At 43.9% G+C, this 118,942-nt stretch overlaps 1 protein-coding gene and 2 long non-coding RNA genes across 4 annotated transcripts; 1 reads left to right on the top strand and 2 right to left on the bottom strand.

The window, feature by feature from the left end:
- Positions 1–4,419: 4,419 nt before the first annotated feature.
- Positions 4,420–37,573, bottom strand: HERPUD2 (HERPUD family member 2). Of its 2 annotated transcripts, none has more exons than XM_090050164.1 (8): positions 37,328–37,573; positions 26,620–26,697; positions 23,953–24,069; positions 20,534–20,691; positions 9,739–9,861; positions 8,717–9,040; positions 5,808–5,922; positions 4,420–5,333 (listed from the first exon to the last, which is right to left on the bottom strand). In XM_090050164.1, the coding sequence occupies exons 1-8, from the start codon at positions 37,427–37,429 to the stop codon at positions 5,172–5,174; spliced, it is 1,179 nt and encodes a 392-aa protein (XP_089906290.1). In that variant the 5' UTR covers positions 37,430–37,573; the 3' UTR covers positions 4,420–5,171. The 2 variants fall into 2 exon arrangements, with proteins under 2 accessions (XP_089906290.1, XP_089906289.1); XM_090050163.1 differs by lacking the exon at positions 37,328–37,573 and adding an exon at positions 36,797–37,178.
- Positions 37,574–37,732: 159 nt separating this feature from the next.
- On the top strand, positions 37,733–95,289 carry LOC149864521 (uncharacterized). The gene is made up of 4 exons (XR_016442756.1): positions 37,733–38,028; positions 39,842–43,865; positions 70,242–70,404; positions 94,094–95,289. It is a non-coding gene; the product is annotated as an uncharacterized LOC149864521 (long non-coding RNA).
- A 3,854-nt stretch (positions 95,290–99,143) lies between these two features.
- LOC149864520 (uncharacterized) lies at positions 99,144–103,008 on the bottom strand. The gene is made up of 3 exons (XR_016442721.1): positions 102,851–103,008; positions 101,661–101,741; positions 99,144–99,323 (listed from the first exon to the last, which is right to left on the bottom strand). It is a non-coding gene; the product is annotated as an uncharacterized LOC149864520 (long non-coding RNA).
- Between the last annotated feature and the right edge of the window lie 15,934 nt (positions 103,009–118,942).

Genomic DNA, 118,942 nt, shown 5'->3' with positions numbered 1-118,942 from the left:
TGTGTGTTCAGGTATGGTTTAACATCTTGAGAGTCTAAAAACCTGTATGGGTGGCTTTATGCCAAACAACAGCATACTTTATTGTTGAAAGCTCTACAGCAGTGGTTTTCAACCTGTGATCCGTGGATCCCTGGGGGTCTGCAGACTATGTCTAAGGGGTCTGCGAAAGGTTACTAAAATTAATCAAAAGTACGTGAATACCCACACAATTCAAAGGGGTCTGCACCTCCATTCAAAATTGTTTAGGGGTCTGCAAATCACAAAAAGGCTAAAAACCACTACTTCACAACAAGGAAGTATTGCCAGGCATAAAATTCTTATAAGAGCAGGCTGTTCTAAATCCTCATTTTTCACTTGTGCAAGCATCTCTAAATTTGTTCTTTGAGTTAAAACTTCAGGTTTGGACCCAGCCAAGAGGTGATTTTTTTAAAATTTATTCAAGGTTTTTTCTTTCAAGACAAAGTGAAAGGTGTTTGTTGTGGGAGACTCCATCCTGCAGGGCACTGAGGGGGCAATCTGCCGCCCCGACCCCTTAGCCTGGGAAGTCTGCTGCTTCTCGGGGGCCCGCATCCGAGACATTGCGGAGAGGATCCCACAGCTTCTCCAGCCCACAGACCACTACCCCATGCTCCTTATTCACGTGGGCACCAATGACATGGCTCGGAGCACCTCCAGCCAGGTCATGAGGCGCTACAGGGATATGGGAGCGGGGCTTAGGGGTCTGGGAGCTCAGGTGGTGTTTTCGTCGATCCTCCCAGTCTCGGGCTATGGGCTGAGGAGGGAGAGGAGGATCCACACAGTGAACCAAAGACTGCGGAGCTGGTGTCATCGGGAAGGCTTTGGCTTCCATGACCACAGCCCGCTCTTTGGCGAGAGAGGCAGCGAGCTGCTGGGAAGAGATGGCCGCCACCTCTCTCCCCTGGGGAGGAGGCTCTTCTCAGCCAGGCTGGCTGACCTGCTCCACCGGGCTTTAAACTAAGCCCGCTGGGGGATGGGGGGACTACTGCCACTGCTGGCCCACTGAGCGACCCTTGCAAAGCCAGCAGACCAAGGCACTTAAGGGAGCCCACCCCTGCCCCAGCCCTGGCACAATCTGTGGGCAAGGCAAGAGCCCCCAAGGGGACACTTGCCTGCCTGTACACTAATGCCAGGAGCCTGGGCAACAAGCAGGAGGAGCTCGTCCTCCGGCTCAGTGCAAAGAATTATGACGTCATTGGGATAATGGAGACCTGGTGGGACTCCACCCATGACTGGACCACGGGTATAGAGGGCTTTACCCTGTACAGGAGGGATCGTGTTGACAAAAAGGGCAGGGGTGTAGCTCTCTATGTGAAGGAAAGCTACATGTCCCTGCAAGCTGATGTTGGCGACCAGCATGAACAGCTAGAGACCCTCTGGGTAAAAATTTGTGGGGAATGCGGCACAGGGGACACAACGGTGGGAGTCTACTATAGACCTCCCACTCAAAGTCCTGAGCTTGACCAGGAGTTTGCCCAGGAACTGACTGAAGCCACTTGCTCCAGGACCTTGGTTGTCATGGGTGACTTCAAGAACCCGGACATCTCGTGGGAAGATCACTCAGCAAAATCCGAGCGGTCGCAAAGCTTTCTCTCGTGCGTGGATGACCTCTACCTGACTCAAGAAGTCTATAAGCCAACGAGAGGCAAAGCGCTGCTTAACCTGGTACTGGCTACGGGGGACAACCTAATCGGCGACCTAGTGATGGATGGGAAGCTGGGTGACAGCGACCACGAGCTGATCACCTTCACCATCCGCCGTAAAGCTGGCAAGTCAGTCAGCAACACAGAAGTCCTTGACTTCAAAAAGCTGACTTTGACAAGCTCAAGAGGCTTGTCGGTCAGGCCCTCGGGGACCATGACCCCAGGGTGATGGGAGTTCAAGAAGAGTGGTTGCTTCTCAAGGAAGCGATCCTCAATGCACAAGCTAAATCTATTCCAACACGGAGGAAAGGCAGCAAGAAGGCACAGCAACCCTCCTGGCCCTCCAGGGACCTAGCGGACCTCCTGCGGCTAAAAAGGAAAGCCTACAAAGGATGGAAGACGGGATTCACCTCCAAGGAGGATTATTCTGCACTGGTCCAGTCCTGCAGGGAGCAAACCAGGAAAGCCAAGGCTGCAACTGAACTTCAACTAGCTTCAAGCATGAAGGACAACAAAAAGTCCTTTTTCAGATATGTGGGGAGCCAGAAGAAAAGCAAGGGCAATGTTGGACCCCTGCTAAACCAGATGGGGCAACTGACGTCCAGGAAAAAGCCAACCTATTAAATAGGTACTTTGCGTCAGTCTTTCATCAGTCCCATTGGACGCCCATGCCTGCTATGGGACAGGGAGATCCGGGTGATGGGGATCCCCTACCCTCCATAAATGCTGACCTCGTGAAGGAACACCTTGAGAAGCTGGATACCTTCAAGTCAGCCGGCCCTGACAATCTGCACCCCAGCGTACTCAAGGAGCTGGCGAGCGTCATAGCCCAGCCCCTGGCACGGATCTATGAAAACTCCTGGCACTCTGGTGTAGTGCCCGAAGACTGGACGAAGGCCAATGTGGTGCCAACCTTCAAGAAAGGGAGGAGAATGGATCTGGCTAACTACAGGCCCATTAGCCTGACTTCTATCCTGGGGAAGATCTTAGAAAAGTTTATTAAGGAGGCCATCCTTGAGGGACTGGCCCAGGCTAACGTTCTAAGGGATAGCCAGCACGGGTTTGTTGCGGGTAGGTCTTGTTTGACCAATCTCATTTCCTTCTATGACCAGGTGACCTATCACCTGGACAAGGGAGAAGAGATTGATGTCATATATCTTAACTTCAAAAAAGCTTTTGATCTGGTATCCCACGATCACCTCTTGGCCAAACTGCCCAGTTGTGGCCTTGGCTCCATCACGATCCGCTGGCTGGGAAACTGGCTCTGTGGTCGGACCCAGAGGGTTGTAATTGATGGCAGTCGCTCATCGTGATGCCCTGTGACCAGTGGGGTCCCTCAAGGCTCTGTCCTTGGACCCATATTATTCAACATCTTCATTAATGATGTGGACATTGGAGTCAGGAGTGGACTGGCCAAGTTCGCCGATGACACCAAACTTTGGGGCAAAGCATCCACGCCAGAAGATAGGCGGGTGATCCAGGCTGACCTGGACAAGCTCCGCAAATGGGCAGATGAGAACCTGATGGTGTTTAACACTGAAAAATGCAAGGTTCTCCACCTTGGGAGAAAAAACCTGCAGCTTCCTTATAAGCTCAGCAGTGCTACGTTGGATAGCACTACAGAAGAAAGAGACTTGGGGGTCATCATTGACCACAAGATGAACATGAGCCTGCAATGCGATACTGCGGCTAGTAAAGCAACCAAAACGCTGGCTTGCATCTATAGATGCTTCTCGAGCAAATCCCGGGACGTCATTCTCCCCTTGTACTCGGCTTTGGTGAGGCCGCAGCTGGAGTACTGCATCCAGTTTTGGGCTCAATTCAAAAAGGATGTGGAGAAGCTTGAGAGAGTCCAGAGGAGAGCCACGCGCATGATCAGAGGTCAGGAAAACAGATCTTACGATGATAGGCTGAGAGACATGGGACTCTTTAGCCTGGAAAAGCGTAGGCTCAGGGGTGATCTGATGGCCACCTATAAGTTTATCAGGGGTGACCACCAGGATCTGGGGGAACGTTTGTTCACCAGAGCGCCCCAAGGGATGACGAGGTCGAACGGTCACAAACTCCTGCAAGACCATTTCAGGCTAGACATAAGGAAAAATTTCTTTACTGTCCGAGCACCCAAGGTCTGGAACAGTCTGCCAGCGGAGGTGGTTCGAACACCTACATCAAACACCTTCAAGAGTAAATTGGATGCTTATCCTGCTGGGATCCTATGACCCCAGCTGACTTCCTGCCCTTTGGGCAGGGGGCTGGACTCAATGATCTCCTAAGGTCCCTTCCAGCCCTAATGTCTATGAAATCTATGAAATTTTACGCAAGCCATTTTAAATAAGCTAAAGCATGATTCTTGAGAAGCCAAAAATACAAGACGCTTTTTAATGCAACTGCACAATTCTACTATTAAACTGGCAAGGAAAGAACTACTGATTTTACTTTAGCCAGCAAAGAATTGCATCTCAGATGTGCAGTGTGTTAGTCCTGTCATTAAAGTGTAAACTCCTATTCTTATTTATTGCAAAAAGGCAGCAAAAAAGTGTTTCTACAAATCTGAAGAGATTAAAAATAAATAGGTAATATCAAATCAAGATTGTATCTGCAATATTATTCCTACCATTATAGATATATTATAGAGCAGGTGCAATATTGCTTTTAATCTCACACACTGTGTTTCCTTACCCTTAATGATGCATTAGTGAGGGTTACATTTGCACTTACGACTAAGCAATGTGTTTATAAAAATAAACCACATAAAAAGTATCGTAACTGCTTTTATTATAAAAACTAATTTACAGGTCTGTTTTCCAGTACATTTTTTTAAAAAAGTACTGCATGTATCAAACATTTATGATGGATTTCATCACTGTTAATTCTCTTTTAAAGAGCTGTCAAATATATCCCAAAATTCTCTGGAGAAGAGCCTCAAGATATTTAAGCTTTTTGGCTTTCTACAGAGGAAAGGAGAGGCTTAAGTAATTTATGGCATGAGGAAAACATACCATTAAAAACTTAATACTTTGTCTGAAGAGCATTGTTTTGGAAATGCCATAAATATAAAACTTAGAAGAGGATTTACATCTTTGCTTTAGAACTATCAAGAGCTTCAAAGTTAAGTTAGATTTACTAGGGCAGATAAATCTCATTTTGGAAGGTTTGACAACATTTATACTTTAACAGCTCTTTAAAAGGAATAATGGTGCACACAAGCTACAAGCTCCATGTCTCAGTGTATTACACAAAAATTAAAATAAACATGGAAGACCAATATCTTTACATTTTATTCTTCTTTACAAAAAGAAGAATCTTAAAAAAAAGCATGTAGTAGTCCACTTGTGCTTAAAATATTCAAATGCATGAGAAAGCTAAAAGGGAAAAATACACGTTTTTGTACACCATGATCAAAGAGTTATGTTATAAATCTTTTGAAATTGCACTGTATTTAAAATACCCCTGCAGTCAGCTCCATTCCTAAGTACAGCTGTTAATGCTGCCTGTCAGTTCCTATTCAGCCTAATTGCCAACCTGTGGAGGCCCTTCGGGGATGAGTGATGTGAAAAAGGTGGTGATAAAGGACCAAGCTGAAGCCATAAATCCAGGCTGCTGCTCTGTATTTGCATCTTCGCCTGTATCTTCTCCACTGTCTTCTTCAATCCCATCATCCATAAGTCGCTCCTTTAAAGAGAAAAAATTGTTTAAGTGGTTTAAGTGCCTTGATACGAAAAAAAAGTGGATTTGAGGGGGAGAAGCTTTCCACAAAGTACCAATTTCATCAAGGCAACCCTTTCCCATAAGGACTACTAGCATAAGCAGAATATGCACGGAGGTGGAAGAAATCTAATTATCAATTCTTTAAGCTCTGTACCAAGCAGTTGAGAATTTATTTCAGACAGAAAAAGGTGGGGATGGCACTGAACTGGTTTTACACAAATTCCTTAATGGCTACCACTTAAAAACAATGTTTTTCTTCACTTCCAGAAATATCTTATACAGAGGTTAACTTTATTGCAAGAAAAAAGGGAAAATGCATTTTCTATCTTTATGCCGTCCAAATTCAAGCTTCAATTTTGTAGTATTATTCATTTAACAGAAATGTGGAAGGGAATACACATAAGGAAATATGAAACATCCAAGCTTGTTTTCACCTACCATCTCTTCAAGGTCAGGGTTATTTACATTTTGCCCATCATGGTTTACTTCTGCATTATTCGCTGCCTGTTGCTGGCCTCCCTCTTGCCTAAAGGGGAACCATCCAGCTTGGTGTCTATTCAATAAAATGAAGAATTGAGTACAGTATGTCTCTAAATCGTAAACCTGCAAAATTGCTTCTACAAGTGGAAAAGATAATTTCTACTTATGGAATGATCTCTCATTCAACTTATTTGCAGAGCATTCTTCTTCTGATTAGATTTTTCAGAGATAATGGAACCCGATTATTTCTAGGTAGAAGTAATTTAACAGATTCCTATTAACCCGAATAGCAAAAATTAACTGTCTCTTGAGGCAGCTCTTTTATTTTAGGTTAACCTTGTAAAACAGCATCTTTCCCCCTCTTTCCTACCCCCTCCCCCCCAAAAATAACCCCAAAACCAAGGTCCTTCAGGTTAGGGGAAAATCTATTTCAGAACCATGTATAACTATGGCAAAAGGCAGTGTTCTGTAAGTTTTAATAAGTTCCACAAGGCAGTCTGTTAGAATTTTTTTCAAAACTAGCCTGACTGAAAATTTAGTCAATGGCTGATAGCACAAGTTATGTAGCTCTTTCAACCCATGCTATATTTTAGAATCTGTGCACTGTAAATCAGTTGTCCACCATGTAAAAATCACTACCTTTAGAGGAGCTCATCTTTTAAACCTGCATTCACTGAAATGTACATCTTCTAAATCACCTGCAGTGCAATGCAAGTGTATTATATGACACGTCCTACTTCCTCTCATATCCCAATACAGCCCTTAATGGGAGAAGATTTTTTTAAAAATCATTAATGACCTCTGAAATTCTGTAGAAGATAGTAATTTCTTTTAAAAAAAATTAAGTGTGTAGTAAAAGCTTTCCTCTTCTGATAACTCTAAATGATGGAATCCTTGGCATCTCTGATGGAGTGCACACAACAAATTACATATGTGCTTAATTCAAAGCAGAGTTGAAGTTTGCAGTTCACCTTTAAGATCCTATACCATTAAATACGTGATGTAATTTAAGCTCATGCAAACATGCCTTTCAATTGCATGAACGTTAGTTCCTCTTTTACTTACCTCCTAAAGAAACAAATTGGCAAAACCATCCCCCATGTAATTTCAGTAGACCAATGTAAATTACATCAAGATCAGGGGAATCAGACCTCTGACTATCCCAGGGTAGCTGCCTAGTGCATGCACTTATTACTAGGGGGCACCAATAAAGATTTTTTTGGCTGATGTCAATAGCTGACCCCTCACCAGGCGTATCAGCTGATACTTATCCGATAACAAATTTACAGGAATGCAGCTGGGCAGCACAGAGAGCCGTGCCCTGTAAGTAAGTCTGTGGAGGGGAAGGGGCATGGGGACGGGCAGATCAAGGCCCTCACAGTGAGAGGGCGAGTGGGGCAGGGGTGCCGGGCAGTGAATGGGACCCCAAGGGAGTGGGACAGAGCTGCAGGTGGCTCGTCCAGGGGATCAGCATCCTAGCACTTAAAAATGGCAGTGGGGGTGCTTAAAGCTCACTGAATGAGCTTTAGTACAAGCTCCACCACTACCACTTTTAAGCATCAAGATGCTTTTAACCGGTGCGAGGACAGATGCAAATTGCCGGTTGTGGGCTTGGCACTCTTTGCCCTGCTGCCTTTGCACTGGGAACTGCACACTGGCTGCATCGTTCCTACTACCCAGCCAGCAGCTGGGGGCACAGCTTGCAGCTACAGCCGGACAAGCAGGGGGCACATGGCCAGTGTGCAGCTCCTGGAGCAAAGGCAGCAGGGCGAAGAGCTGCCAAAGTGGGCAGACAGTCTCTGCCCCTGTCCCCGCTTAGAAGCATCTCAGCACTTAAAAATGATGGTGGCAGTGCTTGAACTGAAGCTCATTTGATGAGCTTTAATTCAAGCACCTCCACCACCATTTTTAAGTGCCAGGATGCTTATCCTTTAGATAAGCCGCCCGCAGCTCCATCCCACTCATCCAGGGGTCCCATTCACCACCCTGCCCTTGCCCCAGCTCCTCCCTCACCATGGGGACCTCGATCTGGCCCTGCCTCCCCCTCCGCCAAGCCTCTCATGACTCCACGCTGCCCAGCTCCATTCCTGGTCAGTGCATATGTGCAGCTGTGTTCATGTATGCGGCATCTGGGGGCCCTGGCCAGAAGGCATATTATATTTATCGGTACACTACTGACTATACCACACAAAAAAAGCTGATAGCCAAAAATGTTAATTTTCCTTCTAATCAGTGCCAATGTATTGGTGCACCTCTACTTATTACTGTACCTCATCACTAAAGTGGAAAGGAGTAAATGTTAGCAAAGACTACCCACAGGATCAGTGGGACCTGACAAAGCTTGAACTAGTATACCCTTACACAGTTGGAGATTAATCCCTGCTTCTTTCAGGCAAAGTTAACTTTGTCACCTATGTTTTTTTAATTTTCACCAGGGTAAACATGATGTTTCTCCATGCCCCAAGTCCTGCTAACAGTTGCAGGTGTTCCTTGCAACAGTTATTCTGTTGCTATACTCAACATACAAATGCAGTGTTTTTGTGATAAGGGTTTTTGTCTTCCATTTTTAGTGGGGGGACAGACAGAGGAATACAGAATCAAGAACTATCATAAAAATATTTTGAGAATACATCTGAAAACTTTGTTCTGTTTATTTGAAGTTCCTGCTCAGGTGTTTTCCTTATTAATAAGGATGGTTAATTTCTCCATTATCAAGTGTTTGTTTTTCAAACTTTAAGTCCAAATAAAGTGATCCAAAAAATACTGTATTAAAAAATATAGTATTTTCTTACATTGATAAATACACACAGACCGACAATCTACATGTCTAAGCAAGAGCCATATTTAACCAAAATTTTTTTACTCACAAATAAACAAGTAGCATGGCTCCCATTACCATGACAAAACGACTGAAGGAGGAATAGAAGTACACAATGCTGAGAAGAATGGCTGCTCTGGAGAACGTGTACATCCAGTCCAACCAGTCTCGATTGAAGTCCTCCTCATTCACGACAGGACCTCCTTGTGCATTCATCTGAACATTCTGGTTTACAGGCCTGTTCTCTGGTGCTGCTACGTTTGGTGCTGCTGCGGGCTCATTTGCAGGAACATGCTCTGAATTTACAGGCTGTGCAGCTGCCGATCTGGCTGGCTCAGTGCTGGATGTCACTTGGGCTGAAACAGCAGCTTGGCTAAAAATTTAAATATGCGTTTTCTGAAAAGCCAGTTTTGTATGGAAAACATTTGAACCCAAACTTCCTTCTGGCTCCTCTTATAGACAATCACCATAGAAACACAAAAAAGTTGCAGTGAACTTCCAGATTAGGAAGTGACTTCATGGGAAATACTTCTCCAGCTGACTATACTACTATTTGTCCACATCTACACCCATTATAATCATGCCTTTTCTCAGCCCAAGTCTTTTCTGGTGGATAGATTTCCCTCAGAAGTTGTATGTTACTTCCACACTGCATTCTCAACTCCTATGTTAACTAACAAAAAGGAATCAACATCAGAGACTAAATCTCCAAATGAGCAAAAGACACTGACACAAAAGAAGCCCATTTCCCTGGGTATTCTGGTTTAAAAACAAGATAATCCATTTCAGTCAGTAGAGGAATTTTCTTGGCCATAAGAAGCTGAATTATAAAAGTTTTATATGAACATTCCAACTACAAATATTTTAATAAAATGTTTCCTGGAACATAAAACTAACCTGCATTAAAAGAAAACTTTAATTCCCTCAGCAAAAGTATGTTCAGCGTAAAAAGAATAAACTTCAAAACCCCCCAGAAACTGAAATTATAGATCTCATACAGCAGCTATCTAAGCTTTTTATATCTTGTTTTCATCAGGTATCCAAGCACTAAGAATATGCAAGTTAACTTACTATTGCATGTAGTACTGACGTGCATACATTTGTTGCCACCATATCATCTGTAAGGGGCTAAATGCAGGGTACATAGAAAATCCAGTAGGAACACCTTGCCCTGGAAACTGGTTACCTACGTTACTGTAGAAAATTAAAAGAAAAAACAATTTCATGACATGGCTATTAATAGAGTAAAAATGCATCATTTTAAAATAGATGACAAAGTACTCCCACCGCCCCCCCCCCGACACACACACTTCTATTTGCTCCATGTGAGACAACACAACATCTATAAGACCTAACTGACATCCACTGGATAATGCCCAATCCATTACATCAACTGCATTACTATAAAAAATGAAAAGCACTTCATTGGATATAAAATGTAACCACAATAATTAGATGATCAATGCACCATTTTAAAGGTACAAGAACTAGGTAAAATTATTTCCATTCTAAAAGTGTTTTTGTTGTAGCTGGAGATGATCATTAGCCACATCTTCAACTGATGGGTTTGTAGTCAAAACACTGAAGGTTAATGCCTTATTATGATAAAAAAATTAAGTTTGCTTCTTAAATAAAAGCCCCTGAAAAATATTGTATGTTCACATAGACACATCCCCGATTTAGACTCCATATATACAGATGCCAGCACTAAAGACTTTTCAAGAGATTGTCTTATTTCTTATAAGGAGGAAGCGCCAATGAATACACAGCTTATACAATCAGAAACACCAAGGACTGAATAAGCATAACAAGAAAACTAATCTTTCATCTCCAGAGGTGGCTTCTGCAGAACATGGTTGTATGACACTGCGAGGACACTGTAGGAAGTTTGCTACTCTGTACTCATCATACATCTATTTTGTAGATACAGCATTTTGCTCCCTAGGGAATCTTTCACATACAGAAGTTTTTAAAGCTCTTACAGGGAGGCTGAAAGTAGTAAACACTTCATAACTCCCGGGGTATACAGGATCTTGTATATTTTTAGAAGATTCCCAGTTCTCTCCCAAACATCTTGATGTGAGTCTATCACAGCCACTAGAACATGACACTTGTTTCTTCTGATTGCAGGTAGCAATATTTCAAACTGTGTAATCCTACTGAAGACTACATCCCTACCCTGGGTGACAAACTCTTTGGAAAGATGGCACTAAAGCCACTGAAAAGCACTACATTTGTAGGGCTAAATACACCACTGTAGTTATTAAACAAAAACCACAAAAAATAAAATCAAGCATACACCCATTCAAGCTGTTTGTAGCATTACAGAGATGCATAAAGTGCTATGAAATGGTAGCATTTTCAAAGACTATCTTCTTGGTTTTGCAGCAATGTCCATATAGTTATAAGTTACAGGGGATGCTTCTGGCAGGGGAGAGGGCAAGCAGACAATGATCTAGCATCCCTGAGTGGAAACAACACAAGAAGCAGCCCCCTTTGAATCTGCAGCTCTCTAGCCAGGGTAGCTGAACACCTACACCCCCCCAAAGCACTACATTTTTGTAATGCTGTGAAGTGCCAACTAATTCTGTAGTACAGAATTACAAATAAATGCTTGTCCATACCTTAAAACAAGGGAATAGCACAGCACAGGGGACTGGCACAAAGCATGCACTGCATGCAGTGCTCCACTAGACTGACCCTGCGTGCCAGTTCCAGCACAATGACAGCCTAAGCACCCAATCCAGACAGGCCCTAGAGCCAGGACACAGGGCCCATCTGGCACAGGCACCACATACAGCGTGTACCTCAGACTCTGTGCTGCATGCAGCACCCAGTGCCAGTTCCAAACCACATACCACGTGTGACACAGACCTGGGTAGGGGAAGGTGGGGGACAGTGCATGCTGCATGCGAGGCACTGGGCTGGACTGCCTGCACACAGCACAGGGAACCAGTATGGGGCACATGCTGCATGCAGCACTATGTCAGACTGGCCCTGTGCACTGGGCCCAATGTGTGGCCTCAATCAGGCCCACAGATCAGCCCAGCAACCCCGCTAGATGAGTTTGACACCCCTACCTTAAAAGGCCCCACTTGCCTACCAGCCATTCAGATGCACTAGGAGAGGCCAAAGAGAAGAAGGGACAGAAGACAGAAAAAAGAGACTGTTCAGAACCTGTGTCTAATCTCACCATGCACTCTCTCTATCAGATTTGCTGCTCAAATCTGAGCACAAGTCATCAGCCAAATCCTTCACTTTAATACGTCCAACACTGAGACAAGGAATATCCTGCTACTTTTCAAAGAATCATTTTGCATTTACTTATTACCTACTTTGGTACAAGGCAAAAGTTATTAACCAAATTACAGGGAACAGTCCTACAAAGATACTGGAAACCAACTCTGATTTTTAAAAAGCTAAAGTTAACTATCAGGCTCTACAATGCCTCAGGCTCATTCTGAGAAATCAGCAAGATTGATTTAGGTCTGGTGACAGTGGCTGGACAAGTCTGTACTTTCAGACTGCCAAGAGCTGATGGGGCTGCCTGCAAGCCACCCCCTCCTCCCCTTTGCCCAAGGTTGCTGCTGTGGTTGCCAAAAGATGGGCTCTTGTTGAATCAGTGTTCTGGCACCTGCAGCAAAACTGCAGGGCCAGGCAGGAGCTACACCCATGACAAAACACTGGCTGCTGTCCCATGGCTGGATACCACAGGTCTTCAGACAATGGCTGTCAAAGCACAGCCAAGAAGGGCTGCTCAAGCAGTTGTGGGGACACTGCAGCCCCTGAAGCCAGAACACCAGACAGGGCGCACAGCCACATGACAGCAGCCCTCCAATTCCACTGGCTGCTGCAGTAGCAGCAGCAAGATCCCCTGACTGCTTGGGGCTGGGCAGGCTATCAGGAAGCCAGCCACTCTCCTTCCCTCTCTCCCCCTTAGGGGATGAGAGAAGGGAAAGCAGAATATGGGATGTTAATAGCTCTAGAAACCCCTGTCACACCGTGTACAGGCATTAATATTAGCACTAGAAAATCCAGAAGTTCCTTTTTGAAAGTACTACTATTTTGTAGCACTTTGTAGCACTACCAAGACACTAAAATAGCTTAAATGGCTGCACACAGCAGTATAATAAGTGAATAACGGCATACTTAGTGCTACAAATTTAATGCCTGTCCATGGCCTAGGAGACTTCAATCATAGAATGTCCTAAAGCTCCTTTTACCTCTTACACACACAAGCAATTTTCATGCCTTATTACCAAGCTTACTAGATACTTCCTTTTGTGAAAGGCAAGCTACACCTTTATACCTTACACTGTCAAGCCTTGAGGACCATTCAATAGTTTCTCAATGCTGCTGCAACTTGCAATGCTAACTTGTGAGAAAACATATTTGGAAAAATATGACAGCCATTAGCACAGTAATTATGTAGCTACTAATATCTTACTAGTAACCCAGCAGTTTTCAAGCTGTGGGACGCCTTGCCAAGGGAGTGTGAAGGAAAATGGGGGGAGGGGCACCATGCACAACGCATATTTTACTTTTATTATTATACAAAATAAAAGTTATATTTGACAACATCACACATTGAAAGCGCACAAGTGAACCTTCTGCAACTGATTTCACAGGTGTTACAATGTACTTAATTAAGCCAGCATAACAACCATAGCAACAACAACATTTCCCGCATTCTGGTTTAATATACCTATCATACCTACTCTTACAACACACAGAAAATATTACAACAAGCTTTTGTGCAGCGCAACTTATTCTGCCAGTGAGTTCACTATTTTTCATACTAGTATGAGGCGAAAAATGGATCAGTACTTATTGCTAAAAGTTATTGTTTGGAAACGAAAGGCAGAAGCTGAAACAGCTAAAGTCATTAAGTACAGTACCTGTGACTTTGAAACTTACAAGTGTAGGTAATTTAATTAGGTCATTTAAATTGTTTTAATCTCTATTAAGTTTATGAAAGTATATTTTACATGTCCATTCTGTCTGGGTTGGGGTGGGGTCGGGTGAAGTGAACAAAATTGTAACTCAAAGCAGGGCTCAGCTGAAAAAGTTTGAAAACCACTGTAGTAACCTAATAAAGGAGGCATGAAATTTAGGAACTGACCAAAAATAAACCACAGTTAAGAGAACCTTTCAAGGTAACAACACTGTCCAAGAGCTGGCTTGCTATCTAGAGGGGATATGCACTCCTTCTAGTGTACTCCAGAAAAGACAAAGGAGGGGCAAGGAGCAGACCAGCTCAGAAGTCTGGCAGCACTGCAGGATAAGGGCTGCAGAGCAGAACAGGCTGAAACTACTACTACTCCACAGAAAACCATCTACAGAAGATTAGACCAGGAAAGGCCAAGGCCCATCTGCACATTCAGTAACAACTGCAGCCTCAGAACAGTCCTGTTAGGAAAGTGTACCTTCCACCCCTAAGTGGCTGACAGAATTCAGATTAATTAATTTGGCAACAGTCAACATTTAATGGGAGGAGGGGGAGAGTGTAAGGAAAAGGTCACAGTAAGAGAATAAGGTTTGAGAAAGAATTATATCTTGCTGGGGTAAATAGGATTAATGGTGTACAGGAGCAATACTAATAATTGGTGTGGGAGTGGTGACGTGTTAAGCATCAGTGGAACAAGAAAGCACGGGTAGTTCTCACACTAGCTAACAGTCAGAGATATTTTTCAACCCCTCATTTGTTTAGAGCATGTTGTTAAGAATGTTTGGGAACCAATTATAGCTTGCAAACAAAGTATATGGCAAAGGCAGTGATGTTTGAAGCAACTGGCAACCAGCAACACCTGTCCCAGATATTTGTAGTTCTACTGTAGAATTGGTAAGTATTCTATGGAGACAGCTGAATTACATTTTTATTGTCCTGGGGTTAAAGCTATACACTAGCTTCAATTCATGAATCCCAAAAGCAACAATAATAGGAGAGTTGTATAAAGAATGTGAGCAACACTTAGGCTAGGGAATGACATTACACATAAACCAGTTTAAGTGATCGTAGTACCATCCATGTGGGCACTAATGACGCGACCAGGAGTAGTTTGGAGCACATCATGAGAGACTACAAGGCTCTGGGGGACAAGCTTAGGAAGACAGGAGCACAAGTAGTTCTCTCATCTGTTCTTCCGGTGAGCAGATGCAGACAGCACCACAAGGCCTGCATCGGAGAGGTCAACCAGCGGTTTCGGAGCTGGTACTACCAGGCGGGCTTTGGATTCTTCAACCATGACCCACACTTCCGCACAGAAGACATGCTAAGGCAGGATGGGCTACATCTCTCCCCAAAAGGTAAGCGTATTTTCTCTTCCAGGTTGGCTGATCTCGTACAGTGAGCTTTAAACTAGGTTCATCAGGGGATGAGGATGCAGAAGTGCAGGAGGACACTCTGATGTCAAGCCAGGTGATGCAAGCAGGAACAACACAGGTAAGTGACAAGGGCTCAGGCAAGCCTGAGAACAAGAGGGCAGCATGAACATCCACAGGAGATCTCAACTGCCTCTACACAAATGCTAGAAGCATGGGGAATAAGCAGGAGGAACTCGTCCTCCTGCTAGCTAGCAAAAACCCAGACCTGGTTGGGCTTACAGAAGCCTGGTGGGATTCTACCCACAACTGAGTAGTAGACATCGAGGGCTACAGGTTGTATAGATGGGACAGAGTAAGGAAAAAAGGGGGATGGGGGTAGTGCTCTCTGTTAAAGAGCAGTACACATCCTCAATTATCAGCATGGGTTCAGAAGAGGGGCAAACTGATGCGCTCTGGGTTAGAATGCAAAGGGATCATGGGGAAAGGGACTTGATAGTGGGTGTCTACTACAGGCTGCCTCACCAGGGGGATGAACTGGACCTGGAATTTTCAGGTCAGTTCACGGAGGCTGTAAGGACAAGGGATGTGGTTGTCATGGATGACCTAAACTACCCAGACATCTGCTGGGAGGATCAGTCAGCCAGGTCTGAATGCTCACGTAGGTTTTTATCCTGCATAGAGAACCTCCACCTAATCCAGGAGGTACACAATCCCACCACAAGAAATGCCTTGCTGGACTTGGTCCTTGCCACAGGATGACCTGGCCAGGGATCTGCAGGTGCTCAGATACCTAGGCGTTAGCAACCATTATCTGCTGGAATTTACTATCTGGCACAGGATGGTGAAAGCAAGCACTTAGGCAAAAGTCCTTGACTTCAGGAGGACCAACTTCAATGAGCTACAGAGATTAGTAAGAGAGACACTGGGGACTCAGAGCCTCAATGAGATGGGAGTCCAGGACGGGTGGTTGTTTCTAAAAAAGACGATCCTCCGTGCTCAGAGGGAGTCAGTCCCAACGTGAACCAAAGGGGGCAAGAAAGTTAAAAAGCCCCCTTGGCTCAGTAAAGGCACCCAAGAGGGCCTGAAGGCAAAAAAGGTGGCATACAATCAGTGAAAGCAAGGAGCTATCACCAAGGAGGATTACACCTCTGTCGCTCCTGACTGCAGGGAGGCTGTTAGGAAGGCCAAGGCAGAGATGGAACTAGGGCTGGCAACCAAAATTAAGGATAACAAAAAGTCCTTTTTCTTACTCCCTATGTATTTGACAAAGGCACCAAGTAATGTGAGGCCCCTATAGGACAGGCTTGGCAATCTGGTGATTGCAGCAAAGAAAAAAGCTGATCTCTTCAATGAGTTCTTTGCCTCCATATTTCTGAGCAGGGACCGAGACAACTCCCTCACTAGGATTACAGACAGGCTCAGGGGACACAACGCCATGACTAGGATCAGGGACGATATAGTTAGGGAACTTTTGGAAGGGCTGGACATGTTTAAATCAGCAGGTCTAGATGCTCTTCACCCAAGTCCACTGAGGGAATTGGTGGAGGTCATAGCAGGGCCCCTGGCATGGCTGTATGAGTGCACATGGTGCTCTGGCCAGAGGACTGGAAAAGGGCTAATGTGGTCCACATTTACAAGAAAGGAAGAAAAGAGGATCCGGGTAACTATAGGCCAGTTGGTCCTTGGGAAGACTTTTGCGAAAATTATCAAAGAGCACATCTGCAGGGGCTCAGCAAGAGAGGTAATGCTCAGGGGCAACAAACACAGGTTCACTGCAAGCAGATCCTGCCTGACTAATCTTGTTTCCTTTTACGACCAAGTCACAAAGTCCTTGGATGTGGGCACCAAGGTAGATGTTATCTACCTGGACTTCAAGAAGGCCTTTGACACTGTTCTCACCCCATTCTCATAAAAAAACAGGTAATTGCGGCATGGATGCCTACACATGCAGATGGGTGGCAAATTGGCTAGATGGTCATACCCAGAGAGTAGTGGTGGATGGGTCATTTTCAACTTGGAGGGATGTGGGTAGCAGAGTTCCCCAGGGTTTGGTCCTTGGGCCTGTGCTATTCAACATCTTTATCAGTGACTCGGAGGTGGGTGTGGAGAGCACGCTGTCCAAATTCGCTGATGACACAAGGATGTGGAGAGAAGTGGGCACACTGGAGGGGAGGGACAGAATCCAGCTAAATCTAGACAGGTTACAGAGGCGGGTGGATGAGACTAGAATGGAAATCAACGCAGACAAGTACACGGTGCTGCATCTAGGAAGATGGAATCTGCAACATATTTACAGGCCGGGGAACACCCTCCTCAACAACAGAGTGGCTGAAAGAGATCTTGGAGTCATTGTTGACTCCAGGATGGACATGAGCCGCCAACATGAGGAAGCAGTCAGTAAGGCTAACCGCACCTTGTCGGGCATCTACAGGTGCATCACAAGCAGGTCCAGGGAGGTGATCCTTCCCCTCTATGCGGCCCTGGTCAGGCCGCAGTTGGAGTACTGCATCCAGTTCTGGATGCTGCACTTCAAGAGGCATGTGGCTAACTCTGAGAGGGTCCAGAGGAGGGCCACTCACATTGTCAGAGGGCAGCAGGCCAGGCCCTACAAAGATAGACTAAAGGGTTTGAATCTATTCAGCCTTCACAAGAGAAGACTGAGAGGGGATCTGGTGGCCAACTATAAACCCACCAGGGGGCCGAGCAGAAAATAGGTGAGGCTCTGTTCCCCTGGGCACCACCTGGGATAACAAGAAACAATGGCCACAAATTGATTGAGAGTAGGGTTTGGGCTTGATATCAGGAGGCATTACTTTACAGTTAGTGCCATCAGGCTCTGGAATGGGCTCCCAAGCGAGGTGGTGCTCTCCCCTACCTTGGGAGTCTTCAAGAGGAAGTTGGATAGATATCTGGCTGGGGTATTATGATCCCAGTGCTCGTTCCTACCCAGGGCAGAGGGCTGGACTTGATGATCTGTTCAGGTCCCTTCCAACCCTAAAAAACTATGAAACTGGTTTAAACCTGTAACAGAACAGATGTTCAGTGCACATAAACCACTTTGAAAATGGCAGAAACTGGTTTGAAATAAACCTAGTTGAATGTAGTATCAGACTTAGCTGATTTGGCTCAAACTGACTTATGCAATATCTGCCCCTTGCTGGTTTAAGCTGAATCAGATTTACATTTGATCTAGCAGTATAGGTCATCTTTCCCAAGCTGTGATAAAAATCTCACTGCTTCTTTCCACTTAAGTTCATACAAACTTAGAAAAATTATGGTTGAAAGGGACCTCAGGAGGTCATCTAGTCCAACCCTCTGCTCAAAGCAGGACCATCCCCAACTAGGCCCTCTCTGGATAGCCTATTCCAGTGCTTAACTACCCTTCTGGCGAGTAAGCTTTTTCTAATATCTAACCTAAACTTCCTTTGCTGCTACTTGAGACCATTGGTCCTCGTTCTGCCATCACTAAGAACAGTCTACTCCAGCCCCTTCAGAACCACTTTTCAGGTAGTTGAAGGCTGCTATTAAGTCCCACCTCAGTTTTCTCTGCCAGACTAAATAAGTTCAGTTCCCTCAGCTTCTCCTCGGAAGTCATGTGCCCCAGCATCCTATCCATTTGTGTTGCCCTTCATTGGACTCTCTCCCAGGTGTCTACATCCTTTCTGTAGTGGGGGGCCCAAAACTGTTCACAGTACTCCAGATGTAGCCTCACCAGTAGGAAAGCAGGGGGAAAGAATCAGTGCTGGCAACATTCCTGCTAATGCAGCCCAGTATGCCTCTTATAGCTCTTTACAACACGGGTACACTGTTTGCTCATATTCAGCTTACTGTCCACTGTAACCCCCAGGTCCTTTTCTGCAGAGCTGCTGCTTAGCCAGTCGGTCCCCAGCCTGTACCAGTGCATGGGACTGTTCCACCCTAAACGCAGGACTTTTTATTTCTCCTTATTGAACCTCATGAGATGTCCTTTGGTTTAATTTTCCAGTTTGTCTAGGTCTCTCTGGTGTATACTTGCACTGCCCTTTTCTCATTTTTCCAACATATACTTTATATACTCCACTGTGCAACACAGGAACACCCTATAAATAGGCCAGCTCAATGTCCGACTTCAAATTTCTCCTTAACTCATTTCTATTACCAAGCCTACAAACAATGGTTACTGTCTGGTATGTTGTCCCCATGCTGATAAGTACTGTCATTGCCATATACATCCCTCATCTGTGTAGTGGTCTGTATGTTCTCTCATCTTGGATGGCAAGCTCTTGAGGCAGGAGGTATTTGTCTGTGGGTTTGTCAGCGGTGTACCAATAAAGATTTTCTTGGCTGATGCTGACAGCCAATGATTAAATCAACCATCTTGGCCAATGCCAATCCGATAACTGACAAACCTTTTTTTTTTATTTTGCATTTATAAAAAATAATGAAAGTGTTCACTGAGGACCTATATAATCATAAACACAATTATTTTTCTCTTCGGACAGAAAGGAAAAGAAAAAATGAATAAGATGCATGTGTAAGAGGCAAAGTTAAAAGCTATGCAGACTATACATTTTACTAGTACGTTAAAAGCATTCTGACCTGTTGTGGTCTGAGTTCTTTGCAAGACAAGAATTGCTCTATTATCTTTCCATAGCCAAAAATAGTGTGAAAACTCAGGGAAAAATGAAAACTAAGAGTTGCTTGAAGCCTAAAAATTCAAGAATGATTGTTCTAGGATCTGAAGGAAGTCTGTTAAGGTCTGCTGTACATTTCTAAAACACATACCGTAAATAAGAGCTATAAGAGGCTATTTGAGAATTACTTATGCAATCTGATCAAATCTGGACAAGAACAGAGCCATCAAATGGTTTCTATGTATATGCACAGGCCATAAAAAAAAATAAAAGTTCAATACCATTCTTTTAATAATTTAACCCTGATGGTTAACTGATTAGGAAGAGAAAAAGTCATCTGATGCCTGGGGACACATCTTCTGGCTGAAATATGATATTACAGCTATACCATACAACAATAGAACAGAACAGCAGCAATGGTAAGGGAAAAAGAAAGAAAATATGAAATGAAATGTTGATACTGCTTACTCAGTAACCAAATATCAGCAAAACTAGCAAATAAGACATAAAATATTTCTAAGTGCTATTGTTGCTTCCTGATGAATTCTGAAAAACATATTAAGTACAAACCACTGCCTAGACCAGTGATTCTCAAATCAGGGTGGTAGGCATCTCTGGGGTACCACTAGATCTTTTGAAGGTGCCTTAAGGTATGAGGAGGTAAGTGCAGACTCGGGCTCATTTCTGCCTAGCTACTACCTGCCCCCACTACTTGGCTTCTCTATAGAGAGGTAAGCACTGTAATAACTTAGGTCTTGAAATGGGGTGCTGCTCAATCCACAAAAGTTACAGAGAAGTGCCTCAAGTCAAAGAAGGTTGAGAACTACTGTGCTAGACCAAGGAGTGGCCGAATATTCAACTGAAAATCTAAAACTGAAAACGGTACTTAAACATAGCAAGATATTAATTACTACGCCCATTTCACTTACCCTTGCCTTAAATATGGAAACTGGTGGCTTTGCACAGGATGGCTTTGTGCTTGTAGAAGACTGCGATGCCTCACCCCATCAGAACTAGTATTCAGAGACACAGATGATGTTTCTTGACTTGTGGGTGATGGAGTAGTTGATCCTGAATGTTCAGAGTTCTTAAAATACAAGCACAACTTCCTTTAATCTTTTTCATCACACTTACAAGATTCAGAACTTTAAGCACTATAGGTATGTTATTACTCAAATGAGTATTTTCTTTCACTGCAAAAATATTTAGCAGACATGACAAAAAGAAACACTTACAGACTTGGTCTCACTGCTGTACAGAAGAATTAAAAATCACCCAGGAATTTATAAGGCAGGTGGAAAAATGTTCCACAATAGCCAGCCACCAGGAGAATTCGTAATAAATGTATGATAGTTATCTTTGATAAATACCAAACTGTAACAGTAGGCATTAAAAAACAGCATCTATATAGCAAAAATCCCCTTCAACAATAACTCCAGAGTGCAGAAGTTACTGACTTAGCAGCACATTCTTTACATAGCTGTAAGTGAACATAAACATGCTTATCACATATGTCTGAAAGAGGAAAAGAGTTTTATGTACTAAAGGAAATAATGGAAGAATGGAGGGGGGAGGGGGGACAGGTATTTAAAAAAAGAATGGATTTTTACATGTCCTCTCCCTCTCCTTCCCCCCACAAGCAGATTAGGAATTTACTACTGTATATTAACTTGATCCAAAAAAAATGCATTTGAGTCACATGCACTGTTTATAATTCTAGGTTTCCTCTGCAATAGTTTTATGGTATTTCAAATATAAGTAGTAACAAATGTAGAACCTCTAATGAGAAAAGTTTACAACAGCATTCAAGCACTGATCAAGCTATCTAGAGCTACATGACAATCTGGTTGAGGTTATAACACATGGGTTAAATGCAGATACGTCAAAGACAAAAACCTGGCCTCAGAGAGGAGGGGAGAATAAAGAAAATAGCTGATCACTATAGAAGTGCATTGTCTTGCTTACTCAGATTTGTTTGATAATATCCTTTATTAGGAGCAACCACAGTTGAGAGATTAGACAAGCTGCAAGGAAGGTCATTTTGGTCCCAAAAGTTTGTCTAATCTCTCTCCCAACTTTATAGCTGGTTTAATAAAAAAAGGTATTACCAAACAAATCCTGGTTCCTGCATATTCCATATCCCTTGAACCACCACAGCTATAACACTCCTGCTATTTTCTTACTGGCAGTTAAGGGAACAAGTGACACACACTAGGCGCGTCCACACATGCAAGCACGTGCGCTTGTAGCAGCTCAAATAGAAGCAGTGCAAATTGGAGCCAGGGCTTTTTGCCTCAGCACGTGCCTGAATATACACTTTGGTGTGGGGTAAATTGTGCCACTTGGGGCAAAATAACCTTGCCTGGCTCCTCCTGGATCTGCAGCCAGGGGGAGCTAGAGCCTGGGGCCAGTACCTGTGTTGTCCCCAGCTGTATAAAAAAACCACCCTGTCCTGGCCCCATCAGTATAAAAAGCTGCCCTGGCAAGTAGCTCAGGGCTACTCACTCTCAGGAACTTCTGGGGCCCAGCCAATTGGTACCTGGGGACACTACCCTTTGTACCAGACGGACTGCTGAAGCAGCCCTGAGAGTTCCCTGCACCCTTACCCACTGCAGCAGTCTGGCAGTGGGGGCTGTTGCCTGGCTGTGACCTGCTGCTCACCCGCCAGACCTGGATGGGGACTGCATGGCCAGTAGAGGCATCTGCCCCTCTGAGCCAACTGCCAGTGGGCTGTGGCTGCAGTGCTGGCCTTTGTGCAGCACTACTGCCATATATGTCCCTGCCTGGCCATCTGGACAGCTATTGCCCAGATGTTCCCAGTGTGCTGGCCTGCTTCAAACTGTCATAGCATGTCCTCCTGGCACCAGCTGGCCAGGAGGTCAGCCACAGCCAACTGGGTCCAAGGTGCCAGCTCTGAGCAGGTAGAGTCCTGCCAATGGCCTCCCCAGTGTTCCCTATTGGAAAACTGAAAAATCCCCGATAAAGAAATCCCAAAGTCACTCTGTAAAATACCCTGAAATCCATGTTCCTTCACAATTAAAACAAAAAGACCACTATATATACACAGAGAGAGGGAGATCAGTTGGGCAATGTTTTATTGCTATATTTACAGTGTTAAGTGATTTGGAAGCATGACAGTGTCTGTATCATCATAATAAAATTAATTCTAAATACCTATATGTTTTCAGACCCCCCCACTGGGGGCTACAGCCCCACTACTGGGGGCCAAAGCTCCCCACCAGGAGCCAAACAGCCCCTTCAGGGGGTACCACCCATCCCCTGCAGGGCCCACATGCCCCACCCCCCACTTACTCCCCCAGCTTCCCAGATTGCTGTCCTGCCTGGTCCCAACCCCTGCTGGCTCCTACAGCACCCTCCTCCCCACCCGAAGGCTGCCCCACCCAACCCCATCCCCCGCTCCCCCAGACCCCAATGGCTGCTCTGCCTGGCCTCACCCCCTGCTTGCACCCCAAGCCCCAATCTCCAGCAGGTAAAAAAACCCCAAAAGCCTCTACTCACCACAGAAGCAGGGGCTGGGGGGGGCCTCTGGGGCCTCCTGGCAGAGCCTCCCCCCAGGGCAGTGGGACCCAAGCTAGGGCCGCTGGGGCTGTCACCCCCCGCTGGGGCAGGCAGCGTGTTTCAGCACCAGGGCGAGGGCCAACCACAGAGACACTCTGGCTGTTAGTAGAGCATCTCTGTGGAGGACCCAGCCTCCAGTTGCCTCAGGACAAGGTCCGGGACCATGCCCTGCCCTGCTTTTTTTTGCTCCATTTTTTTTTGATCCCTGGGTCTAATTTTCCTCTCATGCTGCAAACTTGCAGTGGGGGGAACCTTTTCCCGTTCCCATGCATGCCTCTTGCAGCGTTTCAAAGGGGTTTTGGACGCTGCAAGAGGCACGTGAGACCTCATCTTGACACGCCCGCTGAAGGTATATTTGTTTACATTCTTTCCCCGCTAACCTTAAAGGTCTCCTGAAAAAAAGGGATGCTCCCACCTATTGGGAAGAGCCAGACTGAAGCAGACTATTATGAGAACTGTCTTTCTGTTGAAGCCAAATAAAGAAACTCCCAATTTCATATTCCAAGGGGAAAAAGATTTCCATTATACATAAAAACAAACATCTTCAAAATCAAATTCCATCATTTAACCAAAACAGAGCTACTTTGTTTTTTAGTTCTTGAAATATCCTTAAAACCCAATTAATTGTACAAAGCAGTTAACAGACTGTTTCCAAACCACATTCTGTGTTTTAAATGTACTGCTTTGCAGTGAGATTAAGAGTTAAAGGAAACCTGATAAACTTCATAAATCGCAACACTGTGTCTTATACAAAGAAAGAAAAACTTACTGAGTTGCTGCTGCTGGATGTTGGTGCTCCATGACTCTCTCTACTGGTGCTGGGCTTTGGAGAACTGGGGGGCGTCCGTGAAGTACATACTAGATGAACCATATGATATTCATCTTGCTATGGATAAAGACATTGAAGAGTTGAAGCAACAGCATTTCAAAATTTTTCATGTAAACAAACTCAGTTTCAAAGTAAACTCACAATTAATAAGGTAGTATAGCTCTCAATTAGCAACTGTACAAATCTAATCAGCTGATCATTTTGACACACATTGCATTCCCCCAGCAAATCATGATGCCAATAAGCAGTGTCGTGTTTAAAGTTTCAACAATTTTTTTCTTATTCCCTCCTTTAGAACTGCGGCTTTGTCAGACCAATGGGAATCTACACTGGAAAAGAAGAGACTAAACTTTATTTCAGAACAACATCTACAGAAAACTTACTCTCAACTCCTTAATTTCTAATAAAAGATACCACATCTACCCGAAGAACTAAGTTGGTTTAATAAAGAAAGATATCACATCTACCCAAAGTACCTTGCCTGCCTATGACAGAGAGAAGCATTCAAATAAAACTTCACCCAGTGCTCATCTGATTACAGGAACAGATGGCCAGTTAGGCAGAGAGAATATGAAAGATCACCAAGGCTTCTTGGATGTCTTTTTTTTTTAAACTAAAGCAACTGAGAATCCACAGATTTTGGGAGGGGAAGGCAGTGAATAATAAAATTTCCCTTCCTTTCATACAGATTTTATTTTTTTTCAGTTAGACTGATAAAGACATCTTCAAACTGTGGTCACCCAGGAATGAAAATTCCTTTAAGTAAAACGAACAGATGTATAACAGCTATAGTTGCTAAAATGCACGTACATTCAGACAAATAAACAAAGAATGGGGAAGAGTCAGTTTATATTTATTATTTTTCTTCAAGACAAGAATAGGACTGGAATTTGTTTAAGCAGCCCAATATATACTGAGTAAGAGCCTATCATATATAACCGTATGCCATCAGGCTACTGTAGCATTTCATGACTCAAAAGCAGTGATTCTGACCTTCAGCTATTACCAGTCAGCAACCACAGAAATAAAGTTTCAGCACAAAAAGCAGATGAACACTTTTTTCTTGGTTACTGCTTGAAAAAAAACTATATCTCTATACACTTCCCAGCATTGTGTCTCCTCATAGTCATTTATGTTTCATCTTAACTGCAAGCAGTTACTAAAACATGCTGATTTCAAGATTTCAAAAAATTCCAACAACAGAAGTTAGTTCACATGCACTATGGCTCAGGTACTACATAGCAAATAGTTCGCAAATCACTATACAACATTGTAGTTTTTTGTTCAAGATTATCAAGAATGTTTTAAACACTTTTCCTTCTTGTGCAAACTGATGTCAGAAATTAACCTCAGGATTCCAAGTACAAAATGATCTCTCTGATGTATATTACCACTCCACTGTTCTGATTTGACTAAGTTCCTGCTGGTCAGAAGTACTTAGCCAAGCCATTCCCTCTAAACCAAGAACTTTGAATTTTGACTCCTGATGCTAGGATACACTCAGGTTTGCCCTTCAACATCTGGTTTCTTAATAACTTAATCACATAAATCTTTCACTTTTAGTAAAAGTGAACCATTGGCATGCTGGGGGGGGGGGAAGGGGAGCGAGACACCACGACACAAGGAGAGAACAGGAGACACTTGTATCGATCTAATCAAAACTATTATTAAACCCTTACTAGCAAGACAGCCAGCAAGAGTTAAACATGTCCAGGAGTTAAAACCACAACAGCAGTGAGCTAATACCACAAGTTCTCAACTAGATATGGCCCAAAGAGCCATGCAATCTGGCCCACAGGGGTCCCTATAGTTCTGAAAAATTAGCAGCTGGGGAGCAGTAGCAGTAATTGCCATTCCATTGCTGCCAAATTTCTATATTCACGGGGAGCCCGTGGGCCAGATAGCATACTAGATCATCAGTGGAAACGGCCCTGGCCTGATCCAGGCATACAGGTGTTAGCTGGGAGGCAGCAGAGAGCTCTGATCTGACAGCATGAGGCCCAGAACCAGCTGGCAGCACACGGCTAAGACAGGCAGCATGGGGCCCTGATCCAGCCCATGGACCAGCCCTGCACCACCAAAAGACTGGCTTGTACCATGCATAAATACTTGTTAAAAATACAGCTCTGGATTTGTACATGTAAATGACCATACACTGCCCAACTGGATGCAGAACTCCCACTACTTGGTCAAGAGTTCTGCTGTGGATTAAAGTATATAATTCCAGAAACATTTTTTTCCTCAGATGAAAACAACACTCTGCATTATACTAAATGTGCATAAAGCTTCAGCTTCATATGCTGAAAAAATTGCTAACCACCACCAAACAATGGAGGTAGAACTGGAGCCCTTTTTTTTTTTTTTTTTTTTTTGGAAAGTCAGCGATTCTACCAGACATCACATCAGTTACTAATTTACCCAAAATATTTACCCTTCCTCCACTAGTGGCAGTCCCTCAACACCATATCCCCTGAAGACACAAACATTGTAACTTCCAAATCAGTGTTCCTAAATATATTTATACTACATGTAGATAAAACAATGAGAGACTAGAAGCTAATACAAAGAGATCTATTTCCCCGTGCGGTGGTTTGAGGTAAAGCTTACTTTTCTGAGAACATCTTTCAGCTGCAGATGATCAGGAAGCAGTCTGCCAGAATACACCAGTCTCTGATCCTTTGTAGACTAGGAGATGAGACAAAGAGAGGAATTTAGCTTCTTCCAGCTGTCCAGTGTTACAGCTGGAAAATATTTGTAGATGCAAATATGTTTTACAAATTCCTACTACCTACTGATAGCCTGTAAGCATTTCAGTGGCTTTGTAATTTCAAGTCTCTCATAAAATTTCTGATAGCACATAACAAACGATGTGCCACCTTTCACAAAGACACGTTACTAATAAGCCATTTACTGTATCCTCCTCATTAAAACCCAACAGTATAAATCGATGTGAAAACTGTTTTCTTTTCAAAGACATTTGGATCCAGTACTCTTTATCCTTTTCCCATCCCTAAAAAGCAATCAAAAGAGCTATCCAAACCACAAAAAGGGGTGGAAAGTCCCTGAGACAGGTCAAGAGAGGTTTCATAAACTGGAACCAGGAGTTCTTCTTTCCAAAGGTTCTAAAAAGGGATGGTGCATTTTTTAAAATTAAAATTAAAACAGAGTCCTATTTTGTGATGCTTCATTATTTTTAGTTAACATAAAAAGCTGTACAAAAGCAATATTTGCAATAAGGGAAGAATATAAGGTCTCCCCATCCTGCTGCTTTTGAGATTATCTGAAAAGCAGACAATTTGTCTTTTGCATTGTATTGGGCATGTCTAAACATGCAATTAGGGGACATGAATAAACTCTGGGGCTTACTGCTCCCAGGCACACTGTTTGCATGCATGCCCGGGACTGCAGCACATTGTGCTGGACTGGAATAGCCCCAGCTGGCATGGGGCCCCAGAGGTGGGAGTTGGGGAGGGGGAGGCGGTCAGCCTGCCAACCCAGGGCTGCTCCCTACCCAGCTCAACATGCTGTGGAGGTGCTGACTGGGGCAGTGCTGACACATGCACTACTGCGGAATTTTGTAGTTTACTCCAGCCTAACAGGGGTGTGCACATACAGATGTACATTTACTACCCAGTAGAAACTGATACATCAGTCCAGCATCAGATCAGCACAGATATATAGTCAATTTTCTTTATCGGAAATTGGCCTGATGTGGCCGATAATTTGGCTGATAAATGCCCATGCATGCACACAGCCATAGCACATCACGCAGCCCGACAGCATGGAGAACTGCATGCAGCTGGTAAGTCTGTTGTGGTGGAAGGGGAGAGAAGGGGCATGGGGGGAGGGGCAGATCAACACCCCTGCAATGAGGGAGGGAGTGGGGCTGGGGTGAGGGACAGAGACGCGTTACATCCAGGGAGCGTGGGGGGCAGGCGTGGCTCCAGTTGCTGCGCACTACTCATCCAGTGGCTTGCCCTCCTAGGTGAGAGGTGGGAGCCACTGGACATGTGCCTGTGGATCTGCACTAGGCAGGCTGCAGCTGCAGGCTGAGGTCGGAGGCTGTGCAGCGCTGTGGTGTGGCAGTACTGGGAAGGGGCTATGGCGAAACATGGGGTGGCTGCAGCCCCCACATAGCCCTCCTTCCAGCACTGCCGCTGCCCACCCAGCAGAGACTGGGGGCAGAGGCCCCCCCACCCCTCCCAGATGAGCAGCAGGAGCAGCGGCAGGAGCTGCCTCCCCCCACCCCTTGGACGAGCCATGGCTCCGTCCCACATCCCCCGCGGTCGGACAGCACCTACCCCAGGCCCAGCCCCACTCCCTCCCTCCCTCACTGTGGGGGGCGTTGATCTGCCCCCCACCCATGCCCCTTCCCTCCCCTCTCTCCTTTCACCATAACAGACTTACCAGCTGCATGCAGCTATAATCAGAAATCGGATCAGTATTGGCTGATATGCCTCCTTAAAAATTGGCTATCAGTATGGGTCCCCAAAAATTTTATCGGTGCACCACTACTACCCAGCTAATTAGCCTACTGTGTAGTAAACATCTTGTGTAGAAGCGCCCACTGATACTTTGGTGATAAAGACAGAAAAGCTTGCTACATTTTTACATTCTCTCTTCTCACACTTTACCATTTTTGATACTGAACGCCATATTTCTCTCTTTACTTTACTGAATAATCCCCAAAACATTTTGGGTGGTTTTGAACAGTAATCTTCTGCCTGCAACCCCTGCAGCTGCACATACAGTCACATTCAAATCACTATTCAGATTTTCAAACATTGCTAACTCCAAATTTCTACAGGCAACAGAGTCTTTGAAGGTTTTTACTTGTCTCAGCGCACAATGGGGAAGGGAGGGGGAGGGGGGAAAAGACACACCCACCCACCAGACCTCACATTTTTCTTTTCTTGAAGTCCCCAGTAAATTGATTTGTACCACAGCCAATGCTGATATAAGGTTTTTCTTCTTCAATATACCAGCTATCACTAGAAACATTTTAAATGATTAGGCAAAAAATTGGATTATGTACCACAGAAACAATGTTCTGACTGTGTTACCTAACAAGCTTTACTTTTTCATTCCTGTTCCTATGATTTACCATATTCAAACACAGTGGCACTGAATGGTCCAAGCTATAAATCCACTCCGCCACCAAATCAACGATAACAAAGGGATGGGCCATATATGCACAAACCAAGCTTTGTTCCAGCAAACACTGGAGACATTTTCCCTATTAATCTCTGTTCTATTAGCACCTTAACTTCTGTGTTTGCTTTTATCAGTGATATAATAAACATTAATTCCATTGGTTACCCCCACTCCTAAAAGTGGACAGGTTAGCTGGAGTAGTGTCCTCTCCACATACCATAGATTGCCATTTTTATTGGTTTATTTATTATAGTTTACCTTTAGATATTGTAACGACTTACAGTTTAATTAAAATACTTATTCAGGGTTCCTTCTGAAGTGAGGTTAAATTATTTTGCACTGCTTCTCTATATAATGATTGCTCTCTTCGAGAAGAACACAATGCCACAGTTTGCTGCAACTGCTGGCTTCCTTCTCAAACATATGGGAATTGCAAAGTGCCCCAAACATAACATATTCACACATTTACTATGATTAAGAGTCTACTTAAACTGCAGTAAGACTAAAACAACTTCTGCGGTTGGTCGCAGTACAAATACCAAATTCCACAGATATTTCCTGGACGTGCTCCAGCAGCCCCACCCCTCAGTGCTGACTGGCAGAAACATATACTATACTCAGCAGAAAGTAAATTATATGTAGCACTGTACAAAAAGTTTAGGAATACTAATTTATGTTTAATAAAAAACAATCCATTATAGATGTTAAACACTAGCATACAGCATCTACCAGCAGTTGCAGCTGACATCCTCTGCGATGCGAAGACTTGTCCATGCACTGAAATGGTACACTCAGAAAATGCACCTTATTTAAATCAAAAATACGAACAGCATTAAAAAAGTAGGCAGTGGGTTATTTAAATTGAAGTGGAAGTGACTGATCATACTTGTGGTACTGATTTAACTTTGCAGCTACTGCTTGGAACAGTTCTTGTTTGTGCTGGTTTTCAGCTGAACAGTCTGAAAGCTATTGTGATGTCGTATCTTCAGCCCAATTGATCAAATCCATCAGTTTGCTGCGTGCTTTGTGAATCAAAACCTGCTGACTCTCAAACCATGCTAGAAGCTCCACGAACTGGACTGCATTTTGTCAGCCACAAATTTAACTTGATTTTCAATGTTATCCTGTTTTAAGAGATCACGTAGTTTAAGCAAGCACTGTGTGCAGGGTGTGATTTCAAGCTCACTGCACGCAAACTGCTGGTAGTACTTAATATTCTTTGCATGGTAATGAACTGCATTAAACCACAAATTCCTTCTTGTAAGCACTAGTTCTGGTAGAAGTGAAACAGTTGCAGTTAGGTCTCTGTTTCAATTAGTCATGGACTCTCTTTCTGCTTGAACGATGTTTAAATGTTTTTTTAAAGAGAAAACCAGTGTATCCATATGGGGAAAACGTGCACCGGATATCACTTCCTAAAAAAAGAATCATGCGTTGCACGTAACATGAATTGTGCTGGACCATCATTCCATGAAGCACATCAGAGAAAATTTTCCACATTTACACTGCATTATTAGAGAGAAATGCTGAGACCTTGTTAAATTCTACGCCATCACTTAACAACAGCCTTCATTACAGCTTGTGCTGCAGTTAAAAAATTTACAGACATGAACTGAACCAGCTCTGTTTGAAAAGCAGACAGGTTGTGGTCTTTCTAGCTCCCAGGTACAAATAAAATGTGGAGAACATAATTATCCTGTGCATCTGTTGCTTCATATGCTATAACTGAAATGAAATATTATTCTGCCAGTGCTGATTTTGTAGACTGAACATGCAAAGCAATTACTTCTAGCAGATAACACTGGCAAAGTTGGTTTACATATGGAAAATTGACAGCATTTGGTACACGCTTGTTGAAGTACTCCCTTAGTTTTGGGTTACCAGTTTTTTCCAAAAGTATGCTGACAGCAATGAATGCCTCCATTAGCTCAAATGTAACTTCTCTTCCTGTTAAACTGCTCTCAGTGCTTCTTTTAAACATAGAGGACATTGTCATTTGCTTTTTGTTTTGACCTTTAGCCTCTACAGAAGCCTTTCACTTTATATGCAATTAAGACTCTAAATGGTGATCAATGGTGTTTCTCCCCCACCAGCACGTACAGTTATATTGCAAGAGGAACAAAACAATTTACCAGCACCTGAATGTGAAGTTCCTATAGGGAACTGTGCTACGCAATCCTGAGCTGAAATGTACTTAGCTTTTAAAATTTATTTTCAATCATCTTCAAACTACTGTATTTAACTTCTTAAAAGATGGCGCTAAATAAACATTTCACACTGTCTTCCTGACTGGAGCCTTCCTTTAGTCTATGTCACTACAAGCAGATAGTAACTCTCAATCATGTGATCTATGACTGTAGTGATATTGTTACATAATTTTAGATGCAAATCAGTTGTCTTGGTATTGCAGTAAGCACTGGCACGTTCTAAAACTGTTTTATATGAATAATATACATTCTATTTTTTTAGGTTGATTTTGCGAGATCTGTGGAACCACAATTTAAGCAGTAGACTAGTTATGATGTCCACCGGTTGGAGTTTTACAGAGTCCAAAGACAGGCTTTTATTCTAGCTCCTATTTATAGCTCTATCAGTCAGGCAGCTACAGTAGACTGTAGGTCCCTTAGCACTATATGAAAGAAAATCTCTAAATACCAGGAAAGAGCACTTCAAATGTAGAAAAGCAACTGCAAGTTGTTTGTCTATCCCACTAGCCTTCTGAATGATTAAACAGTATCCTTCTTCAGGAACTTTACACTACCAGGGTTCTTTATTACATCTCCCACCACCCAGAATACAAGCTATTATTTTGGGGTGGATATGGCCCATGGAGCCATCTCACTCAGCACACTGAGCTTCCCATGACTCCAAAAATTTGGTAGTTAGGGAGCAGTGGCTGCATTAACTGCTGCACTACTTGCCCTTCAATGGCATTTCCAAACCTCTGGGGAATTCTGCAGGCCAGATGGCACAGTTAAACTACTGTTTAAGCATGGGGAGACCTACATCCCAGTTGCTAATCACTGCATGTGTATTTTACATTAAATAGTGATTTGGTAAGATACAGACAGAACCCTTAGTGAAGGGATCAAAACCTAGGTCAATGCTCTAACGCAGGGGTGGGCAAAATATGGCATGCAGGCCAAATCTAGCTCGCCAACTGACTGGATCCGGAGCCCCGGTGGCGCTCCATATCAGGCTGATCCCCACCTGATCCTGCCAAGGCAGTCATGGTTCCACCTGCACCCACCAACCCAGCACTGGCCGCACGCCCCCTGCCCACCCCACAGCAGGAGGCTCCCAAGAGAAAGGCAGCAGAGCTGAGTGCCTCAAGTAGGGGCGGTGCTAGGGAAGAGTTGGGAGCGGGGGGGGGGGGGGGCCTACAGCCACCACAGAATCTGCCTTAGCACCTCCCCCCAGCCACACCTCAGTGCTGTGGCCCGCCTGCCCCACACACTCAGCCTGCCCTGTTCCTCCCCCCCTGCACACCCCTTGGCCAAGCTGCCTGTGGTTCTGTCCTGCTTCCGGGGTCCCATTCACCGTCCTGGCCCACTCCCTCCCTCACCATGGGCACTGCGATCTGCCCCCCATGTCCCTTCCCTCCTCAGAGACTTACTGGCTCTCCAAGCTGCCCAACTGTATTCCTATAAATCAGTTTTCAGACTGGTATCAATTGATATGGCTGGTTAATAATCAACTATCTGTATCGGCCAAGAAAATCTTTATTGGTGTACCCCTAACCCGGTACCTGAAGCTGTTCTAGTCACAAGCACAGAAAACATATTGGACATCTACGAAACTGCTAGCAAAAAATGGTGATGCCTACAGGGCAGTTTTGAGACTCTAAGCACCTAAGTGGAATTTACAGGCCTCTAGCAGATCCTCAGACGTGCCTCAATGTTATCTGACATTTTCTGGCTAGTGACACTCCAATAAAAACATGCAACAACACTTAATTAGCATACACCAGGACAAAAAATATTTGCATCGTGTCAAGGCAAATATGAACCACATTAAAAACATCTTATGCAGCAGTTCTTCCACTGGAGCTTAGTTTTCCAGTCTTAAGAAACATGAAGATATTTTTACTGAGTTCTGAAGAAAAAGCAGTATTTGAACTATTAGATTGGAATGCCGTTTTTCATCAGTATTGTCTGGCTTATTATCCCCAGCAAAACACTTTCTACAACATATGGTGCAAGCTATTTATAGCTAAAATTAGTGACAGTTTTAAGGATACCATCTTGCAGTAACTGGAGATCAACTAAACAAAATTTATCTTCTACTTTTTCCCAAGTAACAGAATTTGCCGTTCTTAAAATTTAAGCACAGCAGCCCCACCCTGTTCCAGGATGAGAAATAAAAGTCATTTCAGAGTGACTGTTTATGTAAATAAGTACATCATCTAATTCATGTTTTGTCCACATGTTCCCAAATTCTTCATTCATGCTCCAAAAAGCAAACTAAAATTGGAGGGGAAAAAACTGCATTAACATGAATTATGGCAGTTAGCAGCCATTTGTAAATAACGCTACATTACAAGAAATGAGAAATAACAAATCTGGGTTCCTTTATGAATTTCAGAACTCACCTTTTCCACTCATACCAATACTCATATAACAGGTAAGTAGTACACACACTGCTTCACAATATGAATCTAAAAACTGCCAACCCTTGAAAAACTGGGCTGGCTTTTCAAGAATTTTTTTCAAATAAACTTACCCCTTGGGAAAGTTGTTACTCAATTCTTCACCAATTTAAATAGATTTAAGAAATATTAGCCACTAATCCAGACAAATAAACCAACTTAATCTTCACCTAAATTTGTTTAGCTTACTCAGCTATTTACTAATGTAGAATTAATTAATTTTAGTCCTGACTGAACCAATGTAAGTACACTTACATTAGAAGCTTGCACTAATGATCTAATTAGACGTTTCTAGATAAACAGGCATAACTGTTTTAATATAGATAAGGCCTCAGAGTCCTGTTCTCATTTGTCTGTGCCATCCCTAGGGTAACTGCTTGGTTAGCTTTTCATCATTTAGCAACATGCAACAATACCCAAAATTAAATCATGGATTAAAATCAAGACACAGGCAAACTCATGAGTTTGATGCCCAAACTCGCATTTATTATTTTGATATTTTTCTAATTTTCTGAATGAATTTTCTTAATATATAGTACACCCAGAGAGAGCACACCGCTATACCTACCATTAATAAGTATACTGACTGCTTATGCAGTAGTGATCTACATCCCTAGTGGCCCAACCCAACCCTGCTGCTGGTCCCCCACCACCGAATCTCCAGACCCACAGAGCCCTGCAGGCCAAACGACAAGGTTCCACAGGATGTAGATTGAGCCCTACTGACCTATACAGATGCATAGAAAACTAATTTACAGGAGTTATCCAAGACATTTTGAAAAGATTAAATCAAATCAGTAGACTTCTTCCATCCATTACTAACTAAACTGTCGCACACATTCTTAGTATTTGTAAACTAATGCACTCCTTTTTGCTGCCATTTTAATAAAAAAATTCTAAATATTATATTTCTTCAGTGACCAGAGAAGTTCAAATGACAAAATGGTATCACAGGGTTATTTTAAAAACAGTTTTCCTACAAGTGCAATAAATCTGATAATCTTGAAAAAAAACCTAATGTCCAACTTTTAAGCTCACTACAAGACCTGGAAGTGTTTGATTGGAAACAAGTTTGCCAGTTTTACCCAACTTACAGAAGCCCCCTAATATAAGGCCCCCAGTACATCTTTCCTTCCCAGAGCAGGGGGGCTGGACCCAATCATCTCATGAGGTCCCTTCCAGCCCTAAACTTCTGTGAATCTATGCTTACACTCTTTAGAGCATGATAAACGAACTGCCATCTAAAAATCTTTAATTTATGTTCAACTACAATTAAAACTAAAATATGTAGTAAAGACGACTTCAGCTGACACTTCTATTTGTTACTGTGTGTGAAATACAAGCTTCTCTCATAAAAATAAAATGAAATTAAAATCAATAAATTAGCACTGCCTCCATCTTCTTCAAAACAGCAGTTTGTCTGCCAGATTTATGTCTCTTGGTAACCAGAGACCTACTGAAAAAGAATGTATTGCACAACAAGAGTGTTTACCAGGGAAGTTGAAATTAATTTCTCATCCCTTGAAAGCAACATGATGCAATATATGTTAAAGTTTTCTTGTACTGTTACACATCATAGCTCTTTCCTTAAACACTGATTTCAGTTCTCTGACCAAGTGAAATCAGAAGAGTCTTATATTGCTCCAACTGGGCAATATAAGTATAAATACTTTTAAAAAGTGTATTCTGGTAAAAAACCTGTAGTCAATTGAAGACATTTGTTCATTTTGTTTAAAGACGATACGCTCTTTCAATACAGTATTATCAAACATCTAAAAGCACATCTGGCCTCAAGCTGAATTTTCTATTCTAACATCTCAACTTTGTTTGATCAGTTAAAGCAAAGCAGCATGTATCTACACAAGTGATCTGCTCCTGTGATTAAAATGTACATAAAAGTTCCCCCCTTCAGTACTAATTTCTTCTTCAAAATGTAGGAGTGTTGTTTTTTTTTCAGAACAGAAAAATGCTATTTTACCACTAAGGAAAAGACTTCTTTTGGAAAAATCAGCCAAAGCTCACAGGTTATTATTAAACAGGTTGTGTGTCAGGCACCTGCAAGACAAAGCAGCAGGCAGAATTACAAGCAGGTCTCTCCCACTGTATTGGGTGCTATTCACAGATAAGATAAAGGTAGTCTCTGCCCCAGAGAACTTTCACCTTACCCACCATTTGCCAAAGAAAAATGGCAGTGGCTCTGCACGGCAAATGCATGCAATAAACCTGCTTGCTGAATGCTAAGAACAAACTATAACCTCTTTCGATCTTGTCTCCTTTCCCTTAGCTTCACCTGCACATTATGGTTCTTACAATGTGCAAACTTGGCCTTTAACTGAAAGCAGAGCAGATGTGCCCACCATTGTGACTAATCGAACTAGACCTCTGCAGACACAGGTGACAGACACAGCAGCACAAGTTTTTGTGGGCTGATGCTTGCTTCCTCTGAGGCATTTAACTGAACACTCCAAAGGGAAAGAACTCGGACCTCACGACTGAGCTTCTCCAAAGATGACAAACAGACAGGGGCCTGGGGGACAAGGCATTAGTATGACTAGCCGCCGCCCGCCTTACCTGACATGGTATTATTTGCAAGAACATAGAGCACCACAAGGGCCTTGGATGTTCCTGAACACACACATACACCCTCCACTGACACCACTGTCACTCAACCAACTGGGGCCTGACCCTCCAACAGGCAGGTCCTGCCAGCTCCTGCACCCAGTACCTGCCCTGGAATCTCCCACCTCCAACATCCCCAGCCACCCCCTGCCCCACCTTCCAGCCAAAACCAGCTACAACCCGGCTGTGGAGTCATCCAAGTCCCAAGTAGGTGGGCTGGTTTTAAAGCCGGGACAGTCGTTTTTAGCAGTGGCCCCCCGCTACCTTTATGGGGCCATTCGCCTGTCAACCACGCAATGTATATACCGTCTGCCGGGCGGTGCCCCCGGGCCCAGCACCCCCCCCCCCCCCGCGGCCGCTCACCGGCTGGCTGGGGTAGACGGCGGCGAGGTGGGACTTGAGCCGGGCCACAGTCCAGTGCAGGAAGCAGCGCACGGTCTGGTCCGTGTACTTCTGGTTGGGCGCCTTGATGACAAGGGTCACCGGCTGCTCCATGGCGCTCGGACCCTCAGCGGCCGCGACCAGGCTGCGCGGGGAGGCTGCGGGCACCCATCTCGGCCGTGCCGCGCCCTGCCGCGCGGGGGGACGGGGCTGCGGCGTCACACACCGACCCCCCCCCACGCAACAACCCCCCTCCCCGCCGCGAGGGCGCGCCCGCCCCGCCCGCAGCCCCCCCACCAGCAGCGTCCCCCCCCAGCTCCAGCAGCAGCTGCCCCGGTGTAAAATGGAGGCCGGAAGTGAATCGTCTCCGTCCGGGAGCGACTTCCCCTCCGCGGTGCCAGGGGGCGTTGGAGTGCCAGGCTGCAGCGCATACACACTCCGCTGCCTTCGTGGGGAAGGCATGCGCACTCCGTTGCTTTAAAGAACGCGCGAGCGACAGAACCTGGAACATACATAGTCCGCTGCCTTGGAGAGTAGGGAACCAGAATACGTCGCGCATGTGCACTTTTCTGCCGGGAGATGTAGAGGGAAGGAGCTAGTGGCAATGCTGCGCATGCGCAATCCGCTGCCTCAGCAAACGAACAAAATGCGAGGCATGTGCACCCCACTGCCTTAGCGAGAAGGAGGGAGCGAGAGAACGCAACGCGTACGCACTTCTCTGCCTGAGGGAGTAACAGAACGCAGAGCCTCGATGGTACAGGGAGGAAAAGAGCCAGACTGCTGTGCATGCGCACTTCGCTGCCTTGGGTGGGAGGAGTGCGCGAGCGAGCAAGAGAAAACGCCCCTCCTCTTCCCTCCTGCAGCACGAGTTGTGACCCCACCCCAGAGGGTGGTGTTGCGCGCGCGCACCGCGGAGTGGACGGGCAGCTGGGGCCTGAGGAAGAGTGGGAAGCCAGTCCCTTGATGGATAAGCCCAGAAACAGCAAATCTCGGGACTTGAAAATAAATGTCCCAATAATAGACTTCTGCGGGCTGTCCTATTTCTGCAGCGAGGGGCCACGAAACTAGGCAGCTGCTAGGGATGGCGGAGGCAGTATTATAATTTGCCACTCCATGGAGAAGCGCCCGCCCCTTGAAGATAAAACCAGTTAATCACTTAAGCAGTAACCTGGCTACACATGGCAGAACAAGCTACAAATGGTGTTATGCAAAAGGTGCGTAATATTACCCCAAATATGCATAATAACTTTGTGGCTGGTTCTCATTGCACCTTTAAATGAAACATGGCCAGGCCAATGGGCACTTCTGGCCTCTGGAGAGCATCAGGGTCAAGGATTGTGGTGCCCCCCACCCCCAAAAGGCACAGAGCTCTAATCTGCTGCTCCCAGCCTGAGGGGTACAGCAGAGCCCTGGACTCCAATGGCTTGCAGAGGCTGGGCGTGCTGATTAGCTGACTGGAGCCCAGGATCATGATCCTGGACTCCCTCTGCACTGGCAATATGGTAAGATTGCAGGGACAGGGATCAGATTTCAGTCTCACTGTAACAGGGCAAGGCCCTTGCCAGTTTTAAGAGGGGGAGAGCAGCTGTCTGTTGCTGCAGAGGAGGGTGGGCTGGCCATCAAGCCCAACTAGAAACCCCTGCGTGTGGTTGGTAGGGCTTTGGGGCACGTAAGGCCCATGCCTGAGCCCAAGGGGGACAGTCAGCTCCTATATACTGCAGAGAGGTTAGCTCATGGGACAAGGGTTGTTGGGGACTGACCAACTGACAGCCAGGCACCCACCCCACCCAAGGAGCTGGGATGAGAGGGCTCCAAGGGAGATATGGCTTGCAGGCAACACTAACCCTGAGTGAGGAAGACATTTACAAAACAGCTTCACAAATGCAAGCTGCTTCACAAACTAATATTTTGAGATTGATAGCAGAGGATTGGATTGCAGCTATGGGGGAAGTGTGGAGACCATGGAGGGATCCCTGGTGGGGTTCTCTGTGGCAGACAACTTGGCCTGGGGTTGGGAACTCCCAAGGACTGAGTCTGGTAGAGCAAGAGCAGCTCAGCCTAGGGTGAGGAGTGCAGCCAAAATAAAGGGACCAAGTTTGGGAAGGCTGTGACCTGGACAGAGGTTCAGGGCTTGAAGGCCAAAAGCTGCGTTGGGGCCATATCCAAATGGACATGGAATAACAACTGCAAAGCATGGGCATGGGCATGGTCACAGGGGTGGAAGAAAGCCATGAATATCCCATAAGGCAACTAGTATCCTGAGACACTGATATGGCCAGCAGGACCACAGTTCAGTGCCCATGGGGCAAGACTAGGGTCAGTTGGGTACAGGAGGTGCCAGCTGGCTAAAGTAGAATAGGGCTCACTCTGGCATTGTGGGGCAGCCTCCCTTGACACCATAATTTTGTCAAGGTATGGCAGGAAAAGAAAAGGGAGGGTACCCTGAGAAGCTAGAGTGGGGACAGGAGTCCAGTGTATAGTCCTACCACATGTACCTCTTGCTATGCATGTATAGCATAGCAGGAGGCATGGTTTGGGATTGTGAATCAGATCATATCATGCCTTTAATGAAACATATGCCAGGGTCCTAAATGATCATTGCCTTCAAATAGTTTCATTATGAAATTGTCATTACTGTCTGAAACAGCCTTCTGTATTATCACATAATAGCCATTGCTTCACAGATAGAAACCAGAGACAAAGCGTGATCCAAGGACGTGTGTCTGTGTCAGGTCAGGAATTTAAACTTCTGTTTTACAAGTCTCAAATTAGCATCATAACCCCTAGAGCATTTTTCCCCTTTTCAGTTCCTGAGAGGGAATCTTTTAATGGGGGGACCTGAATTTGAGGGTGGGGGGAATATTTTTTACTTAAAGAAATCTGGTCAAGTGGTTATCGCTACTAAGAATCTACAGTACGTGGCAGCCTGACTAACAAGAACAAAATTGTCTATATGCAAAAGTGCTGTCATAATCTTGCAACTGAAGAAGGTACAATAGTTTTAGACAAATCTGATTTTTTTTCAAGCTGACTTTGCAAAGGGATCAAACCTGCAATGAATGTCCAGAGTGTAAACAAGGTTATAGGTTGGAACCACCCATCCTAGCCTTCAAACAAGCACTGAACCTCACTAACCTCGTCACCAGAAGCAGGCTTGCTCAGGCTTAGAACAGATCGAATGGATCCAGATCATGGCATGACAAGAAATGCAAAACCTGCTAACACATCTCCACCCCCGCCCCACAATTACTACACCCCACAGCAGAGCTGTCAGGATCCCTACATCTTACAGCTGCACCTCCAGAAATGTAATATATCTCATCTAATGCACCAAATGGAAAATATGTAGGAGAGACCGAACAACAGCTGCATACCAGAATGAACCACACCAGAAATCTATCAAAGACAAGAATACCCAATTACCTGTGGTGGTACATTTTTCACAAGAAAAATCACTCTTTTTCCAATCTCTCAGTTCTGATTCTCAAAGGGAACTTACAAAACACTTCTCAGAGAGGAGCCTATGAACTTCACTTCATCAACTTCCTGGATACAGACAAATCATAGACTAAATATAGACATTGGATTTATGACACATTATAACCTGCCTGACATCTGACTCCCCAGGTACCTCTCCACTACTTAACTGCTACATTCATCCCCCTTTTCTGTCCCCTCTCACCCATTGACTCCTCAGTTTACATCTTCACTGACTGCCTATCTTGTATGCATACCCGACCAGCCTCTGGCTTCTTTACTATTTTTTCCATCCAGGAAGAGCGCACGACAACTGCAGAGACTCTCTCAGCCTGACTAAGAGTTTTTAAACCCAAAAGCTTGCTAAAAATGTTTTTCCAGCTATTCATGTTGGTCTAATGAAAGATACCAGATTCGCTCAAAGAACCTTGTCTGCAGGGTGTAAACAAGGAGTGAAAGAGACAACTGTTGGCTAACAAAAGGGGGAACCTGAGAATCTACAGTGCTTAGAAGAGATAAGGGAAAAGTTTCATGAACAGCAGAGAGTCAGTTCTCCCATTGCAACTAAAACCTGGATCAAAACCTCCACTGATTAGAGGTTTGCAAAAGCAAATACAAGCTTCAAATGTACTAACTTTTTGTCACCTGCCAGTATAGCTTTCATGTTTCTTAACAGTATTCGGTATAAAAGGTATGAACTATCTTATCTAGAACCCATTGCCCTTATCTTAGTTCAGTACTTCCCAAATGTTTTTGAAGTCATATGCACTTTTTGAAGTTTAATATACTGCTGTACTAAACAACAGCTACAACAGCTGGTGAGTTTTGTCTACTCGGAATCTCAGTGCAGATTCTGGCCTGGAAGATCAATCATACACATGATATTTTTCCTGCGCCAACTTCAAGAAAAGTGCAGAGAGCAAAACTGACCATTATACATTGCCTTCGTGGATTTAATCAAAGCATTTGACACCGTGAGCAGAGCAGTCCTATTTGCAGTCCTAGAAACGATAGGATGCCCACCAATCCTGTTAAGTCTTATATGTTCCTTCCACAACAACATGAAAACACGTTCAGTTTGATGAGTCCACTTTACTCTGCTTTTCATCTCAAAGCTGTCTGAAGCAAGGATTTGTTCTTGCCTCTACACTCTTTGGAATCTTTTCCTTGGTACTCCTGAACTTTGTGTTTAAAGATATGGATGGTGGAGTGTACCTTCACACAAGATCAGATGGGAAACTCTTCAACTTGTCATGACTCAAGGCAAAGGTGAAAGTTAGAAAGGTACTTATATCAGGGAGCTTCTATTTGCTGATGATGATGCATGCTGCCCTTACAGCCCACAATGAAGACCTACCACAAAAATTCATGGATCATCTTTCAAGAGCTAGTCAGGCATTTGCTCTCACTATTAACATAAAACAATTGTACTAGGACATTGAGTTCCACAAGATCCATCAGTCACCCTTAATGAAAACCAGCTAGAAGTAGTCTAAAAGTTCAGCTACCTAGGTTCTACAATGACCACCAGCATCTCACTGGATGGAAGAAAATGTTTGCATTGGAAAAGCTACCACCACCTTCAGCAGACTAACTAAAAGAGCATGAAACAACTAAAACCTTACCATCAAGACCAAAATGCTAGTGGACAAAGCTGGCATACTCAGCACTCTCACGTATGGTGGGGAAAAATGGACAAATTATGAATGTCAAGAGAAAAGGTTAAACAGTTTCTACGTGTGGTGTTTACGCCACATACTCAACATCAAATGGCAAGATAAAGTTACCAATGCAGAGGTTCTTCAAAGGGTAAATTTACCAAGTGTGACAGCCCTACTCAGAGACAACTGTGCTGGCTAGGTCATCTGAGCAGATTAGAAGATGGACATATACCCAAGGATATGCTATATGGAGAAATATCAGAGGGAACAAAAACAACAGGATGCCCCAAGCTTTGCTACAAAGACGCATGCAAGCGCGATACGAAGGTATTTGGAATTGATCCTGGCCAGCAGGGAATCTTAGCAAGCAATCCCCACCAGGGCATTAAAGTCCATAATAGGAATTGACTCCAACAGCTCGAAGACAAAAGAGTCCATAGGAAACAAGCAGCTCCCGAACCACCCAACCATGACACACACACTTGCAATCACTGCCACAGATCAAGCAAATCTCAGATAGGACAATTCAGTCACGAGACACTGCAAACCAACTACATCATAGGCCGCAATATCCAGTGTCTCGCATACAAAAGGATGCCAATCAACACTGCTGTGTGGCCTTGTTATGCCTTTTTATAGATAATGAATTAAGTAGCACTTTATGTCACTACAACTACTTTAACCTTGCCAGCAACCTTGCCTAACCTAAGTCACAGTGAGACAACGGGTTTTTTGCAGCCCACTTGCAGCGCACAAAGCCATTTTTGGGGTGTTTCCCAGTGGCCCCAGCCCTTGCCCCTGATTGGCAGAGGGTGCCTTCACACAGTCTAGCTCACTACCACACTTTTTGGGTTGTTTTCCCGGGAAATTGCAGCCAATGTGAGATTTCTTACTGATTGCAGACAATGCCATTTTTCACAATTTCCATGAAACCCATGAAACTGCGTTTGGGTAGGTCCCTAATTATAGAGCTGTTTTTCATGTTTCTTCTTCCTTTTTCTCTATTATTTATACTTCCTTTTTCTAGTGTGCTTTCCAAGTACTTGTTCTGATGTGTCCTATTTAGGAAATTAGCTACATAAAATCTTTATGACCAAATTAAAATAACAGTGCATCTTACACAAAAATGCAAAGTGGCAGCTGGGGCCATACAAAATAGAGCAACCCCATTTGGTTTTATTCTTATGTCAAATCAAGAAAATTGTTAACAGAGATTGTAAAATTGTTGCTCAGCACGTGTGTATCTAAGACAGCCAGTGAAGGCAAGGAAACAACCTGAATACCAGGAAACTACATAACTATTTCAATTGATATAGCAGCTAAACAAAAGACTAAATATGCAGCTCAAGAGAAACCTGTAAAGGTACAAGAAAGGATGCCCTGTATGTAACAGGATCACATTTCTCCAAACAAGCATCTAATGTCTAAGGTGTTACAAATGTCTCAACCATTCAATTTGTCTGGAGTTTGGTAAACAGACTATTACCCATACAAGCCACTGCGAATTTGCCCCCCATTAACATGCAAATGCCCCAAAACAGGTCTGGTAACACTTCTAAGCATCCTGTTTGACCACTGAGGCCCATTACCTGTAACTAACTGATAATTGCTGGGACTGCAGAGAAACACAGTTCTTCACCTCTAGACAAATCCCAAACAGGAGCCAGGAAATTTAACAGTTGTGATATGATGGTCACCCCTTTCCTCCCTGTTTGTTCAGACTCTAATTGGCCTACCATCAAGGAAGACTGCATTGAAGTTATACAATTAACCAGTATAAGAACTGAGTAGATTTGCCAACAAGATGTGCACTCCAGGAAAAGCAGAGAGAGATCACTGCTACGTTGCACCCAGCTTAACCAGCAACAGATCCTGCTTGGTGAAGACTGGACCAGCTTCCTTCGTCTGCATTGGTGAGAAAATACTATTGCTGCTAAATATGTACTAGGACTTGTGGAGTCGCTCATTTTATTTTGGGAAGGAGTCTTTTTCTGTCATTTAGTTTTAGAGCTTGCGTGTAATATTGTTATTAAAGCCTTTCTGCTAGTGATCAACCAGGTTCTTGGGACACTAGATTTAAAAACCCACTTTCTAAGTGCAACGCTGCGTACTCACAAAGCTCTGCAAAAGGCATTTTGAGGAGCACTGTTTTAGATGTAATGTAGGCTGAATCTTAACATGAATTGGTTGACATTCAACATTATTTTTAAAGTTGATATTTAACTCAAAATGTCAGAGCACACTCTTTCTACAAATGCAAATCAATCACACTTACTATTATAATACCTATTATCAGCAGTACATGAAAATTAAGTCATTTGCAAGTACCATTCAAGTAGTTACGCATATGGTATTCAAAGCTGCTTGCCTAGTAAGATATATGCCAAGATACATGCACAAAACTGGAAGCAAATTTTTAGCTCTTAAGTATTGTGTTTAAATATTGTGCACATAAACTACTTTGAAAATGGCTGAAACTGATTTGAGATAAACCTAGTTGAATGTGGTATCAGACTTAACTGATTTGGGTCAAAATAGTTTATGCAGTGTCTGTCCCAGACCCCTTGCTGGTTTAAGTTAAACCAGACACCTCCAGCATCCCAGCCTGCTCTCTGAGCTGGGCAGGGCTCTCTGCTCCACAGCAGGGCTGGCCCTGCCCCCCTGCTCCCTGGCTGCAACTCTGACAGAGACTTGCAGGCTGCTCCCTGCCTCCCTCCCCCTCACCACTTCCTGCTAAGCAGGAATTCCCCCCTCCCCTCTGCCTTGCAGAGAGGTATATGTGTATTAGCTAGCAGACCACATGCTGGGTACAATCAGTGCTGTAACAAAGGCAGAATCAACAGGTAGTCCCTTTGTTGTTTCCTTAATCGGGTGATAAACACTGTTATCAATTCCCTGCTGGGCTAATCAGAGCATCCTGCTGGGGCCTGGCCATGCCCTCCCTCAGCTCAGTACTGTCCAAGGGAAGGAAGGGCTGCTATAACACCCCCCCAACTTCTAGCCTGAGCCACTGCAGGCATGTGTCTGCATTTCTGGAATGAAAAGGAAATGTCTCTCCACCTCCAGATTGGTTCAAGCTTTGCAGGTTAGAGCAAAGATTGAATCAATTCAGGCTCAGGCTTTTTGAATGTCTGACCCCAGCCTAGGAGTCTAATAAAAATAACTATAGTCTGAAATTACATATCAGACAACATGGTACCAATATACCAGCTTAATATTATAAAGGTATCAAAAGGATACTATACATTTTACTATACCAAGAAGTGGTGCTGCTCTTCATATAGCTCTTTATTTGACAAAAGTAACATTATATAGATTTTGGGATAAATGCATGCCAGGTCTCTAGTGTCTTATGACCAGGAGCAGATTTTGGGGAGGAGGTGCATAGATGCACACCCCAGCTTTTTCAGTCAACCATACTATGGAAGCAGCACCCAGGAACTTTTTTTAAGTCTCAGAAGCAAGTAAGAATTCCTTCCCCACCCCCCTTCCTTTCCCTTCACCTATGGGATGGAGGGAAGCTCCAGAACTGCTGGTGCCTACTTTAGCAGCTAAACCAAGACGACAGTTCCTCTCGCCTGCCCAGTCCCCAAGAGTGTTCCCTGCCAGTTTAGGAGCAGGCACAAGGAAGGGAACCCACTCACTACCACTACTATTTCTATCTGAGCCTGACTCCATTTGCAGCCTGACTGGAGCAGAACAGGACCAGCTGTGGAGTCTCCTCTCACCCCTGTTCCCAGGGTCATCTGGGAACAGTGGTAGTGGCAGTGGTGGGCAAGGGAGGGTACATTCCACTGAGCACAGAGGGGAAGAAAGCAGGGAGGGAAATTTCTACATGCTTGAAGGACTTAAGTCACCCACTGCTGCTTCTGCAGTGTGATCTGCCTGACCTGGTGTGTTTGTGGGAGTGAGGTGCAGTCATCCAGGCAGCAGAGGTCTCTGCTCCTACACCCCCGTTTACAAAATCTTGGAACCACCCATCCTTCCATGCCTATGACATTACTGTAGTCCAAATGAAAATACATGTTTAAATCACATATAAAATCTGAAGAACATAATAGATGTATTTTTCTCTCAAAGTAATATTTTTCAGTGAAGAGAATTATTAAAAATATATGAACATTAAAAATATTAAAGGAGATGTCCATTTGATAAAGTTAGTGCAAGGTTAGGCTCTCTTACATTTCAAGTTTCTGTATTATAGGACTCACATTTCCAATACTTGTGAACCATATTGTGCCTCTGAAGATTACTTTTTGGAAAAAGCTTCAGATCATATGAAAGTTGACACAGATTCTTGGCACCTTCTTTATATCAAATGGTGGTATATAAATAACTGCTTGTTAGCCTTAAAAGTTTTTTGGGCTACTGTCTTCATTTCATGTCTGAGAGAATTGATTCTTCAAGCAGAATGCTCCAAGCAGCAGATCAAAGAGTTTACATTTTGGTTAGTAATTTGAAAAGACTTAAAAATGTGACCTCCCTAATCACAAAAGACATTTGGGTCCATTTTATACTTTATATATAAGAAGGTCTGAAAGCTTTATTCCTAAAAAAATTAAGTGGAAGATGATGTTTGGGCAGGGAGGGGAGGATGGTTGTATTTTAAGAACTCTGGTGCTGTCAGTACCCATCGTAGAGAATCTTACACATGCGCTCACATGCGTGCGCGCGCGCACACACACACACACACACACACCCCTACTATTTGGAATCCTACAGTAGAAATGGCTCTGTTCCCTGTGACTGAACATTTTTACTGCCACATTAGTAGGATTGATTAACAAGTTTCTCTATATCTGAGCCCCTAACATAAAAACACAAAACAAAAGATGACAAGCCTGTTATTTCTCTGGAATTCATTTTCCAAATGGTTAAATGAAAATGATTTAATCTGCAAATATTTTTGCTCTATTAGTATCTCAGAGACAGGAGAGGAACAACAGATATTCAACCCTCTTCCCTCTTACATTTGAGATACACCAGATGAGAAAATTAATTTCTTAGAGTCCTGTTATTTCCAAGGTGACTAATTAAACAGCTGTATCAGTAGAAAAAGATTTAAGTATGGCAATGAATACACTTAGTCTGCAAAGTTATATGATGAAACTTCCAGTGCTATGATTTACAGTTGCAAATAAGACTTCCAGTGTGAATGTTGGATCCTTCAGCCTTTGAACATACTTTACCTAGAGCATGGGGGTTTTGTCCAGCCCATAGTGGGTCCCTTGGCTCTGCCTGGCCCAGGTGCAGGGGGTAGCCCAGGCCATGGCATGTGTAGCTGGTCCTGCTGCCTCCAGGCACGCAGCAGGGCTGGGGTGGGGGGTGGGGCTGTGGCTGGCCTCACTTCTTGGCAGTCCCCCCCAGTGGTAGTCCCTCTTAGCTGCTGCTGCCAGTCTTCTCCACTGCCACTACCCCCAGTCCTGGCCCCAGTGGCTGGACATCTGCCCCACATCAAGCACAGGGGCCCCAAATTGAGTGGGTGGTGGGGTCTTCATTGCCCAGGACCAATGTGGACAGGGCACGTGGCTGGGTGGATGGAATGGGGCTGCAAGTGGGCAGGGAATGGCATCCAGAAGCAGGGCGAACGGGCAGGGCTAGGGCTAGGGCTAGGGCTAGGGCTAGGAGGGCTAGGATCAGAATTGGGATTGCGGGGGGAGGGGCAGGGGACAGTCTGCCCATTTGTGGCCCCATCCTATCTGCTTGGCCATGTGCTGTGCCTGTGCAGGTGCCAGCTGGTCTCCATGGAGACCCTGGGATCACTGGGCCAAGACAGCAGGGGCCAGGGCTTGTAGCAGAGAGGTGATCTACTCCCTGCCCACCCATGCCTGTTGCAGGGGTTGCAGGAAGCAGATAGCAGCTCTGCCCTAGCAAACCTAGCCCCAGCTGCTCATCCTGTTGCCGGTTGCTGCCCCCCACCCACCCACAGCCCTATCCCATCTGCCCACCAAGTGCAGGGCAGAGCCACTTAAGGAGTTTTGGTGAGCTGTTGTGGGCAGGGGAAGGTGCTGCCTACCCAGTTGTGCCAGCTAACCAAAACTCCTAAGTGGCCCTCAACTCTAAATAATTCCCCATCTCTGACCTAGAATGACTGTTTTTTTCTATGGATCAGTCTTCAGAACTCAAAAAGCAGGAAATTAATTTTGTGAAAATAACTATTTTTTTTTTCGAAGAGAAACACTGATTTTACTTATTTTTTTTCCAAATTTGTTTTATCAAGTGTTTTGGCAGTACACTTTATTGACAAAAAACTGTGTTGGGGGAAACAAATATTACAGCAATTAATTTGATGTAATTTTTCAAAGAAGGCATAAAAATGTAGTTAAATATAGTTGCTCAAAGGGTGGGGGGGGAACACAACTTTTGGGGGAGTAAAAGGCCATATGATTAAAAACTTGTCTGAAATTTCTACCAGTTCTAGTTGCCATCAAAATTAGGGAGTAAAGGAAAATACCATATACAAAACAATGAGTATAGAAGAATCTGTTAATATCATTTATTTGAACTTCCAAAAACCCACTGATAAAAATCACACATAAGGGACTAATAAGGAAGCCAGTGCCCTGATACAGCAACTTCTTGCATGCAAGTAGAATTCTTTGTTTATGTGGAGCTCCATTAAAGTTACGAAGACCAGCTGTTTTCCCACATACAAGAAATGTTCTGGTCATTCCCTAAATAGGCATGAGTGTGGGATGAGACATGGTAAAAGGACACACAGAAAGTACGGTAAAGAGATCCCTAATTAACTCTAAGAAATGTGACATGAATGAAAAGAAGCTATTTTTAGTATTTAGGTTTGAATCCTGCTCCCAAAACTTTCTTTCTGTTATATATATTTTTAGGACAGAAATCTCTGTCCACCTGGCAATATATTGGGACAAAACATGAACTTCAAGAATGAAACAATATTCCTTTAGCTATAACCTTTTGGAATGGTCAGTGGCAGTCCCTCGGAGTCAAGGATGACATCTGTCAAACTTAATGGGTCCTCAGGTGACTGAGGAGCGCAATTCCAGATACACACATTCTTTGGCAATAGAGATACATTGTTGTGCGGGGGAGTGGGATTTGCAGCCCCAGGTTGGTGTCCTTCTTCCTTCACTGCCGCCATTTTGCCTCAGTATCGAGTCTGTTACAGGATCTTTCAATAGTCGGGCTTACAGCAGATCACGCTTTGCGATGTTATAGGTGGTCAGGCTCAGCTTTATTAATGGAGGTGCAAAACAAAACAAAATCAATGGTGCCGTGTCCACCAGTGAGCACACACTCACCACATCTCACGCGCCCTAGCGACACGTGAGACCGCTGTTGTTTTCTGGCAAGGTGTTTCCGGGGTTGGTCGTTGGGATCAGGTGGGTCTAGTGTCCTCCCCTCCAGCTGGCCGGGCCGAAGGTCGCTCCGTGTTCGAACTGCTCCGTGGGTACATTCCATCGGGCGCGCAAAGACCCCAAAGTTCGCAGCGCAATGTCTTTTATACTCTTAGTGATGCAGGGCGGTCTAATCACGTGTGGCACTTCTTCATTGGCTTGGAGCGGTGACTGTCACATTACTGACAGACCCTGGACTTCCCCTTGAGAAACCCTGTGTGGAAAATCCCAACCGCATGTTTCTCCTATACTGCTGCCCTAGAGTCTCTTATTCACTTAGCAAACCTCTAGCTGACGTATGCGAACATGGCCACCTATTGCAAAAGGTTATAATGCATAACAAATGCAAAATAATTACAACAGAGTCGTTTGACCTCAAAGTGGAACAGGCAGCGCTGCACCAAGCGGTCAGAAGCTTGTTCCTCCCAGCCATTGGTGTTGATGTCTCTGTGCTTGAGAGTGACCGTGAGTGTGTCTTTGTATCATTTCCTTTGGATGCCCTTTGAGCGTTGACCAGTGGAGAGCAGGAAAAAGAGAATCTGGCGAGGGAGGCAGTTCTGGGACATCCGGACACAGTGGCCCATCCATTGGAGTTGAGTTCTCAAGAGCAAGGCTTCGATGATGGTGGACGCAGCTTCAGGGAGGGTGCTCACACTGGTCTGGTGGCCCTCTCATTTGATCCCCAGGATTCGACGCAAGCACTGCTGGTGAAAATGCTCAAGGGTCTTAATGTGGTGTCGGTAGATGGTCCAGGTTTCACTGTAGTAAAGGAGGATGGTCAGCACGACAGCCTTGTAAACCAGGACCTTCATCAACTTCAGAAGGTCTCTATTTTCGAAGACATGTTGCATCTTGAAGAAGGTGGCACTGGCGCAGTTGACCCAGTGCTGGACTTCTTCATTGATGGTAGACCCTTGAGAGAGGTGGCTGCTGAGATATGGAAAGTGATCCACATGCTCCAGAGCCTCCCAGTCTACATAGACGGTGTGAGGGATATTCGGCTGGCTTTGGGAGAGTTGGTGGAAGCCCTTTGTCGTGGCAATGTTCAAGAACAGGCCAAGTCTCTTATATGAAGCATTGAAGAGATCTAAGGACACTTGCATGTCCTGTGCAGAGTGAGCCATCACACGGCAATCATCTGCAAACGGAAGGTCGTGGATGTCCTTGGTGGAGAGTTTTGGTTTTGCCTGGAAGTGCCCAATATTGAAAAGCTTCTGTCCAGTCGATACTAGATACTGACGTTGGATGGTAGATTATGTTGGATGAGGTGAATGATGATAGGTAGATGGTGAACAGGGTGGGGGAAATCAAGCACACAACCTTGTTTGACCCCAGTCCAGATGCAGAAGGCATCAGTTTTGTATCTTCCATTCAGGACAGTGGTGGTCATATCATCATGCAGGAGCCTCAGCATGGTGACAAACGTCAGCGGGCAGCCAAGGCATGGAGGATGGTCCACAGAGCTTCATGATTTAAGGAACTGAATGCCTTGGTCAGGTCAATGAAGGCAAGGAACGGTTCTTGATTTTGCTCCCAACATTTTTCTTGGATCTGCCTAGCAACAAAAACCATGTCCATAGTGCCCCAGGATGGAAGCTGCACTAGGTTCCTGGAAGGATCTCTTTGACGACAGGATGAAGGCGGTTCAGGAGGATGCAGGCCAGAATCTTACCCACAGTGGACAGGAGGGAAATCCTGCTATAGTTCCCACAGATAGATTTGTCCCCCTTCTTGTAGATGGTCATGATAGTTGTATTCTTGAGATCCTGGGGATGTCCTCTTCATCCCAAAGGTGGAGGATAAGCTGGTGTAGTTGTGATGTGAACTGGAAGCCGCCAACATGATAGACCTCTGTGGGCATAGCACCTGGCCCACAGGCTTTGATGGCTTTCATCTGTTGGATGGCCTGCTTCAGCTCTCCGTTGGTTGTTAGATCGCCAAGGGAATCTACCACAGGGCATTGCGGGACAGCTTGAAGGGTCTCCTCTGATATGGTGGACTCCCGGTTAAGGAGGAGTTCGAAATGCTCCTTTCAATGCAGATGGATAGCATCATCATCCTTGAGGAGCTGGGAGCCATTTTGTGATCAGAGGAGGTTTTGTTCAGTGGAGCAGGGTCCATAGGTTGTCTTGGTAACCTGGAAGAAGTTACACATGTCAGTCTGGTCAGGGTATGGATCACGCATGCCTTCCCCACCCACCAGTTGTTCTTCATGTCATGGATGCGTCACTGAACCTCAGCCTTCAGTTTGTGGTACACTGCCGTTTTTCACCAAGTTTGTGGATGGCATTGCAGGCGGTGAAGACTGCACGTTTCCACTCAAAGAGATCACAGATCTGAGCATCATTGGTTTCAAACCAGTTTTGGTTCCATCACGATGCAAACCCAATAGTTTGGGCACAGGTGTCTTGAACAGCAGACTTGAGTTGCTCCCAGTGTGCCTGGATGGAGATGTCATTAGCAGTAGGGACTTGTTCCAGTCTACTATACAACTGGGTCTAGAACTCCTTCTGCTGTCCAGGGTCTTTCAGAGTGTGATGTTCAGCCATCTCCAGCTGAACATCATCTTCAGGGTCTTCCGGTGTCTTGGCGCCAGGCAGATGTTCATCACTGAGCACACAAGTCAGTGGTTTGTCCAGCAGTCTTCAGATCCCTTCATGGCCCTCGTGACAAGCACGTCCCTCAGGTCTCTACTTCGGACAATGATGCAGTCCAAGAGGTGCCAGTGCTCTGACCTCAGATACCTCCATGTGGTCTTGAGCCAGTCTTTCTGGTGGAAGACAACGTTCGTCACGATCAAGCCGTGTTGGGTGCATTTGGTCAGAAGCAGGATACCATTGGCATTGGCCTTCCCCACAACATTCTTGCCAATAGTTCTGCTCCAGATTTCGTGGTCATGTCCAACCTGGGCATTGATGTCACCCAGGAGAATGACCGTGTTGTCCCTGGGGATGGAGGCAAGGGAGTTGTCGAGGTCAGAGTAGAACCTTTCCTTAACTTCCTCATCAGAATCCAGAGTTGGAGTGTATGCGCTGATGACAGTGGTGCATTGGTTTTGGCTGAGGTTTAGACGAAGGATCATCAGCCTTTCATTGACACCCAAAGGGAGTTTGGGGAGCATGTCAGTGATCTTGTTCCTGATGGCAAAACCAACTCCATGGATATGGAGGTTGTGGTCTGGTTTTCCTTTCCAAAAGAAGGTGGTGTGCCTCACTAGCTCCCAAGCCATGATGGCATGTCATCTTTCTGGATGATCGCTCTTTGGATCATCGATGAGCTTTTTCATGTTCCAGGTTCTAAATTTTAGCTTTTTCTTATTTCCACTGCAGGAATGGTAATCCTGCCGGGTGCGGTTTCCCAACCTGGAGAGATGGGACAGCCTATTTTTGGGGCACCTTTTCTAGCCCCCTACCCATCAGGGTGAGCACAGGGTATCCTAAAAAGAACTGCTCAGTTGTGGATGCAGCTGCCGAAGGACAACCCTGTCCCAACACAGGTGCCCGATGACCATCACACGTCTGCCACCTGGGTGCAGATTCTTAGCTGAGGGCTTCCAGGTATCATAGCCCTGCCCCCATCATCAATCCTCCATCAGCACAGGGCTTCTGGACCTGACAGAAGCCTGCATGTGGCATGTTTAGCATGGGGACTCCAGTACGCAGTTGGGCCCACACCATCTTGGTGGTTGGTGGCCAAGTTCAGTGGCATGGCAAACCATGACAACTGGAGCCACTTCTCCATTGCAGCTTTCTTCCGCCTTCACAGCTGTTGGGGCCGTGGCCTTCCTCTGCCTGCTCTGCCGTTGAGAACTTTGTGGAGGGAGGGGTGCGTGCTTCGCTGTACCCACCGCCTCCCCGCGTCGGGACTGCTTCTCTGTAGCTAAGGGTCGCTCATCCGGTTCACCTGCCATGACTTTGATTGTAATCCGGTTCAGTGTTGTTTGTCCGGCACGTGTCAGTCCAAAAGTGAGACTCCTTAACTCTCGGGGTCCCGCGTTGATGAGGGCTCTGCCACCCCTACACCCTCGCCCATGCCACAAGTAAGTGACTGCCTATCCAGGCAGGTCACCCATCGGTATGTCACTCAAAACATCCGCAAAAGAAATATAAGATCAACACAAAGTTTACAGCAAGGAATACTCTAGAGCACGGAGGCTGCTTCGCCCTCCGCAGGCCTCCTTGTTATTACCCTATCTGCTGTGGGCATTAGTAACCTTTTCTGCAGCCCTCCCTGGGCTCTTCAGCCCTCTCCAGGGCTTCCTAAAGCCACTCAGTCCTTTCGGGCACTGGCAAGCCCCTTCGGCTTCTGCGAGTGCCCTTACGCTACAGTATATTCGGCTCCCAGCTCCTGCCAGGTCCAGCCCCTCCCGACAGCGTCAAACAGTTTGCAGCTTCTCCGAGGCCGTCGACCCGACTCCCAAGCCCTGTTGGGGCTTACCCTTACCCCACCAGGTTCTGCAGTGCCTCAGGATGGTACACCTCCACCTGAAGGGTCTCGGCTTCCCTGCGGCTCTCTTCTGGTTCCGCTCTCCCCCCTCTTGGCGCTGGTGTCTCCTTTATGTTGGCCCTCGCCGTCTGGGCCCCGCCTTCTTCCACGCACCTGGAAAAGGTGAGTTTGTGCCCCACGTTCTGGGATTGAGTGCGGGAACTCAGCACGGTTGCGCCGAGGCGGGAAGCCTCGGAGCCCGCCTGCTCTTTCACTCCCTCACAAACTTCTTGGATCATTCTTTGCTTGGAACTTCCCCCTCAACCTTACTGCCATGGGTGGCCCTGTCAGGAGCGTGAGCTCCAGATGGCATCATTCGTGGGGTCATTGGAACACACAAGCCTCTCCACGATGACAAGGTGATGATCTGCGGAGAGGCTGTTTGTCTCCAGAGTCAAGTAGAACAACTCTTTTCAAGTCAATTAAAGATGTACTTGAATACCTCAAATGGAGGCACATTCTGTCCACCTCTAATTGTAATGTTCATTTTTCTCATTAATGTATTTATTTAGCTATTTATTTACTAGATTTATATGCTACCCTCCCCCAAAAAGACTACAATCACACAATCCTGAGAACACCAGTAGACAAATACAGTATCTGTAATAGCAGGACATGTCCCCAAGGCTGGGACTTTCCTAGGGTTTGCAGTGCTTCTGCTGGGACCAAAGGTGGAGGTTCTGCTCAGGGTCAGACCAATCACCATTTTAAAGGTTGGGAAGAAACTTTCCCTGGTCAGATAGGTATGGACTGTGGGGTTTTTGGCTTTCCTCTGTAGTGGGGGGGTAGGGAGGGCAGGGGGTACGGCCCTCTACCTGGGATATCTTGAGCATGTATTGACAACATTTCATAGAAGCAGGATGTTGGCAGCCATGGTTTCCCTGTTTTACCTGGACACGTTAGGGTGTTAGATCTGTGTTGTATCAGGATTGATGGTAGTCTTCTGTAAAGAGTCTTATGTAGAGTTTAGATTATGATTTGCATAAGATAGTTGGGATAGGGATGATCGTGCCTCAGGCAGGGGGTTGGACTAGATGACCTCCTAGCCTTATTTCTCTATGATTCTATGATTCAAAATACAGTACATCAGAAGCTGCATCCTAGCTGTAGCCCTGAATACTTTAACTTCTGATATAGTTTTAGAAATAGCCCAAGGACTACTTGGGCTTTAAATGTAATCCAGATTTACTTTAAACTGTACTTTAAATGAAATCCAGATCTTGCTGGAGTTATTACAGACAGCAGATAAATGTAATTTTCTTACCTTGATGCTTCAAAGTAAAGTGTCAGGCATGTAATTTGGACACTCCAGCTGCAGTTTAGTTTTTAATTTTGCAAGTGAATTTAAATCTCTTAGAAGGGGCAACATTTGTAATCTCAAGTGGCAGTGCTAGAAGATATAGCCCTGTATCAATAGAAAAGTTACAGCACATACACAACAGTACTGCAGACTTCCCAATACAGTGATTCTCTAGAATTAGGAAGGTTCATTAGTTCTTACCGATAATATAATTAAAACTATGTTAAGCATATAAAACCCATGCAACCAGCTGGAGTGTGCACTTAGATTAATTAGTTACTTTGGTTAGTTCATATCCAAACTACAGTTTTTCTAACATTGGAACTGTTTTCACAACCCTTCCTAGCTTCAGGAATGCATTTTGGAAGGCCCCAGCACCGACTGTCTACTTGAAGGGCTATGGGTGTCTTTTCTTTCAGAACCTCCCCCCTTTCATTCTTCCTGTATGTGATTTGTTCTCAAAAACCCATTTTCCCCTCAGGGCTAACCATCCTGGACACTTTTCTGACATCATCCACACTCAAGTCTTTCTTCGTAAATATAGACTAGAAACTTTTTAAACTAAAAGAACCAGGAAAGCAGGTTCTATGGCAACAGCATAGACATTATAGCAAATCCCACAGCCTGAGAACATGTTCCTTTGAGGAGTACACTCACATCAAAAGCTAAGTCTCCACTCCCAGCCTCCTCACCATGTATGCAACAAACAGCTTGTACAATATACACAGCAGTAAAAAAAAAAAGGCACAGTTCCAGAATCAAGCACCTCCCCATTGTGTTGCTAGATTGCTTTTCAGTTTTACTTGCATTCTTCTAAATTAGCTCCCCCTAGTTTCAGTTCTCTGAGCTAGGTACAGACAGTTAAAAAGCCCAAGGCTGAATCAATTCAGTCTTTGCAGATTAGTCCAAGATGCACAGATTAAATTTAAACATGAGTGAACAGATTGGTTCAGGAAATGCAGCCACCTGCCTGCAGTGGCTCAGGTCAAGAGTCAGGGGGCACTAGAGCAGAGCTCTCTGCCTGTGTTCACTGCCTCTTCCTAATGCTCCAGAGGTCTCTGGGATTTGCAGTCCAAAATTATAGCAGCAGGACTCTGCAGGTTTGCTTGTCACTTCCTCTTCCTGCTTCCAGGTGCCTCTGGGATTTGTAGTCCAAAGTCACAGCCAGCAGTAAGTTTGAGTGGGCAAGGGGTGTTTAGCCCCCCTCCCTGGCCCCATACCTCAGCCAGGGTTTCTCTCGGGCGGAGGGTGGGGCAGTCCCCCCTACCGCAGACTCAGCTGTATCCCCAGCCGGGTTTGCCTCCTCCCCCTGCACCTTGTCAGCCAGCCCTCACTGCTGGAGCTAGGGAGCAAAGGGGTTCAGCCAGCCCTGCTCTCTGGAGCAGATGGCACAGCCCAGCCCAGGGCTGGAAGACACGTTGGGGGACTGTGATTTGACTTGAACCAGGAAGGGGTCTTGGACAGAAGTTCTATAAAGCAGTTTGGCTGAAATCACTTAAGTCTGATATACTACATTCAGCCAGGTTTATGTTAAACCAGTTTTAGGCATTTTGAAACTGGTTTATGTGCACTGAGCTTCTGTTCTGTTACAGGATTAAACCAGTTTCTGATCACTTAAACTGGTTTATGTGTAACTCTGTCCCTGGCTCTGATGTCCACAAGATAAACTGTTGAATGGTCAGTTGACCATATTCTGACTCTTCAAAATATGAATAAAAATACCCACTGATTTCAGGAAACCTTGCTCTAGTACTTCATTTTATTGCATGGTATTTGCATTGTCTTTATTTTCTCCCAACACTGCACAGCAGTTCACTGCATTCCACCCTCCTGAAGGAGTGGTCTGATATTCCAGTGATACACTTTCTGGTTGTATTTGGCTGCATTCAGTTTTTTACTATCTTGGAGCAAGCTCATTGCTTCACCTTTGTTTGTGTAAGCAGATGGGAGATGTTGTTCCTTAAAAGCTTTCAGTGTACTGCAATCAAGATAGGAACATGTCCTGAAGAACAAGTTATGGGGCACATGAGACTAGCTCATAGATTTTGTTTGCTTTCGCCAAGAGGGCTCCTCAAGGCTATCTGGGGTAGAGCCCTCAAAAGTCAGGCATATTGAATGACACCCTCTTCACATGGGAAATTTAGTGAGTTACAGCTGTGTAGTCAGATGAGAAGAGATGTTAGAGTTGTGGGTTATGGGAGCACATTATTGCATAAAACTAAATAACTACACCGATAGATGATTAGCAAGAGTTACTAGCCAGCTATTAAAGATGGGCGGTAGTAAAGAACACCTACTGAAAGAACACACTCATGGACCCATAGGGACAGATTTCTACCTCCAGCTCCCTCTATGCAAAAATGTTTATTTCCTGCCTACAGAGACTTTTTACCATCTTTAATTTTCCTAAAGCCTGATAAAGGGCCTTTAAGCCCGAAAGCTTGCAGAAAAAGGTACATTTTTTGTAATTTCCTAGTCAGTCTAATAAAAGGTATAATTTCTGAACCAAGACTTCTAGATTTTTGCAATTATTTTAATTAGTTACACCTTTACTTAGGGAGTAGTCCTTGAAATAGACAATAGATGCACTAACATGTTGTAATTAATGCTACTAGCCACAAGATGTCACTATGGCTTAACAACAACCTGAGAAGCCACTTCAAAATATTAATATAGCCAAGTGGTGGGGGAGGGAGAACTTTCTCAGATTTTGGACAGCAGTTTCATGTAAACCTTTGAATTTTGACATTTAGAACAGTTCTGCCTACATATAAGATTATTTTTGTATTTTCCGTCTTCTTTGTTCATCCCCCACCCCTTTTTTTTTTTTCAATGACAGGACAGTTTGTAAGAAATAAGGACTTCTGTTGAGCCATCCATCTGTTCCTACTGGAAAATTCTTCACCTGAAATAATTATGGTCTGTTTATGACATTGTCAAGTCACAACAACAAGTTGTGAAATCACAAACAGGCCATTATTAGGGAACAGTATCCGTGAATCACTAATTGGATAGGATATGTTTCATGTGCGCATTCAGGTCTTGTCCAAGTTCATAGCTACGGCAAGTGGTTACCTCTGAATCTTGTCTGTAAAATGAGTTTGGGTGGTCGCCGATCAGTTTGAAGTACACAAAAGTCCACGACACAAAAACTGCCATTACAAATGTTTCTTTCATTAGCTTCAACATAGAAACAGACATGAATGGGCATTGAAGCCAAGCTATTCTCTCCTTCCAAGAAATGGTCACATCAAATTGGAGTTGGGAGGTATTGTCAGCCTGAAGGAGCTTGTACTGTTTCCCTATAATTAGCTGGCATATGAATACAACACTTCAGTTACCACGGTAGTTAATTCATCAGCTTTTGTATGCATTTCAAGTACAAACCCTGCTCCCATCACCCTAAAAAAATGCGGAACATTATGATGCAGGAACAGGAAATCAGTAGTAGAGGAATTAGTAATGGGTACAATGAAATGCATTGGGTATAATTCTTGAAGTGTGATTTATAGAAGGAGAATGTGCAGCAGTTTTATAGGCTCAGAAGGCCCCCTGACTACACACAGGTGGTTCTGCAAAATGGGAAAATCAGAGGATACTGGACTGAAGTCATAACACAGGGGAAATGCTATTGTGCCATAATCCATTCAGGACAATAGGAGAGTTTTCATCATCTTCCCTCTGCTGTAGATGAGCAGAACTAACAAGCACCACCCACTTCATTGCCACATTCAGTTGTCCCATCCCGCCTGCCTGCATTCTCACACATTCATCAGAATTACAGGAAGGCAGCAGATTTTTGCATGTAGTTCTATCTTTGGGCTGCCAATGGCACTGTGGGATCAGGGCCAGGGATTGTGACAGCAGCAGAATAAGAGGCTCCAAGGTCCCACCCTGGCTGCCAGCTGCCATATACTTTATCACCCAGATCCAACAGCCTGTAGGAACCCCAGAAGCCGTAGTAGCCAGTTATCCTCAATCCACTCTGTTCTCCAGGAATTCCCTGCCTCACTCCCAGCATCAGCCTGCCATGAGCACTCTCCCTCTATAAATCCTCTAATCCAGTGGTCCTCAACCTTTATGGACTTGAGGCCCCCCTCACTCCCAACCTGCACCCACTGGCCCTGCTGGTTCCCCCTCTCTCCCAACCCACAGCCCCCCACCCCCAGCCCTGCCAGTGCCTCTCACTCCCAACCCACTGCCCTTGCCCCCAGGCCCTATCCCTGCAGTGTGTGGAGCAGGGGTGGGCATGTATATGCCTCCCCACCCTGATTTCTGCACCCACAGTGTGCTGCCCCACCTCCACTCAGGCTACCTGTGCTGCCCCCAACCCCACTTCTCTTGTGGGGTACAGTTATGGCCTGAGGGGAGCAGCAGCAGTGGCTGAGCCATGGTGCTGGGGTAGAGCAGCAGCCCAGCACATGAGTGGCTGGCTGGGGGAGGACGTGTGGGCAGTGCACCCCACTGCCATTCTTCCTTGCACTGCTGGTGGCATGGCTGGCATGAGTGTCCCAGCAGTGATGGCAGCAAGAAATCTTGCTGCTCTGTTCTGCCCTCCCACGCCGGGTCCCACCTGCTGCAGCTCCATGCCCGCTGTGAGTGCAAAGGTCAAGGGGACATTTGTGTCCCTCAACTCATTGCCTATGCCCCTCCCTCTGACATACCTGTGGGGAGCTGTGGGAGCTGCTCTCCACCGCTGCCTGGGTGACACGTGCTGAGCTCTTCCTGCTCCCACCAGTCCCAAGTGTTTTTAAGTTTGTTCACAACCCTTTGATATGTTCTTGCAGCCCACTTTCGGGTTGTGACCCACAGGTTGAGAAATGCTGCTCTAATCCTCTATCCCTAATGACTCCGCCCTCCCCCCCCCATTTGCCAGCAGTTAAGAAGCAGTACCAACAGCCCCCAGCAGCCACCTTCTCTGTGAGCTAGCCAGCCACACAGCTTTTGTACTGCTCTGTGTCTTGACCCAGCAACGTGTACTGCTCACAAAGCTGATAGTGATATTCAGATTATTTGAAAATATGAGCTTTCGTTCATTAAATAATTTGCAATAAATGTCAGGGAGCAGAACAGAACTTGGCAGCTATGAATGAGGGCAAATAGGCTAGCCGTAAGAAAGGGAGCAGAAGTAAATGGGTGAAAGGAACAAGTAGGTTTTGAAGTACTGCATATCACTGAAAATGCCTGCAGAAATTTGACTGCACAGGGAAATGAATGATCAAACTGTGGGAAGAGAGGAAGAAGGAGACAAGGATTTATACTATGAAGACTCCATGCTGGGCTCCAGTTTCTGCAAAAGGACTGAGCTAACAAGACAAGAATTTGTCTTCAAAGGGCAACATTGAAGAGTTATGAGAACATGGAAGGTTGACAATTCAAACGAAATGAGGGGCCAAGAGGGAGATTCAACCTCCATTAACTGTGCATAAATGAATATATTGTGCCAGAGAATTGCAAGGAGAGATGTCAAAAAGAAAGCACAACCCATTTTGCTCTGTAAAATATTCTGGTGGCTTGCAAGAACAATTATTTCAATGCCATGCATATGTGATGAACGACATTTGAAAATACAGTTGGAAATGGAATACCTCTATCAGAGGCATCCCGACTTGCAGCGCTGTTTCTCCTATGTTTTCATGCTTAATCAGTTGGGGCGGGGGGAATAAGAATTCCTTTTTTGCTGATTTAACATTGCACTTATGTAAGTAGGGCCTCAGGCGTTATTTTTGTGATGTTACAAACTTTGTAGCACTACAGAAAAAAATATCACTCTGGGCAGTGCATACACACATAGCCCACTGGCTAGAGCACAGCAGTGGTTACAAAGGCATGCTCTCTGGCCAGAGAGAGTAAGGGAGGTGTTCCTTGGCTCTCCCTGCCCCCAAGAAAGCCTGTTAGTGAGTAGGACAGGCTTGCCTGATCTGCTGTTGACCCTGTAGCTGCCCACTCAGCCCTGCCATTGCTGGTGAAAACAGTTAAAAAGTACTGGCAATATTACAGTATAAAGTTGCTAGGGGACAGGACTGCCGGCTTAACCCCCACCCCTGTGGCTGCAACCCTGTCCCCCTTGCTGCCTGGCAGTAAGGGCCTGGGTTGTCCAGATGCCAGTTCCTGCAGGTCTCTGTGACAGCTTATTGCCTGGAACAGCTACCAGAGAACTAGCCACTCTTCCTCCCACGGGCGACTGGTGCCAGCCGCTGATCGCTGACCAAGGGAAGGGTCCCCCTATGGCCAATCACCAACTGTGGGGGAGGGCATCGAGCCAGCAGCGAAAATGGAAGTGCACTTCCACTGGCACTTTCAGCTTCGCAACTGGCACTTCCAGGGGGTGCGCAGCTGATCTCGGGGGTGCATGTGCACCCCGACTTGCACCCCCTGTGCATCACCAATTATCCCTCCCTACCTCTTGGAGGGAAAACAGAGCACTACGGAGGTAGAGCAGACCTGTACACACGTTAAATTTTGGGCAGAAAAATCTTTTTATGACAAAAGAAGCTGTTGTTTTGAGACTACAGCTTTTTTTGCCGTGAATCTACCATTTGTGTGGGGCAAGCCATTTTTTAATACAAAAAACAACATGGACATGTGGAGACTCAGGATGTCTTTAAACATGCTCCGGGAGGTGGGAGGCACTTTAATTAGAGCAGCTCTGAGAGTTAAAGTCTTTCTAATTAAAGTGCCTGGAACATCTTGCATATTCAGTGTCCCCGTGCTTCAAAATGGTGATGGGGGTGCTTTAATTAAAGTACCCCCACTGCCATTTTGAAGTGCAGGGACACTGAATACATGAGATGGGGAGGCTGCTGGAGCACACTAATTAGCATGCTCCAGCAGACTCAATTGCCTCAGTGTCCCTGCACATTTACAGGCACCCTCAGTTTTTGTCGCACTGAAACAGCTTATCCGGCACCACAAATGTAATTTGTCAGGGCCTAAGAGGGTTTTGTTGGGACATGGTCAGAAATGGATATGGTAAATAATTCTGCCATATTCAATACCCACTGGCTCAAATAAAGAACTGAGTCTTACAGCACATAGGATGATCATGGTAAAGGTATGCCAGTTTCTGTAGTCAATAACATGCAAGAGAATAATGTAGCTGGTATCATATTCAGCTACCTTCAATTCCCCAGCCTGAATGACAGTCAAGGGTACCTGAGCTCATCCTTTGGTATGAGTCCAAAGTGGAATTCACACTCACACCTCTGAAACCATAGGAAGATACTTTAACTGTTTTGCTACCATATCCCCAAGGGCCAGACAAGTAGTCATTTTTTTTTTACCATCTGATAACTTTTTAGTTGTCAGTGACCGTGGCTACACGAGATGCTGACTACATAGTAGTCGCGTGGCAGAAAGCGTGATATGACACTACTGTGCGGTAGTCTTTGGCTACTGTACAGTCAGCATCACAGAAAAGCCATTGAGCAACATTACTGCGCAGTCATTTAGTACTTGTTTAAATAAGTACTAAATGACTGTTCAGAAATGACTGTGCAGTCAGCGTCTCATGTGGACATGGCCAGTATCACATACCCATGTCACAAAACCACTAGTCCTTGCTAGCAATGTCAACAGAGGCTAGCAAATAAAACAACAGGCACACGAAATGATCTACTCTTGAAAGTAGGCCACTGAGGGTAGAGTAAAGGCAGGTGTTGAGCCTATAGGATTACTGCTGCCCAGGCAGTCCCTTTTTTCATTCCAGTTGTTTTCTGCAGTGCGCTGCATCATCAAAAACATGCTGCTTGAAGTGGCGTATTCTGGAGTTAATCAAAAAGGTTGCCCTCTTATTATAGGGTCATGGAGGGAGATAACTCAAGTGATTTTATAAGAAAGGCAGTTATGGGCAGAGAAATATTCAAGGAACAGTTAGTAAATATCGAAACTGAAATCCATTCTCTTGAAGTTGAGACAGGAAAGGCACCAGAGCGCCTCCGCTTCAGATACAAAAGGTTATCACAGGCAATGTGCAGTGAGCTTTCAAGAAACAGAAGCAATCTTGTAAGGAGTGTTGGGAAATTTGTAAAATAAGCAAAAGCAAGTTAAAAGGCTAATTAGAGAACAAAACAGCACTGATTTCCAGGCAATATTTCAGCTGACAATAAAGGGCCCTAAAATATGCTGTAGTGGAAGGGTACCAAAGAAAACTAAAAAGTGGTTCATGGGAGCATAATTGACTTGATTGTCACAGCTATTTAAAGAAGAGTTCTGCAATGATGAAAACTTGGGGTTTGCTGCTGATACAAAACTGCTCATTCCCCAAGCAGCTAACAGTATCATAGCAAAAAGGTTGATTTCCCAGTGAGAGCTTGTTCTCAAAACCTGAGTGCTGGAGTTTATGTGGAAGCAGAATTAACGATCTACAGTTTACTCAAGCAGTATCAGCGAAACTCAGGTTAATCTCAATCACTTTGTAAAATCAGTTCCCATTCTAATTAGCTGCAAGATTCTCAAGTACAATCACTGTTACACAAGCAACTATGACTTACTTCAGACTCAACAATTATGTCTTGAGAAATATGAAGGATGATCTAGTTTGATCAGCATAAATAAAGCAACAGCAAAAGAAAAACAGCCATGGATTCATGGCTGTTTATATTGGCACACTCCAGAATAAAGTGCACCTAATGTAAAATACTTTAGCTATAATACCAAAGTCAGAACTAATCTTTGGTGATAAATCATTTTCTACAATAATACATTAAGCTAGAGAGGTATGAACCTGGACAAATTAGACAAATATCCAGGTGCATTTTTTGCAATGGTGTGGCTTCACATATTACAACTTCTTGTCCCATCGGATAACAGCTGTTCAGAAAAATGTGCATTGAACTGCTACTCCTAAATTGTTAGTGGTTGCTCCTGTTCTCAGTAGAGATTTTCATAATTCCTGACCCTGGGCCCTGTAAATTGGAAGGGTCATGTGCTGCAAGGCTATTCAAGCCTATAGTCAGAGTGGGCATGCACCTGTTTTATGCTGGCTCTGCTGTAAAACATGCTTCTGTGGGTGAGGCAAGTATCAAGGGCATTTGAGTGGCAACTGTGAGTGAACCAGAAGGAATCCTGGCACACGAGCATGACTGATACAATGCAGGAGGCAAAGTGTGTCAGAAGAGAAGACAAGCAGTCAGTATGAAAGGACAGAACAAACAATGGGACCAGACCACTGGGTAACACAGTTGCATGTGCCAATAACTTTCATTTTTCATCCACAGCTATGGCAAGGGAAGTTGGAGGGGAACAAGCAGACAAACTGTTTCCTGCAATACAGTGTGAAAGAATTTAAATTCCCATAAGTCAAGCAGAGGGCTGGCAGTAAAAAAAAAAAAGCAAATGAAACAGAATAAATTGAATATTACGTTTTTATTCAATGATAATGCTGTTGTCCAAACTCCTTGTAGCAAAAATGTAGATAACACCATGTACATACAAATTAAGCAGTCTATTCCCTTCCCCAAATTGGTTTTGGCACCGATGAGAAGATGAAAGAATCAGACAAATCAAAAATTTATGAACTTATTTCTCCACAACTTGTCCAAAAAAGATAACAATCTCTACAATTTAAAAATACACCATCCTGTGTAAACATACCAACTTCCAGCCATCTGCAGAAACCCTGAGAAAATAAATGAACCTAGCAGCAAAACCATGAAGGTCAACAAACTCTAGCTATTTCAAACCCTAAGCTATTTTGGCATGAAAGACAAACATGGGACCTTAGGATGGTAGTTTTAGGCAAACTATGGCAGCTCATTAATAAACTATATAAGAGCAGTTCAGTGTTATGTTGCATCTGTAGTTATACACACTCCTTTAATATGTCCTAATTACAATTCCACTCAGTGGGAAGGAGACTAAAAATCTTTATGATCACTCTTGTAGCTGTTTTGCAGGCTTCCTTTATCTGCATAAACATTTCCTGTTCTGCTTTCTCATCCTCCCCCAGAGCCTTATAATGGCTTCCTATTATCATTTTTTACCATTTCTTGCACTTGAGTCCAAATTGTTTTTGCACTGATGACAAGTCTGTCTATGCCATTCTTTGTTTAGACAGCCTGGCCCTCCTTAACCAAATTGACATGTTTCCTCTTGTGCTGTTGAGTTTACCCTTTAAACTATATATCCTGGTATTTAACCTTCTCATCGGCTTCTGATTTTACCAGTTCTCAAAGGCCCCAGATTATAGTTCATCATATTGCTGCTATGGTGCCACTCTGTCCTGATGCTTATAAAATTCAGTTAAGTCTCAGTGCACTTGAGTGATTTTGTAAATTAAAAATTATTTCCTTTTATATCACCCAGCATTTTCCCCCCAAACTATTGTCCTAATCTTTCAATATGATTCACTTCCCAATAGCTTCTCCACAAGTAGTAGTTTCATATTCTTCACCTGATAAAAGCTTTGCTTTTTATTATATTTACATCTTTATATATTTCATTTTTGAAGTTGTATATGTTATTATTCATATTAGTACCATAGGTTTGCTTTAAATAGAATTTAGATACTACAGCATTAGCTGATTTATAAATAATCATTTAACAATTGCCACAGGGCAAAGAGAAAAACTTAAGACAACACAGTTCCTACACAAAGGAGCTTACAATCTAACTCACAAATATGCAGGACAAAAGATCAAGTTTAAGTGCATACAATGCCAGAATGGAAGACACTGTTCGCAGGTCAAACAGAAAATGGGGAGGGAAGAGTCATAAGTGGGAGACTGCATGATATATAGAATAAAGAAGATATTGCCAAGTGTGAGGGGGGATGAGAGAAGGAAGAAAATGTGTCTCAGCTTGATACCGAGTTCAAAAGAAGCTCTAAGAAGAAAGAACTGACTGGAGTATGGGCTTCTGTTTCACGGGAGAAATGATGCCTCTCTCATGGATGCTTGTAGACTTAAGAATTTGACTTGTAACATTTAGCACTGTGAGTAACTGTAATTTATGTCTCTTAGCTAATTGTTTTTCTACCCAATACATGTAACTACAAATTGCTTCCTATATCAAGATATTAGTTCTATGGGCACATAACACATCAGCCTGCCTGCTGCAGCCCTGTCCTTTATATTTCAGATCTGTAATACCTGGGTATAAAACTAGCGCAAACATGTGATTTACATGACAGAAAGGCTTTCTGCCCCTCAGGCAGAGGCCAGCTTTTGGACTGAATATGAACTAGAAATGCACAGATGCTCCAGAAACAGTGGCAGAAGGACAGCTGTTTGGGGAAGAGCCATGGCTAAAGGGTCTGGACCGGGGGTGGCACAGCTCCCTATGCTGAGGGAATACAGGGAGAAGTCTGTGGGCCAGACTAGAGGAAGTCTCTGCTAAGGGGTTGTAGTGAGATGGATTAAAAAGCATGAATATGCAGCCTGAAGAAAGGGCCAGAAAGGACTTTTGTAGGCAGAAGCAAAGGGCAAAGAACGTTCATTTTTATTGCTAAACCAGACAACTAAAGAGTAGACTAACTACAGTTTTAAGATCCGGTTGATGAGGCAGGACTACACCTAATGAGGGTCTGGGAATAAGACAGAAGAACCTCTGGACATACCACCAGCTTCTCCCCATGACCCGTATTAACCATCCTCTGTCACATGTTTTCATTTTCCTTCCTAACTATCACTGACTTTCTCTTACTTCCAAGTTGTACAGTCTTCTTTTTGCCATGCGACTTCCAAGTTCAGCAAAATCACGATGTATTTCTGTGCCAGCCAACTAGACCTTGCCCTCACTACAGCTGTAATACTACTAGCACTAGCTGTGGGGATGATTTCTGTCATTCTTTTCTCGACCAACATTACAAGCTGCTTTTCCCCACCAACACTACCCTAAGAGCTTTATTAAAGAATACCTATGAGGGCCAACAATCACATGTATTTGGTACCATTCTTAGAAAAAAGTCCCTGTCTGCTACATTCAGGAAACATATCCTAGAAACCTATTCTCAGTGATAAAACAATTTCAGCTGTGCAGTCACAGGGTTCTTTGTTGATTCAGATGTATTTTCTATTGATCCAGCTATGAAATAAAATGTCAGCATTAGTCAGGTTGCGCCAGTGTTCTGCTCCAATCTCATGGGGACCGTACTCTATAGTATCTGTCTGCCTGTGGAAGAATAACTGAATAGAAAAAAAAACAACACAGGAAAATACCTAGCAATCAAGATGTCACTGCTTCTATTGGAAGGAGGCCTGTGTAAAACACATAGCACTTGCTGTATATCCTAAAAGAGGCACGTCCTGAATTTATCCCATTCTTCTGCAGTATGAGATTTTCCAGAGCTAGATGTTCTTCAAAAGGAAGAGGCCTGCCCTTAGTTCATACAGACCTCATCCTCAATAGTACAAACTGCTTTATACTATAATCATAATATACTAGAAGCAGTGGAGTGGTAAGGGCAGCAGCTAAAGTACTTGGCCTCTACCTCATTGTGAAATTATGAACACCAGAATCACAACCTTGATACAGAACTTGTATTGAATGAGGAGTTGCTGAGGTTCAGGGCACTATGCTCCTGTTCTGCAAGGGAGATGAGTAGCTGTGTATTGGACCATTTGCAGCTTCTAAGCAGCTTCCATGAGCTGCACTATGCTCAAGGCACTATGCTTCTGTTTGCCTGTGCTGCAGGGGAGATGAGTAATTGTGTATTAGATCATCTGCAGCTTCTGTGTGGCTTCCATGATCCCCCCCCCCCTTCCGAGTGCACAGTATTTCTCTAGTCCATCACAGAAATAAAGGCACAAATCAGCATTGTCAATTTTATATCTAAGAGGAGCAGGTATAATGCTTTTGCCAGATTAGGGTGGAAAAATGCAACTCACAGCTAATACAACCTAGGTATCTGAGCATTGGGCAGAACGAAGCAACATTTGAGACTGTACATTCCCTTAACAGCTGTTAGATGGAGGGAAAAGTTATGATTTCCAATAGATTTCTAAAACATTTCTTCCTACCAGTCAGTGTTGCCTCCACTTTATTCAGACTCAGCTTGAATTGTCTCTTTTTCATTCTGATGCTCGTAATTCCCAGTCATTGGGTATCTGTATTGTCTAGTACATCTTATAAGGATACATTAGACCCATACGTATAACTGTGTGTTGATGAAATTTGAGCTTGTATTACAACATTACATCCGCTAGAGAATTAAGGCAGACACTGAACTTGGCCACTGAGAGTGGTACATGAGGTGAAGCAGCTGTGCATTATGACCCCCCTGAGATAGGTCTAAAAGGCATGTACAAAGCTATAATTTTAAAATGGGTCTGTTAATCTCTAATAGTTTCCATAGGAGAGGTAGCAATACCTCACAGTCTACTGAATCAAAAGCTGCTGATAGATCTAGCAGAATCAGTATGCCTGTTTCTCTATTGTTAATAAATTTAAAGAGATCATATGGTACTATATATGATACACTGTTCTTAAACTTGACTGAGAAGAATTCATGATGTTGGTGGAAGAAAGGTGTTACTAGAGTTAATAAAGCTAGTTAGTTGCTATATTTTTAATGCTCATATAGATACAATCAATGGGCACGTCTACATACAAATTAATGTGCTGTAATAAACCCCAGTGCATATCACACTGGAGTTTATTGTTCCTAGGCATGCATTTACATGTGCACCTGGTTTCACAGCATGTTGAGCTGGGTCAGAGCAGCCCCTGCTAGCAGGGAGTCCAGGGGGTCAGCCTGCCAGCCCGGGGCTGCTCCCCTGGCTCAACATGCTGCAAAAGGGCTGGCTGGGGCATGAGGGTGCTTCAGCACAGAGCTAGCTAGCAGGCAGCCCTGACACTGAAGCACCCTTGTGCCCCAGCCAGCCCCTCCAGTATCTAGACATGCGAAGCTGTGAAGCTTTTTGGTCTGCAGCAGGATAGTACTTGTATTTACAAGTACAATCCTGCTGTGGAGTAAATTAGTTTACTCCGGCCTAATGGGGCACACGTGGAAATGTGTGATATTTACTGTGCAGCTGATTGGTCAACTGCACAGTAAACATCTTGTGTAGATGTGCCCATTGTAAGGCCAACAGGATTTTATTGAGTTATCTCTGGACTCTCTCTGCAGGAAAAAATAATGCTGTTTCCTATTGTACTCTGTGCCTGTTTTACTACATCTTCTGATGCACTCGTAGCTATTTCGTTGTTTTCCAAAGTTCACTTCTTCCCATAAGCACTTTACCTTCAGGTTTAATTTCTGGATTTTCCCTTCTCCTGTTTTTTTTTCTTTCAAAGATCACTAACCATGGAGAAATTAAAAAACCCCAAAAAAACAAAAACACATCATCACACAATCAGCATGTTAAACACAGCTGAGCAAAGCAGATTGCATATTCAAAGGGGGAAATAAAATATGCAGTAAATTCTGAACGCAGAGAACAAAGAAGTTAGTATGACAAACACAGTGGGAAGAGCAAAACAACCACATTCAAAATACAACCTACCAGGAAAGCAAACAGGCACCAAATATAATAAGTAAGGAAAAGTCAGGCAGGGGGAATCTAAACTCAGTGGACATGAAGTCAAGAAACGCAGACTTCAGCTTCAGAAAAATACTTAGATTAATTTTAATCTCCAGAAGCATCTTTAAGAGTAGCATTTGTTCATCTCGTTTACAATCAGTTACTATATTCAGTTCTCCAGGAAAAATCATCACTTCCTTGGAGTTTGTTTTACCATTTTTCCTGTTGTGCCTAAGTGGAAGAAGAATTCTGCAAAGTAGATATGGGCCATAGTGAATTTTAAATATTTCTGTGACTTTAAGTTAAAGCCATAAGTACTTTTATGCTTGCAACTAAGAGGAAGAAGTCTGCACAGAGAAAAATCTGAAACTTCTGAATTAGGGAATAGATTACTACCCAAAATATACTAACATGGCTAATTATGTCTCTGATATATTACCCAGTACATGGACATTACAAAAACATCAGGAACAAGAAATATTTTACAGGTGAAAAGTTATGTTGTCAAAATACACCATTTAAGATCAGAAGAGTAACAAGTGCATTTGTAAATGAATTTAAACTATTGGGTTTATTTTTCCATTTTTAATCTCCTACCGATTTAAGTGCTTAAACTTCCTTTAAATCTTATTAATCTTTATAATTTGGTTTCACATTCCATGTGTCAAATAGGACCTTCCCTGGGGCAGTTGTTCATCTTGGTGGAAGTCAAAGGAATGGAAAGATAGCAGCTCACATCAGCATACAGAAACTGCCTGAGTGAAAGCATAGCACATAAGGTACTGGGACTCAGGAAACAAGGGCTCACTTCTGCAAATTTTCTATATATGCTCAGGTAAGTAGAAGGCAAGGTAGAATTGCACCTTAGACTTACCGAAGTAAATTGATACATGTAGCCCACGCTTTCATGGGCTGTAAGTCATTTAACTGATCTCAGTTTCCTTATTTGTAAACTGAATGATAGTTATCTTGTAGTAACGCAGCAAGTCTTAATTCATCAAGGCTGCTTATAGACATTAAAAAACCAAAGCAAAACAACTCTTTACTTCAAGCTCAATGTGCCCCTGCGCCAAAAGCAGAGCATGCCCAAAAGAGGCATTAGTTGGACCCAACTCACCCAGTGTCTGTATAGATTGGGTGCTTCAGCAGGTTATTTTGGTGCTTTTATCTAATAGATTGAATCAGCTATTAGATTAGATAAAAGTGCTAAAAAGCCTCACTGAAGCACCCAGTCAATAAAGACACTGCAGAGCTAGGTTGAACTAATGTGCTGCTTCTTTCTGTAAAGCACTGTTTTGTTTTGTTTCTTCACATCTGCCAGCACCCTAAGAGTTAAAATACTTTGAGTTGATCATCCAGCAAAGCGGGGGCTGCTGGACTGCAGCCAGAGGCAGCTTGGCTCTAAGCAAGCAGAGCGCATGCCCAAGCCCCCAGGCTGTGTGTAGCAACTCGAGGCAGCTGCACCCATTGCTGGGCCTGGCGATGGGGTGCCAAGGCATGCGCCAGTGCCCAGAAGCCTGCAGCAGTGTAGCCAGGAGGTGCAGCCCACTGCCAGCCAAGGGGGTGGGAACCTCTTGTGCCCCCAGATGTGATTCACCCAGCCCAGCTCTAACACCCTCACCATGTTCCTGCTTCCCAGCATCAGTTGAGAGCAGGTTGGAGCTAAGCCTGCAGCACCCCATGCTGCCACTGGGCACCACCAAGAAGAAGAAGCGGCGGGTGCTGTCTTCCAAGGTGCAGACACTGGAGCTGGAGTGGTAGTTTCACCAGCAGTGGTACCTGTCAGTGTGCCGACCAACCTGGGACTTAGTCGGTCAGCACACCGACAGGTACTGTTACTGCCAGAACCACCAGTTTAGGTCCAGCATCTGTGCCTTGGAGAACAGCACCTACTTCTTCTTCTTCTTGGCGGTGCCTGGTGGCAGTGCAGGGTCGTGCAGGCTTAGCTCGAGCCCACTCAGTCAACATACACAGCATTAAAGTGCCTTAAAGTGGCTATACATCCCTTAAGGTGCCTCAACTAGTCACGCCTATATTTGATGCCTGCTTTATGGAGGTATCAAATTTAGGTGCAATTATCCTAAAATTGCCATTTTTAAGGTGCTTTAGGGGTACATACATCCATGTCCTTAATGCACCTTAAAAATAGCTAAAGTGCCTTAAATAGGCACATGTAGACACAACCACTGGTGTATTATATAATCAATTATAATGATTCAAGAAACATTTCCAGATTATTTCCAGTTCACTGGTGGCACTTTTATTATGAAATGGGGAAGAGTCCTGTGACAGAGAAAAATTGGCAACTAAGGAGTAAATTTGGTATTTTATTTGGAGAGGCTCTCAGGTCCTATGGGAGGAAGTTTGAGTTGTGTAGCATGGCCTTTTTTTGTATGGGAAAAGCCTTTTGGCAGTTAATTCGGATTGCATTTTAATAGTTCTAAAAATGTGCCAAGACCCTGGAATAGGCATTCTACTGTGAAATGTATGTTAAAATCAAAATAATCTAATGGCTGGAAAGATGGGAGATGCCTTGCGGATTCATAGTTCCCGTGTGCTGTTATGATCCCATTTTCCAAATAGTATCTCAGAAGGGAATAGCTGGTGAGGGCAGGATTAAAAAAGGAAATGAGAACAAAGGTGCTTCTGTGTCACAGTCCACCACCTATAAATAAGATTTGCATAAGGGTGCAGCAACCAGACCTTCTAACTACGTTAACCTTGAGGAAGCAACCTCTTATATTTTTTTATAAGTTCAATGTGTAAAAAATAGTGAGTAATTTAAGGAAGAAGAAGAGAGACTTTCCAGGAGTATTATATGCACCTCTCTACCTGCTCCAGAGAATTACAAAAGGAAATGGAGAGTTGAGTAAACCTGTTTTTCATCACTGTCAACATGCAGGCCATGATTTTCACAGACACCATAACTACATGGGAAGGTACCATAGTTCAGTGATCTAGCAAAATGCTTAGTTCCACTAGACCAAAAAAAAATGTAATGGTTGTGACGTCATTGAGAAAAGTAATGGTGTTGTAAATGTTCCCTTATATCAGGGTGCTCAACCGCCATCCTGCAGGCCAGTTCCAGGCACATGGGATTCCTCACAGGTCCAAAAATTTAGCTGTTGGGGAGCACTGGTACTACTCCCAGCTGCCAAATTTCTGGAACTGTAGAAAGTCCCCAGCCCTGTGGATTATATCAGGTGCCCAATCCCAGCATGTGAACCTGGGTGGGGGCAGTGCTGGGCCCAAGGGCCCAATCCAGTCAAGAGACTGAACCCATGCCACTCATCCCTGGGGCCAGAAGTTTGAGCACCACTGCCTTATACCTCATTTCACAGCATTTTAATCATACTGCTGCATTAAAATGAGGCTAAGTGAATTGTAATTCTACTAAAAGCTTGTTGCCAAGGGGTGGAAAGGTTTAAACACAACAAATGCCTCAGTTCAGTAACAAACTCCAAAAACAGAATAGAAAGTGGCAATTATTACCTTATGTTCCAGTTTTAATCTTTAATTATAGGATGGATTTCTAATGATGGGGAACATTCCGGATGAAAGTGTGGTAGATGGAAGAAAACATTCCCAGTAATTACAGACCCTTATATACTGGTGATAGCAGTTCCAAAACTGCTTGAGAAAATGCCATCATAATGTTTGTTTTTGTAGAATAAAATACTACTTTAAATTTGTTACAGGTTCCAGTTTAATGGAAACATCTAAGTGCATTAGCACTGTAGTTATATTATAGTGTTATCTGGTACTTGTTGGGACCCAAACCCAAATTGTCCAAGGAGAGCTTTCTATAAAGGGGTTGCAGTCCTGATTGGAGCTTTGGGTGTGTCACTGTGGTACTAGTAAAAAATATTTACAAATTTATTTACAAGTTGATTTGGGTGACCATTCAATATGTAAAACTGGTGATAGTGATGGAAGGAAAAAGAAGGGACAAGAACATAAAGTTATTGGCAAAACATTTAATGGGCAAAGTCAGAATAAAGCAACTAAACTATCTTTCAAGATGATTGCTACCACCTATGGACATGAACTTTTCTACACTTTTTTACTACCCAAACCACACTGTGGGAAGAAACAAGAACATGAACCTAGAGTTCAGATTGTTTCTTCTCCATTAGTTGTACAATTGAAAGTACTACATCAAAGGAGTGGAATATACCTTTCCTGTACTCCCTGCATTACTGTACAGAAAAGCTATATTGGAAAAACATGATGAAAAATGCAAAAATCAAGTACTTCAAAGTTAGGAAATGCCAGAACTAAGATTGCTGGTTCAAACTTAATTCAACGCTTTTTTGCATATGAGTGATATAACTTTGTCTACAATTACATGATCAATAACTATATTCTCAGTGGAACCTTTAGCTTGTTGAGCATACAGAAAGAACAATGCCCAGGTGACAAGCAGCTACTCAATATTCTGTTTTCTCTTGTCTTCAATAAATGCCCATCTTATTTACTGCACACTTTTCCAAACACTGTCTGCAGACAGAATTATTAATTCCTTTGTGGGATTTTCTGTGGTGCACGCTCATCATTATCTTAGTGCTTCACAAATATCAATGGATTTATTTTTACAATGCCTCCCTGAGGGTAAGGGTATGGTATTATCCCCAATTTACGGATAGGAAACATAGGCAAAAAGAGATTAAGGTAAAAAGTTTCCACAGTTTTTTGGATGCTCAGTCAAGATAATTAGGTTGAGATAGTTGGTTTAGCATTATATGGAATTTTATAGCTGAGAGGCTATGCTAGCTGAACAGTGAGGGAAAGTTTTCCTTCTTAAAGGGGCAGAGGTTCGCTTCCCCATTATGCTTATGTTGTAGCCCAGGGGCTTATGTTTTATGTTATAGTTATACCAGTGGTTTGGGTTAGGACTGTAGGGGTGGCATACGGAGGTCCCATTAGTGCCTGAGGGACACACGATTACCTTGAACCCTACCAGGGACAGGGTCAAGGGTCAAGTGGCTATTAAGCCCGGAGCAGGCAGAGAGTGAGTCCATAGAGCCAGCCAGGGGCCTGGTGCCTGAGAGGGACATGACCAGACAGGGGACAGGGGCCCAGTGCCCAAAAGGGCTAAACCAGAGCTAGTGCCTCAAAGCCAGGTCCAATACAGTGGTCCTGGGTTAGAAGGCCTAGCTAAGAGTAAAGGGGTAGAGGCCAAGGAGGCCAAAGCCCCAACAAGGGAACAACATTACAATAACACCCACGAGGCTTGAGGCATGGTATAAGGAGGACTGGAGCCATGCAATTAGCTGCTAAGGCTTTTGGTGCCCTGCAGTGGCACAGTCCTAAAGAGTCCCAGCCCAGGCCCAGACCCCCAGTGGGGATCTAGTAGGACTGAGGCCTGTGCAAAGGCCTGTGGCCAGCCTCCATATTCTTATTTATATTATTCTATCAAGGTGTGGCAGATAAGAAAAGAAGGTGCCGTAGGGGCAAAGCGGGGCATGGTCATGGTGGAGCCACCAGGGGGCATTATAGCGACCCCTGGGACCCCGACATGCTACAGCCAACCTATGTCAGCCCTTGCCTTGGCCCTAGGTCATTGTCCCTTGTCTTCTTGCCCAGCCAGTTCCAGTTTCCTGATGCTGACTCCGCATTTAATCTCTTTCTCGTGATGCCTTAGCCACCAGTCCAGTCCCAACAACTGTTTCATATCCCCAGAGTGTCCCAATTCCAGTCTCCCTTCCGAAGCTCCTCATTCAGTTGCAGGATCTCCTCCAAGTTCCTTGTTCCCAGTCTCTTTGTCCAGCTAATCCTGCTCCTAGTTAGATACTTTTTACCAGCTTTGCCCTGTCTAACTTGTTTTCAGTTCCAGTCTCACCCACAACTCCTCATTTGATCTCAGTTCCCTCATTTCCCTACAGAACTTACAGTCCCTGCCCCCCTCAAATTCCTTATGTCCTCCCCAAGTTCCCCAAGGTTCTTCCCCTTCAGCTTTTTAGTGTGTAGGCCTAGTTTCTGCCATTGCTTGTCTCCCTATCTTGATCACTACCCTCAACACAATTTGCAAGCCTTGCTCTCCTCTGCATTTGAATTGGGCAGCTTCCTCCTCCATGCTGTCAAGGACCAGCCAGGGCAGGGGTGGGCAAAATACAGCCCATGGGCTGGATCCGGCCTGCAAGGCCATTCTATCTGGCCCGCAGGAGCCCTAAAAAATTTAGAAAATTAATATTTATCTGCCTTTGGTTCTAGTCAAAAATGACAGGAACCAAGGGCAGTAGGACCCAGGGGAAGCCCAGTGGGCTCCCACAACAGCAGAGCCCATCTGGCCCCACCCCCCCAGCTGGAAGCCCCAGCAGGGTCTTCTGGCCTGGGAGCAGGTGACTGCCCTGGCAGCACTGAACCGCAGGTAAGGGGAAAGAAGGGGGAGGGCAGAGGAGGACCCTGGGCAGGGAAGGAGCCTGGCGAAAAGCAGCCCAGGGAAACGCTGAGTGCAAACAGGGGGAAAGTGGTCCCTTACCTGCTCCGTGGCCAGCACCCCACACTGCAGCTGCTTAGAGCCTGCATGGGGCTGCCTGTGCCTGCTTCAGACAGCCCCACGGGCTGCAAGCAGCTGCAGCAAGGAGCACCGGCTACGGCGCAGGCGAGGGGATGCTCCTCCCCCCCCCCCACGCTCAGCACTACTTTGTAACCCAGCCCCACTGCCAGCTTGGGCCCCATGCCGGCTCTGGGCTCACCTGTCAGGGCTGCATGTGGTAACAACAGCTGTGGGCCCCCCCCCCCGCTGCACCAGGCAGTGTTTGCCACTGTCGCCTCTGGGCTACTCAGCGTGTGAGCTCCGGGTGGGCAGCTGCAGCCAGCACTGCCTGGCGTGGCACGCAGGGGGGCTGCAGCTGCTGCCGCCGATGAGTGAGCCCGGAGCCGGCTTGGAGCCCAGGCTGGCAGCGGGGTTGGGTTACAGGCTGGTGCTGAGCACAAAGAAAAGTGTCCCCTCGCTTCCCCATGGCCAGCACCCTGCACTGTAGCCACTTACAGCCCTGCATGGGCTGTAAGTGACTGCAGCAGGGAGCACCAGCCACGGGGTGGGTGAGGGTCTGCTTTTCCCTGCGCTCAGCACCAGCTTCTTCCCTGCTGGCGAGCAGGGGGTCGGGGCTGTGTGCTGCCCCCCGCCTGTACCACAGAGCTGGGGGGCACTGGGTGTGGGAGCCAGTGGGAACACAGGGCCCGCACCAGTGTCCCAGTACTGGTAGGGCCCAGAGCAGGGTGGCAGGAGCACAGGGTCCCAGCCAGCAGGGGCTCAATGGAGCCAGGCCAGCTCCCCCCTTTCCCTGCTGATGCAGCCCAGCCCAGCTCCACAGACCCCTGCCAGCCCATGCCCCACTTTGGGCCCCACCAGTACTGGCCCTGGGACTTTGGTCCTAAAACATTGGGACTTGTCAAGGGGCAGGGCACCTGTCAAGGGGCAGGGCTACCCATGTGGCCCTCAACAGCGTGCCAAAACTGAGTAAGTGGCCCTCCACCCAAAATAATTGCCCGCCCCTGAGCCAAGTAGTCAGTGAGAGTACAGAAGCTAATGTCCCTAATTCAGCTCAGATGCCTAGATCCAGGCTTGAAGCTGAACACACAGCATAGCTCACAGCAGGCTACAACTGTAATTGCAGGAAAAGCTAGGCTTAGCTTCAGGCTGAAGCATGCTCAATGCAGACAAAATGTTTAAGGAATTTGGCTTCAGATGTTTTAAGGCACTAGTGGACATATGGAAGCTGATATTCTTCAAAGGTTTATGCCTTGACCAAATATGGGCAGATTTTCTCAAAGATAGCACGCTTGACAGAAAGATCACCTCTACCAAATCTCAAACCCCTCTTATAAAGAGCAGAGGAGCTAGACTCTTTCAAAGAATGGACCCCACAAATTTTCACCAGGGCCAGTCAGGAAAACCTCAAAACCATTCAAAAAGAGACAGCCTGAGGCAAACAAAGGAGTGTGGAAAACTTCAGACTTCAGCTTTAACAGTTAAACTTTGACATTAAAAGCAACTAAAGCACAAGGTCCTGTGACAAGAAGAGTGTTGTGAGCCCTTAATAATAGGCAGTGCTATCAGCTCCACTTATCACAGCAACCAGAAATCTCAAACTGAAAGTGATTTAAAAACAAATCTAATGGAATATGAAGAATGGAAAACTAGCAAGGAAAGTAAGTATGGTAAAATGTACCATATATCTGCAGTGTAACTTACGGAATTAAAAGAGAATGGATAGTTTTGTGGTTAAGGTAAGTGGACAGAAAATCTGGGTTTGGTTCATGGCTCTGCCACAAGCTATCCATGTGACCTTAGGCAAGTCTCTTGATCTTTCTGTGCCTCAGTTTCTTTATTTGTAACGTGGATAATTCTCATTTATGTTATCTGTTTTTTATCTTGTCTATTTAGGTTGTAATTCTTTTTGGGTCATCAACTACCTCTATTTGCATATACAGCATCTAATATCATGGGCTCTGATCTTCATTAGATTCTTCATTAAGTTTCACCATATACCACAGACATGCATTGTTAAATAATGTTGTAAAACTTTGAAGAAAAATAGTCCATGCTAAGATCACTATTGCTCTCACAGCAGCACAGAGGCCATGATACAGAAGACGAAACAAATAAACACTAATTTTAGTCAAACCAGTCAGAAATTGAAAATTAAAAGATTAACACACAACCCCCTCAACTTCTTTAGAAGAACATTTCTCATTTGGGAAACTAAATTCTGATTTGACAATCTGGGTCATAACAAGATGACCAGTAATTTTTACTTCTAGAGAAGGATTCTGAATATTTTATGCCTTGTTAGATTTTTTTTTCCTCTCAAATTTCCCACTGTTCTAAGTCCTCCAGTAGTAGCAGTGTTGAAATTATTAGTGTAGAGGACCCGCTGGCTTTTTTTTCTTTTTTTTTTTGGTAAATCCACTTCAAAGCAAGTCTAAATGATAATGGTTGAAATGCCAGGTGCTACAGGGGTATAATAAAAGATATCAGATTTACCCAAAGAACCTTAAACAGCTACAGGCACCTTTTCTATGCTAGAATTTCCACTCTCCCTACAAGGAAAATTGAGATAATTTTTTTTTTTTTGCATAAGCCCAGCCATTGAGACACTGATTTAATTAAGAGCAATCTACACAGCAACTGCTCTGCTGATAGTCTATTGTAGACTGTCCTTTGTTTTATCTTCCTCAGCCTGTCTCAGTTGCAGTACATGAGTCCTGCTGTCAGTGTGATCTGGGAACCTGATATTTAGGAAAGGAATTACAACCATCTCAGCACCTACTTTAATCTTACATCTCTCCTCTTTGATCTCTTCAGTTAACTAGTTAAGAAAGCTGAATCAGCACTCTGTCAGAGAAAGTTATGCTTCAGCATTTTGTTATGGCCTTAGGAAAATGTCTAAAATATTTATTCTGTCAAATTACAGTCAATAAAAAGTATCACCTATAACACTTTGGAATGTATAACATTTAATTGAATACATTAAAAAGTATGTTACTGTTATGAACTGCTTTCCCCCACTCATGCTGTGTTTCTTACTTAAAATGAATCAACAAAGGTTTGCAAATCCTGACATCACTTACAAAGGAAACAAGAGTGCTCCTCCCTTCTACTCAAGATGAATAGCCTTTTAAGGTTCCTGATGAATTAGATTCCTGAGTGATGCAATTTAGAGGCAGGAGAAGCTCTTAATATCTGGGAAAGAAAAAAAGCTGTGGGAGAAAAATTCAGTAGAGCGACTGTTGATTTGAGATCAGAACTGGACTTGTGTACTGCAACTCAATAAAGATACTTTACCCAGCTTTATTTGAAAGGCAGCTTCACAGGATGAACGGAAATAGGAATATACATAGTCTGAACCTGATAAACTCCTCTGATACAAGACGTGCATTTAGTTGAAGTCTTGAAATACCTCAGTAGGGGGGAAGGTAAAAAAAAAGTGCCAAATCCATATCTTCCTATTGAACAAAAATAATGATTTTAAGCTGTACTTTAATACAGTACTATATGTGGTATCCATCTTTAAAAACCAGTCTGCAGTGAAAATATGGTTTATGTAAGGATCTGAAATACAAATCTTAAGGTAGAGTAAAAAATAATTTAATTAGCAGTATGGAATATCATGTCTGGACAATCTCAGGAAAGAAGTTTTAATGCAGAGAGCTTACAATGCTACTCCTTTTCTAAATGAAGTCACTGCTAATCAAAAGGTCATTCCAAAGAGATGAAATAATTTCTCTACTGTCACTAAAAGATGCAAAGGGAATTCAGTGCAAGACATGTATTTCTAGAGCTCAGGAGGATGCTAATATTTGATGCATGTCCTATTCTATTATATTCATAGAATATTATAGTAAAACAGACATGAAATCAAGAGCAATTTTTTTCTTGCAATATTTTCATAAACAGTCCCTTTGATTGGGAAGGACATACCAATGGTATGAACTCTAAAGTAGACAAGCCACTTTGTATTACTGTGTCAAACCACACAGCTCTAAATTGCTGGTGAGTGCCTTATCTTAACCCCCTTTCACCCTCTGAATTTGTCACCAAGTGCAAAAGAGAAACCCCAATGATATCCTATACAAGTGAAATAAAGCACAGATTCCAATGCTTTAAAACATTTAGAATTCTTCCTAATATGGCAGGTTTAGGGGAAAACCATCTCTGAAATTATTTAACTATAAGCCCAGGAAAGTTTATAGTCCTTCCAAATCTGTATTCTCTTATAGTTGATAAAATGGATTGGCAGAATTTTGTGTATATTTTGTCCTCTGACTTTCTAGGAAAAAATATCATCTTCCCAAGGCTGCCAAAAAACTTTTGGTTTAGAACTGTATCTAATGACTATGAGGATGGATCTTACTGTTGACATTCTATTTTCTGGCAACGTGCGATTTCAATTCAGAAATCAATGCTTGTGTTACACAATTCAGTTACATGTGAAACTCCCATCTTGGAGCCTTAAGCCTTGGCCTAACAAACAGTGACCTTTGCACTGATAATCATTAAGGAAGCCCTGAAAGGCAGACTCCTAGCTGATGAGTCACTCTTCCACAATTTGGTTGCTTTATCATTTTCTGATGCAGCTGATGGGAAGATATTTTCTGCAGTTCCCAGCATGTTGCCCTGCTTGATAGAAACAATGATCTACAAGGATTTCCTGAGGAACTGCCCTATGTAGCATGAGTGTTTTCTCCCTGCCTAACTGCCACCAGAGTATTTGTCACATTCCTGCCCCTTCACATACAGCTTTCAGGCAGTAGGGGGGTCCCTCAAAAGATGTTCATGAGGAGAGTAAGCAATCCTAAGGGAAGGGATCAGTAGTGAACTGAAAGTGTGGGCACAGCCAGACTAAGGCAATCCAATGGCCTAAACACGTAATAGCAAATGGATCTCAACTGGCTAGAGCTTTCACTAGAATGGTGGTTGTAAGGTCCCTTCTTTTCCCAGGGACCCCATCGCATAGTGTCACCTTCTTCCCTAATGACAACTACAAGGGCCTCCTTTTGCCCTTTAGAACAAAAAGAGTTAGCAGTTTGAAGTGATGGGCGACTGGTGCCACCTTACGGGGGGCACGTTCCCCCCCAGCGACCAGTCAGCAACCGAGAGGGGGTCCCTCGATGGCCAATCTCGCCGACTAGAAAGCAGCCATAGTGCTCCCAGAAGTGGCTGAAGTGCTGTCACTCTCTGGCCAGCATTCACAGGGGGGTCACCAGCGCTCCCACTTGCGCCCACTGACCATTGCCTAAGCAGGGAGCACCGCCTGTCAGGGGGTGCACCAGCACTCTCAGGGGGTGTACGTGCACCCCCTATGTGTCACCACTATAAGAGTATTTCTAACAGCTGGGGAGTGGCTGCTTGATAGGTGGACTAAACCCATTGCATGCTTTTCCTCTCCATCACAGAGTCCTCTGCTGTGGTGGGGTAGGTAGACCCTACCCCAAAGCAACAGGTTTGGGGTTACTTCCTATTGTGATGAATGGAGTGTTCTTTGGCCCTGCAGCTGCTGTTTCATGCTCTCTGCAGATGTCACTACATCAGTTAAACACCAGTCACATTTTTCAAACATCTGTTTACAAGTTTTTTGAAAGGAAATCCATAAATTTAATCTCATCATATGACTCCAGAAATGAGGGCTCAAGGCACAGGCATAAAATGTCTGCCCTTTAGTAGAATGAACTTTTACAATCATTCTGTGTGATCTCCTGTGTATATGGACAGAAAGATTTCAGAAAGTGTTTTCTGCATAAAGGCTATAACTTTTGGCTGAGTTACAGTACGTCTTCCAGGAAAACAAGCTGCTTTTGGAAAGAGATCCAATGTGATTTGAAGAATGGAAGGAATTTTAGTTTTGTTGTGCATCTCACTTATGTCCTTTATTCTGTCTTCTTTTTTGCATTTCCCAGAAGCCTGAGAGACAGCTGCTTTTAAGGGGTGTTAACTACCAGTAAATCATGCTACTGTGGCTCAGAACGGGGAACAGTAGTACTGAAATACCCTCCATCCTTTTTGGCTAGGGACAGAAATTACACATAAACCAGTATAAGTGATCAGAAACTGGTTCAAATCTATACCACAACAGAAGTTCAGTGCAGATAAACTACTTCCAAAATGGCCGAAACCAGTTTAAGATAAACCTGGATGGATGTAGTATCAGACTTACCTGATTTAGGTAAATCAGTTTATTGAAATTCTGTCCCAGATCCTCATGTTATTTGTTTTACAGTGGTGTCCAAAAGCCCAAACCAGGACTGGGGTCTTAATGTGCTAGGCACTATGAATGCTTGTAGATGTGCTGGATGTCTACTCTGATACACTGTATAACAGCGCATTGGAGCAGACTCAATTAATCGAGTCTGCTGGTATGTACTAATTAGCATGCTCCAGCAGCCACAGCATCACAATTTTGAGGCATGGGGTGCTGAGTACACAAGACATTGCAGGCGCTTTAATGAGAGCGGCTCCCAGGAGCCCCGCCACTCACCCGTAGAACATGTGTAACTGTGCCCTATAAGAATAAACTAAAATATAGTCCCTGCCTCAAAACATTGGCAATCCAAGAGGTTACAACCTATGGGCATGTGTACCCACATGTCACTGGTGAGACTTCAGTTTGTGTAGGCATATCTGAACAAAAGCACTGAACTCAGCACAGACGGCTGAACCAATCCAAGAGCATGGGCAAGCAACTCAGGTGTTTAGCCTGCACTGAACTCCATGCTACCACAGATCATAGCTATACATGTAGTAGTAGATAAGCTACTTATTTTTTAGGGACGTACTTCATTCGCAGTTTAAAGGATGTTGCAGAAACCGCAACATCTGGGATTGTCTGCAAAGTTCACAAAATCTGCAAAATCAACAACCAAAAAAAAAGCTTAATTAAAATAAAATGCTGGCTCCCCAGTGGGACCCAGCAGTCCCCATTGCCAGGAAGAGAAGGTGCCGGCTGGCAGAACAGCACAAAGGGCAGCTAGCAGACAAGATGGTGGCTGCCCCTTTGTCCCTTCTCTCCCCCCGGGTCCTCTCTGCCAATCAGCAGGGAGGCAGGACAGCATGATGGGTTGCCAGCAATTAAGATGGCAGCCACATGAAGGGTAGCCAGCATGAAGGATAATCAACAATCAAGATGGTGGCCACCCCTTCATCCATCATCCCTTGCCCTGGAACATCTCTGCCAACTGGCACCAAAGGGCAGGGCTGCACAAAAGGCAACCAGCCATCAAGATGGCAGCTACCCCCTTGTCCCTCTTCCCCCCACACCTCCCACCCTGACCTTTCTGCTAATCAGCACCAAGGAGCAGGGCTCCTGTGAAATGCCCGCGGGATCAGCTCTGTACTCCACGAGTGGGCCGCAGAAAACTATTTGTCTCACTGTAGTTTAGGCAGGTTCCTAGTCGTTTTAAAGCTAACTTAAATATAAATATATGAGGGGAAGAATTTGGGCTACATGCAGGTTATATACACACACAACTCCCACATGTACAAATCCTTGTTCCCGAGCAGACTTTATTGAAGAAAAGACTGCTTGAATATCACCACTGCAGCTGTACTTTCACTGAAAAATGAGGGAAAAAATTCCCATGTATAGATAGACTTGTTGCTGGTCAAAATTTACCCTACCACCCTTCATAGTAGGCAGGAAGTGGTAGTCTTTCTAGCAAAAATGACCAACATTATTTTTCAAATATAAAAAATATCTGAGAAAAACAGGTTGTGGTCTAGCCTCATCCTTTTTTTTTTTAATGATCCCAAATTCACCAGTGATATATATTAGAATGTATGTATATAAAATGTATTTTAAGAATTTTATTTACATCTGTACTGTGTTTCACCCACAAGTACTTTATTATTACATGCCACTTTTACATACAATACTCCATTTTCACAAGGTCAGTTAAATCATCCTGTAATAATATTGCCAATCAAGTAATTGGAGAAAACTACAAAATTTTACTATGATTACTCACTATGTTAACCATATGCAGGTAGGATTTGTAACTCAAACTACAACAACATGCCCAGAGTAGTTTTTTTATACAGCTTTGGTCTCTTTTAGTAGATTCTTTTATTTACTGGTAGTTTCTTCAGTGACTAAACTCAAAGTACTGACCTTTTGCCAAGATAAATCAACAGTCTTGATAGCATCTCTGTTTCAGCCAACTTTTCTATCAAAACTTCCTGGTTTTTTTAAAGGGGTTCCATCTTATCCCTATTGAGTGTGAGCTAATAAGACCCACCTGGTGTTGCTACTAGAGTGAGTCAATAGAGTAACACTTCATTTTACCCTTGTGTTTGTAATATGCTATTTCCCTTTAGAGATAGGGAAACCCCTCAAAGTGGGGTATCTGGCCTTCATGTTACAAAAGGAATATTTTTGCAAATAATATATGAAGAAATATCAGTCTGTGATGCACAATCTTTGGTTAGGAATTGTTATAATACATTATCTAGATAAATAGAATGCTTTCATTTGATCATTTGGTATGTTTCTCCCATTATGATTTAAATAAGTCTTAAAATGATTTTACTTTGCATTTATTGTAAAACAAAATTTGCTAAATTTTGGCTATAGACTATAAAAACTTGCAAGTGCACAGCCTCAGCTCCAAGTTTTAGTAAGAATCCACATTGCTATCACAATAGATTAAACTCCACACCATTAAAAAACTGTGTCATTTTTTGCAGTCATGTGCATTTATGCCTCAGGACATCAGTAGCTAAGGGGTTTGTCTGAGCTGTTAAGCTGAACGGACACATTTCTTCATAGCTGCAGTAATTATGAACACTATGGAAAGGCTTTAGCCAATAACAGCCCAGAAAAATCAAATGCTGTTCTCTTGGAAATTACACTGAATTTTGTACTGACACTTCAAGTTTGCAGTCATCTAGTTCTGATGCTGCAAAACCAGTCACTCATTTATTTACTGAAGGAAAAATTATTCATTTAGAAGACCTTTACACAATCCTTTACACTGTATAAGCACTGGTTTGGCTCTCTAAAAGGTGGACAAGACATAAGTTACATACAAGGACCTCACAGACAGGCTGCTGCTTCATGTACCAGAGAGGAAGCTACTGGTGGACTAGACCTATACTCATATGGATTTACTAGTTCAAATCCCTACCATAGGTATTAACAAAGATACTAAAAATGTCAAAGCCATACTATCAGCACAATCAGAAAAGAATTACAGTATGATTCACAAAAGAAGTAGCAAATTAATTTAACTGCCACACCCACTAAGCCCTATCTATTTACATTATGTCCCACCCCAAAGAAAACCTACAAAAACAGTGGTCCCAATATTGCAAACATGCACAAGATAGAAAGTTTTGGTGGGGGGGTTTAAATTGTGCTTTGTCTTGTTGTAATGGGGTCCCTACCTGATTACTAAGGGGAAGAGGGTGCCCAGGGTCAGCTGACTGGCCCCAGCTTCTTGAACAGATTTATGATGGCAAAGGGGACTTAAATACAATAGCCACCTGTCTCAGGTGCAGGCAGTGATTTATAGGCCTGGGATGGAAGTGGAGAGCTAGGGAAAAACTCATACACCCAGGGTCTCACCCAGAGAGGGAAGTCTGGTCAGAGAAGGGAGAGCCTTGGGGAAGAGCCAGTCTGAGCTGCTTATAAAGGAAGGACTCTGTACCCCAAGCAGCAGCGGTTTAACACCTCAAGCCTTTATAGTAGTGCTACTGCACAGTGAAATTAACCCCAGGAGGGGAACCATTTGTTTTAGTGGATGCTCATGTTTTTAGCTTGTGTTTAAACCTGAGGATCAGATATGGCTGAAAAAGTAGGACTGGAGGCCACTAGGGTGCTGCAGGGGCACCCAACACAGAAGAGTTCCACGGCCTGAAGCCCAGTGAGCTACATGAGAGCAGAAGCCCAAATGCTTCAGGAGGATGGTTGCTTGTCAGATTGTTGTCCTGTGGGGTCAGGCCAACTCTCAGGATCTCAATATTGTGCTGTTAGACAGGAGGATGTGACACAACTGCACATATAGAAACACACCAATCAGTTAGGTGCATACACACATACACTACCAGCTCAGGCACAAACACATCCAAACCAGCCTCGGCACATGCCTACCTATCACCAATTCCAGCACATACACCCAAAAGGTTAGACACAGATCACTAATTCGTGTATCATGCACATAATGACATATATACATACACAGAGGTAAGTTCCTAACTTGGATGGTACAGTGTGTATGTGTGTGCTTGGGGGAAGGTTCAGGTGAGAGAGAGAGTTAAAGTGTAGGGAGTGAAAGTTTCCAGAGCTGGGATTAGAACCAGCAGACTACAGAGAAGTTGGCTGAGGAACTGAGGCTTGGGTTTACTTAAGGTAGACTGGGGCTGGAAACTAAGGCAGACAGGTGAGCTATTGGGGGGCAGATAAGTGATGGCAAGGAGGAGACAGCCAGGAAAGAAACTGAGGCAGAAACCTGGTTGCTCAGGGGAAAAGAAAAAGGCAGTGGGGATAAGATGGTGGCAAAGAAATGGGGTTTGAAGGCAGAGAGGAGCTCAGGACAGGTGTTGGAGGTGACAGTGAGCCAGAAGCAAGAGAGGGAGAAATGAGACAGAGGTTAGAGGGGCGAGGAGCAGAGATTGGAGTAGGGCCAAACCATAGTAAAGGAAAACCCAACTTAGGGGTCCAAATAACAGTTTTATTAAACAGACAACATACTGCACAGCCCCGTGAAGTTATTGGCGCGCGCGCGCACACACGCACACACACACACACACACGCACACACACGCACACACACTGCACAGCCCCGTGAAGTTATTGGTACACACACACACGCAGCAGGAGAAAGAGACTCAGTGAAAGTGTTGGAGTCCAGGTAGGGAAGAGAAACACAGTCCAAGTCCTTGGTTGAAGAGGGGGCGGGAGATGATAGCCACCTATCCAGGTTGGAAAGGGGTCCTTGTCCAGTAGGTGTTGTCCAGAGGGGGGTCACTGGCAGGGCCTCTAGGTGGATAGGTGGTGTGGCATGGTGCGGGTCCAGATGGAGAGGGCATCCCAAGGAGTCAGTCTTCACTACCCCTTTTTATGCGGCAGACTACCTCTGACCTCCTATGGGGAGGGCCTGTCCAGGCAAGGTCAGTTGTGTCTCAGAGGGCCCCAGGTGTTCTTACTGAGCATGTGCAGCTTGGCACAATGGTTGGTTGCCTCATCTTTTGTTGATTGAATGCTGAGGGTGGTTCCAATGGCTGGGTTGTTGGTCCAGGTATTGGTGTTGATGGTTTGTTCATTCAGAGGGAGCTATTTTTAGACCTCCTGCCATTGTCTCTCAAGCACCTTCATTTATTCATTCAGGAACATTACATAGGAGGGATAGGTGAGCCATGGGTTACACAACCGGGCCTGGGGACAGGATGGAGACTTGACAAACAAAATGGAAACCTGACATGACTTATGCTAACTTACGTATGTGGGCCTAAATCATATAGTACCAGTAAAACAGCAATATACAACAGTGAAAATCAATATAAGCATAATAATTATATAATATAAAGAAGGCGAAAAAACGAAACAAATACAACTTGCTACCAAAATAAAATGCTGAAGCTTATCCTATGTCTTAGCTCATTTATACTTATCTATAGGGAACAGAGAGGGAAGGAAAAAGTCAGAAATGGTTGGGGATGGGAGGGAATGCATTTTAAAAACAAAACAAAACTGGGGGTCTTACTACAAGATAACTAAGTACCTAGCAGCAAAGACATGAGGAGGTGCAAACCCAAAGCTGGAAAAGAGCAGAACCAGGGGGCTGAGGGGCCCAAAGCCTACAAGGGGCAAGTTGGGGTCCAGGACCCTGGGCTTCTGATACCTTGGGCAGAAAAACTCAGCTAAATTAAAGTGGTCTAAGGCCTGGGGTGAGGCCTCAGCCCAGAAAAGGACTTACTTCCAGAATCCATTTCTGCCCCCTAGGAGCTGACTTCCTATGAAACTATAACATCAAGGCATAGCAGGTGAGATAACAGAGTGGGTAACCCTGAGAAGCTAGCATGGGTAATGAGGTAGGGGCTGGGAGAGGAGAACTTGCCACTCTGGTAACCAACCATGTTACATTTGTCCATCATGTAATAGGATAAATATTCAATTTATGTCCAATAAACAACTTCTGATTCTACCATAGTTTCATAGTTTCATCTCGGCTTCCTTGCAATATTTCATTTTGATTATTCCTTAATCCAGGGACCTGCAACATTTTTGGGCAGACTGCCAAAAACACCAGCAACCTTGACTTGTAAGATGTTGGTATGCCGGGGCAGACAGCAGGGGTGATCCTTGCTGTGAGGTCCAAGTTTTGTTGTGGCAGAGCAGCCCTGTTTCCTTCCCTGCCATCCACCCCAAGGTGTGCAAGCACCCACTGCCAGCAACAAGCTGGCCCGGGGCTCTGCCACACCTCAGTACAGCTGTTTGCAGTCTCCCAGTTGCCTGCCACACAGGTCTGGGCTCTGGGCAGGCTACAGGCCCAGGCTGCTTATAGCAGATGGAGGGGAGGCTGCAAGCAGCTGCACTGGGGTCCATGGAGCAGAGCTGACCCTAGGGAGGGTGCGGGGCCTGGGGCATATCAGCCTGTGCGGGGCCCCCTTAACACTGCAGAGGGCTGTGGTACCCCTGCAAAAGGGGTGCGGCCTCCATGCTTCTTCCATGGTATGGGGCTGAGCCACTAGCTCTAAGCGGGTCCCGTTGGAGCGGCTGCGGCCACTCCTCTCAGCTTTGTGGGCCCCCCCAAGTGCAGGGCCTGGGGTGGTTGCCCCAGTTCACCATACCCTAGGGACAGCTAGGGCCCCAGCCTGGTTCATTGTTGGCAGTAGGTACACGCACGCCTCAGGGTGGGTAGCAGAGAATGGGTGGACTGGGAGCACTGGTGGGTACCATCTGGCTATGTGGAGGCAGGGGAGGTAGGGGGGCAAGCTGGCCCCAATGCAGCCTCTCAGGGGAAAGGATCTTGACCCAGCCCCATAGAGAGGAAGGGGGCATAGCCTAGCCCAGTCCTGGGTGGCAACATGGTATGGCCAGGCCCCAAACCAGCCCCAAGGGGAAGGGAGTGTGGCCCAGCCCTAATGTGAGGGAAGGAGGTATAGCCTGGCTCTGTAGGGGAAGCGGGGCATGGCCAGACCCCAACCCAGCCCTGCAGAGAGGAAAGGGGGCATGGCCCAGTCCCCATCCAGAAGCAGGGGATGTGGCCCAGCCTTGCAGGGGAAAGTGTTATATCTCAGCTCTAATGTTGCTCAGAAAATTGGGTTTGGGAATTTGACAGGGGGGCAGGGTGACCATATTAAAGGCCACTATTCTCCCACTGCTAAATTTCCGGACCCATGGGGAGCCCCATGGGCCAGATACAAGGGCTCCGTGGGCTGCATTTGGCCTGCAGGCCAGAGGTTGAGCACCCCTGTTATAATTCATATAATTAGGGACCTACCAAATTCATGAGCCCTGGTGGCCGATTACACAGCTGTAATGTGTCCGGAGCCCCTGATATCATGGCTGGGGGTGCCATTTTGAAGGCAGAGCAAAGCAGGCCTCCCAAGACGCTGTCTGAGGGGCGCTGCAAGTCCCACCCCTCCCAGGCATTGGTTAAAAGCCCTAGCTGGAGCTTCCTGGCTTGCTAATTCAGTAATTACCATCTGCTTCAAGGGTGGGGGGCAACAATTACTTAATAACAAACAGTTTAAGTGTGGCACAAGCAAGTAGGCATGCTGCAGCAGTTTACCTGCACACAACTCTAAATTCCCAGGCTGACCCCTGACTGGCTCCTGGACTGAGCCGATATCAAGGGCTCAGCCTCTGATTTGCTCCAGTGCAGCTGTCATCCTGCCCCTCCACCAAAGAAAGGAACTTTTGGCAGGCTTTTTCCTGCTTCCCCCCCCCCCACACACACACACATACCCCTCCCCTTCTGGAGAGAGAGAGATGGGAACTTTTTCTGTCTTTCTCCCTGCTCCCCACTTCAGGAGATAGGCAGTCTGCCTTTTTTTTCCTCTTTGCTCCCTTGCCCCTCCTTCTGCCCTTCTAGGAGGCAGTTTTCTTCTGTCTCTTTGCCAGCTTTTTTAACATGTGCTTTTTCACAGGGACTGGCTGTGCTTAACATGTGCTTTTTCACAGGGAACTGGCTATTTCACTGGAGACTGCCACTTACATGATTTGCATTAAATCTGTGACGTCATGTATTTGGTAGGTCCCTACATATACTTCTGCCAAGTGGACTCTCTTACCATGGGGATATTTTGCAGACATGTTAAATATTGAAGATAAATACAATAAATGTAGGCGAACATAGAGAAATACATTTGATATGAAATGGATGATCTCTGGTTTGCAAAGTGGAATTAAAAGTCCTGAACTACCTGAACAACTAGTAGATATATAATAGTCACTGACAGAACAGCGTATTTATGTATTGTGAGTAGAATTATTCCAAATCTTGGTTTTGATCCTAAAAAAAAACAAACCAGAAAAAATATTTTCAAGGGAAAAGTAGATTAAGTAAATATTTGCTTTCTTATACAATTAGTCCCTCTTTTTCTAAAGTTTATTTTTCCATTTTCATTAGAAATGAATGCAACAAAATTTGCCATAACTATTTTCAGAAGGTAAAGCAGACATTTAAATCAAATGGCAGTGGAGTGTCAGACACATTACTACAGGGGTGTGGGTTGTAGCCGTGTTGGTTAGTCAGACAAGGTTCTTTGGGTGAATCTGATATCTTTTATTAGACCAACAAAATAGTTGGAGAACAGCTTTTTAAACAAGCTTTCAGGTTCAAAAATATAGATACATTACTATATTTCTATCAGAGTATATTCAGTTAAAATGACTGAGATCTGAAAAATTGAAAACCCCATAAAACATAAAATCATACGATTGGGGAAAATCCATTTTGTTTAGCACCTTTCATAATGAAGGTTCAGAGATGCTAGGGTCGGAAGACCCCTACAGATCATCAAGTCCGACCCCCTGCCCTGGGCAGGAAAGAGTGCTGGGGTCAGATGACCGCAGCCAGATGCCTATCCAGCCTTCTCTTAAAGACCCCCAAGATAGGGGAAAGCACCACCTCCCTTGGAAGCCCATTCCAAATTCTGGCCACCCTTACCGTGAAGAAGTTCTTCCTGAACTTCTTCAGGTTGTCTACAAAGCAGTGTAATAACTGATAAATAATTTAGTGTATAACTAAAATGGACATTTATTATATAGCTGATGGTAGCATCCACAGACCAATGTAATGGTCATTACACTACAAACTCATTTATAGAAATACACAGAACGTTGGTCAGGAGCATATTTAAGCATTCAGTATTGCAACCTGAAGAGTCCATGGTGTCAGTTAACCCTAAGGCCAGGTTCAGACATCGCACTTTTACAGGTATAAGGGATCAGAAACCAGTCTGTACTCATAACAGAAAAGAAGTGCGGCACACAAAACTGGTCTATACCTCCAACAGAACAGAAGTTCAACACACAGACTGATTTAAAAATGGCGTAAACCCTTTCCCCCTGCCACCAAAAGGTGAATGTGAGTTCTCTTCGCTACTGATCTAAACTATGCTGGTTACAGAAAACCACATAACTTAGATTGATTCTGCCTCGGGCTTTTCGAATGTCTGTATCTAGCCTAAGCGAACAGGAAATAACCTTGTGAGCCACAGAAGTGGAAAAATAATGTGAAAACTTTTCATTTGTTTTGTAGAACCCACATAGGTTTTTCATGCTACAAAAACAAAACTGTTCCTTTTTAAAGGAAACACAAAGAATTTACTTTATATTCTAATCCATAAACTGAAGAAAAAGGTGCTACAGCCTGCCACTTTATAAAGCAGGTAATTTAATCTTCATTGTAGAGGTATTGCTCAATTAATGGAGTTTTTATCTGTAAAGCTAAAAAGTGTTCTTGGGTTTTTCTGATGTGCCTGTTTGAAACAGGCTCTTGAAATATCCCTGTTTTTGAAGTAGCCTGAACAATCAAAAAGACTGTAATTATTATGTTCCATCATGAATTCAAAAGTTGGTTTAACTGATTTCTTTCAAGATGGGTTTATACTTCAAATACTGCTCAGTCATCACAGCAAAATCACTAAGGCTTTTTTTTCTTATGTAAAATAGAAGCTCAAAGTATTGCAATCCAAAGTATGAATCAGAAGATGTAGGTTCTACCTCCTGAATTTAGGTTTCTACCTCCTGTTTGATAAGCATTTCACGTCGTAATTTGTTCTTTTTCCAGGTGACTGGCAACCATAGTTTTGTTAACTTAATCCAGGGATAAGCAGCCAGTTTTTGAGTATTTGTAGAGTATTAGGCTCATGTATTTAGCTATTTGCTGTGTTTTTACTAAACAGTTTTGTAGAAATGTTTGCTAATAGCACACACATGTGACTCTAGGACAGGTAGTGTAACCATTGAACCATTGGTTTTCCCACTGATTTCTATAGAAGCAGAATTAAATATTTAAACAAGCCCAGATTTCTGTCAAACAAGCCTACAACAATATATGTGTGTGAAGGATGTAGGATCTGCCCTGTTTAAACTGCAAATACTAAGTAAGATTGTTTGGTTGTTACATGAGAAACAAGATTCATGAGCTGAAGTAATGTCTCTTACTGGTTCAAATGTATAGCTGGGAGAGATGTTCAGGCATAAAATGTCCTTCTCTGGATCCTGTTTGTTGTAAGAGACAGGTATTAAGTAATTCTATTGACTTACTGGTAGTTGCATACATAGATTTTTTCAGATTAATAGCAAGCTCTTAGATAAATAGCCAGGAGGACCAGACAATGGATATAGATAAGCCATCTCCTAACAAAAGCAGAAGACAAGGCTGATGCCACTTAAAAGCTTCAGCCAAGGGTTTGTCCTGCTGAGGTTGGAATCAAGAGATCAAAGGGACACTATTAACATGACTTACAAGGAGGGGGTTCTACTATCCAATGCTGCTCCTGTGGAGTAGACAGAAACACCCACAGGACAGAAGACTGGCTAAATTGGGCAAACTCACTACAATGGGAGGTAGATAGACATGTGCATGGTGGGTGTACATGTGAGGGGCACTCAAAGAGGTCCCAGGCTGGAGCTGCCTCAGTAAGCACCTGTGGTATAACCATATTTTTATAAGGGAAATGAAGAAGAGAATAGCAATTAAAATATAACTACAATATAATGAAAGGGTCTAATTCCACTATCCCTATTTACAGGAATTTATTTTCCTACTGAGTCCCAAATCAGATCAAAAGGACTACATATACATGTACCTGCTGAAGGATTGGGCCCAAACTCAATAACATCTTGTTTCAGTTGCTCAGCATTAGTACTTAGGGCTCCGATCTGCCAAACGGTTACATGCACACTTAACTTTATGGACATGTATAGTATCATTGTCTTTATACTTATATGTTTGCAGGATCAGACCCTAACTCAATACTCATGTATTATGTCTGTTATAAAAAGTATACAACTAGAAACACAAAAACATCTAAAACAGTATATAGCAGTAGGTCACAGTATGCCATGTTACATTCATATCAAAATGAACCATCTAGGATATGTCTAAACTGGTATTATTCGCAAACAATGCCTGGGAAGAAACAGATGAAGTACATGCATATGATCAACTACAATACATTATGAGTCCACTTGTTTTTCCTCATAGAATTTTATTTTGAATAAAGGAACATATCTTTCTAAAACAGGGGCAGGCAATTATTTCAGCTGGAGGGCCACTTAATGATTTTTGGTGAGCTGCTGAGGGCTGCAAGGGTAGCCCTGCTCCTTGACAGGTGCCCTACCCCCTGGTCACCATCTTGGGACCTGAAGTCCTTTCCCTAACCCCTGACCTTTGTCAAAGGAAATCCCACACCTTACACCTTCAAGTACTACTTTTGGGAGGGAGGATGCTGCCCTCTTGACACCAGAAAAAAAAACAAATCATACTAAAGAAAATCAAACATCTACTATAACTTATTTTACATTTATTTTTAAAAATACTTTTGTCCCAATTTATGCGTGTTCATAGATTCCTAGATTGTAAGGCCAGAAGGGACCTTGGAAGATCATCAGGTCCAGCCGCCTGAACCAAGCAGGAGAGATACCTGGAGGTCAGGTGACCACAGCAAGGTGACTGTCTAGTTTCCTCTTGAAGATTTCCAAGGTAAGGGATTGTACCATCTCTGGAGGGAGCTTATTCTACAGTCTGGACACTGTGATTGTGAAGTTTTTCCTAATGTTGAGCCTGAATTGATCTGCTATTACTCCTGGTTTTCCCCTCAGGTGCCCTGGTGAACAGTTGCTCACAGTTGTACTCCCCTAGTATAAAAGTAAGCTGCTACCAGGTCCCCTCTCAGACTTCTTTTCCTTAGGCTGAAGCATGAATACCGCATGCTCCTGGAGACTGGGGGAGCATGGCGACCACCCGCAGGCAGCAGTGGTGGTGTCAGGAGCAGTGGTGGTGTCAGGAGCAGGGACATGGTGGAGGTGAGCTGGGAACTCCCACAGGTAGTCACACTTGATGTCAGCAAGGGTAGGCCAAGCAGGAAGCTCCTGCAAGCAGCCATGGAGGTATTGAAGGCGCGGGGGCGGGGTGGTGAGTGCTAACCAGCGGTCGGCAACCACCCGCAGAAACCACTGGCAGTGTCAGCAGTGGCCAGTGGTGATCAGGGACCACTCGCAGACACCCCGGCGGTGAGAGGGGGAGGGATGGCAACTGGCAACTGCCCACAGGCACCACCAGCAGTGTTGGTAGTGCTTTTCGCAGGGGGTGCACTGCCAATCTCAGGGGGTGCACGTGCACCTGTATGCAACCAGCCCATTGGCAACACATTACGAAGAGTCCTAGCCTTTCCTCGTATGGCTTGCCTTTTAAGACTTTGTTCATATGAGTGGCTCTTCTTTGGACTCTCCCAAGCTTGTCCACATCCTTGTTAAAGTGTGGTACACAGAACTGGATGCAGTACTCCAGCTGTGGTCTCACTAGAGTGGGAGAACACCTTCTTGCTGGAGGTACATCGATTGATGCATGCCAGAGAATTATTTGCCCTACTGGCTACAGCATCTCACTGCCAGCTCATATTCATACTGTGGTCTATTATTACCCCACTGATTGCACAGTGTATCTAGAGGCAATTCCATAATAGTGCAAAATACAGTCTTACTCTTGTATAACGTGGGGGGTTGGTTGAGGAGTGCGTGTGTGTGTGTGTGTGCGGTGAGGTATGCGTGAGTGGGATGTGTGGGGGGGAGATTGGGGCTGGATGTGGAGGGGTATGGGGTATATGGTTGGGGTGGGAGGGTGTGGGGTTATGTGTGCATGGGAGGCTGTGTTTGGGAGTATGCTAGGGGGTGTGGGAGTGTGTCTGGGGGCTGTAGGAGGGTGTGGATGTGTGTGTAGCTATGGTGGGAAGGTTTGGGTGTGTTTGGAGGTATGGTGGGAGGTTTGAGAGTGTCGACGCGCCTGTCAACGAGTTCAATCACTCGGTCATCTGTGTAGGGTTGTCCACTAATTCCAGATTAGGTCCTCACTCTGGGATGTTCGCGCCAGGTCCGCCTGCCACGACTTCGATGTTCCTTGGTTCAATGTGTCTTTTATGACGCGTGCATGTCTGGAGGTGGGACCTCCAGTCGATTCAAGTCCAAGATCCTTGAGGGCTCCTTCCTCCCCTACAACCTCACCCAGGCCACCAGGTCCAAGTCCGGGTTGCCCTCCCGGCCTCCCCTTGGGAGCGAGGGGTGGGCAATGCCTCGGGTACAAAATACAAAGTTATTAACCCACGAGTCGAACCGCCAGTCCCACCACGGGCGTCTGACACTGGGTCCCTTGCACCGGCCAGTTCCCCTCAAGTCCCGCTCTCCTCCTCCAGGAGGCCTTCGGCTCCCGGTTGGGGTCGGCTGTCTGCCACCGTAGGGTCCTTGCCCCACCTGGACGGCTCCTCCTTCTGCCCCCAGCGCACTGTGGCCGAGGCCCGCAGCCCACTTCACCCGGGTCCCAGCCAAGTGGCCTCCAGCTGGGGCGAGGTGCCCCCCCCCCAGCCTTCACAATCGCCTCCAATGTCTTTGGGGCTTGTTCCCCTGGTGCCTTGCCCCTGCGGGGCCTTACCCTTTCCCCAGAATACGCGGACAGGATGCGTGTTGGCGAGCCTCCGCCGATCCGGGCTTCCACCGGGGATCCGCTCCCCTCCTGGCCCTTCCGGTTCCTCTCCTCTCCACTCCAGTGTCACTTTTGTTCCCACCGACGCCGCCGCACACCTGGGAGAGGTAATTGAGTTTCCCACCCTGAGGGCCTGCGAGGGACTCGTTCCCGTAGTCAGGTCCGCTCAGTGGTTTGCACACGGTGCCGGCCCCACCGCGCCTGCACCGCCTGTACCGCTGCCCACGCTCCGCAGCCGCCGGCAGTTTATTACCGCGGCGGCACCCGCTTTGCTGCTCCCGGGGCTGCTCGGGGCTGGGGCTCTCTCACAGAGAGGATGTGGGTGTGTGTGTTTGTGTGTGGAGGTGTGGTGGGGGCCTTGGAGTCCCTGGAGCTGCAGGTGGTAGCAGCGTGCAGGGCCAACCCCACTGAGCCCTATGTGATGAGCCTGGCAGTGTGGGTCACAGAGCTCAGTTGGAGTGGCAGTGAGAGGGGCACAGTTGGTCCAGCTCCACAGCACAGAGCTCGTTGCTATTCCCCATGACCTGCACTTAGCAGTGAGTGGGGCCGAGCCACCAGCTCCATCGTGTGGGCTCTCCCCAGAGGCATGTGGCTCGAGTGGACTGAATGTGAGCCTTGCATGATGGAGCCAGGCAGACCCCGCACCTGGGCTCCAGACACCTGCTGCTCCACTCTGGGTCACTGCTGGTGCAGGCCTTATACTCCTGTTCAGCTGCTGCTTTGCTCGTGCCTGCTGCTGCCCTTCCTCTGCCACTTCCTTACTTTCCCTTCTGTCTGCATGCAGGCTGGATGAAATTGCCTGACTGGCAGGATCTGGCCTGTGGGCCATATTTTGCCTGCCCCTGCTCTAAAATGTGTAGACAGAAAAAATGAAGGAAGCCTTCTGAAGACAAGAAAACACATATGGACCTTTTTCTGTACAGTTTGGCTCCTTTTAAATAAAAAATACTGAATAAATAAGTGTTCCATTATATAATAACATGTCCATGACTTGCTTTCTCCTGTAATATACAGTGTACCCTTATTACGGTATAAAGTGCTTTCTACTTCGAATGTTTACTAAGCTTCAACTCTTCTAGGCCTTGATCTTGCAAAGAGATCAGTATGTGCAGACCTATACACCTGGGAGACTCTGCACTGTACAGATTCACTTTTAGGACTGGGTATTAATAATTGCACACATTCGCCTTGAGAATCTCCTAAGAAGCAAGAGAAGTTTACCTGTACCCAGTGGGTTTTACTTAGTAGCAAATAAATAAACGTTAAACTGTAACTACAGGACTCCATACTGAAGTCACATTGATTTTTGTCACTCTGAACACTCACTTTATTGAATGAATCCTGTTTTTTTTAACTGTAACTCTCTGAGTCAGGGAATCTGCATTATTCCTGTCAGTAAAATGTCTTATCACACGGTGACTAGTATTTTTTTTATATATATAGCAGTCAGTGAGTCTTGTAAATTGTAGTATTTTCGTGTTACTATCAAACAAGCATTTTATCAAATTACCCAGTGTCCTTCACAGAAATCAGAAGAGTAAAACCCAGTGAATTACTTCCATGATGGCTACATCGCACATCATTTAATTACGTAAATATTAATTCTAAGCATATATGACCATGGGTTAGACTGCTTTCCTGATTCTACTGGTATATATTCTTCACGACTACACTACCATAATTGCACAAAGCACCCATTTTCAACCTCAGACAATAAGTATATGTGTGTGCCTCTCACAAAGATCGCATCATTGGGTCATAATCTATAAAAGCCTCTTTCTTTAGATAATTGAAGTAATGGACGTATACCAGTACAATACAGTAAACACACTACAAAACAAGTGATGCTGTATTTTTCTCACAGTAATTGTTCAATGGAAGTTTTGTTAATACGTTTTTTTCAATTGTTTATACAACTTTGCAGGCAAATATGATACCTCTTACTGTTTTCAGCAATTCAGTATTTTTGGTAAAATAGCATATACTAAAATATTTTAAAGGAGCTGAAAAACATACATTTTGCCCTAACAGCTAATTTGCGTACTTGTAAAAGAATGTCATGAATAACAGCCAATGCCAGCAGCCTGAAGTGATGTTGGTGACAAGAGGACTAAAGACATAGCTTGCTTGCTTGGTTATTGTGGTTGTGGGTAATTTGCTACTTCGTGCCTGCCATATTGACCTCAACAGCATCAAATGAAACAGAATAGCTTTTACATATCGGACTTATACTGCATCTTCTTGATTGTGCAAATAGTCCTACTGGTTACATGGGACTTCTCACAAAAGAAAGAACATGATAGACTGGGCATCAGTGGCCCAATCATATGGGATGCAAAGTGTCTCTTACTATTATATTATCACCACGAGCCCATTGTACAAGGAGCTGCACAAATACAACCCGAAAGACAGTTCCGGCCCTAAATCTAAGTAGAAAAGACCATGCATGGAGACAGAGATGCGTGCAAAAAACACACAGAACAGTATTGGGCAGCACATTCAAACTATTGTTGAGATTCCTGTGGCCCTCACAATGAAGATCTTTAAAGTGGGAGTGGAAGGAGGATAATTTGCCAGCTAGTAGGTGCTCACTTATCCTCAGCTCACTTTCCTAACTAGAGGCCTGATAACTTTGCAGGATTTTGTCTTCAGCCTATAGCGTGTAAATAAGGCGAGTGGGATTTGTACCTATATCAGTAGATGGGCATGATGAAAACAGCTTCCCAGTTATTACTTTTCAATACTTCAGTGACATGGAGAAGAATGTGTGTCCAAAAGCTTGTTAATTTTTTCTCCCAAGTGTTGGGAGAGAAAAGATATGCCGTTCGTCCGAAGAAAGATATCACAGGAAAAAAGCCTTTGCCTTTCATACATTTCCTGGGCCATCACAGCTGCAACACCACTCCAACCCTTCCCAACTGTTAGTAATCAGCACTGCACTTAACTTTTAAAAATATTTTATGAATTTCACACAAGACGAAATAATCACAACATTCCTTGTGGCATTCCTTCAAATAAATCAGTTATCTGGGCAGCCTTCAAATTTCCACTCCAATTTTATTTTTTCTAACTTTAGTAGAAGAGTAGTGACAGCCTTTTTCCCCTGAAAGAAAAACAGAGATTGCTAAAGAAATGTAAATTACAGCATTTATTATACTGTACACAGAGTGTTTTGCTGCATATAACTCAGGCATCTATCTGAATTTTTTCTTCTAAAAAAGTATATACTTTTGGCACTTCTACTAATGACTTTTATTACTTTATGGAAAGAGAAAATATTCTGCTATCTGAAACCCAAAAAAATCAAATATTCACCTCTCACAAAATCTCAAATTTTTAATTTGAGTGCAGTGTTGCATCCTATTGAGGGGGAGATTTGTCATAGATTTCAAGCAGTTTAGGGTCACAGATGCATTAGCCTCACATGTTTCCACCACAGATGACTCTGTTAAGCAATTTCTTGTTTACATAACCTAGTTGGAAACTTCTTTTTTCTTATCTAAAGTATCCCAATCAGTTCTGTGCAGACTAGCTGTGGTCCCAATGTAATACAATGGAAATGACAAAAAAAAAAGTACAAGAAGGGAGAGATGGACAGGAATATTACTTTTTCTTATGCTGTTTCACTGTTTGTTTCTCTGCACTTTATTTTTCATGCTGGACTGTACAGATTATGCAATAAACAACTTTTGTGGCTCTTAAATGTCTGTTTTTATTTGGCATTCAATTGACCACAAAAGCCATGTAGATGTACTTCAGTGCCATGGACATTATCATCCAAAGCAACCAGAGCGAAAAAGACTGTTTCTTACCTCATCTGTTGTGAAAGATACAAACATGTGGCAAATACTATCTGGCAGCCTTGTGGCTAAAGATGATAAAGTCTTTTTCTCTTGAGCAACTCAGAACCACATTTTATTGTACCAGGTCCAACTATTAAACAGCATGGAACATAAACATCTAAATGTGTGTACCTTCAGTGTTTTCATAAAGGGGTTTGCTCATTAAAAATTGTCAAAATAATAAAATAAATACCACTGAGATTTTTTTACTCGGGATTTGGGAAAGAAAGAAAATCTTGAAGACATTCTGTATCTCTTTTATTTTGCTCTTTTTTATATCTTTACCATAGTACTAATGAGCGAACTTCTCCCTATGCTTCTACAACAGAGTTCTCAACCTTTTTAGGCTTATGGCACTCATCCACAATTTTTATAAATTTAGTGGCACCTCATTTTCCAGGAAGCACATACAGGGCCAGACTAAGAAGAGACTGTGGCAAGAAGGAGTGCAGATAAACCTAATGCAGGCAGGGGCACCCCCTCCTCCACTTCTTAGTCCAGTCCTGCACAGCCTTCCTGGAAATAGAGGCATACTGGTTAATTTTATTGGCTGCAGTCAGTAAAAGGTCTTGTGACATGCTAGTACCACATCACTCTGGTTGAGAAACACTGTTCTACAACAATGCTATGGTCCTAAAACATCACTTGGAGTTGTAAGAAACTTAGTTTTCTTCTCTACTAACAAGTCCTGCATTTAAAAGTTCCTTCTTAATGAAGTAGGAAATAAATCAGGTATCCAGGTTGTAGCCATATTGGTTAAGAGGCAAAAGGAATCAGAACTCATGGTAGAGGTGATATCTTGTATTAGACCAACTAGATTTTTGCAAAAAAAAATCTTTATTTGCAAGCTTCTGGGAACAAGCACCCTTTTCTTTAGGTGTAGGAGAAAAGATTGTAAAAGTTGGAAATAAATAGCATCTAGATAGAACAAGACTAGAAAACTGTTCTTTGTTTCTGCCAGCACTTTCCCTGGTACAGTAGAGCAGTGGTTCTCAACCTCTGGTACCTTACATACTCCCTGCCCATCAACATGGCCTGCATGGGGCTTCCTTCCTTATCCCCGGCACACTGATGCTGGGAAGTGAAAGCCCTGGCACATCGGACATGGCGGGAGCAGCGACGGCTGGAACTTCCGGCCCAACCAGCCAAAGACGAAGATGCAGCACCCTTGTACCTCTGCCCACGTCTCAAGTACCCCCAGGGGTACGCATACCACAGGTTGAGAAACACTGCAATAGAGTACCATTCAGTATGTGGCAAAACACAGACTGTACACCTGACATGCCTAACAGAAAATAAGTACAGTAGTTTACAACTACGTGCCCTAAGTATAGATACCTAAAACCTTCAGTTTTGGTGAATAAGAACAAGTTTTGGAAAGATTCTTAAACACTGTCTCCAAAATAAACACGCATCATTCTTAACTTTGAGATCAATATTTGAAACGAGAATGGGAGATTGGAAGTGTTTTTTCCTGCTTCTGCTGGTGTTCATGCTTCTCAGAATAATACTACTACTCTGCCCATGTCAGCAATAGAAATATTTCTGAGGCAGAGATAAATGCTGAGGAACCAATTTACTGCCCCTGGAGAACATACCTTAAGTGTCCAGCAGGTGAGGAACTTTAGCTTTGTTCTTTTCCTTCCTTCTGCACATATCTGCATTCAGACAGGGCTTTTCTTTAAAAAAGAAAAATCACTTTGGGGATCAGCAGAAAAAGTTGGGCCCAGATTTACATGCCAACAATCAGATGAATGTGTGTGCCCTGCCTCCTGCCTGACTTCAGACTTACAGGGTGCCGTACCAGGGATAACTGACCCCTGGAGAGCATAACAGTATGGCATCAGTAGTGTAAGAGTGATGATGTAGCCGTGATGGCCCAGAAATTATGTGAAAGGCAAGGCTTTCTTTAGGGTGATAGCTTTTATTGGATTGACTATGTTGTTGGAAGAAAGTTTGATGAGCACTTGAATCCAAGACCTGAGGAAGGTGAGACCTGAGGAAGAATGTCTTACATTTGAAAGCTCCTTGAACTTTATCCCAACTGCATAGTCAGTTCAATAAAAGAAACACTTGAAGAAATCTTTGCCTTGTACAGTAGGGTACTCAGGCCCTCCAGTGGGCAGCCAGCTTGGGCCTGAGCTTGAATTTCTTTTGCGAAAGCATGCAGTTACAGCAGCAGTTCTCAACGTTTTGAGATTTGAAGTAGCCTTGGAAAGACTTGAGGCCTCCAGGTAGACCCGAGGCCCCCCAGACTAGAGGCAGCCCTGGGTAGGCTCGAGGCCCCCTGAGTAGACCCAAGGCATCCCTAGGTAGACTTGAAGAACCCCCTGGGTAGACCTGGAGCCCCCCAGACAGACCGCAGTCCCCCCAAACAGATCCAAGGCACCCCTGGGTAGACCTGAGGCCCCCCAGACAGACGGGAGGCAGCCCTGTGTAGACTCAGTGTCCCCTGGGTAGGCCCAAGGCACCCCTGGGAAGAGTTGAAGTACCCCTGAGTAGACTCAAGCGCTCCTGGGTAGACTTGAGGCCCCCCTGTGGGGAGACCTGAAGAACTCGAAACCCCCAGGCAGATCTGAGGTCCCCCTGGCTAGACCCGAGGCAGCCCTGGGTAGAGCAGGGGCAGCCCTAGGTAGACTTGAGGCCCCTTGGGTAAATTGAAGATGCCCTGGGTAGACTCGAGGCCCCCCTGGCTAGACCTGAACCCCCCTGGGAAAGGGCCAGCTCTTGGTTTTCATTCTTTGCCTTATGCCCACAAGAAATAGAGCAGTTTCTCTGCTGCCAAGACCTCAGCGAGCCACAGATACGGATCCTGGGTGAAATCTCCGGGTTTATCCCACGAACCAGGTTTGCACCCCGACAGCGCTTGCACGGCCGGCCCCCCCTCCAGCCCCTGCCTGAGAACGCTGCGCGCTGGGACGAGGGGCCGCACGACCCCACTCAGGAACTCCGCTCCTCCCAGCCCCCGCCAGCCTTTGCGCTGATTGCGTAAAGCTCCTCGGGAAACGTAAGGCACTACAGCGCTCCTCGCAGCCTACGCTGAGGAAAGCGTAACGCTTCTGCGGAAATAGCGTAGTCGCCATATTGGATTCGGGCAAGGCCTCCACCCTGGAGGCTCAGCTCCGTCCCCCTCCTCCCCCTTTGGCCATAAAGTCCTGGGGAGTAAGCTTGCCCGGCCGCAAAATGGTTGCTTAGCGTCACGCGGGGGGCGGGGACAGTGGGAACATCTCGTGGGAGCGGGGCGGCGGGAGAACGTGTGCAAAGCTGCGCGCGAGTCCGAGGCAGGGCCGGAAGCTGCGGAGGGCGGGCAGGCGGAGGAAGGAGGAGGAGGAGGAGAAGGAGAGCGCGCGAGGCGGCGGCGGGCGTGCAACGCGCGGAGGGAGCCCCGCGGCGTTGGCGTAGAGCGCGTTGGAGAATCGGCGGGGCGGAGGCTGCCGCCGCAGCAGGCGCTGGGGGGAGGAACGGCCGCTGCCGCCGCCGCCGCCGCCAGCGCCATGGGTGAGTCTCCAGCCCGGGGCGCGGCCGTGACAGCTCGGCCGGGCCGGCCTGGGGGCGCCGCCACCCCCGTCATGGGCGGCGGGTCCCCAACGGCCGCGGTGCCCCCTCCCTCAGTTCGTATTTGTGGGGGAGGGGGGTGCGCCTCAAATATGTGGGGAGTGGAGGGGGATGCGGGAGGCACGGACCTTTGTTTTTAATTTTTTAAATTTTGGCAGCGAGGGAGGGTTTCACTGCAGGGAGCGGGGCTTTCTGGTCCTGGGAGACGGATTTTTTTATTTTGCCCCCAAGGTGTCGCCACTGGTTTGTGCTGGGAGGGGCAGGCGGAGGTTGCAGTGGGGCTGGGGGGACATGGGGCATGGTTTTGGAGGGCTGCTGTAGAGGGGTCCCTTTCATTTTCAACGTATGTGTGCCTGCGTCTAATGCTTAGGTTTTGAAATGTTTTTCCTCCCTGACCTATGAGGAGCACGCATGTCTCCATCCACGCACTCATCCTTTCTGCTGTCACGTGGGGAGAGCCCAGAGGTGTCGCAGGGCTGCCCGAGTGAATTCTGTGCAGGAGGAGAAGGGATCTTGGTTTTCTCTCAGTTCTGAGTAGATGTTGTCTTCCTTCTCCACCCCCCACAAACCTCCTCATAGGAGGATTTTGGGCAGACAGTATCTACTCAGGATATTGGTTTACTCTTCATTCTTTCTTCTCCTGTATGGCATTCACTTAGGTAGTCCTCTGACACCTCTGTGCTCTCCCTCACGTAAAGGTGGAAAGGCTGAGCAGAGAGATGAGATGTTTCCCTGAGGCTGGGGGGAGAATGAAATCCTAAGCGTTTATATGATGGTATATGCGTAGGCCCAAATGAGAAAAAGAAAGTGTCTGCATGAATATGGTAGTGGCCAAGCCATGATTTGTAGCTGTGCTGGTCCAGAAATGACACAAGAGGCAAGGATTTTGTCGGGAGGTAGCTTTTATTGTTTTCTTGGGATGGAGAACATCTCATGTTCAGAAGCGTGTCGAGCTCCATCCCAGCTGCGCAGCTGGTCTGATAAAACATACTGTCCTGCAAAGCCCTTGTCTCTGTGACTCTGCACATATTTGGCATCTTTGAAAATTAGATAGGTTGGCTCCTCTGTCATTTTGCTAATGGACAGCTAATGCCTTTTTTAGGCTCTCTCCATCAGTGCCTTGCTGGGACTAGAATAATAAATTCTACACCAAATTGTTACTTTTACTGATGCTATCAAACTAAGATCATAAGGATGATAAGATTAGTTGAATTGTTATGGTTGCCGCTGGATCACAACATTAGATCGAGTCACCCAGTCAAGGTATTTTGCCACGCTTTTGCTCATTTGTTTCTAAAGTCCTCCTTGCATCTTGCACTTCCCCTCTTTCTGTAACTGAACTAGGTGGGAGTACAACGTGAAGGTAAAGGAAGTCAGTGAACTGGCAGGTGAGACTGTATTTAAGTGTGATAGAGGCTTTTTTGTGTCTGTTCTTGAAGTGCAAAACTAGTATTTTACACTAGGAAAGAAAATATAGGACAATTACTTTTCTCCTTTCCTCTTGAATATATGCATATATGGGATTTACAACATATGCTTCATGACAATATAAGGAAATGAATGGGACACTTGTGTTTTATATTTTGAAGCATTAAGTGACAGCTTTGGATTGCTGGTTTTTAAAGTCCAGAGCGGGAGCCGTAGTTCTTTAGCTTTAGGCAATATTTGCATTTTTCTAGCAAAATGTTTACAACCAGGCCCAATAAATAGAAACTCTGTGTATGGATACAAATTTTAAAAAGTCGTAGGGGGAAAAAAGATGATTATAGATTCAATAGGCTGGTACCTGATCTAACTTGAAAATCAGTCTTCACTTGGACTATACTGAAATATATGGCTGCTGCATAGCTTGGGGTGCCCTGTACAATGTTTACTGTTATTAAAATAGAAATAGATTAGTAAAATTTTTGGTTGATATCTTCCTCTCTATGTATATAATTTACTGTTCAGATGATGCAGGGTCATTTTAACCAAAACCCTCATGTCTGAACATAAAACATACGGGAGGTTGTTCTTAGCAGTTTTTCCTGAGCTCTGGAACATGCTTTTGCTTGAGCTGTGCCCAAGCCTGGACACCTTTCAGAGGCTGCTGCAAGACCTTTCTATTTGGGCAGGCATCTAGCAGCCATAGCTAGGCCTAGATGATGTTTACTAAATGTTTACTCTGCTTTGTTTTATTTTATTTATGTTAGTTGCCCTTTTAAGTTGTTTCCGTTGTCTTATTGTAAGATTCACTGAGCTCTTGTTGAGAAGAGAGGCATGTAAATCACATAAATATGTAAATATTCCATGATAAAGTTGAAACCTATCATATGTGCGTTACATATTGCATTCCTGTAATGTAGCTGTTTAGTAAAAAAGTACCTCTCTTCTCTGCATCTGTTACTTTAAAAAGTTGTTAGTTAGTCATCCAGAGATTTAGACAAATATACATCAGACCTCTGTTCTCTGGTAATACACCACAGTATTTCCTTCAGTTTACCCACAAAGTCAAGTAGCTTGTCTCAGAGTGTGGTGCATTAGGTACATTCTTTAACTACCAGCTTCTGCAAACGGTACAAAAATATAAAGAATTGTCAGACATTAATTTTTAAATAAAGGGTAATAAATTGTTTTCTTTATATGACAGAATTGGGATTTGATTTTTATTTCAAAAAACTGTTTGGAATGTAAATCGCTGAATCCAACAGCTGTTGAGTTGGTTGTTCTTTTATTACCTGCTCTCTTGTGGTCAGGTATTTCCTTGCCTGTGTTTACTCTGTCATTTGGGTATCTTATTGCTAAGGGTAACTGCGATAGCATAATTTGATTCTTACCAGTAAGAAAAAAATAGTTCAAATGGAAGACTGGATCATTACTCAAGATGTGTAGAAGACCTGCATGGGGTGATGAGGGAAGCCTTTGGTGGAGGTGCTGTCATTGCAATAGTGCAGATGTCTAATCACAGATGTATATATTTTACTTATATTTGATGCAGGACTTTTGTTCACATACCCTGTTTAGACCATAGATGTACATGTCTGATACGTTCTTGCTTTCTAAAACTTGTTCTTTCATACATGAAAGAGACTAATTATCTGTGTCGTAAGTAATTTGAGTGGTATTTAATCATGATTTGAGTAGTTTAACCACTGTTCAAATCACTATTTAATTTTGAGTAGTGTTAAACTGTAAGCTCTTCTTAAGCAGGGGTGTAAAAACCCTAGTTACTAATGAGTATAGACCTTTTTTGTGTCGTGGATTGGGAGAGGAGGGAAAACGGTATAAATGAGGTGCCTGAGTTTCTAGCCTTTTCAGTTGTGAGAGGAGTTATGAAATATTAACGAAAACTTAAATTCTGCAGAAATTGGTAGTTTTGATGACCAAATGTATCAATGGTGAAAAAAGCACACTAGTTTGTTGGATGTTTTTAATCACAATTTTAAGGTACCTCTTTAACATCTTGTCTCAGGATAGAATGTCTCTTTATAGTTAAGAGGGTTTTGGTTTTTTGTAATAAGAATCAAATAATTACTTCTGTATTTTGTTTTGTTTCACTTTCATTGAGTTTCCTGCTCTTGCATAGCAAACTCAGATAGTTACTGTGTCAATGAAGCATGGCAGTGAGAAAACTGCCCTTTAAAGATAGCAATGACTATCCTAAGGACTAAGATGCACAGCTGACAGGTTTGAAAGCATTGCAGAAAATGGTTACTGCTCAAGCAGAAAGTCAAAAATGTATGCTTGCTTTGTGTCTACAAGAATGAACCTTATTCTAATGCACAATGTTAAGATCCCATTCCAAAAAAGTTTACTCTGCATACATCTTAGTTTTTATCCTACCAGTGGGGCCCAACTTTTGAACTGATGTTTCTACTTCTACTTGGCCATAAGTACTGCATGTTTCTGATCTTTTAATACCAAGAATTTTAAGCTAATTTCATCATACATATAATTAGGCTTGGCAGGGTTAAATTTTTTTCGGTGAACATTGATAAACGTTGATTTCACCTCATACTCACAGACGGACCAAAAAGTATTTCCACTGTTAATAATCAAAATTTATAGAAAGGGTATGTAAGAAAAATGATGGCTAATGAAGTGTGGGATGAGAGGGGGAGCAGTCCTACAGAACCTTGCTGACTGTAGTTTGGATTGTGACTCCCAGAAACCCCAGGGGGTTGGGAACAAAGGAGGAGGAAATAACAAAGCAGATGAAGGGAGCTACGGGGTAGTGGAGCTGGGACCGATGGCAGCTCTGCTGCTCAGCTGGCAGCAGTCCTACAGTAGTTACATTTGTCACGGTGGGTAGTTAAACATCACTATAATAATAGTATATTATCATTAATAAACTTTCTGCCTCCCCACCCCTAATTTTTGCAATCCTGAAGATTTAAATCGATTAAAGAATTGAAACAAATGCTTAAAAATAAACATCAATATTATTCATCAAAATTATTAAAAAAATTAAACTCAAATTCTGCCAAGCCCACCTATGATGGTAATTGCTAATGCTGTGACAAAGGTCAATTTATTGCATTTTTTTAGTCCTTTTAAAGTCACTTATCTATGTTGCTGGGGATCATGGAAAATGAAATACGTACTCTAGCTTGTTTCTTAAATGGCTTTGTTCTTACTCACTTAAAATCTTATTTCCAATTTTTTCTTCCCAAGTTATAATTTCTGTGTCAAAGTGATAAAATGTAAAGGGTAAAAGATTATCATGTAGATGGTTGCATCCAATATTGAAAATATTAGCACTTGCTCACCCTCCAAAACAAAGGGGGTTAGGACTGGATATCACAAAAATGATCAAGAAATGACACCCGTGGAGAGAACATATTAAAGGCTTTTCAGTATGGGAGATAAAGGTATAACATAACATTAGACTTAAGGCATATGTTTGAACTAAAGAGTTACCAGTGGAAATGATGGATCCTCTGTCTAATGACTGGATATCTTTCCCCCAGAAATGTTTTACTTGCCATGAAATTCTATTGCTTGTATTATACAGAAGGTTGAATGGGCATCTAATGATTTCTGGTATTAAAGTCCCTGAAATGCTACCATTTCAATGAAACTCTGGCAGTTGTAGAAGATGTGTAGAAGTTCAAAAAATGTCCATGCAAAGTGAGTAGTTTCCAGAAATACAGATACTGAAGAGAGACAGATGGGAGCTATTTATCTAGTCTGTAGATTGCCTAGGACAGTGATTCCCAAGCATGCTGCCATGGCACCGTGGACTGCCTTTAGAGCTTTTCAAATGTTTCATGGGGTGCCATGCAATGTTAGTGTTGTTACATGTACGTATGTGACTCGCGGGATAGACCCAGAAGTTTCAAATAGGAATCCATAGTGTTGGGCATTCTGAGTTATGGTCTGAGTGAGTTCTTTGCAAGAGGAAAAATTGATTTATTTTTCTGTAGTCAAAAACTGAGTGAACCAGAGCTTGTATTTTTTGAGGTGTGCATCGAGTCTAAAAATGTTGAGAACCACTGCCCTTGGGTACTTTAAGGTAATTTATATGTCTCTTTTGGAGGTTCAGGTGACACAGTGTTATATAACTAAGCATTCAGGGCCAAGAGTCCAATTCTTAAAGCAAATGAATATGCTGTAATAAACTTAAGCCCTGTTTGGTTTGCCCTGTTGGTGAATATAAACACATCTTCCTTACTATCAATTAATAAACCTGAAAGCAGTAAAGGGATTTCAGGAGGAAGTTCTTGACTTCAAATAGTGTAGGGAGTGTGACTGTTAACCTGTTCAAGGCAACAAACTGATGGTGGTGATTTTAGTCAAATAACTTAAGTATTCACTTCCACTATGCTATATTACATGCAAAGATTTTAAAGAAAATTTCTCTCAAATGCAGGAGGTAATATTGGTAGTTAGGTAGGTACCACTCCTCCCCAGCCAGTCAGAACTGGGTCAGTCACCTAGCATGACTTGCCAGTATGGTACAAGTGATGTCTCTTGAGTGAGTTGTGTAACTCGGGTCCAGCCATACTGTTGACCACTGAAGATCCCTCTTTTTTTAATTTAATGTTTTTTTAATCCAGGCCAAATTCCAGTTGTAATGATGCTGGACTAGAAGACCTAATGAGGTCCTTTCTGGCCCTGCTTTCTTATGGACTATGCTTAGCTATATTCCCTTTTCAGTTGTGTTGACATATTGTCTTAAACTGAGCAGTTATGTTAAGGGGTGTTCAAACAGCTACCACAAATAGTTGCATTTCTTCTAAAATGATTCCCTCTGTAAAGCACTTTGAGTTCCTCTGGAATGAGATTCTCAGTATGTACAATATTAAATATTTTGTTTTAAAAATAAATAAAAAGGGTAATAAAAGAATGCAGAGTTAAGGCTCAAACATTTGGGTTCCAAATGCAGGCTTAAATATTTTAATTGGAAATTTCCAATGCTCCAAAGTGGAAGGAGGCCAAGAAACCCATCTTGCTTTTTTGTCTCTGAAAATGTAAACAGCACTTATTAATTTAGCAGCTAAACTTGGATGCTCTTTAATAAATCAAAGGAATAACTGAAGATTATATTAGTTTCCTTTGGAGGCTGCCAAATGTCTTGGAATTGGGGGCTGAAAAATTTACTGACCCCAAGCAACTAGGAGAAGCTGATCTTCTACAGGATCTAAATTTTTGTTTAATAATATTTTTAACACTTTTACAAGCTTCCAGATATGAACAGTGTATGCACTGGTGTAGTGCTATCTTCCAACATTTGTGGACAGCTCTAACAATGCTGGTTGTTTTAAATTCTGCCAAGTATTAAGGTACTGTTGAATCCTATGGACACCTTCAAAACTGTCACCAATTATGCAGGTTTCATGCTGCTGTTGCTGTGGTTCATAAATTTGCCAAGCTACAAAGGGAAGCAATGGAGTTCATTTGGGGGGGGAGAATGAGTGAAAAATAAATAACTAAAATAACCCTGTGTGGGAGGGAGCAGTAGGAATGTTGTCTTTTCTCAGTAGATGGGAGGACAAAGGATACTAGTGGCACCTTAGAGCAGTGTTTTCCAACCTTTTCGTTCTGGCGGCACACTTACTGGGGGGCACATGGGCCGAATGTGGACTGGTGTCTGTCTGTCTGTCTGTCTGTCTGTCTGTCTGTCTGTCTGTCTGTCTGTCTGTCTGTCTGTCTGTCTGTCTGTCTGTCTGTCTGTCTGTCTGTCTGTCTGTCGTGGCAGAAGGCAGGGGGCATGGCTTCAGCCCAAGATTCCACAGCACACCTGTTGGGAAATGCTGCCTTAGAGAAGGGATGTGTCTTTGCCTTTTGCTTGACTGACTTCAGACTACTTGATGGAATTCTGTAGACAAAGTTCATTCTCCTTTTGAGTGGTTTAGGAAACGTCTGCTTCAAATTTGAAACTTGCTAGTAAGACTAACAGGAAAGCTTCCAAGTAGGGTTGGTAGAAAGGCTAGAGGCTTCTAAATGGGATTTGGGGACCTTGTCTTATAGGGCATTTTTACGCATGCAAGCGCCACAGCATCAGGTGCTTTGAAAAGTGCCCGGCACTGCAACGCTTGCAGTTGTATAAGCAGTGAAATGTGCATCAGTGCTGAGAAAATGGTGGCTGTGTGCTTTTGAATTAAAGTACATCAGAGGTAATTTATTTCAAAAGCGCACCACTGCCACTTCCTGTCCGCTGACCTGTCTTTATTGAGTCTGCTCCCAAGCGGAGAATTTCCGGTGTATTGCGAGACAAAAAAGTATGTATATAAATGCCCAGAGAGACCTTCCCAATTTTTCTTTTCGCCTGTGGCTAAGGAGTTGGGCTTTTCATTGGGAAGTTTCTTTTGGTTGTGTACTGACTCCTTTTTTCATTCTTAAATTTACTTTTTGGCAGTGTGCTAGTCCTTCAACTGATAGGTGTCTGACACAAGGGAGGATAGAGGTGTACCTTAGAAACTAACTGAATCAGAGGCTCACAAAAGCTTATGCATCTGTAAGGTGCACCTCTATCCTGCCTTCAAACAATAAAGGGATGTAGTTAGCCATGTCATTAAGTGCACCCAACTCTTCAGTTTTATACAATACTATTACAGTTTTAAGTGCATAGTTGGTGAAATGGACTAGAAGCCTTGAATTATGGCTTGATAATGTCAGTTTCAGTGCTTCTGGTAGCAAAGGCATAAGGCTCTGAGAAACAAGGTAACCTCAGTGAGGTACAATTAATGAGGTGCAAAAAGGCTCATTAACTACAGTCTGTCTTGTAGTTGGTCAAGATAGTTTACAGTGAGTTTGGTTAAGCTCATAGGCTTTTTTCCTAGGCAGTTAAACATGAACACTCTACTTGAATCTCCAGTCGCTTCCCTGGCCTTTAACAAAGGTATCTCTGCTTCCAGAAAAGGTAGTGTAGAAACAACAACCTTCATATAATATTAAAAAACACTTGAAAAGGGTGCACAATAAGGAAGTCTTTGTTTCTGAGTGACTTCCTGTCCTAAGCTTAAGTGGGGGGAAAAGCTCTCAAATCCTCAAAAACATGTACAACTAGTTTAGGAAAATAGAGACTAATATAAATATATAAAATAGAGAAAAACTAACACGCATATGTATATTTATTCCCAAATGGGAAGCAATTAATTGCCTAACACCTGTGAGATTCAGAGTAACTAGACTTTTCTAGAACATGAAATCTTTGGTTATTGAAATGAAAATTCCTCATGCTAACAGCTAAGTGACCCATTTTAATTTATTTTCAACAATTTGAAGTAAGAATACTTAATTAAATTAAGCATTTGAAATATTTATGTAGTATTTTGTAAGAGTAAGAGATAACCTCTAAATACAAGCTTTCATTTGTAGGAAGATTTTGAAGAAATTTGGTAGTGTGTTTATATTTGAGACTTCTGGCCTCTATTTTAAAGTGAAAACCCTTTAGAAAGGCTTACAAATGCAAGAACAGTTTGTATTACACAGTAGATGTTATGTCCTTTATCAGGAAGCCTTCCTGCTGGAGGAATCTACAAGCATTTATGGGAATTAACTTAGTGAATGTCCCTTATCCATGTAGTATAAACCATGTGGAATAGGTCATCATCACAGACGGCATGTGTAAAATCATGCCTTATGAACTGAAACCCAAATGCCAAAGGTTAGTTTCTGGAGAGACACTGTCCCTCAAATTGACTCTGGAGTTAAGACAGGAAATGTTCCCTTTTCTTAAATGTTTGTAATAGAAAATCAACAAAATACTTTCTTGCGTATCTGAAAGCTTAAGGCTTTACACCTTCTACAGCGGGGCGGGGAGTAATTTTGGGCGGAGGGCTGCTTACTGAGTTTTGGAAAGCCATCAAAGGCTGCATGACACGTGGCCCAGGGCAGGTTAATATTACTTTTCTACATTTTTTTTTTTAGGGGTCTCGCGGGCTGTACAGAATGGCCCGGTGGGCTGAATCCCGCCCTGGGCCACATTTTGCCCACCGCTGTTCTACAGACACTTACAGTAATGGCTATTCAGCTGTAAATTTTGAAAAGAACACATCTTTCTTCTGTTGTGTAAAGAAAGAAAATCCACTTAAAATGGCCCATTTGAAAGTGGGTAACTGTCTTGTTAGGGGGGAAAAATCATTCTTTCCCAAGGAATACTGTCAACAAAATCCAGTTGATTTCATGAGAGTTGGAAGTCAGATTAGGTACTTTGCTTTTTTTAAAGTCCTTTTCTTTTATTCCTGATGATCCCATCTTCCAGTGTTGCTGCTGTAATCATCTTGTAGATCTCTGCTATGTGAGAAACCACAAACTGAATAGAGAATGCACTGTCATGAACAAACTAAACCTGTGAGAAATATATTTTTCTTATTTCTATTGCAGTAATCTTGGTTGTTTGTTACAATTGAAAACTTTTAAAGATAACTTATGATTCTCAGGTAAAAGATGTTTAGATAGCTTTAGCAACTTCAGCCTTGTGTTGGCATAAGGATAGACAGTAGTGAAGGTAAAGAGGTGGGGAGAAAGGTTAGAATAGAAGTGTCATTGAACACAATGTAAAATACAGTTGAGGTTTGTTAATTTATTTTCTGATGCTGGCTAAGAGCTTATTCTTCTGACCTGCTCCCCCGGTATGCTTTCTTACCCTCTTTTAGAGGATTTTATCTTAATATTAAACATTAAATAGAAGAAATATTGTAGCAGTGACTATGGAATATGCTCTTAAATACACACAGGAACATATCAGTTGCTCTCCTAGCGAAAGACTAGGGTAGCTCTGTTCAGCTAACGCCAATGAATGATAAAATTGAAACAAAGTATACAATGACTTGTTCTAAACAGCTGTCTAATTCGTTTTGTTGGACTTGTCTGTACAATTGCACCTAGTGGTTTTGCCTCCATTCTGGGCCTTTATGATTAAGATGTGTGGCTTTTAAAGTGGACTGCTCCCTTAACTGGTGAATTGCCTAGCTTTGCCACCTGAGTTCTGTGTCTAATCTCTCTATCCCTCAGCAGTGTTTTTCACACCATCTAATCCTACCCTCCTGTTGCTACCAGAGAAGATTGAGCTGTACCTTTATTTTCCCATAACCTCCCAGGATGCTGCTATTCTGGTCGCCTAGTTATGTCATGTCTTAATTGTTGAACAGTTTCTGGTTTGCTGGTTCAGTCTTTTGTTTTAACAAACCACAGGTGCCTTACCAGTCTCAGCCAGTGGGCTGTACATGACAGCAATTCTCAACCAGAGTGTTGCAGGATCCTTTTAAGTGTGATGTGCAATGCTAGCCCTTTTAGGCTTGTAAACACCTGCACTTGATTTACAAGATAAATCTAGAGATTTCAAATAGTAATCTATAGCATCAAAAACATTTTGACCTGTTCTGGTTTTTCTGAGTTCTCTGTGACAGAAGAATTTCTTGTAATTTTTCTGCGCTCAGAAAATAAGTGAAAGCTAAGAGTAGGCATTTTCTGCAGGGTGCCTTAAGTCTAAAAATGGTTGAGAACCATTAGTATATGATCAGTGTTTGAATTTGTGAGAAGAAGAGAGTTATTGGTATTACCTGTGCTCTTCAGCCTCTCAAATACCATGTTCTCTTCCAGATCTAACTGAGTCTGGATGAGAGACAGCTCTTGAGTTGAGTGTATCAGTTGTGCTGGTGTTTCATGAGGACTCAGTTAGCCAGAGTCAGGCCGGTACCTAGGAACGTCAAGGATAGGCTGTAATTAGAGAGAGAATCATTATTCTTGTGAGATGCATTTCAGTCTGTTCAGTGGAAAAGCAAGTTTGATTTTTTTTTTTTTCCCCCTCAAGTGTAGGCTGGACCTCAAATTTTCACTTTTGTAAACAAGGTTATTTTACTCTTTTAAAAATCTTATATTTTATAGTTTCTACTAGCTACAGCTGGTGCCTGTTGGTGAGAATAGAACTGCTAGTTTCCTTTCTGTCCAGGCTAAATCCTTGCCACCCAGATCATAAGTTAGTCATCATTGACTCAGCAGATGTTTTTAATTAACTCAAAATATTGAAGCAAAAAAAAAATTACTTGCAGAAGCTTTTGAATAAGTTGAATTTCATAAGCCAGAATAAAGGGTTTCCCCTTTTGTGCTGTTTGTACCACACATATGTTCAGGGTGTAGTCTTGCAAGTTTATCAATTTGGTAATTTTTAAAAGAAAATAATATTACTAGCACTGCCTGAAAAGAGATGTTGGGGCTTTTCACAGCTTTGTTGATGTACCTTGGTACTAATTGCATCAGGTTAGTATTCCAGTCCTAACAGCACTATGCTATACCCTTAAAGTCTGAGCAAGTTTAGGAATCTTCTAGGGTCCATTGGAAAGCTTTATACAGTTTTTAACACTGCAGGAATTGTATTTCTTCAGATATACACTATGTTGAAAAAAGAAGTTTTGTAAATTGTTTATTGATGTTTGTTTGTTATTTACCTAAAAAAAAAAGCTAATTAAGGTTTATTTCCAGCATTGCGAGTGTGTAGTTAGCTGCATAGAAATATGGAAGCAAAAAATAAATATTCTCTAGGGAAGATGGTTAGGCATCTCTACTGGAAAAAATGATATTGCAGGGGTAATTGCTTTGAGTTTTGGAAGCTTTAAGCCTTTTGGAAACAAACTTTTATGCAGAGAAAATCCTGCTTCCAATTTATCTGAGTTTCTTAAAGTATGTTGTTACTGCAGCAAATTACCACCTCTGAAATATTTATAAAATAAAATTTCCTTTATCTTTGTAACTGTTCATGGGGAAAGAATTAAAATACTAACTTTAGCAATTAAATAAAGAAAAGGAATTTTTTTTTTTATATGCATGGTGTAGGTAGCTAGCAGTCATCTTTTAGGATATGTAACTCTTTGTAAGATACTGTTTTCAGTTACTTTAATTTTCGCTACTTTTCAGCTGCTAAGGCTAGCATTTTTCTTTACGGGTGGCTTTTTTAGGTTGAATATTTTTGAAAAGTTCAGACTGGTATAGCCATGTTCTAAAAACAAAGTCAGGGGGAAAACACATTGTTCCAGGCATGTTTTAAAAAATGTACGTTAATTCCAGTGAGAAGCTTTGGTAAGGATGGTGGCCTGGCCCCAGGGTTGCTTCTTTCATTGTCCCCCATGAAAATTTACACCTTGTTGGCCAAGTTATAAGCCTTTAAAAAAATCTGATTTTGAATATGTTCCACCCTGTTATGAGCTCATAGTTCTGGCATGTCAAACAGTTCTTGCGTACTAATTCCACAGAATGACTGACTGCGAATGCTCAACCCTGGAATTTTGTGGTCTAAGGAAGACTTGCCTTCAATTGCTTTTCCTGTCGGCTGGGAAGCAAGGGGCTCCTATGGTGACAGACAGCAGATGTGAAAGGAGGGGGGTACTGTTTCTTTTCTCCAGATGCTGATGCCCCGGAATCGACCTGACTCCAGGGTAGTTGCAGGTGATTAGTCAGGAGCAGAGTTGCATAGGATGGCTAGTAACAGAGGGCAAGCAGGCAGACTTTTGAAAGAGGAGTGGAAGGGTTTAGCCACTGGAGAATAATAAGGATCGGGGAGTGTAAACATCTCACTTTCAGCACATGCCTATGAAAATCTTTAGCGAAGTGTCTCATTTTCTTCTAGGGTGTACTTGGTAGCCGTGTTGGTCTGAGACAAAAAGACGTGCAAAAAACTAGAATTTTTATTTAAAAGAAAAGGACAGCTTTCTTGCTATTTTCCAGTTGGTCTAATACAAGGTATCATTTTGGAACCAGGAGTTCTAGTTTTTTGTAGTTCATTCTCTTCTAGTAGCTGATTCCCACCGAGGAACAGTTTACTTGAAGTGACTATGTTGTAGTAGCAATCTGAAGTCCCCAACCTGGCTGCTAACATAGGGTCGGGGAAGAGAAGAGTATGGTTCCACATGATGAGTTTTTAAATAATTATGATGGTGAATTGAATAAAGCTGTTGTCTAGAGCAGTGCTTCTCAAACTATCTGATGTGGCAGACGGGCAGCTTTTTTTCCTGTAGGCCAGGGACCGGTGCCCAGTTCAGCCAGTGGCAGTAACTGCGTGCAACAGCGCTACACAAATGTGCGACCGGCTGTTTCTTTCTCTTTCCTCACCTTGTACGACGTGACACCACCTGGAGTGTTGGAACTTACAAACCGTGGTGCTATGACATATCAATGTTATACTTCTGAAAGTACATTTCTTTCTTTCCTGGCAACTCGGTGCAGACTGGTGACCAGTAGCTTGCAGACTGGCACCGGTCCGCAGACCACCACTTCTAGAAGCACTGGTCTAGAGGACCCTCAGTACACTTCTCTGAAAGTTGGAAAGTAGGCAGACAGCAAGGCAAGAAACTCTGGAAAGAGAGAGAAGGGGAATGGTCTTGAGATTTGAAGCATTTAACTGTCACTCAACTAAATTCTTTTCATGTTGCTATCACAGAGTTGCTATGTGAAGATGGTGGCAGGTCATGCAGCTGAAAATTTTCATTTGTGGCCACTAATCGTCTTCCTCACTTTCTGAGAATTCAAAACACTTGGAGCCAGACTTGTAGAAATGCTTCACTGTTCATAATGCCAAGTAAAGTATAGCGGAACTGCGCCTTGACCATGTCGTAGTATTACAGTGTTAAATACTCTGAAAGATGAGGTCATAGATATCAAATTTGGAACCAAAAATTGACATTTAAAGGATTAAAGTTAGTATTACCTTGTGTGTTTCTTGTTTTAAAATGGGGATAATATAATTTCACTGTACAGTTATTGTCAAATAAAATTAACGTCTTGAAGAGTTTGCATGCAGTTGCAAGTGTGCCATAGAAACCCTCCTAAAGAAATTTTAATAATTCTAGACTTGTTTAGAACTCGATTGTATAGAGTTTGGATGCAGTAAACAAGCTTACAAAACAGTAGGGGTTAAAAAAAAAATTGGCAGTGTATCCTTGTCACCAAGTGAGGTAGGACCCCTGTGGAAATAACACGCGATCATGGAATACATCCATCTTAACTGCATGCATGGGGTGGGGAGGATGGGAAGGGAGGCTTGAATTATGGTTTCAGAATTGTAATATAGTTGGTATTATAGCGTGGAAAATCCTTTAATTAAAAAAACAAAACAAAACCATACTGTAAACTATTGTTGATCAAATGTAAGTAACTTTTTATTTTTTGTTTCCTTTCCGTTTCTGCTGTATTGCTGCTGTGCGTCATCGGGCCAATCATTGCAACGTTTGAAATTCATCACTTTTTTGCTCTGTCACTCTGGATGTTTCCTATCAATAACTGGAACTTTGAATGATGGAATTGTGTTGTTTACAAAGTAGCTGTAAGTACTGTTACTTTTGCAATTACATGACAACTCGTGTTATAGTAAAAATAAATGTTGAAGTTGAGTAACTGAAGTAAAACTCTCAAGTTTCAGTTGGATGAAAATCAAGCTGAGGATAAAATGTTAAGATGAAACTACTTTAGGTATTAGAAATGTGATATTCTATTCACAGCCTGGAGGTAAATGTTTCACTGAAAAAGTAACAAAATAGTTTTCAAAATCTGTTGGAGGAATTTAAAAGGTAGGAATGTAGGAAGTCATAAAAAAACCAAGTGGCATGGAATTGATTTCATTCTGACTTCTAAATCACCTGTTAGAAACATGATGAAAGTCAGCAAACAGGAAATCTTAGTTTGACTTCAATCCTGTTTTGCTTTTGTACTTTTTATTGTCCTAGGCTTATTCTCATAGATATTTACTGTTAAATATGTAGCCTTTGCACCAAATGTTTGTTGGTTTTTTGCTGTCTAGTAAAATAGGCACTTACTTAAGGACCTTATTCTCAATTCTTATCTCTTTTACTTCCTGGTTTGAAAATGGTGGTGAATCAAACCTTTATAAGATATTTTCACTTTTTATATT

This window comes from Crocodylus siamensis, chromosome 5 (assembly GCF_052110815.1).
Source record: "Crocodylus siamensis isolate JL-2025a chromosome 5, ASM5211081v1, whole genome shotgun sequence".
In the NCBI taxonomy this organism is placed as follows: domain Eukaryota; kingdom Metazoa; phylum Chordata; order Crocodylia; family Crocodylidae; genus Crocodylus; species Crocodylus siamensis.
The sequence above is the reverse complement of the archived record's forward strand: the minus strand, read 5'-3'. Positions and strand labels throughout refer to the sequence as shown.

Coding starts and splice junctions, on each gene's coding strand:
- HERPUD2 (XM_090050163.1), bottom strand. CDS start 36,928: ATGGAGCAGCCGGTGACCCTTGTCATCAAGGCGCCCAACCAGAAGTAC. Junction 26,698..36,796: donor CCGTCTACCCCAGCCAGCCG/GTGAGCGGCCGC, acceptor CTCATCTCCTAG/TCTACAAAGGATCAGAGACT. Junction 9,862..20,533: donor TTTCCATATTTAAGGCAAGG/GTAAGTGAAATG, acceptor AATTTTCTACAG/TAACGTAGGTAACCAGTTTC.